The sequence below is a fragment of the Capricornis sumatraensis genome, chromosome 20, assembly GCF_032405125.1.
Source record: "Capricornis sumatraensis isolate serow.1 chromosome 20, serow.2, whole genome shotgun sequence".
NCBI classification, from domain to species: Eukaryota; Metazoa; Chordata; class Mammalia; order Artiodactyla; family Bovidae; genus Capricornis; species Capricornis sumatraensis.
Genome location: NC_091088.1, coordinates 8,029,208 through 8,158,938, shown reverse-complemented (window position 1 = coordinate 8,158,938; position 129,731 = coordinate 8,029,208). Strand labels below are relative to the sequence as shown.

Sequence of the window (129,731 nt, the reverse complement as noted above, 5' to 3'; positions counted from 1 at the left end):
TGTAAACAGCCAGAGCGTTGGCGGAGGGAATTTCACAGATGCCAGAGAGTGACAGGGCCCCTCAGCCATTGATGGTTTTGCAATCAGAAGACCCAATGGGGCCCAAGGCCAGAAGTGGCTCTGCCTAGAGACGCTGTCAACATAACCAGTGTCCAGCCTCCGGTGATCATTGATGTGGCTGGCCGCTTGTTAGAATTTCTTATAGACACTTGTGCAGCCTTCTCAGTCTTAACCCAAAGGATTGGAAACCTTAGCAATCATAAGGAATATGTAATTGTTAGGGAAGAAACAGGGGCACAATTTCCTAGAACTCATTTTGAGAAATGCTAATGGTCAGTTGTTCTTACCTTTGTTTCTGTTTTTGCCTGACTGTCCCATCCCTTTAATGGGAAGAGATTTATTAACTAAGTTAGGGGCCACTCTGTTTCTGGAGGGGCAAAGGGACCACCCTCATTGCCAAATGATTTTAACAAAAAACAGAAAGGGACAGATTGAATCTGAAGTTGAGATAGAAGCCTTAATAGGCCCTGGAATGCAGAATATCGAGGTTCCAGATCTGGCCAAAGACGTCCAGCCAGTGGTTACTACACAGGATCCTCGAGAAATGTCTGTTCACTGGAGAGGACATCAGTCTCAGATTCCCAGGTCTGAAAATGGAAAAGGAAATCACCGAGCTGACCAAGAAGCAAAGCAGCTTATATACCAACAGATAAAAACACAGGCAGTTTTAAAAGTCCTGGGCTTGATAGAGGAAATACCACAGCCTTACTAAACCAAGGGAGAAAAGTGAAAGTGAAGTTGCTCGGTCATGTCTGACTCTTTTCGACCCCATGGACTGTAGCCCACCAGGCTCCTCCATACAGGCAAGAGTACTAGAATGGGTTGCCATTTCCTTCTCTAGGGGATCTTCCCAACCCAGGGATAGAACCTGGGTCTCCTGCATTGCAGGTAGACACTTAACTGTCTGAGCACCAAGGAAGAAAACTGGGCTAAAAATAGGGGGTTAATAAGTCTAGAGGGATGGTATAAGTTAGATCAAAAGATGATGATTTCACAAGCTCAGCAATGGAAAGTAATCAAGGCTTTATATGAAACTACCTGGTATGGATGTGAAGCTCTTTGGAAAGCTCTTTAGAATTTACTATAAAGATTAAGGTGAAGTCGCTCAGTTGTGTCTGACTCTTTGCGACCCCATGGACTGTAACCTACTAGGCTTCTCCGTCCATGGGATTCTCCAGGCAAGAATACTGGAGTGGCTTGCCATTTCCTTCTCCAGGGGATCTTCCCGACCCAGGGATCAAACCCGGGTCTCCCACATTGGAGGCAGACGCTTTAACCTCTGAGCCAGTTTGTGCGAAAAGGAATGAAAATGGTGGTGGCCTAGATTACCAAATCATGTGACACTTGTTTCCAAAATCATCCTAGAACAATGCCACACCTTCCTCCATTATTTAGACCCATTCAACACCAAGAAAACGTGGAAAACTGGCAAACTGATTTTACTCAGATGCCCAAGTCCAGAGGATACAAATATTTATTGCTAAAGGTAGACACATTCATTGGATGGGTAGAGACTTTTCCCACATGGACAGAAATGGAGTAACAAAGAACTTGATTAAGAAGATAATCCCTTCTTTAAAATTACATCAGTATATACAAAATGATACTGAACCTCTCCTGGATTTGGGAGTTATTCTGGAAAAATTGTTTGGGTTCTCAAGATCTCGGCTGAAATTCTGGAACAGGTACTATGAGGTCTCTGTGTTTGCGTGCTCATATGTGCCTGTATGTGTTATAGATGTGTGATATTTCCAAAAATTCGTAAAGAGCTCTATTTAATTGACTTAAAGAAAATTAAATACTCATATAAATACTCAAAAATACAAAATAATCTGGCCAAAATGAGTTTCAGGCTCATGTTATCTGAAAAATGTTCAAGACAAAACTGATATCTGGTATTGAAAATGGTTTAAGCATTTCGGTGTGATTAATATAGGCAAAGAGTTACACATGATCATGATTTTCTAAGATTGGATTAAATTTAATTGGGTAAATGGATTTTGTTAGGAATAGGCTAAGACAAGACTGAATTTGGTTTGTTTCTCTGAAGTATTCTTCAAATGCTACTTTTGACAAACAAATTGAGATGAGTTTCTTAGCCTGTAAGTGATTCATATTTGCTTTTGAGATCTTTAGGGAAAAAATCTTTAGGTTAGGGGATAAGTATTTTCTTCCAGTGACTTATGATCTTATCTGACTAAAAACTAACTTTGGGCTCCTGAGGTATCTCAAAGAGAAGTATTTAACTAGGGTTATTTGGTGTTATGTTAAATGTGATCATTTCTAATTCTGGTTGTTGTAACCAAAGTTTATTGTACACTGTAATCAGATGTTTGACCATGTCTTTTGAGTTTTTTTCATTGATAGATATTTCTTTACACTGGTGCTGATACAAAAATGGTTCGTCATCAAAAAGATACACAGGAAGACTAAGGAACCAGTTAGAACAGTTCTACATCCAGATGCTGGCTGTGTGGGGATTTCAGCCCAAGTGGACTAAAACAAGGAGCTGCCCTGCCCCTGGGGCCCCTAGATCAGGTATCCAGAGAATTACACTCCCTGATAGGCAGGGTCAAAGCCCCTACTCAGCCTCCGGGCAATTACAGAAGATGGACCTTTGCCCTTCTTTTTTCCACAAGATTCTGGGTGTAAAATCTCGGAGGGGTGAATGTAACAGGAGGGAAAGGGGCAGGGCACAACTTTTGACAGAATGACACAGCCCAAGGACACAACATAGGCCGATTAGAATCAGATGGGACCAAGATGACAACAAGACTAGACCTTAATCCTGAATCAGCAAGTGAAATGACACACCCAGAGGTGCCAGGCAGTTCCATGCACTGTTAAAAGGCCAGAGTGGGCTGTGGCCCGAATCCTGGAAATCCCCACCCCTTCCCCAAAGTAGTTGGAATAATCCTCCCACTCATTAGCATATGAAATTACCCAGCCTATAAAAACTGACCATGTCACATTTCACGGCACTCTCCCTCTGTCTGTGATGGCCCACACCCTGTGGAGTGTGCTTCTCTCTGTATCTGAATAAATCCACTTCTTACCTATTACTTTGTAAATCTTCCACTGAATTCTTTCTGTGATGAGACATCAAGAGCCTGAGCTTCATTAGGTCCTGAAACCAGGTACTTTCGGTTTTGGCTGGATTTGAGTCCCAGCCATGTGGGTTTAAGTCCCAAACTGGGTTTCGGCTGGCTTTGAGCCCTGGCCACGTGGGTTTGAGTCCCAAACCCTGGTAAATGGTTTCAGTTGGATGGCATCACTGACTCAATGGACATTAGTTTGAGCAGCTTCCAGGAGATGGTGAGAGACAGGGAGGCCTGGCACGCTGCAGTCCGTGGGGTCGGAAAGAGTAGGACATGACTGACTGAACAGCCACATCCTAGGGCTTCTCAGATGGCAGCTCAGTGGTAAGGAACCCACCTGCCAAGCAGGAGATACAGGTTTGATCCCTGGTTGGGAAGATTCCCTGGAGAATGGGAACCCATTCCTGGGTTATCTTTCAATCTCCTGCTCCTGACTCTGGCTTGTAGTTTTCCCCCTTCCTGGCTCTTTGAGCTGATACCCTTCTCTCCAAAGCAGTCTTTAGCTTTTTTGATGGAAAATTGGGAACAAACTGTAAGGTAGTGTTGCTGCTGTTGCTGCTAAGTCGCTTCAGTCGTGTCTGACTCTGTGCGACCCTATAGACGGCAGCCTACCAGGCTCCCCCGTCCCTGGGATTCTCCAGGCAAGAACACTGGAGTGGGTTGCCATTTTATCTCCAATGCATGAAAGTGAAGAGTGAAAGTGAAGTTAGGTAGGTAGAATAGGGAAAAGGAGTCCAAAATGGTGGTGGCTAAAGACAAGGAAGGTCAAATGAAGGTCTGAGGACCAGAGTGAAGACTTCAGGTAGAACAAACAGCGCTCCTGCTAAGCCCAATTTGCATAGGGCAGGCCCAGGGGGAGGAAACCACGTATGAAAGGAGGAGAGGAAGTGCTTTCTCCCTCTCTTTCTCTCCCACGTGCATGCACTCTCTCCCTCTCTCCCTCTCTCTCTCCCTCCACCGCGTGCTCCTCCACTCTCTTCTCTTGGAGTCTTTGGGGTGGCATGCCTTCACGCTTCGAGCATGGATTTTCCTGCTATCTTCTAAATAAAATAGAGCTGTGACACTGATTTGCCTAAGAGCTATAATGGTTTGTCCAAGACCCGAGAGCTGTGACGCGCCGAGGGCTTTAATGTCCTTCACTCCAAATCTTTGTTGTGACGAGACAAAGAACCGGGGAACATACACTCACGTGAGAGTAGGAAGAAAGTCCAGTGCAGGAGTTTGGAGGCCAGGGCTGGAGGAGATGTTTAAGGCTGGGTGAGTATGTCTGATAGGTGAACGAGAAAGAAAGCAAGGGATTTTAGGGACCACTATTGGTGATTCTGTGTTACGTTCTGGGTGTAATGAATTACAAGTAAGGACCTTGAATTGTTTTAGGAACTGTTTTTGCTTTCATAGAAGACATCCTTTTGATGTAGACAGCACTGGGGGGAATGACATACACTTTTTGCCTTTATTCATTGGACCAGTTTTCATGGAATGCCAGGTACTTGCTGTCACCATGCAAGGCTGAACAAAACAGACCTGGTCCCTGTCCTTCGAAAGCTTGAAAATATTCAATAAACAAATAAATATTGAGTTCCAAATTGATGTGTATATTAAAGGAAAGGAAGAAGGCACAGTGTCGTGTGTGTTAATTGCGGAACTGTTTTATGTCTTTGGGACACATCCTGCTTTCACACTTTATAATGCTGAAATACCTTTTAAAATAGAGGACTCTATCAAAAATCCTAAAATTATACTGTAAAGCTCAAATGTTACTGTCTTCAGGATGTTATCCTGTTTGCCCACATTGAGCAGTTTCCAGGCATGAGTTGGTCTTCCTACCCACTGACAAGTCCATCTTCCCATTAAATCCACACTCCAAGAGGGAAAGGAAGCCTTCTCATCTCTATTCATGTCACAACTTGCATGTAGAAATAGCTATAATTTTAACAACAATAAGGATAGCTTACACTTGAGTATTTACTTTATTCCAGGCCCTGTGCTTGCTTAACTCCTTACCACAACCAAATGAATTTCTTCCTTCTATAGAGAAATTGTCCCAAAGAAAGGCAATGACAAATAATGCTCAAACTACCACACAATTGCACTCATCTCACGCTAGCAAAGTAATGCTCAAAATTCTCCAAGCCAGGCTTCAACAATATGTGAACCACGAACTTCCTGATGTTCAAGCTGGTTTTAGAAAAGGCAGAGGAACCAGAGATCAAATTGCCAACATCTGCTGGATCATCAAAAAAGCCAGAGAGTTCCAGAAAATCATCTATTTCTGCTTTATTGACTATGCCAAAGCCTTTGTCTGTGTGGATCACAATAAACTGTGGAAAATTCTGAAAGAGGTGGGAATATCAGACTACCTGACCTGCCTCTTGAGAAATCTGTATGCAGGTCAGGAAGCAACAGTTAGAACTAGACATGGAACAACAGACTGGTTCCAAATAGGAAAAGGAATACATCAGGGCTATATATTGTCACTGTGCTTATTTAACTTATATTTAAAACACATCATGAGAAACGCTGGGCTGGAGGAAGCACAAGCTGGAATCAAGATTGCTGGCAGAAATATCAATAACCTCATATATGCAGATGACACCACCCTTATGGCAGAAAGTGAAGAAGAACTAAAGAGCCTCTTGATGAAAGTGAAAGAGGAGAGTGAGAAAGTTGGCTTAAAGCTCAACATTCAGAAAGCTAAGATCATGGCATCCGGTGCCATCACTTCATGGCAAATAGATGGGAAAACAATGGAAACAGTGACAGACTTTATTTTTTTGGCTCCAAAATCACTGCAGATGGTGACTGCAGCCATGAAATTAAAAGGCGCTTACTCCTTGGAAAGAATGTTATGACCAACCTAGACAGCATATTAAAAAGCAGAGACATTATTTGTCAACAAAGGTCTGTCTAGTCAAGGCTATGGTTTGTCCTGTAGTCATGTATGGATGTGAGAGTTGGACTATAAAGAAAGCTGAGTGCCGAAGAATTGATGCTTTTGAACTGTGGTGTTGGAGAAGACTCTTGAGAGTCCCTTGGACTGCAAGAAGATCCAACCAGTCCATCCTAAAGGAAATCAGTCCTGAATGTTCATTGGAAGGACTGATGTTGAAGCTGAAACTCCAATACTTTGGCCACCTGATTCAAAGAGCTGACTCATTTGAAAGACTCTGATGCTGGGAAAGATTGAAGGCAGGAGGTGAAGAGGGCAACAGAGGTGAGATGGTTGGATGGCATCACCGACTCAATGGACATGAGTTTGAGTCAACTCTGGGAGTTGGTGATGGACACAGAGGCCTGGCATGCTGCAGTCCGTGGGGGTCACAAAGACTCGGACATGACTGAGCGACTAAACTAAACTGAATTGAACTGATGGAGAAATTGAGGCTAAGCCAGTTAAGACCAGGATTTGAAAGACTGAGGCTGAAAAAGAGAACTTAATAACCATTCCCCATGCTAGCACAGCAGTTGTCCAACTTTTGGATCTCAAGACCCCTTTAGACTCCTAAAAATTACTAATGATCCCCCAAAACTTTTATGTGGGCTATATTTAGTACATCAGAAATTAAAACTGAAGACCGAAAAAATTATTTCATTTAAACATCAATGCATGTTGTTCAGTCGCTCAGTTAATATAAAATATTAACATTACTAACACATTTTGTAAGTGAAAAATAACTTTATTTTCTAAAACAAGCTTTAGTGAGAAAAGTGGCAGATCTTCTTAATAGCTGGCTTAATAGAAAACCTCTGTATTTTCACATCTGCTTCGTTCAGTGTGTTACAAATATGTGTCATGTACCCTCTGGAAAACTCCACCGAACACTGGTGAAACACAGTAGAAAAGACAAATAACCTCTTAGGATCACTATGAAAACTGGTTTGCCTTCGGAAGCACACTCCCCCTCCGTCCTTGGATACTTCGGCAGGCACTGCTATACAGTATGGGCTTCCCTGGTGGTTCAAAGGGTAAAGAATCTGCCTGCAGTGCGGGAGACCTGGGTTCAATCCCTGGGTTGGGAAGATTCCCTGGAGAAGGCAACAGCTACCCACTCCAGAAACGACTTGTGTGTTGGCACTTTTCATTGCTTTTGTGGCAGGCCTCTGAGGAAGAAGTAACCATTGTCACTATTCAGTGGCTAAGTTGTATGTCTCTCTTTGGACTCTTTGCGACCCCATGGATGGCAGCACGCCAGGCTCCCCTGTATTTCATTATCTCTCAGTTTCCTCAAACTCATGTCCTTTGTGTTGATGATGCCTCCCAACCATCTCATCCTTCATCGCCCCCTTCCCCTGCTCCCTCAGTCTTTCTCTGCAGCTGGGTCTGGTAACCACTGGTCTGCACTAATGATTGCAGGGAGAAATATCAATAACCTCAGATATGCAGATGTCACCACCCTTATGGCAGAAAGTGAAGAGGAACTAAAAAACCTCTTGATGAAAGTGAAAGGGGAGAGTGAAAAAGTTGCCTTAAAGCTCAACATTCAGAAAATGAAGATCATGGGATCTGGCCCCATCACATCCTGAGAAATAGATAGGGAAACAGTGGTAACAGTGTCAGACTTTATTTTTTTGGCTCCAAAATCACTGCAGATGGTGATTGCAGCCATGAAATTAAAAGACGCTTACTCCTTGGAAGGAAAGTTATGGCCAACCTAGATAGCATATTGAAAAGGAGAGACGTTACTTTGCCAAGAAAGGTCCGTCTAGTCAAGGCTATGGTTTGTCCTGTGGTCATGTATGGATGTGAGAGTTGGACTGTGAAGAAGGCTGAGAGCTGAAGAATTGATGCTTTTGAACTGTGGTGTTGGAGAAGACTCTTGAGAGTCCCTTGGACTGCAAGGAGATCCAACCAGTCAAGCCTAAGGGAGATCAGTCCTGGGTGTTCATTGGAAGGACTGATGCTGAAGCTGAAACTCCAATACTTTGGCCACCTCATGCGAAGAGTTGTCTCATTTGAAAAGACTCTGATGCTAGGAAGGATTGGGGGCAGGAGGAGAAGGGGACGAACGACAGAGGATGAAATGGCTGGATGGCATCACCGACTGGAGGGACATGAGTTTGGGTAAACTCCGGGAGTTTGTGATGGACAGGGAGGCCTGGCGTGCTGCGATTCATGGGGTTGCAAAGAGTCGGACACGACTGAGCGACTGAACTGAACTGAAGTGAATGTCCAGCTTTGGTTATCCACGGCCTGGGCCTTGCCAAGGACCCCGGCCAGAGGAGAATATATCCCTCCCCTGCGCCGAACCTAACCTGCAAGCTCTGCTCCGGTTGCGGCTCAACCTTGGACTACAACTCCCGGCAGAGGTTGCGGCAGGGGGCATGTCTTCACCGCTCGAGAAGCGAGGGTGGCTGGAGCCGAGTGACGGAAGAGGGGGCGTGCCCGTCTCGGTGCCTACACGGTACCGCAATTGGAGGAACCGAGGAGAGGGGGCGTACCCAGTGGTGTGTGAGCCAATGGCGTGTGGCCAGGCGGGCGGGGCGTGGCAGGGCGGACCTGTGGGCTGCGTGTGACTTACTGAGCCCGGGAACGCGAGTACAGTGGGGTGGGAGCGGGTAGTCCTGCGGCCCCCGCGGCTGGGCGCGGGCGATGGCAGCGCGATGGAGCAGCGAGAACGTGGTGGTGGAATTCCGCGATTCCCAGGTAAGCTGGGGGGCGAGTGGGGCCTTCCGAGCATGCGCCCTTCCTGGTTCCCCTCCCCCACGCGGCCGAGTCTGTCTCGGGGGCGTCGGGGCGACCCCCGGCCCGGCTGCGGTGGTGGGCAAGAGGGTGGCCAGGTGCTGTCAGACCCCAGCGGGCGAGGGGAGCTTGGATGACCGTTGGGGCTGCCATTGGCGAAGTTTCGGGGTTCCCCTCGTGGATACAGGGAGTGGGGTCTGCCTGGGGACTTCTAAGTGCAGAGATTGCGAGTTTGTGAGCGCTGAGCGGAGGCTTCCCAGGACCAGGGTGGTGAGCGAGGGGGTGTTTGCAGTCCCTGGCCCTGGTGATTTTGGGCTTGTCACAGAACTTGTCTGAGCCTCAGATGCATGGATTTCCCAGCCTCACGGGACTTTGGAGTGGATTCGATTAAAAACAACAACAGCAAAACTGCATGCAAAGTGTCTGTTTCAGCGTCTAAGCTTCTAAGTGTTCCCTGATTCTAGAATAGTGAAAAGCATCCTACAGCGAATAGGAGTGCACTGCATGTATTAACCCGGGTTCGAATCCCGCCTCAGCTCTTAGCCTGTCCTCACCCTCTGCTCATGTTTTCTTACCTGTGAGAGGTATGAATCGTGCCTACCTCGTAGGGTTGGTTTGAGAATTTTATGAGGTCATACATTTAAAATGTGTGGCACAGTGCTGGACACATGGTGAACCTAAAGGAAAGCTCCAACTTACTAGAAATTTTTTACCAGCTTTCTATTTCATTTCTTCCATATGCCAGGCCTTGTGCTAAGTGATTTATCTACATTTGGTTTTAATAATGTGTGAAAAATCAAGGTAAGTAGATATTACTCCTTTTTTTTCCCACTGGGAAAGCTGTTCCCCATTTGGCTGATTCCAAATGACTTGGCTACGGCTTCTCATTATGTGATCCCACTGGGATTTGAGTGCAGGCATCTGGCCCCAGGGCCTTGTTGGGCTCATTACACCACCCTGCTTCATACTGTATGACTTTATTATACAGTCATTCCACGAGAAATATCATGCCCCCCAACCCAGCACCTAGGACACTGTCTTGGTGTTTCTCTTCATTCATCGCACACATATTTATTGAATACCTTCTCTGTGCCTGGCTTTCATGCACTCACTTGTTCAGTGAAGGTTCACTGAACTTTTGCTAGGTGCATGCTGTGCCAGGCACTGCCTTGGTGCCAAGGTGATCTTTACTGAAGGGGAATCTGGGTTTATGATAAGGGGATGATGTGGTTCCTTTTTTCTAAAACCCTCTCCTTTTGCCCTGAAGATGAAGGAGTGGAGAACCTCCCACCAGTTTGCTCTGTGGTGCCCTTGATACACAGCAACCGTGGGGAATTTGAGCAACCAATTTGGATTAAAGTATCCTAAAAGCACTTTGCACTGTCAGCATGATGTCTCTGGAAGGAAGGAAGGTGCCAGACTCCCAGGGAAAAAGAACCGTATTCCTGTTACCCTTCTTGTTAATTGCTTTCTCTGGGAACTAAGAACAAAGTCATGTGTCCTACCTCTGAGCCTGCTAATTTGGAAGCTACTAATCTGCAAACCCTTTAATTTTCACAGAAACCCAGGTAGTCTCACCCCTACTTCTCTGCAGAGATGTAATTGGAAAGACCTGCAGAGAGGGTGCTGACACAGATATTAGGATGCTATGAAGTTGTATTGAATAATTAAACCTAAACAGCAGTTGTCATAGTCAGAGAACAAAGTCAATGGAGTAATCTAACTGCCTTGCGGGAGTTTCTATTTTTCTATTTGATTTTTCTGTTCATCTGGAAGGGTGTGTCTTATTGTGAATTAGCATGGTTTTGTGTTTGATTTGGTGGTCTTTGGGAGGGATAGGGACCTACTGGGACCCATTTGATTAACTATTTCATTAATGTAGAAAAGAAAAAGTTAAAACTCTTAATATTGCTTTTCTGAAGAGCAGAACAATTAACTTTTCCAAACATTCCACCACTTTAAAAAATCATAAAAAAGATCTAAAGCTCTTAAGGACTTTACTGGTGGTCCACTGGTTAAGAATCTGCCTTATAATTTGGGGGACATGGGTTCAATCCCTGGTCTGGGAACTGGGATCCCACATGTCATGGGGTGACTAAAGCTGCATGCCACAACGCAAAGCCAGTGGAGAGCCAGCATGCAGCAGCTGAGACTGGATGCAGCCAAGTTTGTAGATTTTTCAGAGAAAAACCCTAGTCTGAAAGGTGAAACTCTTTTTACATTTTATATGTGTTGTTTACTTTATAAAACAGGTGTTACTTTCACCGATTACTAGTGAGGAACCTGTGCTGCTTCGCATCCACTCTGAAGTAGTCGCTAGAATCAATGAGATCAATGAGTGTAAACACTAAGAAGACTTAGTTTTCTAGAGGAATACTATCCACTAGAACTTTCTGAGATGACGGACATATGGCTCTTCAACAGTTTAAATGGATCTAGTGTGACGGAGATGTCATATTTTAAAATTTAATTAGATTTTAATTAATTGCCATTAAATAGCCACTTGTGGCTAGTGGCTCTGGTATGGGAAGGTGCAGTTCAGGGAACTAGGAAGATGGAGATTAGTTTCTACTCTCAACGAGGGGGAGTTGGTGGACTGTGAAGGTAAGGATCTCTTAATTCAACAGTTAAGTACAAAAATACCAAAGAGCATGACTTTTGTGACGAAGGTAAGAAGGGCAGACTCATAGCAGCCGTCTCCTTAATGTCTCCACTTGGGCATTTGCAAAATGCTCAAACTTTCCCTGCACCCCAGCTTCTTGCCCCCTTCCAGTCCACTCTCCGCACAAAGTGATTTAAAAGAAGTACAGATTTATTAAGGTACACTTAATGTTCAATAAAAATTCACCCTTTTGAACTTTCTGGGTGGTGCAGTGGATGAGAATCTGCCTGCCGATGCAGGGGATGTGATTCAATCGCTGGTCCCTGAAGATTCCAGGTGCCTTGGAGCAACTAAGCCTGTGCACCACAACCGCTGAAGCCAGCGTGCCCTAGGGCCTGCGCTTGGCTACAAGAGAAGCCACTGCAGTGAGAAGCCCGTGCAAAACAACGAAGACCCAGCAGCATCTTAAAAAAAAAATTTGCTGTCTGTGGTGTTTTGTTATGCTATGCTATGCTGTGCTAACACGCTTCAGTCGTGTCCGACTCTGTGCGACCCCAGAGACGGCAGCCCACCAGGCTCCCCCGTCCCTGGGATTCTCCAGGCAAGAACACTGGAGTGGGTTGCCACTTCCTTCTTCAATGCATGAAAGTGAAAAGTGAAAGTGAAGTCGCTCAGTCGTGTCCGACTCAGCGACCCCATGGACTGCAGCCCACCAGGCTCCTCCATCCATGGGATTTTCCAGGCAAGAGTACTGGAGTGGGGTGCCATTGCCTTCTCCGGTTTTGTTATAGCAGCTTGAATGGACTGATAATCAGAGAACAAAACAAGCAAAAAAATCCCCACCCACATCATGCTTTCATCTCTACATCTGATTTTCACTTATCTAGTGCATATGAAATGGCCCATTATTTGGGAGTTTATGTTTCCCTGATTACAGTGAAGATGAATATCTTTTCACATTTTTTTTCCCCTGTCAAATGCTTGTTTATGTCTTATACCCCTTTTTTAAAACTGAGTTGTCTCTTTCCATAGATTGTAAACATTTTTCTGAATTTTAATCCTGTATTTAGTTAGGTAAGTTGCAAATATGTTCTTCCAGGTTGTGGCTTGCCTTTTCATTGTTCCAATGATATTTTTAGATGGACAGAAGTTTAAGCTTAGTGCAATTGAATTTATGGATTGTACATTTTCAGTCTTCTTAAGAAAAATCCATATCCTAGGTTCATACAGATATTCTTCATAATTTTTCATTTTTTTTCTTTTCTTGCTACTTTAAAATTGAGGAGGCATCTCAGGAGAAAGCATGCTCTCTGCTGCCCCTGGTGGTTGATGACTTATTAGTCTCAGCATTACTAAAACTGTTCTAGACAGATGAAGACTTGACGACTGGTTTTCGCTCTAAAAAAAAAAAAAAAAGAATTCAGCAAATTCTTTAGCTAAGGAGAAAATTATGAATAATTTATAGTCAATACATTTATGTCGAGCAATCCAGCTTTGATCCCTGCTTTTCGAGATTCTAGGGGACTTCCCTCGTGGCTCCAGACGGTAAAGCGTCTGCCTATAGTGTGGGAGACCCAGGTTAAATCCCTGGGTCGGGAAGATCCCCTGGAGAAGGAAATGGCAACCTACTCCAGTATTCTTGCCTGGAAAATCCCATGGACAGAGGAGCCTGGCGGGCTACAGCCCATGGGGTCTCAAAGAGTCGGACACGACTGAGCGACTTCACTTTCCCTTTTTAGATTTCCTTTTTGAAAACTACAGGGATGGAGGGAAATGGTAGGACTAGTTTTGGTGGAAGTGACTATTATGATGTGAATGCTGCAGGTTGTTTTCTAGAAAACTTGATATAAAAATGCAGTGGATAGGAGTCTGCCGGCCAGTGCAGGGGACATGGGTTCTATCCATGGTCTAGGAAGATTCCACATGCTGTGGAGCAGCTAAGCCTGTGTGCAGCAGCTATTGAGCCTGTGCTCCAGAGCCTGCAAGTCACGACTGCTGAGCCTGTGCGCTGTGACTACTGAAGCCCGCCCTAGAGGCTGTGCTCCGCAGCAAGAGGAGCTACCAAGATGAGAAGACTGAGCGCCGCGGCGGAGAGGAGTCCCCGCCCACCGCAACTAGAGAAAGCCCGCCCGCAGCAGTGAAGGCCTAGCCCGGCCAAAAATAAATAAATAAATAGTTTAAAATGCTGTGAGGGCAGAGGGAAGAGGGAAGAGCATAGTAGAGCAGAGAGGGTTTGGAGCTAGAGGCTCGGCGTTAGGATCCAGGTTAGGCCACTTAGTTGCTGTGTGATCTTAGGCAACTTACTCCCTTTCTAGGCTTCACTTCCTTCATTCACTAAACTGCAGTTAACAGTACCTACCTGTGTCCAGGATTCCCCAGACCAGTCCCAAGTTTCACCGGGAGGATTCACACTTGTATTTGCAGTTACGATTTACCGGAGCAAAAGACACAAAGCAACATCTCAGGGAAGAAGCGTGAAGCCTGGAGGAAACAGGGCATGAGCTTTTGAGTCATCTCCCCATAGGGTCGCTCAGGACATGCATAATTCCTCCAGCATCGAATTTTGACACCCATCTAATGATGTCTACCAGGGAAGCTCCCTTGGGACACAGTGGCCAAGGTTTTTCTTTGGAGCTGGTCATGTAGGAACCTTTTGGCTAGCACAGACCAAAATTCTGCATTCTCTGAAGCACAACAATGGCTCTGCCTGCACCATGTTGTTTGTACATATAGTTTAGACACAGCAAGCTCTTCTTATCAATTAGGGAATATGAGAACGCCCCACCCCAACACCACCACCTCAGGTCCGAGATATCAGTCAGGAGTCAGCCTTGTAAGCCAGCCTTTGTAAGGTTAGCACTCTCATGCCTGCTGGTAACTCTTTTCTCCAACTACCGAGTTCCCTGTGGATTAAATGAGATAATTCAGATGCTTATATCTTTCCTTTTCTCCTTTGCTTTTCGCCTCTCTTCTTTTCACAGCTATTTGTAAGGCCTCCCCAGATAGCCATTTTGCTTTTTTGCATTTCTTTTCCATGGGGATGGTCTTGATTCCTGTCTCCTGTACAATGTCACGAACCTCATTCCATAGTTCATCAGGCACTCTATCTATCAGATCTAGGCCCTTAAATCTATTTCTCACTTCCACTGTATAATCATAAGGGATTTGATTTAGGTCATACCTGAATGGTCTAGCGGTTTTCCCTACTTTCTTCAATTTCAGTCTGAATTTGGTAATAAGGAGTTCATGATCTGAGCCACAGTCAGCTCTCAGTCTTGTTTTTGCTGACTGTATAGAGCTTCTCCATCTTTGGCTGCAGAGAATATAATCAGTCTGATTTTGGTGTTGACCATCTGGTGATGTCCATGTGTAGAGTCTTCTCTTGTGTTGTTGGAAGAGGGTGTTTGCTATGACCAGTGCATTCTCTTGGCAAAACTCTATTAGTCTTTGCCTTGCTTCATTCCATATTCCAAGGCCAAATTTGCCTGTTACTCCAGGTGTTTCTTGATTTCCTACTTTTGCATCCCAGTCCCCTATAATGAAAAGGACATCTTATTTGGGTGTTAGTTCTAAAAGGTCTTGTAGGTCTTCATAGAACCATTCAACTTCAGCTTCTTCAGCATTACTGGTTGGGGCATAGACTTGGATAACTGTGATATTGAATGGTTTGCCTTGGAGACGAACAGAGATCATTCTGTCGTTTTTGAGATTGCATCCAAGTACTGCATTTTGGACTCTTTTGTTGACCATGATGGCTACTCCATTTCTTCTGAGGGATTCCTGCCCGCAGTAGTAGATGTAATGGTCATCTGAGTTAAATTCACCCATGCCAGTCTATTTTAGTTCGCTGATTCCTAGAATGTCGACGTTTACCCTTGCCATCTCTTCTTTGACCACTTCCAGTTTGCCTTGATTCATGGACCTGATATTCCAGGTTCCTATGCAATATTGCTCTTTACAGCATCGGATCTTACTTCTGTCACCAGTCACATCCACAGCTGGGTATTGTTTTTGCTTTGGCTCCATCCCTTCATTCTTTCTGGAGTTATTTCCCCACTGATCTCCAGTAGCGTATTGGGCACCTAATGACCTGGGGAGTTCCTCTTTCAGTATCCTATCATTTTGCCTTTTCATAGTGTTCATGGGGTTCTCAAGGCAAGAATACTGAAGTGGTTTGCCATTCCCTTCTCCAGTGGACCACATTCTGTTAAGAAGAGATAAGAAAGCCTTCTTCAGTGATCAATGCAAAGAAATAGAGGAAAACAACAGAATGGGAAAGACTAGAGATCTCTTCAAGAAAATTAGAGATACCAAGGGAACATTTCATGCAAAGATGGGCTTGATAAAGGACAGAAATGGTATGGACGTAACAGAAGCAGAAGATATTAAGAAGAGGTGGCAAGAATACACAGAAGAACTGTACAAAAAAGATCTTCACGACCCAGATAATCATGATGATGTGATCACTAATCTAGAGTCAGACATCTTGGAATGTGAAGTCAAGTGGGCCTTAGAAAGCATCACTACGAACAAAGCTAGTGGAGGTGATGGACTTCCAGTTGAGCTGTTTCAAATCCTGAAAGACGATGCTGTGAAAGTGCTGCTCTCAATATGCCAGCAAATTTGGAAAACTCAGCAGTGGCCACAGGACTGGAAAAGGTCAGTTTTCATTCCAATCCCTAAGAAAGGCAATGACAAAGAATGCTCAAACTACTGCACAATTGCACTCATCTCACGCTAGCAAAGTAATGCTCAAAATTCTCCAAAACAGGCTTCAGCAATACGTGAACTGTGAACTTCCAAATGTTCAAGCTGGTTTTAGAAAAGGCAGAGGAACCAGAGATCAAATTGCCAACATCCGCTGGATCATGGAAAAAGCAAGAGATTTCCAGAAAAACATTTATTTCTGCTTTATTGACTATGCCAAAGCCTTTGACTGTGTGGATCACAATAAACTGTGGAAAATTCTGAAAGAGATGGGAATACCAGATCACCTGACCTCCCTTTTGAGAAACCTGTATGCAGGTCAAGAAGCAATGGTTAGAACTCGACATGGAACAACAGACTGGTTCCAAATAGGAAAAGGAGTACGTCAAGCCTGTATATTGTCACCCTACTTATTTAACTTAAATGCAGAGTACATCATGAGAAACGCTGGGCTGGAAGACACACAAGTTGGAATCAAGATTGCCGGGAAAAATATCAATAACCTCAGATATGCAGATGACACCACCCTTATGGCAGAAAGTGAAGAGGAGCTAAAAAGCCTCTTGATTAAAACGAAAGTGGAGAGTGAAAAAGTTGGCTTAAAGCTCAACATTCAGAAAACGAAGATCATGGCATCCGGTGCCATCACTTCATGGGAAATAGATGGGGAAACAGTGGAAACAGTGTCAGAGTTTATTTTGGGGGGCTCCAAAATCACTGCAGATGGTGACTGCAGCCATGAAATTAAAAGACGCTTACTCCTTGGAAGAAAAGTTATGACCAACCTAGATAGTATATTCAAAAGCAGAGACATTACTTTACCGACTAAGGTCCGTCTAGTCAAGGCTATGTTTTTTCCTATGGTCATGTTTGGATGTGAGAGTTAGACTGTGAAGAAAGCTGAGTGCCAAAGAATTGATGCTTTTGAACTGTGGTGTTGGAGAAGACTCTTGAGAGTCCCTTGGACAGCAAGGAGATCCAACCAGTCCATTCTGAAGGAGATCAACCCTGGGGTTTCTTTGGAAGGAATGATGCTAAAGCTGAAGCTCCAGTACTTTGGCCACCTCATGCGAAGAGTTGACTCATTGGTAAGACTCTGATGCTGGGAGGGATTGGGGGCAAGAGGAGAAGGGGACGACCAAGGATGAGATGGCTGGATGGCATCACGGACTCGATGGACGTGAGTCTGAATGAACTCCGGGAGGTGGTGATGGACAGGGAGGCCTGGCGTGCTGCAATTCACAGGGTCGCAAAGAGTCGGACACGACTGAGCGACTGAACTGAACTGAACTGAAAATGAGATAACTGCGCAGATCCCTTAGCAGGGGTCAGTGTCCATTAAATGCTTGATGCATGTTCATTACAATGTTGATATTAGAAAAGTTGCCTGAGGAAGCAGCAGTCTTGGCCAGACTCATGGAACTAAGCGGACCTTTGGGAGTCATCGCATCTCTCCTCTTATTTTACAAATGAGGAACCTGAGACTCAGAAAGTTTAGGTGACTTTCCTTGTGAAGCCAGTTTGTACCATTTGAGTTTTTGGGGAAGTGAGGATGTTCTCATTTTAAAGGGAGAGACTTCACTTCAACAACCTAAGTGTCCAACAACAGATGAAGGGGTAGAGAATTCATGGTACATCTATGTGACAAAATATTACTCAGCCATAAAAGGGAATGCAGTTGGGTCATGTGTAGAGACTTGGATGGATCTAGAGTCTCATACAGAGTGAAGTAAGGCAGAGAAAAACAAACATTGTACATTAATGCATATATGTGGACTCTTGAAAAGTGGTACAGATACATCTACGTTGAGGGCAGGACTAACTAGAGACACAGATGTCAAGTGGACATGGGGACACAAGGGAAGGGGAGGGTGGGATGAATTGGGAGATTAGAAATTAACTTGTGTACACTAATGGGTAAAATAGATAGCTAGTGGGAACTGCTGTAAGGCACAAGGAGCTCAGCTTAGGGCTTTGTGAAGACTTAGATGGGTGGGATGGGGGTGGTGGTGGGAGGAAGTCCAAGAGGGAGAAGATATATATGTATGCTGCTGCTGCTAAATCGCTTCAGTAGTGTCCGACTCTGTGCGACCCCATGGACAGCAGCCCACCAGGCTCCTCTGTCCACAGAATTCTTCAGGCAAGAATACTGGAATGGGTTGCCATTTCCTTCTCCCATATATATGTCTATATGTGTACATATAGCCGGGGCTTCCCAGGTGTCTCATTGGGTAAAGAATCTGCCTGCAGTGCAGGAGACTCCTGTTCCATCCGTGGGTTGAGAAGATCCCCTGCAGGAGGGCCTGGCAGCCCACTCCAGTATTCTTGCCTGGAGATTCCCATGGACAGAGGAGCCTGGCGGGCTACTGTAAAGTTGCAGAGTCGGACAAGACTGAAGCGACCTAGCCCATAGGCACATACATAATAGCTGATTCACTTTGTTGTGCAGTGGTGGCTATCACAACACAACATTGTGAAGCGATTATACACCAGTAAGAAATAATAGATAAAGAGGGAGACTTCCAAGAAAGGCTCATTGTGCTCAGTGTGTAAGCAGACCTCTGATAGATAACCTCTCCTGAGCCTTAGGCAGGGTGGTTTGAAAGGAGGCTTGGCAACAATGTAACAGCTCTAATTTAAAGCGATGGGATCTGTCATGTTAAATGCTCTGATCCTTTTCTATCAGTGGGTTTCAGTTTGTGGGATTATTCTATGGAGTCTGGTAATGCATATGTCACAGTCTGTGCTCAGGCACCTGACATCCTGATCTTAGGGGAACTGACCTAGCTCTGATTTGCATTGACTGAATGTTTCCACTTTGCATCATTTAGAAGGATGGCAAGCAAAACATTTCTGTTTTTTGGACAGCTCTTTCTAATTCAGCTGGGATCTAAAGAGGAAGAGCTGCTTTCTTTCCTAGTCCCTTCAAAGAAACCAACCCTAGCCTTTGTTCTGCAGGTAGCAGAGGCCTCTAGGGAGGCTTTCCTTTGTATCCAATCAAGACAGATAATCCTATGAATCTGTATTACAGATTCTTCCCAGAGATCAACTCTCTAACACAACCTTGTGTTTGTACCTAAATTTAACTGTAAACCCAAAGTGGATGTGTAATGCAATTCATTTCCAAATTCAGTGTCATTTGACTATTATAAAGTCTCATACCTGTTATTTTTTAAAAGATGAAAGTGTTTTACCATAGCATTTTTTGGGTAACAGTTTTACTGAAATATTTTTCACATATCATATGATTTACCTGTTTAAAATGTATACAATTCAGTCGGTTCTAGTATATTCACAAAGTATGTAGCTCTGACCACAGCAATTTTTTAAAAATTTTTTGACCACAGTAATTTTTAGAACATCTTTGTCACCCCAAGAAGAAACCCTGTACCCTTTAGCCATCAGCCCCCCAGTACCCTGATATCCCAGCTCTAGGCAGCAGCGGCTAACCTAATTTCTGTTTGTATAGATTTGCCTCTTCTGAGGATTTCATACAAATGGAATTATGCAATATATGGCCTTTGTGACATGCCATTGTTAGATGTACCAGATTTTATTTATCCGTTCATCAGTTGTTGGTCGTTGGGGTTGTTTCCACTTTTTGGCTGTTATGAATAATGCTGCCATGACACTTATGTACGAGTTTTTGTCCAGCAAAAGCTTTTATAAGACCTGTGTTGTCTACAGTAGCTAGCATTTATGGAGTATATACCATGGACCAGGCATTGTGCTAGCAGATTGATTTTTACCTTCAAGAAATTGCAGTGTGATGGTGGAGACCTATCAGTAAGTAGATCCTTACTGTAAAGTATGGTAAGTGCTGTGTAGGGACTTCCCGGCAGTCCAGTGGTTAGGACTTCATGCTTCCACTGCAGGGGGCGCGGGTTCGATCCCTGGTCAGGGAGCTAAGATCCCACATGATAGGTGACACAGCCCAAAGCAAAAACAAAGCGTAAATGCCTTATAAAGGTGAGCCTTGGGTACTGTGATAGCATAGGTGGGCACTGACTGTGTGCAAGCAGATTGGAATAAATTAAAAGAGACAGAACAGGAAGGAATGGGCCAGGTGAAGACTGGAGAGAAGGGTCTTCAAGGCAGAGGAAGCAGCTGGTGTGAGGCCAGAAGAGGAGAGAGTGCTTGCCTGAGTTTGAGGACCTGGAAGGAATTCTGAAGAATTCCTGGAGCGAATGGCTGGAGTGTTGGGATGGAGTTGGGAGGGAGAGGGGTGAGATGGGCAGAAGGAGGAGCAGAAGAGCGGTTTCAAGTGACCTTTAATGTCACGCCCAGGCTGTGAGCAGAGCTGGAAAGAGAAGAGGCTTGGAAGGGGGCCTTGAAAAGATAGTAGGGCTTTTTATTGTAAAATACTGCACATAAATAATGTAAGAATGTAGGCTCATTTAGAGGAATAAAAATCTCATAAAAATCTCTACCATCGAAACATTTTCATATACTTTTTTTCAGTGTTATTCAGGCTAAATAGCCGATTTAAATTTTAGTTCATAGAGAATGAAATATCACTTTCCCTCTGTAAGTAAAGTGCAAGCCTTTACTCGCGCGGCTTACTTTACAGCAAGCCCTGTTCACAGGCTGGTGGGAGTCCTCTCTCCTCGTTGTGGAGCTCCCTTCCTCTCTTGCAGTGGTATTGCGTAAGAGCCCCAGGCTCCTCACCCTCTGACATCCGGACTTAACATCTCTTAGCCGTTCCCCATAGAGAAAACTGAGGGTGCTGAGGCCTTCCGGAGGGCTCCTGTCCTGGATAAACGCCACCTTTTACTGATCAGTTTATTTCACATCCTGTCTTAAAGCACTTCTCTGCCTCCATTTCCCCCTTTGGAGCAGCCTAGCATAACCCTCCTTCATGTGCTCTTGCAAACATAACATTGGCCTCTTTTTTGTGGGGGTGGGTAGGGGTAGGGAAGTATAAGTTAGGTGTGGGGTCTTTTTTTGTTTTACTTCTTAAAAAATAACACTCTGACGAGGAGATATGGTGAGTTATGATATTCTAATTGTAGGCTAGGTGCCTGCATTTTTCTGTGGCAGCCCTTAATGCTTCTGGAATATTCCATTGTATAGATATCTGTAATTTACTTATAGATAACATGAATCCAACAACTTTGGGTATAAACGTTTTGCTGTATTTTGAATAAATTCTGGAGGTGAAATTACTGAGTCAGAGAACATGACTTTTTTTTTTGGTATTATTACCAAATTATCCTTTATTGTCTCTGTACCACAAATTTAGCAGTTTGAAGTGGCATCCATTTATTAGCTTACAGTACTGTAAGTCACAAAGAGTTGGACATGACTGAGCTCACTTGTGTGTGCAGGCGTGCACACACACATACTCTGTAGGTCAGAAGTCCAGGCTGCTTTCTCTGTTTGGTGTCTCATAGGCTGAAAGCCAGCCATCACTTTACTGTGTCCTCATCTGGGAGCTCCCCAGATGACTTAGGGAAGAATCTGCTAACAAGCTCATTCAGGTGGTTGGAAGAATTCAGTTCCTGGGGGTTATGGGGCTGAGGTCCCTGTTTTTTGCCAATTGTTATTTAGGGATCACTCTCGGCTTCTGCCCTGTGGTCTGCCCATCTTCGTAGCTGGCAGCAGAGTCTTCTCCGTGTTAAATCCCTCACCCTCCAAATCTCTGACTTCCTCTGGCTCTGACCTCTGGACCTGCCTTTAAAGGGCTGATGTGGAGGTCTCTCTAACTCTGTCTGCTCCTCCAGTAACTGTTTCATCATCCCAGATGGAAACTATGTACTCACTAAGCCGAATCCCCTCACTCCCAGCCCCCTAGTCCCTGGCTGCCTCTGTTGTACTCTCTGGACACCTCATATAAGTGGAATTATGCAGTATTTACCCTTTGTTTTCCGATTTATTTCACTTAGTGTAATGTTTTCAAGGTTCATTCACACTGTAGCATGTATGCCACTGTGTGTGTAACCCATGCTCTGTCCATTCATCAGCTGATGGGCATTTGGGTTATTGGGGTTGTTTCAGGTCTCTTTTATCTTAGGGTGAACTGATGTGGGTCCTTAATACACCTCAAAGTGCTTTTACTAGATTAGTACCTAGACTAACGGGGAGAATGTGTGTGAATAGCAAGGGCCCAGAATCTTGGAGCCACCCTAGGATTCTTGCTACCACACACCCTCTAGAAAGATGGCACTGCTCCTGGTTGCAGGTACCATCTTGCCCTCTTTCATGTCCTTAGCGTATAAATTGTCCAGAAGAGTTCTGGAAATGGCATTTCATTTCAGAGCCTGTCTTTGCAGCTTGGCATTTCTCTGCTTACGACTCCAGTGAAATGAAGAATGCGTAATAATCCCCTTCTCAGCCTCCATGAAAACACTCTGACATCTTGTCCCTAATATTACAAGTTTCTTGGGGGTATATGAGTGAGAAACCCATTAAGAAGACCAATGAAAGTGAGGAAGAGAATTTCTGTTTACCATTTGTGATTTGTGAGTGTAGCAGGATGTACAAAATGCATTCTCTCTGGACTATCTCTTGGAAAGAGCTTAGAGCACTTAAGCAAACAGCAGCACAGACTGTTTCAGATAATGCCCTGGGAATGCAACAGGACTTGAATTTGTCCAAGTAAGAGAATTTAGGGCTGTAGCTGCCATGATTAAAATTTCTCTCATGTTCCGGCCTGTATGCAAATCTCCTTGATTCAGTGTGGTCTTTTGGAAATTGGACATCGGCTCCTGAAAAGCTGGTGCTCTCTAGAAGTTGGGAGACCTGGGAAATGGAAACCAGTAAAATGTGCTGGAAATCTCAGATTAAATAGGAATTGAGCATCTCAAGAATAGGACTGTAGAGTCAGCAGAAGTGGTGTTTAAAAATATTCAACTGCCCTTTAGCTTGGAGAAGTCCATGTCCTTTGGAAAGGCATGGAGTGTGTGTGTGTGTGTGTGTGTGTGTGTGTGTGTGTGTGTTCGGAAGGAGCTCTTAGTAGCTCAGTTTGCTGTGAACTAGTTGGATTTTGCGACGATTCCAGGACTTGATTCCTCAATTTAGACTCTACCCGCTTGGTTGTGTGTACCCCTGGCGGAATAGATCGCAGCTGCCCTGTTGTGGAAGATGAATGTGAGGTTTGGATGAGAACTAGAAGGGGGTTAAAGAGGCCGCTGTAGGGAACTGCCTGGGCCACGGGAAGAGGAAGCCCCGCAGGTGCCGACCTGGGCTGGTCTCGCTGGCAGGACTGAACGCCTCTTCTCTCTCCCAGGCGACCGCCATGTCCGTGGACTGCGTGGGGCAGCATGCAGTGCTTTCCGGGTAAGTGAGCTGGCGGAGTTCGCCTGCCGTGGTTTCCGGGAGTGAGTTGCAAATCCAGAGGCTTCTGGGAAATTGGAGAGCGCTTCTTTAATGTAAGGATTACAGTCACTGGGTTTAGTTCCACTCTCCTAGTGACCTCAGCGGTCCTCACTGGGATTATTTGCATCTCTGCCCTAACAGGTGAGCGATAAAATTGCTTTGAGATGTTAGTTCGTTACTGGCAGTGTGGTCTTGAAATCGCCATTTTCTGTTTAATGCGCGGACTCTTTGGAAGGATGCTGTCTGGTACAATCTAACAGGTAGTTGGTTCCTAGGTTTGAGAGGATCTGGGTTCCATTGATTATGAGCCCCCAATGTTTATTCAGTTGGCCTCCTTGGACTTCAGTTTGCTCATAAAGAAATCGGATTTCCTCATGAAGAAATTGAATTACGTAATCTCTGTAGTCTCTTCTGGCTCAAAATTAAGATTATGGCAAGTGAAGTCCATCCCTGCGTTTGCTAATCACCCTAACATTGTACCGGTATGATAGCATTTAATGGTCAGAGTCCCCCTCTCCCTTTCATGTTGCTCTAGATTGCTGCCTCTCAGATTCAGCTGTATTTTCATTAACTTTGTGGTTTGTGGACCCATTTATAAAATGAAGTTGTTTTCTATTCATTAATTTCGAAGTCATGTTTTAATTTACTTTTAAATAAGACCATTGCAAACATTAAGTAACTCAAAAGGGCGTATCATGCAAAGTAAGTTTCCCTCTTCCTTCTGACCCCCTCTCTCCAGATACCACTTTCTTGTACCACACTGGATGCATAGATGAGGAAAATTTGCTATGTCCCTTTCTCCCCTCCCTCAATCACTTTAAAAACAAAGGAACTTTATTGAGCTATAATTCACATACCCATACAGTTCACCCATTTCAATGTACAATTTAGTGGTTTTGGTGTATATTATTAATTTCTGAATCAGTTATTTTAAATTTTTTATTAAAATTTTTTTTTCTTTTTTGGCTGTGGCATGGAGCATGTGGGATCTTAGTTTCCTGACCAGGGATTGAACCTGCACCCCCAGCTTTGGAAGCACAGAGTCTTAAACACTGGACCAGAGAAGCTGCTCCTAATCAGTTTTTAAACCTCTTTTTTTTTTTTTTTAATGAAGGAAATGCCTATACATGTTTAAAAGGTCAAGTAGCATTATAAAGCTTGTATTGTCAGCAGAATTCCGCCTCACCCTTTCCCCACCCTAATCTCTCTCCCAGAGGCAACCACTGGAGACTTTTTTTTATTTGAAAAATAATTTATTTGACACTGCATTGATAATATATGAATGTCTGTTTCAACCTAATTTTTAAAATAGCCAAAGATTCGAATAGACATTTCATGAAAGAAAAAGTATCAATGGCCAACATAAAAGATGATGAATGTCTCTGGTCACTGGGAATAATGAGATACCACTATACATCCACTGGAATGTCTGAGATTTGAAAGTCTGCAAATGTTAAATGCTGGCAAGCCCATTGATAAACGTGGAGTGTTAATGTCCCCTACTATTATTGTGTTACTGTGTATCTCTCTTTTTATGTCTGTTAATATTTCCTTTATGTATTTAGGCGCTCCTGTATTCAGTGCATACAGTTGTTACGCCTTCTTGTTGGGTTGGTCCTTTACCACTGTATAATGTCCTTCTCTGTCCACTTGAGACTTTTTAGCTATTGTTTTTTTTGGATTGCCTCCAGTTTTCCAAGTGGTATACTACATATTGGAGAAGGAGATGGCAACCCACTCCAGTGCTCTTGCCTGGAGAATTCCATGGACAGAGGAGCCTGGCGAGTTACAGTCCGTGGGATCGCCAAGAGTTGGACATAATTAAGTGACTGATATGCACACACTGCATATACTGCTGCATCTTGATTTATCTATCATAAATATTCAAGCTGACTTCTTACAATAGAAGATGAGTATTGAGCATCTTTGTTTGGTCTGTGAGTCCCTTATAGAAACACCTGGCTTTCCCCCTCCTGCCAATATAGTCATATAACCATTGTGTTGAATCATATTCGGGGTTCTTTTTCTCAGTGTTATTGGCAAGAGGTCCTGTGTTATTTTGATTCTGGACTCTGTATGTGACCTATTTTTTACCTTTGGAGAAATCTTATCTTTATCCCTAGTGTTAGCTTTACCTCTTATGTGTGTGAAGTTTTCACCATGACTGATTGGGTATGTCTTTTTTCATTCATTCTGCTGGGCGCTTAGAGGGACCCACCTCCCCTTTCTGACATTGTTACCTGCTTTATCTAAACAAAACGAAAAATAATATATACTTGGCATTATGTAGCCATTTTAACTGGAGAAGGAAATGGAAACCCACTCCAGTGTTCTTACCTGGAAAACCCCATGGACAGAGGAGCCTTGTGGGTTACAGTTCAAAGGGTAGCAAGGAGTTGGACATGACTGACAACTGAGCACAGCACAGCAGCCATATTAACAGCCCATAAGATACTTGCAGGTGCCCTGGAATAACTGTATCTTAAACGTTAGGCTTCTCAGTATTGACTGCTGTGGGTATTGTCCTTTGTAGCATTCTAGGAGAAAACGGGATCGTGTAACAGGACATCATGCAGATGTTTCTGTTTTGGTGTGTTCTTAGACATGTATACGTCCATACTGGTTTTCAACATGATCTTAAAGTTCACCATTTCATTTTCTTATATTGAGCTTTAAAATATGTGTGGTAAGGTATAGCCTTAAGTGTACAGCTCGAATAAATTTACAAATATATGCACTCATGTGATCACCAGAGTAAAATACAGAATAATTTTTAGAAACGTGGAGGGCCTTTTCAGTCTGGAAATCTGTGTCTTTAGTTTGGGGAAAATTTCCTGCATTCTGTCTTTGATAATTTTCCCCATTCTTTCTGGAGCTCCTCTTAGGGCTTGTTGGATACCTGGAATGGATTCTCTTCTGGTCTTTTGGTCTTTTTATTTTGCATTTTGAGAGTGTCTTTGTTTATTTTTTTGGCCACACCGTACAGCATGTGAGATCTTAGTTCCCCAACTAGGGATTTGAACCCCTGTCCCTTGCGTGGGAAGTGCAGAGTCTTAACCACTGGACCACAAGCAAAGTCCTGCATTCTTGGAGTTTTTGTCAACTGTAACTTCCAACCCTTCTATCAGATTTAAAATTTTCAATGGTTATTTTAATTTCTCAGAGCTCCTGTTCTCTGTACTTTGGCTTGTCTTCTTCTATGTCTCTGAGGCTGATGAGTGTCGGCTTCCTTCTTTCCTCTGTGCTGCCCGCTTCCTTTCTTTACCCTTTTGGTTGTTTTGGTCTCTGTCTTTCCAGTTTCCTGCCGTGACTGATGCTCATGGGCTCTGTGTTAATATTAGAGAGTAAGTGCAGTCTCTGGTTACGTGTGTGATGGTGGAGCTCACTGTAGTGAGAAAGCAGTTGGAAACCTGGCCCTTTTGTTGGAGTGTTCCAAGTTGTCTGGAAGTTCTTGGTTCACATACTGTTGAAGCCTAGCTTGAAGGGCTTTGAGCATTACCTTGCTAGCATGTGAGAAGAGCACAGTTGTCCGATAGTTTGAGCATTCTTTGGCATTGCCCTTCTTTGGGATTGGAATGAAAACTGACCTTTTCCAGTCCTTTGGCCACTACTGACTTTTCTAAATTTGCTGGCATATTGAGTGCAGCACTTTAACAGCATCATCTTTCAGGATCTTAAATAGCTCAGCTGGACATCATCTTCAGGGCTTTGGTTTCGTTTTTTGTTTGTTTGCTTTTGTTCTTTCCTGGGCTGGTCATTTCCCCTGAGAAGAATCCTGCTGACACCATCACTGGAGACTGAAAGCCACACGTGGTGAGTGCTGTACTGGGGAGGAGGCCCGAGGGTCCCACCCCCCGCTTCCTGCCCTGTTCTGGGCGCAGCACCTCCCGCCCACCCCTCCCACCCCAGCCCCGGCTCCTCTGAAGTAGTTTCGCTCCCCCTCCAGCCCCTGCCAGCCTGGATTCTGCAGTGTGAATCACCTCACCCTGCAGGCCCTTGGCTGCTGGCTGCCTTTCCTCTAGATCAGTTACCATTTTTCGGCCTGCTTTCCATCTTTTCCTCTCTCGTTTTCCGTGTCTTTGTGGATTTCTCTCTTTTATATTTTCACCTTTATTCTAGTGGATCTTCGGGGGGGGATGAAGGCAACCAGTATGTTCAATCAGGCATGTTTATCCGGAGGTACCCACCTTCTGCTAGTCTGCATTTCCCCGTGCTGTCTCTGGGTTCCCCTGTTGATACCGCGTCATTTGTATAGTGTCGGGCCTTTGCCCTGTTTTCATTCTAATGAGAAGATGCTGGCCGTACGATCAACTGATTCCTTAGGAAGAGGTCAGAGGTTCTAGGCCTTTGTTCTGCACCAGCTTTCTCAGAAGCCCCACAGACTCTCTGAATTTGTGTTGTAACCTGTGCTTTCCTTGTCTCTTAACCTATCCCTCCTAGGGCTTCTGCTAGAGTTCAATCTGCCACTTTTATTTTTCAATTCCTGTCTCTTCTGAGCAGGGACAATTCATCTTTGTCTTCGTTGTCTCGCTCACCTGTCGTCGCTGATACCCTGGGCACTCAGAGCACTCCCCAGCAAAGAGCTGCTGATGGCTGCTGAGAGGTTGGTCCACCCACCAAGGATTTTTTCCCTTAGAAGAAAAATAGTTGGACAAAGGACCTCCCCATTTTCAGATCCTTCTTTTTGATTGGCACTGTGAACATTATTGGCACTTAATATGATTATTGTTTCCATCATTATTATGTTTTGGTTCCTCCTCCCCCTTCCAATAGTGTGGATTTGGTTCCTGTCACCAGGTCATCAACTTGCATGGGAATCTGAGGTTTTCTACAGAATGTTTGGCTAAGTGATAAGTGATGTGTTTGGTTTACCCACACTTACTGAATGCAAAGCACTGCCTACTGACGAGGGAATACAGAAATACTCAAGACGTGGTCCATACCCCGAAACGTTCAGCTGCTTTGGGACAGGAGCCTTTACAAGAGCAGTTCTGCTATGGAGATAGGTGCTGTAGTCGAAATGCAGACTGTGTAGTGGGGGTCTTGTGGAATCAGCTGTGATCCTAGCTGGGGGAAGAGGAAAGCCTGAGGCGCTGAATCTGGTGGAGGGGTCAGGATTCGGGGGATACAGGAGGGAGGGCCATCTCTAGAGGCAGACCTCGCAGGGGTTCAGCAGCCACGAGTTGCTCTGGTCACTTGTATGCCTTTCAGAGTCAGTAAACATCATGTGCATCTGGGGAGGTTTTTTTTTGCGTACTGTGTGTCATTCCAAATGTGCGTTTCTATCTTTGTGCCAATGCTGTTCGGTTGTTAAAGTGTTGATGTTGTTTTCCTAGCCGCCGATTCCTATACATCGTCAGTCTAGATGCCCCCTTTGAAGGTCACCGGAAGATCTCACGCCAGAGCAAGTGGGACATTGGAGCTGTGCAGTGGAATCCTCATGACAGCTTCGCGCACTATTTTGCAGCCTCGGTGAGCTCATGTAACGAGTACTGGAAAAGTCTTTTAAATGTGAGATCTGGGCTGGTAGGTCTGTGTTCTGTGTAGAGAAGAGAACGTAATTCACCTTTCTCAAATGGGAAAGAGGTGTGCATGCTTCTTAAAGGAAGATGGAAGCAAATTACAGACTTAAGTTATATATGAAAAGAATCCAGGGGCCCATCAGTATTTCTAAGGATTGAATCCAGTCTGTTTATGATAAGAACCCGTTTTCATTTTAGGAGTATAACTAGCCAGGGACTCAGAAAGACCTTCTAAGGAGGGACCTGGTGAGCTGGTCTGGGGGGGATTGTTGTTGCTTTCAGAGTGATCAGAAGATTCCAGGCACCTTTCCACTCAAAGGAAGGGATCCTTTTCTTGACTAGGATTCGTTAGATTTGTTTAACCCCCTGAAATTTTATGTACCTATTTATATATGAATTCTTCCAGGGAAAAGATGCATACAAATTGTTAGATTTTCCAAGGGATTCCAGACTCAAAAAAGACCTGGGCTTAGATCATTTCTAGTATCCCTGGCCAGAATTTTTATCAGGATTTGTTCTCCTAGGACGATTAGAGATCTAAACCTCTGGCTCCTTTTGCACTGGGCAGGGAGGGCAGTGTTTGAAGGAGTCCTCATCCTCCAGGGAATGTGACCATTCGCTGTGCCGTCTGGGTCTGTTCTTATCAGGAATGACAGTCTGTGAGAGGAAAGCATCTTACAAAAGAAAGAAGAGCAGTGTTGTCAGCTTTAGAAGGAACAAAAAGCGGCTCTTCCCTGTCGCTTCCAAAATAGAATCTGACTGTCTGCCTTTAACAAGGGACGGCGACTAGATTGGTAGTGGTTCCCGGGACTGTTGAAGGGTCAGGCTGGGTCCTTCTTCGTGGCGGGGTCTGTCCTGGGCTTTGCAGGAAACCAGCAGCACCCCGGCCCCTCCCCGACTAGATCTCAGCAGCATCCCCCCACCCCCATCGCGACAACCACAAATGTCTCTGGACATTGTCAGGTGTCCCCTGGGAAGCAAAATCTCTCCTGATTGGGAACCACAGGTTTAGGCTGAGCCCTTAGTGCTCGACCCAAGCGGACTAACACTCTTGTGTTTAGGGGCAAGACAGAGCCTTGTTGATTTTTTTCAGTCATTTAAAGTGAACAGTTCAGTGTCCTTTACCACATTCACTGTGTTATGTAATCACCACCTCTGTCTCATTCCCAAACATTTCCATTGCTCCACAGGAAGCCCCACTACGATTAAGCAGTTCCTCCCTCCACCCACAGCCCCTGGTGACCTCTCTGTGTTCTGTCTCTGGATTGAGCTCTTCTGGACATTTTATACAAATGCAGTCAGACGATCCATGACCTTATGTGTCTGGCTTCTTTGTCCATGTTGTAGCATGTATCAACACTTCTTTGCCCTTTTAATGGCTGAATAGTATTCCTTCGTATGGATACATCACGTGTTGTCTCTTCGTCCACCAGTGGTCATTTGGTCTGGCTATAAGGACTAGTGCTGATAAGCACATGTGTGTGCGTGTACTCTTTTGAGTACCCATTTTCTCTTCTCTTGGGTATATTCCTAGGGGTGGTGGGAGGGCCACTTGGTAAGTCTGCGTTTACTTTTTGTGGAACCATCCATCTGTTACAGTGGCTGGGTCGTTTGGCAGTCCCATCAGCACTGCACAAGGATTCCAGTTTCTCCAGAGCCTCACCAAAATTTGTTATTTCCTGTTTTTGTTTTTGTAATTTAAAAATTCTAGTCCTCTGAGTAGGTGTCGTGGTTTTAATTTGCATTTCCCTCATGACTAATGACGTTGAACACGTTTTTGTGTGTTGGTTGGCCATTTTCATATCATGTTTTGGAGATTTGTCTGTTCAAGTCCTTTGCCTGTTTTTGAATTGGGTTATTTGTCTTTCTTTGCTATTTAGTTGTAAGACTGTAGACCTTTATCAGTGATCAGATCTGCAGGTATATTTTCCAGTTCTGTAGACTATCTTTTTAATTCCTTGATAATGTTGTTTGTGACATTTCATTTTGATGAAGTTCAGTTTCACTCATTTTTTTTTTTTTTTTTTTCCTCCATTGGTCTTGGTTGGAAGGCAGTTACAGGAGAAAGCACTTTGGAGTTAGGAAATCGGAGGTCAGGTCCCAGTTTTAATGCTCACTGTTTTCTCTTGGGCACCCACCCAACTTTTGGAGTCTTAGTTGCCTCATCTGTGGTGTGGGTGATGACATCTAGTGTGCAGCGTGATAAGAAAAAGCAGAGGGGAGGTTTCTTAACGTTCCTGTTCCATAAACTGGCCCTAGCAGACCCTGGAAATGGCAGGGAATGTTATTATAAGATCAGGAAGACCTTTCTTTTCACTCCTGTTCCTACTGGAAGCATTCTGAATTCTAACCTTTTGACAAGAACGTTACCTATTTAGAATTGGAAACTGGCATTTCTGGGTAAAAACCGCAGAGCTCTGTACAAGTGTCTCTGAGCTAAAATGAAAACCAGTCTTTAGAAATGATTAGATTACCAATAGTAGTTAGTGTATTAGTAATCTTGATCCACTCTCAGTATGTTTCATGAACTCATGATATTTGGGGAGCATTTGCTGGCCTGTTGTTTGTTAAGTGAAATGTAGTTTGATGGAAGCTTTTTCTTTTCTTCCTTTTTCTTATTGTAGTTGCGGTTCCTTCTGGCCCATTTGCCCTGTGTCTTTCTGCTTAACCTTAAAGAAGTTCACGTGTCAAGGAGTCTTGTATGGTTTTGCCTTCCGGGACACCCTTTTCGGTGGTGGTTCTGTTTTCTTTCTTATGCAGGCGTTTTTTCAGTGTGTGATAGGTGGCCTCCTGGCTTTTGACGATGGGAAGGATGAGCTGAGAACCCGGCGTGTGACAGCGACTGGGGAGATGGGTGTGTGATCTTCAGAGCAGGGGGTGGTTCCTCTGACAGTGGAGGAGGGCTCCATGACCCATAGCTCTCGTGCTCAGGAGCGTGTCTGTAGCTTCAGTTCAGCAGTGACGTTTAAGATGGCGTTCCCCTTGTTTCTTTCCAGAGCAACCAAAGGGTCGACCTTTATAAGTGGAAAGATGGCAGTGGGGAGGTTGGCACGACCTTACAAGGCCACACGCGCGTCATCAGGTAGGCACCGCCCTCCGCCGCTCCGGGCCTCTGTCGTTTGGTCCCATCTCGGGGGAAATGAAGCAAAGCCACCATCCCCCTCCGGGCTTGACCCTCTGGGTTTGCGTTGACCCTGGGTGTCTGCTGGGTCCTTAGTAGTCCTGAAGTGATGGCTTTCATGGCGAGGAACAGCTGGAATTTGGGAACCCGCATCCCTGTAGCTATTAACCCTGATCCCAGGAGATACCGAGATGGGCACAGCCTGCTCCAGAGTGAAGGGCAGTGCTCCTTTGCTGCAGGAGGAGATGCAGCGACGCCTGAGGAACGCCCCGGGGCTCACGGTCAGCGGTGCCCGGGCGCGTGAGACCTCGGGGCCCAGCTCTTAGCCCTGGGTCCAGCTGCCTGGGCACCTCGTGGGGCTCCTGCCTCACAGTCCATTACCCGGATGTGCGGTTTCTTCTCCCTGAGGGCCTTCCAGCTGGCTCCTGGGATGTCCCTTGGGTCACTGTCTCTGGGTGGGGACATTTTGTTGTGGGAAGCAGCAGCAGGAAGCGGTGACGGTGGCGAGGGAGGTGGTGGGGAAGGCCGGACCCCAGGCTGTTAACTCTGTGTGTAGTAAGTGCCTTCTGAGGAGGGACGACGTTGGTAGGGAGCGCCAGAGGCTTCTTGCCCTCCGTGGAAGCTGCGTGGCGACATGGTACTTTGCCACCGCTTTGAAGATGTGGGGTTTACTCAGGGTCTCTGTGGTAAAGTCTGACTTAAAAGGCAGTAAGTGAGAAATTCTATGCTTTTTCCCCCGCTTTGTTTTGTCTTACGGGCACACACGTGTGTCTGTGTGCATTTGTGTGTGTGCGTGTTTTAAGTTGAAGTGCTCCGTTTCTCTTGGGGGAGCAGGGGGGAACCAGGGAAGGACCTGAAAGTTCCCTTCAGAGCTCAGTGAAGTCTTCTTTCCCAAGGGACTTGGGAGATACCCAGCCTAAATACCCAGATACCCAGCCTAAACCATGTTCAGGGGCCCCTTCAGGGTGACTTTTCGAAGCCACCAGAAGTGAAATCTGGTCATGCTCTGGAATGTCACTCAGTGCTTTCTCGTCATTGCTGTCTTCTTTCCTCCTTGTGTTTCCAGTGACTTGGACTGGGCAGTGTTTGAGCCTGATCTCCTGGTCACCAGCTCGGTGGACACCTACATCTACATTTGGGATATCAAGTAAGAACAGTGAAAGGGCATAAGCGCTCAGCTGCTACGGGACCTTGGCCCCCTCGCTGCAGACCCTGAGACAGGGAGGTCCTGCAGGAGCCTTATTTAGGAGGGGACAGAACTGCTAGTGGGGGGCGAGGGGAGACTGGCTCAGGAAGGTGAGCGAGAGGGCGCGTCATCCTCCTGGGCACGGCAGTGAACCGGTGGAGCCTCCGGGGGACACTGGGTTCCAGCGCCCCACTCTCTCCCTGGAGGTGACCCACCTGGGGCCGAGGAAGCGGGCTGCCGTCTGCTCTCGGTCCCTGGATGAAGGCTGTCCACAGGGGCCTCGTTCCCTGGCAGTTCAGGCCCATCACAGAGGTTTGCAAAACGGGCTCCAGCAGCCCGGGAAAGTCCGGTTGGCAAAGAAACCCAGGTTCTGGCAATGGGAATGCAGGTGACGGTGGGGGCATTTCGCTGGGCACACACATGGGTCTGCAGTGGACAGTGCCCTCAGACAGCTGCTCAGCTCTTGGTGCCACTCCACCGCCCGCAGAAAGGGTGCCGAGAGCCAGTGTGTAGGCCAGCTCCCCATGGAGCTAACCGTGGAGGAGTGCCCAGTCTTGGAGTCTGCGCATCCTGAGTTCTTAGTACACGGCTGTTCCCCTTTCTCTTTGCAGAGTAGGTTCCCTTCCCTGTAACCCCTAGCTAGGGGCTGCGTGGCCTGGGGGGTTCCCGGGACAGGACACCCTCTCCCCCACCACTGTCCCAAATGACAGTGATTTTGTGACACTTTACACTGAGAGGTGAACTGTAGGCAGAGGACAGGCCAGGTGTTGAGGTTTGCTGGAGCAGACAGTCCAGCGGAAGGGATTCTCAGGGAGTAAAGGTGTGCACAGGTGACTTCACCAGTGGCCCGTGCAGGTCCGCACCTCCGAGGTGATGGGTCTGAAGGCAGCGCCAGAAGAGGGAGAGGGAGCAGAAAATCCAGGGGAAGTGGACCAAGAGGGGCTCTTAGCAAACAAGCAGTCCCCCGGGAGCTCTGGGGCAAGGATCCCTCGTTTATATGAAACGGTTGTTTTCATAATGTAAAAATGGAAAGACACTGAACTGATTTGCCTTCTCAATAAGCCAGGGCTGCAGCTGTGCCTCGTCTGGTCCTCCCAGCCCTGCGTGCCCACTGACCATTTGCAGTGAACCATTGACCATTTGAGTCTCCCGCTGTATCCAGGAATAGTTTGTTTGTTTGTTTTTTAACTGTAGTAAAAAACCACAAAACGAAATTTACTATCTTAATCGTTTTTAACTGTGCAGATTGGTTGTGTCAAGTATATTCACATTGTTGTGCAATGAAGCTCCAGAAGTTTTTCATCCTGCAAAGCTGAAACTCTGTACCCATTAAACACTGCCCCCCCGCCCCCCCCAGTTCCTACTCCTTTCAGCCCCTGGCAGCTGTACTTGCTGTGAATTTGCCTATTCCAGGTACCATGTGTAAGTGGAATCACAGTGTCCATCCTTTTGTGACTGACTTATTTCACTTAATATAATGTTCTCAAGGTGCAGCGTGTGGTAGCATGTGGCAGAATCTTCTTCCTTGGTTTTCCTTCATCCCTTTGATGTAGCATGTGGGATCTTAGTTCCCTGACCAGGGATCAAACCCACGCCCCCTGCATCGGAAGGCAAAAGTCTCAACCACCAGACCGTTGGAGAAGCCCCCCTTTCCTTCCTTTTTAAGGCCTGGTGACAATCCATTGTCTCTATAGACCGTCGTTGGCTTATGTGTTCAGCAGTGGACACTTGAGTGGCTTCCACCTCTGGGCTGTTGGGGACATCCAGAGTAGTTTTTCACACCATCCTGGCTGTGCTGTTGGAAGGTTCTCGCACAGTTGCGTCTCTACAACTGTCCCCTTGTTCCTTAGGAGGAATGACCCAGGAAGGGGCCTTTTGGCTCCCTGCATGTTCATTTCAGTCACTTAGGCCGCGCTATTGAATACTATAATTTGTGCTCTGTGGAGACAGCTATATGATTTGAAGTTCAGATTCTGCCTCAGTTGAAGAGGTTGAGAAGGGGGACAGGATTTTCTTTATACCACTTATTAAGGTTCCCCGTGAAGCCCCAGCACCCCCTGAAAGGAAACTGAAGAAACGCAAGCAGAGGGAGAGAGGCCCCAGGTGGGTGGTGGCGGGTGGACGGGCCTTTGACTTCTGGCTCTCACGTTTCAGAGACACACGGAAGCCCACTGTCGCGCTGTCTGCTGTAGGTGAGTCCTCCCACCGCCCCGCTGCTTGCACCGACCGTCTCCCTCCTCCCCGTGCCCTGCATCCCATGCTCTGTCCCAGCTGCGTGGACCTGACCCTGCTGCTCTCTACTAGAGTCGGGACTGTAGAATGTGGTCAGGACCTTATGTCAGAGTTCAAGGGCAGGCTCCACATTGCTTTTCAAACTTTTTATTGTGGGAACTTTCCAAACTGTGTGAAGCAAGAGGAGAATGAATTGCTTGTGTTTGTCATCCAGCTGGAACAACTGTCAGTGCACAGACAGCCTTCGGTCGTCTTTGACCTCCACCCCCTCCCCTTTGGGATTATTTTTGAAGCAAATCCCAGGTGTCATATCATGTCATCAACAAATATTTCAGTAAGTGTTTTTTACAACAGGAAAGTGAAAGTGAAGTCGCTCAGTCGTGTCCGACTCTTTGCGACCCCGTGGACTGTAGCCCACCAGGCTCCTCTGTCCATGGGATTCTCCAGGCAAGAATCCTGGGGTGCGTTGCCATTTCTTTCTCCAGGGGATCTTCCCGACCCAGGGATTGAACCCAGGTCTCCTACATTGCAGGCAGACGCTTTACCCTCTGACCCACCAGGGAAGCCAACAACAGGGGGCCCCTTTAAAAAACACATAACCACAATACCATTAGCACACCTAAAAATATTAACAGTAGTTCTTTAATATCCTCAAATATTTAAGCATATGCAAATTTTCTCAGTAGTTTCAGTAGATGTTATTTGGTCTTTTTGTTCTCCTTTTACAAAATTTTTGAATCAGAATCCAAATAAAGCTGGTGTTGGTAAAGTGGTTGATATATTTCTCATCTCTTTCAGTTGGTAGGTTTCTTCTCCCTTCCCTTTGTTTGGTTGGTTTTCCTTTCCTGCAGTTTCTTTATTGAGGAAAACAGGTAGTTTGTCCTGTGGTTTCCGCACAGTGCTGATTGTGTCCCGACAGGATCATTTGATATGGACACACTGAAACTTGGAAGTTGCCTTCTCATCTGCCTGTTTGCATCACCTTTTTGGAGTTGACTGCTCTTGCATTTCTGCACTGGGCGTGTTACAGAAGATTCTCACCACTTCCTGAGGGTTGAACTTGGGCATAGAAATGTTTTACCTTTCCCCCTACGATGAAGCCCGGTTATCAGGATTCTAATTTGTTGTCCTTGATCAAAACAGATCATGTTATCTGTCTCTTAAATCCTCCTTATTTTGAATCTTCTTGGGTCATTTCAATTTACATTTGATGTTTACTCCAAAATGATTGCCTGATTCTTTTTTTCCCCTGCATCCCCCCTCCTCATCATTTGAAGGCATTAAACATCACAAGTGGATTAAGCAGTTGGTTTGTTTGCTCTGTGAGGTTAGGGACCATGTTGTTCAGGGCTGCAGACCAGGGTCAACCTAAGTGCCTGCTCTGAGGAGATGCTCTGTGAGGGTTTGTTCCATAGATGTAGGACTCAAGCGCCTGTGCCTCTGTGCTTAACAGTTTAATTGATCTGGCCCCTGCCCCCATGCACATACGTCTGATCTGCGGCATATAAATGACCCACAGATGTGGTCGCAGAGGGCATCCAGCTGAAAGAGAGTACCAGGGGTCTGTGAATGTTCAGTCACTCATCCCTGAATTCGCTAGTTCTCCTGACGGGTTCCTAACTTAATTGGATTGTAGAGGATCTCTAAAAAGGAAGGTTATTCCAATTGCTTTCTTTTCTAAGTGCTTCTTAAGAAGCAGAGGTAGGAGATGTCTTTCCTTTTTGTACCTCAGTGAGGCTTCTCAGTGGTGGCAGAGCTGCCCTGAGGGGGAAAGAAGTGAACGCGAAGCTTGTGGACCTTTACCGAAAGGCGCTCTGGCTAACATTCCGTGAGAGGTGCAGCCGGAGGCTGCTGTTCCCCAGAGTCTGTGGTCCTGATCTCTCTGTGAGTGAATTGTTTCTACCACGGGGCAGGAAGTCAGTAAGAGCACATCTGTGTGTCCTCCGGAGCCGTCTCTGATTCTGAGAACTCTGGGGCTTTCATTTGATCTTGATGTGATGATCCTACAGGTTGAATTAGGAGGTTCCCAGAATCCTTTGGGAGGCTTCATGTTCTGATAGACCACCTACTGGGAAAGCTATATTTTCTTGAAACTTGTTTTTATTATTTTTTCTTCTTTTTAAAAATTTTTCTTACTTTCTTTTCTTCCAATTTTATTGAGATATAGTTGACACACAGAAGTGTATAAATTTAAGATGTCCAGCATAATGATTTGACTTACCAAATAATGATCACAATAAATTTAATGAACATTCATTGTCTCATATAGGCACAACATTAGAAGAATAGAAAAAAATTTTTTTTTCCTCGTGTCTTCGAACTCTTCAGTAACTCTGACACATAGAAATGGAGCCGTCTTTTCTTACCCTTCCTCCTCTAGCTTTCTTGCAAAGAAACTGGGTCTCCTGAGTAATATACTACCTTCCTCCAACTTCAGGGGTGTCCACCATCCATTCTTAGGTGACATAAGGTGCCCTGTGTCTCGGGGGAAAAACACAACAAACAGAGAAGCAAACCAGCAAGTACTCTCACCAAAGCCAAGCAAGGCTAAAGTCTGGGCCTTGCTCTGTTTCCTGTTGGGTACCAAGCCCTTGCTTTCTCTCTCATCCTTTCCAGATTCTTGGGTCAGGTTGCCCTCTAAAGCCCTGGATCCACTGTGATATCAAGTAATAAACACCCACCCGAGGAGAGAGGGTGTCAAAGCAGAAATGTCATGTGTTGCCTGAGCAACAGCAAGAAGAGGTGGAGAGCCATCACGTTCTGGTCTAGCGTAATTACCGTGACTCTTGAAGAGCCAGCCATCAGTGCTGCCGTGCCCCAGTTTTCCACCTGTCTTAGCCCCTTCTGGCATCTTCCAGTACCAGCCCCTCACTTAAGGAGCTCTTTTGCCATTATTGCTCCCTGTGTGTATTGGCAGAGGACTGAGTTCCTGTCCCCACGCAGGGCCACGTGTACTTGCTGATGGGGAGACAGGAGAACTGGTGGGGAGCATGTAACTTTCCTGAGGGCAGAATTGGGTAAACTGGGGCTCATTCTTCAGCTGAGCTTCAGCTGGAGGCTGTGTTCTTCCAAGACTGCCCCTCCTCCCCAAACAAAAACAGAGTGGGAAGGTGCAGGCTTTGATCTGAGGCTCTTGTGATTGCAAGCTTGGCGTTGGAGAGGATGAAGGGTGGGTTTACCATCCAGCAGAGCTGGGCTGAACCGCTTAAGCAGCTACATTTCCTGGGCTTCCCTGGTGGCTCAGTGGTAAGGAATCTGCCTGCCAACCCAGGAGACACAGGTTTGATCCCTGGTCTGGGAAGATCCTGTATGTCATGGAGCAAGTAAGCCTTTGCACTGCAACTATTGAGCCTGTGCGCTCAGGCCCAGGAGCCACAACTTCCGGGCCCCTGTAGCCCCTGTACTACAACTCCTGGAGCCTGGGCGTCCCAGCGCCTGTACTCCGCAGTAAGGGAAGCCACTGCCGGGAGACGCCCACGTGGCAACGGAGACCCAAGCTTGTGCTGCTGCTGCTGCTGCGTCGCTTCAGTCGTGTCCGACTCTCCGTGACCCCATAGACGGCAGCCCACCAGGCTCCCTGGGATTCTCCAGGCAAGAACACTGGAGTGGTTTGCCATTTCCTTCTCCAGTGCATGAAAGTGAAAAGTGAAAGTGAAGTCGCTCAGTCGTGTCCGACTCAGCGACCCCATGGACTGCAGCCTACCAGGCTCCTCTGTCCATGGGATTCTCCAGGCAAGAAAATCGGAGTGGCTTGCCATTTCCTCTTCCAGGGGATCTTCCTGACCCAGGGATTGAATCCACGTCTCTGAGGTCTCCTGCGTTGGGAGGTGGGTTCTTTACCACTAGTGACACCTGGGAAGCCCCCAGCATAGCCAAAAAAATAAAAATAAAAATTTAAAATGAATATATAAAAGTAAGTGGAAAAAAAGGAACTACATTTCCCTGTTGATTCTACTCAGAGGTAGCCTGAAGTTTTTTTTTTTCCCTCATGAGATTATTTCCTCAATTAGGTGACTCTGATCCTGTTCCCATGTGTCAATTCATTTATTTTTTTGGCTTCATTTTCTCTCTCACTGTGGAGCTGATGCAGTCATAGAAACTTGAAGAGTTCTGTTCTTATTCATCCGGAACTCATTATCCAGCTCCCCTGGATAAGCTCCACTCTGTTCCGAAGGCATTGAGGGCAACAGCTTTCTTCCCCTGATTTTGCTTTGCAGCGGGTGCCTCACAGGTCAAATGGAATAAGAAAAACGCTAATTGCCTTGCCACCAGTCATGACGGGGATGTACGGATATGGGACAAGCGGGTAAGTGATCTCTTTTTCCCCCAGGAGGGTATCAAGAGGATGTGAGCAGCAGGACTTGTCCAGGGTACCTTGGGCAGCATCGTTAATTGCTTCCCGACCAAACTGGTGTTGAAGAACATAGGGGAGTGAGGCATTATGACCACAGGTTAAGAAAATGAGCTTGGCCTGACCTAAGCTACAGTCCCATTTTGCTACTTCCTGGTTATATCAGGTGAACCACAAACTTTTCCAAGCCTCAGTTTCCTTGTCTTTGGAATAAAGGTGGTAATAGTGGTTGTATCACTGAGGAGGTCAAGCCTGGGGAACCAGACACCATTCTAGAATGGTCATCGGGCTTCTTATCCCTGCCCCAGATTGCAGAGGGAAAATCCATTGTTTTAGAACATACACCATCCAGAATCTGAATCACTGGGCCGGGTACTCAGTATGCCCAAATATTCCCAAAGTAATATTTGAATATAAAAAATGGTTTAAATAGAATTTTTGAATAATTTGTAGTAGATGCATATTTATTTGCCTTAGACTGTTTTCAGAACCATAGGCAAAATAAACAATGTGGTATTTAGCCATGAATCCAGGACTGGTTTTCCAAAACAGTGGCTGTGTCCCTTATCTCGTAAACATGTGCTGCTGAGCTGTTTCTTTATAGGCTTCTCTCTGGTCCACTCATAACCCTGACTTCTTCCCTTGTTATCTATTTTGTTTTAAGAGATTTAGCTGTTTTTTTAGCTGTTGGGACTTCCCTGGCAGTCCAGTGGTTAAGACTCTGCGCTTCCACTGCAGGGGACACAGGTTCAGTCCCTGGTCAGGGAACTAAGATCCCACAGGCTACAGTGGTGTGGCCAAAAATTAAAAAAGAAGTCTCCCAGTCCTGTCAGCCTCAAAAGAAGGCCTGCAAGTCGTGTAATCTCCCTGCAGCAGCCCACAGCCCTGAGAGGCAGGAAAGGGGTGAAGCGCCCTGGGCATCTGCTGTCCTGGCAAGCCTGTCATGCTGGCGTCAGGGAGAGGGCCTCTTGCCTGTGTAACTCCCAGATGGTGGGGTAAGGATGCAGAAGGCAGTCGACTTGCACACGATCGGGGATGGAGGTTCAGCTTCCTGCTCTGTGAAACGGGAGGCTAGAGCTCCTGCCTTTGTGGGGAGGATCGACTGTGAGTTTTCCCGAAACTGGTTCTGCGGCTGTCCCAGCTGGGATGCTGGGCGTCCTGTCTCAGCGTTGCTTTTTGCTGCCCTGCTCCCTTCCCCTGCCAGCAGGGAATAAAGTCAGATCGTGGGGGAGGAGAGGGGAGTGAAGCAGAGACGGGGAGGCTGCGGGGTTGGGTGCTAGGACTTGCTGGGGAGGTGGTGTGCTAGTCAAAGCCCTCGCCTTGGACGGCTCTTCAGTGACGAGGTGATTTTAGAAGGAGAAGGATGGTGCGTCTTCTTTATGTCACTTTTATATCTGTCTCTCTACTTCAGTCTGCTAACAGCCATGCTTCACCTCTCTTCATTTCTTCAATTGGCAATTAGCTTTATTCATGTCTGTTGCCGTTGTAACATTTAAGGGGTTCCCTGGTGGCTCAGTGGTAAAGAATCTGCCTGTAATGCTGGAGATGCAGGTTCGATCCCTGGGTCAGGAAGATCCCCTGGAGGAGGAAATGGCAACCCACTCCAGGATTTTTGCCTGGGAAATCCCCTGGACAGAGGAGCCTGGCTACAGTCCGTGGGGTCGCAAAGAGTCAGATACGACTTAGCGACTGAACAACAACAAAACTAATATTTGAATATAAAAACTAGTTTAAATAAAATGTTTGATTAATTTGTAGTACATGCATATTTATTTGCCTTAGACTGTTTTCAGAACCATAGGCAAAATAAACAATGTGGTATTTAGCCATGAATCCAGGACTGGTTTTCCAAAACAGTGGCTATGTTCCTTATCTTGTAAAAATGCACTGCTGACCTGTTCCTTTATAGGCTTCTTTCTGGTCCACTCATACGCCTGACTTCCCTCAGCGAGTCTCTTACCTATTTTGTTTCAAGAGATTTAGCTTTTTTTTTTGTCTATTAATACTCAGGATTTCTGTTCATATGGATTGTAAAACTTGTTCATTGTAATTTCACTTCTCTAGCACTTTTCTAGTATCAAAGCAGGACTGTTGGCAGCAAACATCTCAGGCTTTAAAAAGTGCAGTATCAGTGGTGATGTTGGGTTTTCACTCAGACTCATGAATGCTTGGTAACACTGCTATTTCTTAGTGTTTATTATGCGCAGGCATTGTTCTAAGAACTTGATGTGTATTGATTCATTTTTCTTTATAAATAGCCTTTAAAATGGTTACAATTATTACCCCCATCCTGCAGCTGAGTAAATTAAGGCACAGTTTGTTGCCAAGATTTAAACTCAGGGAGGCTGGTTCTGGAGATTGTACTCTTAACCTTATAGACTATTGGTGATGACAGGAAATAATACAAGAAGGGCACATAAAAATCATCTGTGTCCTATTGCCTAGAGTCACATGCTAACGTTTTGGTATTTTCTTTTCTTGTGCTCTTTTAAAAACACGGTTTATCATATCTTACACATAGTTATGCATACTTTTTTTCATTTAACATTAAAATAAATTCATTTCCTCTGTTATAATAAGCTTTTTCTAAGTATAACTTTAGTGGCTGCATGATATTGTATCAGATAGCTGTACAATAACTGGTTCTAGCATTTAATTAATTCCCCCCTTATCATTCATTATGTTCCCGGTTTCCTAGGTGTTCCACATAGCACAAGATGAACATCTTTTGTACCTAAAACTTTTTGCGAATTTAGAATAGTCCCTTAAGAAAGGAAAAATTTTAAGCATTTTGGTGAAAATTGTCAAATTTCTTTTCCCTAGAAAAGATGATACTATTTCATATGTATACCAGCAGTGGCAAATGCTGCCTCACTATGTTGGATATCATTTCCAAGTGTCTCCTAATTTGATTGCTTAAAAAAATTGTAATGTTTTAATGTATATTTCTGAACTTTCCTTCTGAGTTTGTTTTATATGTACTTGGTAATCATGTATTGTTTTCTTTTGTGATGTGTACGCATTCTCTTTGGGAGTCTTAGGGCTTGATCACTTTAAGCTTGGTGGTTTTCAGATAGAGTTTATTCTGTATGACAAGCTAGTGGTTACCACTGAGAGAGGGAAGGAGGGGAGGGGCAATTTAGGGGCAGGAATTAAGAGATGCAAACTGTTACGTATAAAATAAGCTATAATGCTGTGTTATTACAACATGGGAAATATAGTCAATATTTTATAATAGCTGAAAATGGACTATAATCTTTAAAAATTGTGCATCACTATATTGTATACCTGTAACTTGTATAAGTCAGTCAGTTCAGTCGCTCAGTCGTGTCCGACTCTTTGTGGCGCCATGAATCACAGCACGCCAGGCCTCCCTGTGCATCACCAACTCCCGGAGTTCACTCAAACTCACGTCCATCGAGTCGGTGATGCCATCCAGCCATCTCATCCTCTGTCGTCCCCTTCTCCTCCTGCCCCCAATCCCTCCCAGCATCAGAGTCTTTTCCAATGAGTCAACTCTTTGCAGGAGGTGGCCAAAGTATTGAGCTTCAGCTTTAGCATCATTCCCTCCAAAGAAAACCCAAGGCTGATCTCCTTCAGAATGGACTGGTTGGATCTCCTTGCAGTCCAAGGGACTCTCAGGAGTCTTCTCCAACACCACAGTTCAAAACCATCAATTCTTCGTCGCTCAGCCTTCTTCACAGTCCAACTCTCACATCCATACATGACCACTGGAAAAACCATAGCCTTGACTAGACGGACCTTTGTTGGCAAAGTAATGTCTCTGCTTTTCAATATGCTATCTAGGTTGGTCCTAACTTTCCTTCCAGGGAGTAAGCGTCTTTTAATTTCATGGCTGGAGTCACCATCTGCAGTGATTTTGGAGCCCCCCAAAATAAAGTCTGACACTGTTTCCCCATCTATTTCCCATGAAGTGATGGGACCAGATGCCATGATCTTGATGCCATGATCAGATGCGTTTTCTGAATGTTGAGCTTTAAGCCAGCTTTTTCGCTCTCCTCTTTCACTTTCATCAGGAGGCTTTTTAGCTCCTCTTCACTTTCTGCCATAAGGGTGGTGTCATCTGCATATCTGAGGTTATTGTATAATATTGTACATCAACTATACTTCAATTTAACAAAAAAGGTTGATGGTTTTACCGCAGGATTGGGGTGGATCTGTTTGGATGTCACAGTCCCACTCTGTGGGTGATTGTGAGAAGGGGAGCCGGAATCACAGACCGTGGTCCCAAAGAGGAGACGCACCCACTGCCTTCTTTAAGGTGTGCCTGTGCCGGGAGCAGAAGATGGTTAGACTCAGAGGCTGGTGTTCTGAGCATGCGTGAGGGAGAGCTGGCGACGTCTTGTTTTGTTTGTTTTAGACAAAACAAAATGGAGTTTCTTAAGAGCAGAGACGGCCTCTGAGAATTGTTTCTTTTGGCTGTGCTGTGCTGCATGTGGGATCTTAGTTCCCTGACCAGGGTTTGAACCCCTCCTCCCTGCCGTGGAGGCATGGAGCCCTAACCCTGGGCCAGCAGGGAGTTCCTCTGGGGGTGTATTTGTATCCCCACCCAGCAGACTGGGATAGGCTGTGTCCAGCTCAGGCGGACGCGCTGAGCTCTTTGTAGAGTGCCGCCTCTGGCTGATGGTCCTGTTGCAGAAACCCAGCACAGCTGTGGAGTATCTCGCGGCCCACCTCTCTAAGATCCACGGCCTGGACTGGCACCCGGACAGCGAGCACATCCTTGCTACCTCCAGTCAAGACAACTCCGTCAAGGTGAGCGGCGCTGCTGGGACAGGGTGGGGAGCGTGTCTGGGGGCATCAGGGGACCGCGAGCATTTCCCTCGGAAGGAAAGCTGCCGCTGGTTAGCGGGGCGTGTGTTTCAGGGGCACGTGTGCTTCCTGGGGAGCCGGGCAGGCTCACTGGGGATGTGGAGCAGGGGAGTGGTGAAGTAGCACGTGTCTGACTTGGCACCTATGTGTGTTTGGTGGGTCTGCTTTCTGTTTGTGAAAGGAAGTCAGAGACAAAAACATTTAGAAAGGACTAGAAGTTTACTCTGCAAGATGCGGCCAGGAAGTCCCATTTCTGAAGGACTGGCTCATCAAAATAACACAACAGATACCCAAGTAAAGGAGAAAAACCCACACAGTCATTAAAGTTACCAAGTTGACCATTAGTCTGGGTGGAAAAACAGCAGTTTTCACACATGATTATCATATCTGCAAAAGTTAGGATGTTTTTGGTCATCCACATTGCACACGTCAGGGACGGAGTTATTTTATTAGAGATTCTCTAACTCAGGGGTCCCCAGCCTCTGGAATCTAATGCCTGATGATTTTGAGGTGGAGCCGATGTAATAATAATAAAGTGCACAACAAATGTAATGCACTTGAATCATTCCAAAACCACCACCCCCAGGTCCATGGAAAAGTTGTCTTATACGAAACTGGTCCCTGTTGCCAAAAAGGTTGGGGACGCTACTCTAACTTGCAGGAAATGCTCAAGGATTTATGTATGTCAATAAGCCTGTTATTCTCAGTTTCTGTCAGAGTGCAGTGTTTCTTGTTTGTTCTCTGGCTTTGGAATGTGATCTGCACCCTTGTTTGAAAGGATGCAGGGCATGGAGTTTCTCCTTGTGGTCAGGTCTCTGCCTGGAAGGACAAAGATTTGACCGCAGATGTTTGCTTAGCAATTTTGTGATTGGCTTCACCAATGTAATTCTTCACTTTACACAGGCATGTACAGCTTTTTGGTATGGTTAGCAAAGCTAGAATCATACACTCAGCCTTAAAAGTTAACTTCCGTCTAGAGGTTTCTAAATCCCCTAGACTTGTAATTTACATTTATGTGCCCAGAGTAGTTTTTCTCTTTGTTTGTTCTGGCCTTAAGTTTTTGTCCCCATAACTTGATCGGCTTGTTTCCCAAGTTCAGGAGCCAGAAACCATCCTCCTCTTTCTTTGAGATCTCCAAATTTGTCAGTATTCACTGACAGCTTTATTACCCCTGAGGCTGGGATGCCATGGGTAATAAAGCAGATAACAGGCCACTTTCCACATGTGAAACACAGTCCTTGTTCCTTACTAGTTGGCTTGTTGTTCAGTCACTCAGTTGTGTCCGACTGACTCTTTGGGACCCATGGACTACAGGACACCAGGCTTCCCTGTCCTTCACTATCTCCTGGAGTTTGCTCAAACTCAAGTCCGTTGAGTCAGCGATGCTATCCAGCCATCTCATCCTCTGTCACCCCCTTCTCCTCCTGCCCTCAATCTCATCCCAGCATCAGGGTCTTTACCAATGAGTCGACTCTTTGCATCAGATGGCCAAAGTATTGGAGCTTCAGCTTCAGCATCAGTCCTTCCAGTGAATATTCAGGGTTGATTTCCTTTAGGATGGACTGGTTGGATCTCTGTGCAGTACAAGGGACTCTCAAGAGTCTTCTCCAGCACCACAATTCGAAAGCATCAATTCTTTGGTGCTCAGCTTTCTTTATAGTCCTACTCTCACATCAACACATAACTACTAGAAAAACCATAGCTTTGGTTATAGAGACTTTTGTGATGTTTCTGCTTTTTAATACATTGTCTTAGGTTTATCGTAGCATTCCTTCCAAGGAGCAAGCATATTTTAATTTCATGACTGCAGTCACTGTCCGCAGTGATTTCTCAGGGAAATAATCTGTCACTGTTTCAATGCTTCCCCCTTCTATTTGCCTTTAGCTTAGGAATTAAATGAGGTTTTTGGCATAGTTATTTTATTTTTTCCATATATCCTGGTAGAAAGACAGTTTTTACTGAATGTGTATAAATAACATAATTATAAAAAAGTGAAGCAATTTAGAAGTGCTTGTAATAATAATCACTGTTTTTAGTATTTTATTGTTAAGGCTGAATGCATGCCATTTATTTCCTACATAATCATTTACTTAGTTTACCTGACAGTTTATTAGTTTCTAATTTATATGAATTTTAATTGTTTTTTTTGTTGTACATTCTAAGGAGTCTACTGGAACAAGATACCACTGAATGAATTTCACTTCACTTTGTAGATTGTAAACAGTAAAACTGTTAAAAAAGGGGGTTGGAGAGGATGGGATTAGAACGGGATGGTAGGAGGTAATTCTTGTTTCCTCTGACAACACTTTTTGCCAAAATTAAGTCCTGTATTCAAAAGAACATTGTTCAGAAGTCATTCTCACATGGCCGCGGGGCAGCTATTCTTGCCCCCTCGACTGATAAGCAGTCAGCGGCCACTGCCTTCCAGCTCCTGTTAGTGTGATGCCAGTCGCTCGGTCGTGTCCGACTCTCTGCGACCCCATAGACTGCAGCCCGCCAGGCTCCTCTGTCCATGGGGTTCTCCAGGCAAGGAGACTGGAGTGGGTTGCCATTCCCTGCTCCAGGGAATCTTCCCAACCCAGGGATTGAATCTGGGTCTCCTGCGTGGCAGGCAGAATCTTTACCGTCTGAGCCACCAGGGAAGCGCATTAGTATTGGGTTGGCCTAAAAGTTTGTTCAGGTTTTTCCACAAGATGTCATAGAAAAACTTAAATAAACTTTTTTTTTTGCCAACCCAATAGTTAGTTAAATTCCTCTAAGTGGTATATAGTGATGCAGGATGAAAAAGTCGCTTTTACCTTCCAACTGGGAAGGGGGTTTAATAGGCACACTGGCAGTGATCTGCCTCGAGGACTGATCCTCATGAAGTCTGTGTTTCACCTGTAATGTTTCTAAGTGTGAAAGGGGCGTTTTCTTTGCATCTCTGTCATAGGAGCATGGCCCTGGGGGCTGACTCAGATGCACTGCTGAATCTGTCTTAAGAGGACAGAAAGCAAGGAATTCAAAGGCTATGCTTTTTCAATAGTTGAGGTTTGTTTTTGTTTTTTTTAATGGCATTTATTTCACAAATTATCCTGCTTCTTTCTTCCAGTTCTGGGATTACCGCCAGCCTCGGAAATACCTCAACATTCTTCCTTGCCAGGTGCCTGTCTGGAAGGCCAGATACACTGTGAGTGAGCTGCCCTTCCTCTCGCTTGGAAATATTATCTCGGTGTTCCGCACGTGAGGGGCCAGCCACGTTTTCTTTTATTTTCTTTGTGAGGTGGTTTTCTCCTTCTGACTTGGTTTAGGGGTGGGACAAAGGTGGTAATGACGGCATAAAAGCTGTTATCTGTTTAAAACTTTGCCTTGGAATGTTGGGTGAGGCTCTGTACTAGCGTCGATGGACTAGCTGGGCTGGGTGCTGGGCAGAGTAAAGGTGGTCAGTAAGGGCGAAGAGGAGGGTGAGCTGGAGGGCTGAGAGGCTGGAGGTCAGTGAATTGTGCTGGAAGGGACTCTGGCTTTAGATCCAGAAGATCTGGGTTTAGGGCCCAGCGATCCCATTTAATTTTTTTCCAGCTTTATTGAGATATAATTGACATATCACATGATGAAAGTTCAAGTTATGCAACATGTTGGCATGTTACATTTGTGTATTGCCAGACAGTTATCACTATAATGCCACTATATATAATATACTGCAGTATAGCATTTATACTCCTATAAATGCTGTACCATTATAGCATTTATTAACACTTCCATCACTTAGCATAATTACCCCTTCTTTTTTGTGATAAGAACATTTAAGGTCATAGTCTCTTGCATCTCTCAAGTATACCATGTGGTATTACTGACCATAATCATCACACTGTACATTAGATCCCCAGAGCTCATTCATCTTACAACCAGGAGCTTGCACCTTTTGACCAGCATCTCCCCATTTCTTCCACTTCCCAGCCCCTGGTAACCACCATTCTACTCTCCGTCTCTCCGAGTTCTGCTTTTTAGATTCTGCACATAAATAATACCATGGAGTATCTGTCCTTCTCTTTCTGACTCATTTAACTTAGCATAATGCCCTCAGGGTCTACCTGTGCCGTGACAAACGGCAGGATCTCCTTCTTTTTCATGGCTGGGTGATATTCCATTGTGTAGGTTCCGTGTTTTTATCCGTTGACGGACAGTAGGTTGTTTCTCTATCTTGGCTTTTGTGAATAGTGCTGCAATGAGCCGTTTGATATTTGTGTGGCCTTGGACAAGCCGCTTGATGTTTTTTGAGTAATAACTTCCTCCTGTGTCAAATATGAATAGTTTTTAATATTCCTTGCTCTTTTTTTAAATTGTGGTAAATTTCACTATTCTTTAGTGTCCAGTCCGGTGGTATTACTACCAGTACAGTGTGCTCTCTCTTTGAAAAACAGCCCCGTATGAAAAAGTGTAAACCATAAAATGGTGCAAATATAGTGGGTAGGCTCTTATCAAACTTCCGTCTGTTTTGCCACATTGACTGCTGCTGATCAGAGATGATATATTTCCTTCAGCGTCAACTTGAAAGGGAGCCCAAGGGTGAGTAAAGGTTCCTTTATACATCAGGCTGTTCCCTGGGGCGTCGTGGAGTGCAGAAGGTAATTGGGGTATTAACTGGCCTTCACATCTGGGAGCACTTGGGAAGAAGTCAGACGTTGTTCTTGTGAATTGAAATACTTCTCTGGATTAATACGTTTGCTTTAAAAAATAAACAGAAAAGTTCAGAGTGCTGCCAGGAGAGCAGGCGAAGATAAATATGCTCTTTTAGGTGGTTTATTCCTTAGAGAACAGAGTCTGCATATCAACCAAATGGGCTTCTTAGCTACTGCACAGATTGGTGTTGATAAGTGGGATGTGTTAGTCCTGAAATGGAAAGGTTTTCCTTTGAAACGGGTTTCCCCGGTGGCTCTGATGGCAAAGAATCCATCTGCAATGCAAGAGACCAGGGTTCGATTCCTGGGTCAGGAAGATCCCCTGGAGAAGGGAATGGCAACCCACTCCAGTATTCTTGCCTGGAGAATTCCATGGACAGAGGAGCCTGGTGGGCTACAGTCCATGGGGTTGCAAAGAGCTGGACACGACCGCGCCATGGACACTCAATTCTTTTGAAAGGCTGTGGTCTCGGGGGCCATGGGAAGGTGCTGTTTCATATGGACAGAGTGCTTCTGGTACATTTCCACAGGGCAGGGCTGTTTGCTGTCCCGAGTCACCTGCCGTGTGCCTTGTACCCTCATTCCAGGAAAGCACTCAGTAACTCTCAGGGGGTCTTGTGAGAGGAGCTAGGGTATGAAACAGTATGTTCCAGGGTGCAGCCTCCAGAGCCATTTGCTTATTTTACATTAAAAAACATTCTTCTCTAGTTATTTGGCTTAACTTTATCTTTTACTTGCTGTGGTCCTTTCCTTCAGTAAAGAAAGAAAAGAGAAGAAAAGCAAACGAAAAGTAGACATTAGCTTACGGTATCTGGAAAAATGTTCCCAGGTCTAATTTGTTTAAGTTAGGCGAGAACTCCAAGCTGGGTAACTCAGGACTCAGCGGACGCCCCTGGAATGATGCCTGCTCTTCCCTTTCTCGCCGCAGCCTTTCAGCAACGGGTTGGTGACGGTGATGGTTCCCCAGCTGCGCAGGGAGAACAGCCTGCTCTTGTGGAATGTCTTTGACTTGAACACCCCAGTCCATACCTTCGTGGGCCACGATGACGTGGTGCTGGAGTTCCAGTGGAGGAAACAGAAGGAAGGTGGGTGGGAGACCGCTGGCCAGTTTCCTCCAGCTCCCGTCAGGGTGGGCTGCATGATCGAAGGGGAGGATGTGGAAACAGGGCTGGCTTCGAGCGGGAGTCAGGGTTCCCCTGCCCCTAATTGTAGATGGGTGATAGGGTGTGCGGCTGTGGTTCCACCCCAGGCCCATCTTCTTCTCTTGTGTTCTGTGCAGTCTCTCTCCTGCCTGGAAGGGGCTTCTAAGAGGCTGGTAGCTTTGCTGTTGGGTCACTTCCAGAGCTGAAAAACTCCAGGGTCACGACACTCTGAAAACCCTGGCTCTTGCACCTTCCGGCTGTGTTGATGAGAGTGAGGCAAAGTCATCATCAGTACCACCCACCACATATTCCCAGTTCTCTTCACAAACACAGAGGGCTTTTCACCTCCCATCCCCTTGAAGACAGGTTTGGCCATGTAACCCATTTGGCTCCTGAGACATGGACAGAAGTGATGCAATCTCTTCTGGGTAGAAGCAGTAACGGCCAGTGAGCAGTTACTCTCGTCTGCCTCTGCCAAGGCACTTGGTGAGTTTAGCTGCAGCCTCCCTTGTCTTGAGATCTTACTGCTACGCTCTCTAAATGTTCTCCAGACCTCAAGTAAATTTCGTGGCCTTTCTGTATCACAGAAGGAAAGCCCCAGGCAGTGGAGTGGTGTGACTTGTCCAGAGTCCAGGAGAGGTCTTTAGTGGGCCTGGGATTAGACCAGACATCTTATCCCAAGTTTGTGACCCTCACAAGCCTCTTCCAGGATTGTTTTTGAAAGGACTCTTTTGATGATCCTCTTGATTTTCCCATCTTCATTTCTATAATCTCTCCTGCTTCTAGATGTGAGGCTGCTTGGTCTCTATCCCATCAGTTTCCATGCTTGACTTCAGCTTTCAACACATTCTCTTGCACTTTGCCATAGAAAAGAGACGACAGAGTTTCCCCATGATTTGACAGGGAGAGGTTGGCCGATAGTTTTGGATTGCAGTCAAAAGTATTTTAACAGCCCATTTTCAGTTGTCTATGTCATCTGTGAGCTGGCAGGGTGAATTGTATAAATTAGGGCTGTTCTAGCCAGTAGTGAAATTTTGAGTACAAGTTATAGGTGTTTTTTTTTTTTTCTAAACTCCCTATATTGTGAGATACATCATGTACAAAATTACATAAAATATGTACAGTTTATAAAGTGAAAATCTGAGTAACTACCACCAAGGTCAAGAAAGAGAACATTGCTAGAAATCAGAAGCTTCCTGATCACAATTCTTTCCCTTCCCTAGAGGTAAGCACTGTCCTAACATTTACAATATGACTTCTGTTATCTTGTTTATAGTTTTACTACCCATTCCTGCATCCCTAAAAATAGTTTAGGTTTATTTGTTTTTGAACCTTTTATAAATATAATCATCCTTCATGCATTCTTTTATTTTCTTTCTTTCTCAACCTAATGATGTTCCATTTCGTTTTTGCTGCCGTGTCCTCTTAGTCATTTTTTATTGGCCCACCTCAGACTTTGATGTTGGTTTTCACTGTGGTGAAGGACCTCTCAGAGGTAGGAAGAGAATCAGGATGTTGTGGTCCGCGGGGAAGGATGCTTCGTGAAGGAAGCGGAGGTCATTGGTTTCAGGTTTTGCTGAAGGATCTCCACACAGAATAAGAGAAGTACTTAATTGTGTAAGTAGGTATAAATAGGAAGCCGTATGATCATTAAGAAAACAGCTCCAAAAGCACATTGAGGAGGGAAGCCTGATTATAAGACAGCAGAAACAGAGGCAGCAGGAACTGGTTTTGTGAGTGAGGTTGCCTTCAGAGGCAAGGGCAGAGGCTGCTTCCCTCTTGATTTGAAGGCAAGGAGAAGATGAAAAAAGAGAGTATATAGGAAAGCAAAGGTCTTTTGAAAATGGGAAGGAATAGGGCCAAAGGCCCAAGTAGAGGAATTGGGTTTAGAAAGGAATTAGGCATAACTTTTCTTCAATATCAGAGACATGAAAAGAGGCTGGAGGGGACTTCCCTGATGCTCCAGAACATAGAAGACTGTGCTTCCAAAGCAGGCGGTGCGAGTTCAATCCCTGGTCAGGGAACTAAGATCCCATGTGCCTTGTGGCTTGCCCCCCAAAAGAGAAAAGAGGCTGGCTGTAGAGTCAGAAAATTGTTGCTATGGACATGGGCTGGATGGTGGGACTTATGACAGGCAGTAGCTCAGAATACTTGCTGTCTTGCTTGTTGTGCACAGGAATGTATTAAAACATTGAGTGAAGGCTTGGCTGAAGGCAGCGACAAAGAGAAGGAACGTTTTTTGGTAAACTGTTATTTTTGTATTGAAGTATGCCTGACTAAGTGCGACAGTTTCAGGTGGACAGCAGAGGGACCCAGCCACACATATACAAGTGTCTGTTCTCCATTAAACTCCTCTCCCATCCAGGCTGGACTTGAGCAGAATTCCCTGTGCTACACAGCAGGTCCTTCTTGGTCATTCGTCTTAAATACAGCAGTGTGTACATGTCCATCCCAAACTCCCTAACCATCCCTTCCCCCGATCCCAGAGAAGGAACTTTTGGCCCTGACTGTTCTCTGTTGCCTGTTTCCCCATGCATAAAATGAGGGAGTCAGATGAAATTACTTCCAGGTTGTTGACTCTCTGAAGATAACCATAAAGAAGATTCTGGATACTACAGAATCACCCTGAAATGTCCTGATCTTCCATAAAGCTCTTTTAGAAACCACCTTGAACCTTGTTAGAGTAATTTCCCTTTGACTAGCCCTGTTGTGTGGAAATACAAATTCAGTTAAGACTAATAAAGATCGATTATTCCTTTTATGATGAGATGTGTAAAATCTTCCCATCCCAGGGATCGAACCCCCGTCTCTTGTATCTGCTGCATTGGCAGGGGGATTCTTTACCACTTGCGCCACCAGGGAAGCCATTCCCATCTATTCTAAAGAAAGAAATGTTTTAACAAATACAAGAGATTTGGTAAATAACAATTTACCAAAAAATTCTTTTAAACAGTAAGATGTCATGATGCATTTAAAGCAGTATGTTTTACAGACAGCCTATTCATTCCCAGCTCCTCTGGAACAGAAAAGATAGAACATTTGTGGAGGTGAAAGTTCAGTGAGACCTTAAATTCTAGCATCACTCTTCACCTGCTAATTTGCCGGCTTTTATTTCACTTCGCTTAAGATTCTGCTCAAATGTGACTTCCTATGAGAAGTCCTGTCTAAAAATGGTTCCCCTGTCGGTCTCTATCCAGTTACCCCACAGTGGTTTTTAACAACTCTCTCACCACCGGGCATACTGTTGTTTGTTTGCCTATTTCCACCGTTTGAATGTGAGATCTGTAAAGACAGATTCTTGATTCATATTGTAGTCCTAGTACTTCGAACAGTGCCTGGCATATCGGAGGTGTTCCATAAATATTTGTTAAATGGACGAATGAATGAATGAATGAATGAATGAATCTCCCTCCATCTCAACCTGGAACAAATTTGATGTTGAATCCAGGAAAACATCAGGATTCTTATCTGGTGATTTCCAGGGTCCAAGGACTACCAACTGGTTACGTGGTCACGGGATCAGACCTTGAGAATGTGGCGGGTGGATTCCCAGATGCAAAGGGTATGTATTCAGTGTTGTTGTGGAAGAATGTTAACGGGATATGCCAGAAACTTAAAAGATTTGGTAGTTGCAGAAGTTAGAGGATACATGATAGATGTTTAATACGTACTGGCTGGTTGGCCAAGTGGCTTGGGTTTACTGCACTGAGGCTTTGAGGGCTTCAGGAGCCAGCGTCAGTGTCAGAACTTCAAGGATGCAAAGCCTGTGAATGTCTTTTTTTTCCTCTTGCCCTGGTCTAAGATAGTGTGGGTTAGAGTACTGAGAAGGTGGCCTGGGGGCATCGTTTCTTTCTCTCACCAATGGGCTAGGGAATCTACCCTGGCACAGGGCAGAGTCCTGCACATTCATCAGCAACACCTGTTGTGTGAAGCCCTTTCCAGTCTGTGCCCCATGAACTGTATCTGTGCCTACGTGAAGCACCGTGGTCCCAGGTGCAAACTGCTTTCCTGGCCCTCACTTTGCCCTGCCCCGTTACGGGGTTCTGTCTTCTCACCCAGTGGCAAAGTTCCTTGAAGGTGGGAATGATGTCTCACTTATATTCCATCCCACACAGTGCTCGGTACACAGTGGATAGAAAATGCCGAGACAGATTTGCTAAACTGCTTAGGACCAAGTCACTCTTGAGCATTTTGGTGAAACATCATCATCTTACTGCTGTTTAAATTTTTTTCCTCCAGAAAGTACCATATGCTCCAAATGCTTTTAAGTTATATTTTTGCTCTTGGCTGGCTTGATAACTCCATCAAAGCTTGAAGTTTAAAAGGTTTTCTGAGATTTTCAAAAACTATGAACCTGATAAAACATATTCTGGGGTAGAATAATAGTCTGTTTTCCTGTGTGTTTAACCAGGGAGAGTAGGGTATGGGCAAAACCCATTTTGATTGTATTGGTTTGGGGCTAACATTTCTCTCCTTTGCAGCTTTGTGCAAATGACATCTTAGATGGTGTTGATGAGTTTATTGAGAGCATTGCCCTTCTCCCGGAACCTGAGAAGATCCTTCACACCCAGGACACAGATCACCAGCACAACTCCAGCCATGGGGAGGAAGAAGGTAATTGGTCACCCCGATGTTCTAGGTATGGTGCCCCTCTCTGCATCTCTGAGTTGTGGTAGATACCCCCAGAACTGCTCTCTGAATGCATTTCAGAAATGTTTTCCAATAAGTGACCCTGTCTCTCCTGCTAGTCTTAAAGGAAGACCCCCCAAGCAGTCTCTTGGAGGAGAAGAAATCAGAGCAGCCGGGCCTGCCTCAGACTCTGCAGCAGGAGTTCTCTCTGATCAACGTGCAGATTCGCAATGTGAACGTGGAGGTGCTCAGGTTTTCTGTCTCTCATGCTTGCGGTTGGTGGCCGAGGGGACTGTTTCAGCCATGATTTGGGCTAGCAAATGGCTTTTCTGCTTTAACAGGGAAGTCTGTGTCCTTGCTTTCTTGTTTCGGTTTTGTAAAGAAATAATTAACTGTTAACTAACAACTGTTAGTTGTTCAGTTGTGTCCGACTCTTAGCAACTCCATGAATTTTCCAGGCAAGAATACTGGAGTGGGTTGCCATTTCCTAGTCCAGGGGATCTTCCCAACCCAGAGATCGAACCCTCGTTTCTTGCGTCTGCTTCATTGGCAGGTGGAGTCTTTACCACTTGCGCCACCAGGGAAGCCATTCCCATCTATTTTAAAGAAAGAAATGTTTTAACAAATACAAGTTTTTTTCCCCTTTACGCTATTGTGCTCTCATAAGATGAACTAAGGGATAAACGGATGCTCGTATGTCTTAAAATCTCCTTAGATGCTCCAACACTTATTTGACCCTATGTGAAGGTGCTCAGATCTGGGAAGGTTTAGTGTTTTGGCGGAGGCTGCTGGTGAAGTTAATGGCAGGGCTGAGTTTGAAAGCCAACCTCCTTATTCTCCAAGGTTCTTTGTGCTTGCCTTACCAGTTGGTTATTTCCTTGGTGGTTTAGATTCAAAGTAAGAAGGTGACCCAGCCTCTTTGTTCATTTAACTTGGAGACGCTTATTTACATTTTTCCTTTAGGGCGGGTATTGAAACACTTGGCTTCAGAGAACTGAGTCGAAGGAGTTTTAAACTTGATGAGTTTTGCTTTTGCCCAGATTCCATTAACAGTAGGCCTGGGTCTGCGCACTTAGTTGTCTCCTTTGGCCTTTAAAGCAGCTCTGAATTAAGTGGTCTTATCCCCACTTTACAGACGAGGAAATAGAGACACTAAGAAATGGAGTAACTTGTCCGAGCTGAGCAGGTGTTTGAATCCCAGTCTCCAGGCTCCCCGCACGTGTGGCTCTTTTCACTGTCCCCCCAGCTGCCGTCTCTAGTTGACACTACAAGAAATTGAAAGGGATAATGGCCTCTCTGGTGGACTGGTTATCTCTGTCAACTCAGTTGTGTTCCCTCTGTCCCAGCTGAGAACAGCTGGGCTGCCCAGTGATCTAGCCCAAGAAGGAGAGTTTGGTTCCTTTCCCAGGACTGCTTTTTAAAAATTACCGGAAGGGACTTCCCTGGTGGTCCAGTGGTTAAGACTCCGTGCGTCTGCCGTGGTGGGCACAGGTTCGATCCCCGACTGGGGGACTAAGATCCCACATGCTGCGAGGCACAGCCATAAAAGAATATAAAATAAAACAGAATAAAATCACATACCACACAACTCACCCTTTTAAAGTGTATAATTTAATGGTTTTTAGTACATTTACAAACCCATGATTTACAAATCATCACCATTGCTACTTTCAGAGTGTTTTTCATCATCACCAAAGAAATCCTACATCCCTTCGCAGCATCTTCCTGTTTCCTTTCTCCCCAGCGCCTGGCTGATAGACACTCAACTTTTTTCAGTCTCTATGGATTTTCCCAGGAGTGCTTTTAACTTGAGTGAGGTTTTTAACATCTTCCTGCTTTGTTTTCCCATCTCCAAATAAATACAACAAGTTTCAGCCTATCTCACAGCTTCGAGATAAAGCTTTTCTAAGTCAGAACACTTTGAGCTTATTAAACCAGTGCTAAAATTAAAAACCCATTTTGAAAAAGAGTTGTCCACACCTTCGCTATTATTTGTCTTGGGAGACTCTCTCCCTTGACTCTGTTACCAGCAACCTAGAGCATTCTGTTACCTCATTTACACCTGTTTGCCTCTGAAGACCCTTTGCAGTTCCTCTCTAAAGCAGCTCTTGATTGGTCCCCCGCAGATGGACGCAGCAGACAGGAGCTGCACAGTGTCGGTGCACTGCAGCAGTCACCGCGTCAAGATGCTGGTGAAGTTCCCCGCGCAGTACCCAAACCACGCCGCCCCCTCCTTCCAGTTCATCAACCCCACCACCATCACGTCCACCATGAAAGCGAAGCTGCTCAAGGTGGGCCTCTGTGTGTGCAAGTCCTCCCTGACGCCCTCAGGGTCTGAGTTGAGTAGTAAAGTTGAATGAAAACACCTTTGTTAAGATTTGGACGTCATCTGTCCTTCCTCATGTGAGTTTTAACAGTTGTATTCTTTTTGTGTAGAAAATCCCGAGTGTTGTTTCTTAATCTCTTTGGGTCAGGGACCTACCCCCCTTTGAAAGTTAATGGAAATCATAGACCCTTTTGCAGAAAAACTGGCACAGATGTTGCATGTAGCTTCAGAAATAGTGCATGTAAATAATAGGCAGTTCTGTAATTGCATATAATCTGCTCACAGATCTCATTAAAGCTATGAGATCCCAGCTTAATACAATACAACTTCATTTATTTGGAAACTATAGGCAAAATATATTCTGAAGCTACAAGATAATTTCTAATCAGAAAAAAAAAAGTATTTAAGGTCATTAAAAAAATCTGTTCCATAAGAAGAGATGTTGTCACTTAGAGTGAGGCTGGCTTGCTGGACACATTGGGACAAGTTAGGTGGGGTGTATGATATGACTGTGGTACCTGAATGAAGGGGAATAGCCTTGTTGCAGTAGGGGGCACCCCTTCCAGGGCCTGAAACTGGGCTCTTGGCTAACACTTGGAAATGAATTGTCTGAGGAGATACGCGCTGACAAAGCAGGAGATTTTGTTGGGAAGGGTGCCCGGGAGGAGAGCAGGAGGGTAAGGGAACCCAGGAGAACTGCTCTGCCATATGACTTGCAGTCTTGGTTTTATGGTGATGGGTTTCTGGATTGTCTTTAGCCAGCCATTCTGGCTCAGAGTCCTTCCTGGTGGTGCCTGCCTTGTTCAGCCAAGATGGATGCAGCGAGAAGGATTCTGGGAGGTGGTCGGACACCTGGTGTCTCCTTTTGACCTTTCCTGCACTCTTCCGGTTGCCGGTGGCTTATTAGTTCTGTGTTCCTTATCAGGGCCTCCTGTCATAAAACAGCTCATGCAAGTGGTTACTATGGTGCCTGGCCAGGGTGGGCTTCCCCTAACAGCCTGGCGTTTCATCTTGACCTGGATAGGTTCGGAAACTTGATCTGTCAGTTCACACAGAGCTGATCAGGTGGAATCCTCGTAAAAATGGCCCGAAAGCTAGGATGATAATGCCTTCTTCCATCTGAGCGGCATCATATGTGAAATCAGTGAAAATGTCCTAAGGGCACCAGCTTGACCTGATTGCTGTTCATTTTTTGCCTAGTTTGTATTATACTCACTTGATTGTTCCATCTTCTTGGGGTATGATAGGTAACCAGGAAACTTTAAGCTTCGTAAGAGTCTCTGAAATGCTAATTACTCAGGTTTTGTGGTATTTGACATCTTGTCCTGGTAATCTGAACATTTTGTTGCCTCATTTGAACATATAAAGAAGAGATTTTTCTATTGGTATAAAAATGATAGGATAAGGAAGTGCTTTAAAGGTCTAGTTCAGTGGTATCCAATAGAAATGAAATGTAGAGTGCATGGAATTTTCAATTTTCTAGTAGCCATCGTAAAAAAAAGTAATAGGTAGATTAATTTCAGTAATATTTTTATTTAATCTAGTATATCCAGAGTGTTATCATATCAACATGTAAGCAATATAAACATTATTGAGACAGCTTTCTCTTTTTTTCCCTTTCTTATCCTAAGCCTGCAGCTTTTGGTGTAAGTTTTGTGTTCACGACACATCTTGGTCCAGACTGCCAAGCACACTTCATGTGCTTAGTAGCCCCATGTGGGTAATGACTTCCGTGTTAGACAGCCCAGGTCCAATTTGCATGCCTGTCTTCAGTATGTGTATGCCAGTTTATACGTATAGCTGCTGCTGCTAAGTCGCTTTAGTCGTGTCCAATTCGGTGTGACCCCATAGACGGCAGCCCACCAGGCTCCCCCGTCCCTGGGATTCTCCAGGCAAGAATACTGGAGTGGGTTGCCATTGCCTTCTCCAGTGCATGAAAGTGAAAAGTGAAAGCAAAGTCACTCAGTCGTGTCTGACTCTTCGAGACCCCATGGACTGCAGCCTACCAGGCTCCTCTGTCCATGGGATTTTCCAGGCAAGAGTACTGGAGTGGGTCGCCATTGCCTTCTCTGATATCTATAGCATGTACTTTAAAATGTCAGATTTTATATTTTTAAAGGATCAAAAAAAAAGGTACTTTCCAGTTTTCACTAAAGTGACATCTGGGAATTCACTGGCAATCAAATGGTTAGGACTCCGTGCTCTCACTGCCAAGGGCCTGGGTTCAGTCCCTGGTTGGGGAACTAAATCCCACAGCTGCAAGTGCAGCCGAAATAAAACAAAAAAGATGGACTCTATTCCCTCTGTCGTGTATGTATCACTTTGAGCCGTTTTCAGTTCAGACTGGAGGATGTTAATTCCAAGTGGTACTGAGATTTCTCATGGAGGAGGGTGGGGCGGGGGGAGAACCAAGGAGTAGAATTCACTGTTAAGGAAGAATGGTCATACTAATACAAGAAATGTGCCATCTCAAAGCCAGCGTGTGTGCGTGCCCTGGCAAAGGAAAGGGCTTCTGGAAGAGCATTCACAAAGGAGTCTTCTCTCTGAGCCTCTTGGACAGGTGGAAAGCAGCGTGTTGTGTTGGCAGCCTCAGACACAGCCACACTCTGGTCACCGAGCGTCGTCACTGCTTCCAGCGCTTCTCACAATAAAAGCAAATCGGGAGGAAGTTTGTTGCTCTTCTTGACTGTGTTTTGTGCCTTTTCTAGATCCTGAAAGACACTTCCCTGCAAAAAGTGAAACGCAACCAGAGCTGTTTGGAGCCCTGCCTGCGCCAGCTCGTCTCCTGCCTGGAGTCTTTTGTGGTGGGATCCTTGTTACCTACCTCTGCCTGGGGCTTTTGTTTCCTTTCTCCTTCCTAAAGTCCTGGGCTCCCTGATCATGTAATAATGCATCCTATTTTGTAATTCATCTTGAAGACCGATTATGGGTTTTAGTCTCTTTGACTTTAAAATTTCAGAACCAAGAAGACAGTGCTTCCAGCAACCCCTTCGCACTCCCGAACTCCGTCACGCCGCCCCTACCAACATTCGCCCGGGTGACCACTGCCTACGGGTCCTACCAGGATGCCAATATTCCCTTTCCCAGAACATCTGGGGCCAGGTTCTGTGGGGCAGGTAGGTTTTTTTTGGTTCTCTGATTCTAGATTTGAGACAAAGAATGTCTCTATAAAAATTTCCATCAGAAAATTTTTCTTAATTTCTTGAGAACTCAAAAGATTTCCGTCATAGTGTTATCTGAGCTGGATTGGCATTTACAGACATATTCTAAGAATGTTTAGCAGAATTATGGTCTTAACTTTTTTCATTCTGATGAGTGTGAATTTGAGTCTTGACTCAGAATATTGAGAATGTATGTAGGAAATATAAAACACCTGTGAAAACTTTTCCAAACCACATACATCCTTGTCTCTCCTGGATCCTAGAGATTCTTTTAGGGGGCGCTGCACTGGGTTTTCGTTGCAGCGCACTGGTGCTCTGGCTGTGGTGCTTGGGCTTAGTTGCCCCAAGGCCTGTGGGATCTTAGTTCCCCAACCACCCACATCCCCTGCATTGGAAGGCAGATTCTAACCACTGGACCACTAGGAAGGTCCCGATCTTGGAGATTCTGATCTTTGTCTTAAGTATGGCTGCAGTCATGAGCCCCTGCAACTTAAAATACTGTGTCTTATCCTTCAAGTATGTTGAAGTAGAAAAAAGATTAACCAGTACCGTCTTAAGATTTCCCACGATCAGCTCAGTGACCTTGATGTGCATGTGTGATGTCTCCTTTGACAGGGTATCTGGTGTATTTCACAAGGCCCATGACGATGCACCGAGCAGTCTCTCCTACTGAGCCTACTCCGAGGTGAGTGGGAGATGCAGGCGTAAGCTACATTCATGGGCCAGAAGTGAGCAGACATGTGGGAATTTGCTTTTGGACAGTTTGTGTTAGTTATGAGCAAGTGTTCATTATAAAATTTATTCCCAAAAGATTAAGGTTCATTAAACTGCACCTAAGCTGAGATTTCTACTATTAAGTTACTACTGGGAGGAATTGCTTGATAAAAGTGTGTTTGTCAAAACAAGGCAAGTGCTGTTTTAATGTGCTGTCCCCGTATTGCTAAAGTATTATCTGAACGTTAAATAAAACTAGAAAAATAGCAAAAGAGATTATTTATAGTCCCATAACACTAATAGGGTAAAGTGTACCGTCTGGTGGCTCAGATGGTAAAGAATCTGCCTGCAGTGCAGGAGATCCGGGTCAATCCCTGGGTTGGGAAGATCCCCTGAAGAAGGGAGTGAATGGTTACTCACTCCAGTATTCTTGCCTGGAGAATTCTATGGACAGAGAAGCCTGGTGGATATAGTCCATTGGGTCGCAAAGAATTGTACATGACTGAGCAACTAACACTTTCACATTTTTCTTTCAACACCAATTGATCATTCTTAACATTTATAAATCTGCCTAATTCTGGACAGTTCATGTATATGGCATTATATGTGTGTTCCTTTTTTACTGACTCTTTTCACTTAGTATATTTTTAAGGATCGTACATGTTATAGCCTGTATCAGTTATTTCTTTTCATTGCCAAATATTATTCCATCACATGTGTATATACCATGTTTTTTTATTCATTCAGACCAGTCAGCAGACATTGGCATTGTTTCCACTGTTTGACCATTACAAATAATGCTGCTATGAACATTCTGTACAGATATTTGTGTGGATATGTATTTTTTCATTTTTCTTACATATATACTTCAGAGCTGAATGACTGTATCATATTGTAAATTTTTTTCTTAATTAATACACTTTATCTTTTAGAGCAGTTTTAGGTTCATAGCAAAGTTGAATGTAGAGAACACATACCCCTGACCCCATACATTAACAACCACCCCCATACTAGTGGTTTTTTAACTTAAATATTATGCCTAAGTCTTTTGGTTCTGCAGTCTGATGGCCAGAATAACTTGGAAACACTCTTGCTACAAACACCTGGTTATATTGTATATGATATAATTAGCAAACTTCATAATGAATAGCTAAGCTAACAAGAAAGAAAGTTCATGAGCAGATGCTACTGCTGTCTTGGGAGTCTGCCTGTCTCTGCAGTAACTCAGGCAGATGAGAAACTGGCCCCACAAGAACTGGGAGTTAAATGCCAGAGAAGCCCCTTCATGACACCAGGTTCATTATTCCAAAGGTTGGACTAGAAAACAATCACCTACTCTTAAAGGGAAACCACAAATATCTGTATCTGAACTTTGGGTCAGCAGGAAAATGTTCCGATTAGTATGTTTTTTCCTACTGACAGTTTTTTGCTGAGGTATAATTTAGGGTACACAAATGTGAAGTCTGTGCCGTGATGACCAGCATCTAGGTCAATAAACAGCATTGCCCTCACCTCTCCCCAAAAGTTCCCTAGTCCCTTTACCTGGAGGAAGCGACTCTTCTGCTTCCATCAGTGAAGTTTAGCCTGTGCGTGAACTTCATCTATATAGAATCATGCAGCATATAATGTTTTATGTCTGGCTTCTTTTGCTCAACTTAATGTTTTTAAAATTGATTTCCACATTATTGTGTGTATCAGTAGTCCCATTGTATAACAGTAATATAATTTATTTATACTTCTGTTGATGGACATTTGGATTATTTCCAGTTTTTATTTTTATTGTATGTAGACCTACATATACAGGTCTTTTAATGTCCATGTGTAATAATTTCTCTATCCAAGAAGTAGATCTCTAGGTCGTAGGATATGTGCCTGTTTAATTGCCAAATGGCAGTGTTGTGCCATTTTATACTCTTCAAGCAGTGTTTCAGGATTCTGGCTCTTCACATCCTCTCCCAAACTTGGTGTTTTCAGCCTTTTCAACTTTAGCCATTGTGGTGGTGTGCAGTAGTATTTCATTGTACCTTTAACTTGTGTTTCCATGATAATGACTAATTGTAGTAGAGTGGCAGCTCTTAATATGCTGCCTTGGTGCAAGCTGTAACCCCCTCCTAGGTTACCTTGTGAAGGTTCCTGTGGGCCCTGAGCAGTCGTCCTGCTCAGTCGTCGGTTGGTACCTTATTGGGCCTCTCCCCCAAGCGACCAACTGTCCGTGAGTGACCATTGGTGGTCCTGCTCAGCCATTGGTTGGTGTGCAGTGGGCCCCTCCCCCAAGCGACCAACTGTCTGTGAGTGACCGTGGGTGGTCCTGCTCAGCCATTGGTTGGTGTGCAGTGGGCCCCTCCCCCAAGTGACCAACTGTTAGTGAGCGACTGTTGGTGGTCCTGCTCAGCCATTGGTTGGTGTGCAGTGGGCCCCTCCCCCAAGTGACCAACTGTTAGTGAGCGACTATCAGTTGGTTCATTCAGCCTACAGTCAACGGAGTGGTGGTCATCAGGCTGAGTGACCTAAGAGGCAGATCCCAGTCTTCTCCCCAGAGCCCTTCAGCTCACCCACTGGCCTCCGGCCCAGGCCTTGAGGTGGCAGTGAACCTCTCCGCCATTCCTGCCTCTGGGACCTAATGTCAGCCACAGTCCGCGTAACCTGGTCCCCACCATTTGGGCGGCCTGAGGAGCCTGAGGGCCAGTTGGGTCTGGGCACCAGACTCTCTCAGCAATGACAGCTGGGGACCTGGCCCTGAGGGAGCCACCAACTGAATATACCTCCTCATAGCCAGGACCTGGACCTCAGAGAGTGAAAGTTTTGCCGAGAGACTGTGATCTTTCTTGTCAGAGCAGAGAATAATGTTTGTCTAGGAGAAGGCATGGCACCCCACTCCAGTCCTCTTGCCTGGAAAATCCCGTAGACCTAGGAGCCTGGTGGGCTGCAGTCCATGAGGTCCCTAAGAGTCAGACACCACTGAGCGACTTCACTTTCACTTTTCACTTTCATGCATTGGAGAAGGAAATGGCAACCCACTCCAGTGTTCTTGCCTGGAGAATCCCAGGGACGGGGGAGCCTGGTGGCCTGCCGTCTATGGGGTTGCACAGAATCGGACACAACTAAAGCAACTTAGCAGCAGCAGCAGCAGTTGAGATTTACAGGAATGTTATTACCTGACCTCAAGAACACAGGATCTAACACCAAGAAGTTTGCCGCAACTGACCCCTCCCCTCCCTCACTTTTCCTGTAAAAGGGTTTTGCTGAGAACTCTCGGGGAGTTTGGCGCTTTTAAGGGACCAGCCATCCATCTCCTTGCAGGACCCTCAGCAAATCTTTCACTGTTCCAGACTCCGACATTTTGATATTGCTCGACCTCCCTGTGCATCGGGCACATGGACTTGCGTTTCACTAACATAATGGTTCGTTGCTGTTGTTTAGTTGCCAAGTTGTGTCTGATGCTTTACGACGCTATGGACTGTAGCCCACCAGGCTCCTCTGTCCATGGGATTTTCTAGGCAAGAGTACTAGAGTGGGTTGCCATTTCCTTCTCCAGGGGATCTTCCCGACCCAGGAATCAAACCCAGATCTCCTGCATTGGAGGCAGATTCTTCACCACCGACCACCTGGGAAGCCAGGATAGTGATGGTGGACAACTTGCATGTGCGGGTTGACCACTTGGTTATCTTCTTCTGTGATGTGCCCATTCTAGTGTTTTGTCTAGTTATTTTAGATTATGTTTCTTATTATCTGTTTGTGGTAGTTCTTTATCCATTCTGATTGCAGATCCTTTGCTGGGTATATATATATATACTGATTTTCTCCTAATCTGTGACTCGTCTTTCTCCCTCTTTAATGATTTTCACGTATTAGCAGCGTTTAATTTTACTGCAGTTGTTTATCAGTCTTCAAGTGTTAGGGTTGGTGCTTCTGTGTCTTGTCTAAAGAAAAATGTCTGCCTACCCCAAGGTCGTAGAAATATTGTGTGTTCCCTCTTAAAAATTTATAGATTTAAATTCCTTACTTAAGGTCTGTAGTTAATCTCGAACTAATTTTTGTGTATGATGTGAGGTGGGAGGGAGTCAAAGGGTTTTCTTTTTTGTCTTCAGTAGAGGTAGATAGTTGTTTTATACATATATATAGCACCATTTATGGAAGACATTTTGCTTTTGTCAAATTTACATTGATACGTTTGTTGAAAATCAATTGACCATATGTTTTGAATCTATTTCTGGACTGTATTTTCTCTTTGATTTGTTGGTTTCTCCTTATGCCAACACTACCCTGTCAATGTAGGTTTGTATAGTAAGTCTTCAAATCTGGTAGTTAGGTCCCCTAACTTTATTATTCTTGTATAGGATTGTATAATTTCTATAAAAATAGGAATCAGGTTACTGGTTTCTACAAAAAAAGTCTGCTCATGTTCTGCTTGAAATTGCATTAATTCTGTAGATTAATTTGGAGAAAATCAACATTTTAACAACGTGAAATCTTGTGGTTTGTTAACACAATGTATTTCTCTATTGTTCTCAGTCTTATTTAATTTCTCTCAGCAATATTTGTATTTTCAATCTACATCTTTAAGTGTGTCCCTAGGCATTTAATGTGTTTTGATGCTATTGTAAATGCAATTTTAAAAATGTTTATTTTCCAAATATTTGATATAAAGAAATACTATAGATTATTGTAGATTGACCTTGTATTTAAATACACTTACTAGTTTAAGTAATTTACAGATTTCTTTGACTTTTCTGTGTATATAGTCATAGAAACATTCTCTGCTTCTGCAGATAAAGCATTTTTCAGTTCTAAAATTGCTATTTGGCTCCTTTTTGGAGTTTCTATCATCCCCACCCTGTTATATCCATCTTTTCCTTCTGATTTCATCAAGTGCTAAGAGTGGCATCACTTAGAACCATGACAAGATTGAAGAAGCCAGTACGGATAACCTTGCCTTTTCAACCACAGATCTCTCTCGGCCTTGTCTGCCTATCACACTGGCTTGATTGCACCCATGAAGATCCGCACAGAGGCCCCTGGGAACCTCCGTCTGTACAGTGGGAGCCCCACGCGCAGTGAGAAGGAGCAGGTCTCCATCAGCTCCTTCTACTACAAGGAGCGGGTAAGTGGCTGAGCCATGGCCTTTGAGACTTATCCCTTCCCTAGACTCTTGTTCTTGGCCTCCCTTCCTGCCACACGCACCACCTATTAATAAATTAGTGATCCCCCTATAGTCTTTCCCTTTCATACTTAGTGTGTTAGAGAAAGACCATTGCTTTCTTCCTTTCAGTTGGTTTTAGCTACTGTAAACTGTATGGGTGTGGGAAATTGGGTGACTGGTTGTTATAATCCATATTCTTCCTTCCCTTTAACCTTGCCTTTATGATCCCCGTTCATGAAGTTGATTCCCATCCTCTCAGAATGACGTAGCTTCAGGTCTTTCTGGGTATTCTGATGTTTGTTAGCAAATTTTGGGATGCTTCAGTAGGCTTGGTATCCTAATATATTTGGAACTTCATAGTTGTGGGAAGTTTTAAAGTTGACCTCTAAGAGATTTTATACTTCTAGTAAGTCTGTGCTGAAGTACCCATTTGAATGGACCACTTTATACAAAAATCACCTGAAACTGTCTCTTTCTGTTCCTGACTTCTTAAGGAACTCATTGTCCCTAAAGTAGCTATTAAGCTGTCAGAAACCTTTGGTGACGAGGGTGTAGAGAATGTCAGCAGTGCGTGGGAATGATTCTGAGGACTTTTGTGTTGTCAGGTTGAGTCTGGCTTAAACCAGCTTTTAGGTGACATGATGTATTAATTGGTTACCACTGAGTTACTCACAAACTCAGTCCTCAGTAATACTTTGTTGTTCTCTTCTGCTAATTGAGAAATGATAAATTGACTATAATTAAAATTTATGTTTTTTGAATTATTTAAAATAAAACCCCAATTTCCAGCAAGTGTTAGAGGTGTCTTCACTTCAATTGCAATGTAGTGTCTCACCTTCTTGGTTTGCAAGAGAGTTGACTGTCTCTGACTTGGTCAGGTCTTAGGGTTGTATGTGACAAATGAGTGGCAGGAACTGATGCCTTGAGACATTATTAGAATTGGGCAAAACCTTCAGTCGAATAGGGAAAATGATTTTTTGTTGCCTCTCTGGCCAACTCCATAGTCCCCTTTCTTTGCATCACTGATGGAGTTCTCCACTCTCCCCCCACAACCCAACCCCCACAACTGTTCACGGACCTTCTTAGAACACGTTTATCTTCCCAGGTGCTTTATTCAAAGAAAATTTTTTTCTGCAAGCTAGCAGGTAGCTAGTGAGATGCTTTAATAAATGGATTGGAGCTAAGGCATTTTATCATTGATGTAATAGCCAAACTCACAATTGGATAAGTGTGGGAATTTTCTTTAGCGTCAGAGCCAGGTTGAGGAGATCTTTAGGTCAAAAAGGCAGTTCTGAATTCCCTTTCAAATCACAGCATGCACTACTCATGCTTGGGTTCAAACTGGGCAGCACAGATAGACCAGCACTTTCGACCCGAGATAGTATGTAAAGGTTGTGTTTCATCAAGATAACTCCAGTTCCAAGAAGGGGCCTCCCCTAATGCAGAAGCATTTGTAAAGCCTACATATATGTTTTTGATGGTCTGGCCTCTTTTACGACAAAAGCTGTAATCATGAAGAGGGGATAAAGGCCCGTAGATAACTAATCACCTCTTATCAGACAGGATCTGGATTGGGACATTTCAGATTGGGGTGATTCCCAGTGTGCTACTTTTCCCTAGAAAATGGGCCATTGTAGTCCTCTAGGATGACATAGTGAGTGGTCTCTGAATTATATTTCAGACAGTGGCCAAATAAAATAGGGAGAAATAGTTTTATTATAATTTCATATGAAACTATTGTATTGATGTATAACACGTACAGAAAAGTTTGCAAATCATTGGTATATATTTCAGTGAATTAACAATCATACAGGCCAAGAAATAGACTGTTCTGGGAACTCTAGAAGCCCTGGGGGAGGAAGGCACATTTTAGTGGATGACATATAGTAATTATTAGGAAACTGCTGATATTTAAACATTTTTGACCTTAAGAAAAGGTTTCATGCGGTTCCACTTAGTAAGTTAAAATCAGTTAGTAATAACTGGTCAGGCAGTTGTTTTGTGATGAATCTGAAATAAATTCATAAATTCTCCTTTGAAGCTTGTTCACGTCCATCCTATTTACATGGGGCATAGGGGAGGAATTAAAGGTTTTAAATACGCCACAGTATCATGCATAGACCATCTTATCGTCCTCACAGAGAACAATAATGGTTTTATCCCTCAAGGAGTATTTTATGATTCTCAGTGTCTAGTTTCAAATGTCAAATCATATCACTTTTATTACTTTCGTCCTGGAAATTATCCCAGTTTACTAAATTTTTCTGTGCTTGTTTTAGCCCAAATTTTATCTCATACATACTTTTATTCTTGTTTAGATCTCTACGCCCAAGAGGTTTAAATGAGTAAGAATAAAGGAAAGGAATATAACTGCATTAAAGTAAAGCATTGAAGGAATTATAGAGTATTTTGGAGACTGAAGGAAAAAAAAAAATCTCTTAAAGCTGTTGGGGACTAGTATTCATTTCACTTATTTTTGTGTGTTTTTAACCTTCCCTACTTAGGTCATCTTGTTTTATCACCCAAAGGTTCTCCAGATGGAATTCCAGTGTTCACTCTTAAAAATTTTTTAAATGTGAGAGAAGTTTAAAAAATAGGGCACATTAAATTTCATAAGAAGTTAGAAAGCACAGAGAGATACTACCTTTCATTTGGTAACTGGACCATCTATTAATAGCTGATGAATTACTGTTTATTCTTAGAGTAAATCAGAAGGTCCAGAACCTAAGATAAACATTAGGCATTGCCCTGTAAACATTCAAAAAAATTTGCAGCCTCCTACATTTGCTTCAGTTGATGTCACTAAAATAGCTGTAAGGTAAACAGCTGAGGAGGTCCTGGTTGATAGAATAATTTCTGATTTCCTGAAGCAGTGTTGTGTGCTCCCAGTTTCTCCCTGATGCTTGAGTTGTTAGCAGGAGCCTTCCTTTCCCACAGGCTCTTGCTTCCTCGTGGCACCCCTCTGAGGATGGTCCTGGAGTCCCAAGACTGAAACTCCAGTCTCCCCGGCGGGCCCCAGCCACACCAGAAACAGTTCAGTGTTGAGTCTGTTGAGGAACTTCTTCCTGTTTAGGAACGAGAATCTTCTCGCGCATACATGTGCTCTTGAAGGGGAAGCAGAGTTCTCCACCTGTTTCTTACGATCTTAATTCTTTTAGGAGAACCACAGGTCTCCATTGTAGTTCCTCTGTCAGAGCTGTGTGGACAGCAGCCTCCTGATATCTTGAAACATGTTTGGGACTAAAGGACAATGACATTGAAGCTGTGTGTGGAGTGTGATGGGTTGGGGGGTGGTTGAGGGCTTCAAGTACTGCTGTGCTAAGGTTCAGGTTTTTCAGTTGTTCCCAGCCGGAATTTGCAGTATATTATGGTACCTTTGAATCCATCAGATGTATGGGAAGCTTTCATTTTATTCTATATTTTTTCCCTTTTAATTTTCTCGGTGTTTTTCTTCCCTCCTCCTGGGTGTAACGTTTTCACGCACAGATGTCTCCTCGCTCTGCCCGGCGACGTTGGTCCATACAAGCAATTAACGACTTCCCGGTACTGTGCGCTGTCAAATGCTCTTCTTAACTAATCTTGTCTCTGCCCAAAGGCCCAAGAATAAAATGCCACCTGCCTGGCTTTGAGGAACCTGAAATGACAGGCTGGCTGGTCTTTAGGACCAGCATAATCAATTACTCACTGTTAGGAGTCAGGCCCCAGGGACTGCTCCTGGTTCTATCAGTTTCAAATAGTTGAATACTGATATCACTAAAGATTGTGAATAGACGTCTTTGAAAATAAAGCTAAATGCTAGATTTCTTGGAAAGAACCCTGATGATAAGCCTTTAGTTCACCTGATTTCACTTGGAGTATTTGTATAATTTCATAGAGCTTTCAAAAGCCCACGTTTGGCATGGCGGGGCAGCAGAGGAAGATGTGAGAGGCTTCTGCCATTCTGTCTCTGTTTTTATCGTCTTGCTTATCGAGTTCAAAGAGGGAAGTGCCCACCTGCTTCCTTGGCGTGACGCTGAAGCTAGATTTTAATCCTTCGGGAATTTCCTGGAACAAATTTTTTCCTTGCCATCAGCATTTTGCATTGACAGTAGCACTTCTGCAATGGACATCTTCTTTTCCTTTTCTCTCGCTGACTCTCTCCTCTTCTGTCTTCCTCTCCCACCCGCTTCATGTTTCAGTCGTGCCATAGTGACCTCAGGCTGTGCAGGGCAGCAGTCTTGAGGCTTTTGTGTAAATTTCCTTATAGGGGGATTGTAGCCTTTTCATATAAAAGCCAGTTGAAATCAGGAACCCTGATTAGCAAGTGCCCAGTACCTTGGAGGTGGGGCCGCCTCTCTGGCCACCTTTCCTCAGAGAGCCTGTCCTACCATCCCAACTGCTGTGTTTCCACTGATTTTCCAGGAGTCCCTGCTCCCGCTATTTAAATAGGAACTCGTTTTGACTCACTTCCCACTCTGCTGATTATTATGCACTGTTGATGGGGTTGCTGCGAAGCAGTTGGTGGCTTATTCTTGGGCTGTTTTACATTTAACCCATTTATTGGCATCAATGTTGCCTCCGATTGTAGCAGTAACACTGGTGGTTCAGTCGCAAGCTGGCTATTGGTTGTCATTCAGTGCTCCCTGCACCAGTGCCTCCCTCCTCGCCCCTCTCTCCCCACCCTAGTCCTCGCTGTCCTCTTTCCTCTAATTCCATGAACACCTTCTTGGTCTGTTCAGAGGAGCGTCCCGGTCTCATTGTGTGATAACTTGTCTGTCTTGCTTTGTCTCTCCTCCCTTGATTCCTGCTCATGAAATCTGTGGGGAAGGGGTGTTTTCTATTGATGGGGCATTGAGATGACCGAAGAGAAGTGCAGAGTCCTTTGCCTCCCAGAGGGACCGATTTTACTGCACAGAAAAGTATCTACATTTAAGCCCATCAGAGTGGGACTGGAGCAATGCAGGAGGTTTAGGGGGCTTTGGGGCCCAGTACCCTTATCTCACCTGGAAAGGTCAGCCACACCTCATCCCAGTGTATCATGGTTGCCATCACCTGTTGGGGTCTCAGACCAGATAGATTATGCTAAACTCACCAGCAAGATGCTAGGGCACAGAAGTCATGGGGAGGCGTGGATAAGATATGAACCACTTTTGCTGCCAAAGCGCTGGAGGGAACACCCGAAACACTGTCCATGCTTGGTAGGGAGCAGCAGGGACCTAGGCCCTGACGCCTGAGTTGAGATCTGCTGCATCTTCATTTAGGCAGCCTTGTTGGATTTGAATCCCTAGAATAACTGGCCCAAGACAGGATTACTGATGGCCTCGTAGCCTTGATGGGAGATAGCTCATATCTAAAAACCATCAACCCCACCCAAAATTAAAACAAAAAAAAGTTTGTGACACCTCCCCTATAAAGATTTTTCACTGTTTTATGGTTATTTTTGCTGGATTAAATGAACAAAAAGAGCTGTCCCTTTATTGTCTCTGCAGTTTGATTCTCGGTGGCAGCTGTCATTAGGGTGATCCTGTGTTGGGGACTCTCCTTCTATTATAGGCTCAAAGGCACCTTATGTAAAGCATTCCCTGTGCATTAGTAAAGATCAAACAGAGAAGCACCTGGAAGCCTCTCAAGAAATTGATAAGGAAGTCCCAGGAAATACAGACTGTGATTTCTGTAATTCAGTTATGGGTAGTTGCAGAAAGTTGCCCAGACCACTGTCTCTGCATTTTCATCAGAGACTAATTGATGACTCACATGGACCTGTTTCTACCTATTTTATCCAAGACTGCAAATGGGAGAAGAGCCCTGCAGCATCTCTTTGGACCCTGAGTTTTCTTCTCTCTGGATGTGTCCAATCCTAACAAATCCCAAAAGGAAATTAAACAGTTTGAGATACAGGCTTGTGAGCCCAGCCTGGAACACAGCAACTTTGTCTGAGCCCGGTGTGTGAAGCCTGATAGCCTCAGGAGCAGTTTGCCTCTGCCCGTCTCTAGCACACTGCTCTGACTCTGCAGAGCTCAACCCAGTGCGTGGCAGAGAAGTGTCTTTACTCGTGCATAATTAGAAGACGGTATGTTGAACAGGCCTCACTAGAATCAGTTATTGATCTCCTTACATGCAGAAATGGATCTATTTTTATATGGACCAAAACTGTTTATGTATTAACAGGTAGCTTAGGACTTAATTCCCCCCGTTTTAAAATCATAGTTTTAAAAATAGTTAACAAGTATGGGCTTAGCAGCCTGACACCTGTGTTCAAATCTCAGCTGTAGGAGTGCAGCCTTGAGTAAGCTCAGGTCCTCATTGGTCAAGCCCGGGACTCTCTCATTTCCCAGGTACCGGGTCCTGTGTGTCCGTTGTAGGGAAGGCTCTGGGGAAACAGGACAGTTGCTTGTGGTCTTCCATGTCCATCACTCAGGTCCCTCTGCTCAAATATTTTGACATTCTGAAATTGATTCTTTGCTAAGAAAACATTCTTACATGAACTAGTCTATTTGCAAATGAATCACTCTGGGCACATGGACCTTAATTATTTTTATGCTTTCATTAGGTTTGCTTAAAAAGTCAAGAAACTGTGGCTGTTTCAGTGTGGTCTGAACGCTGCAGACCCCATCCCTCATGAATCCTCCATTGACTTCCACTGTTCAGTTAAATGGAGCTGGCATGGAATTCTCAGTTGTTGAAGGGCTTCTTCTTTGCTCTTTGTAATAAGGAGCCAGAGTCAGTGCTTGGAAAGCAGTGTTAGAAGCCTTTCGACCAACCCAGAAGACCCAATTAGATGGATCCTATTTGGCTCCAGATGAAACTGTTGAGTGTAAATATTTTTGGTTTTTTTTCTTCCTTAAAATCCAGTACCGTAAATCTCACTGGAGATAACTGATTATGTGGGATCTTGCGGGTGTGTCATTTCTTGGGATTTTTAAACTCCCGGAAACCTGGATAAAAGTCACAGTGAAGTGAGTTTGTGGACTTATGCCCTACCCGTTCTAGTTAACCGTGTTGTTTTGTCCTGTCACTGCTGGGTTGGTGGACATCGAGCATCCCTCCCGAAAACCAGCCCTAGTGCTCAGGGCACTCGCGGCTGCATGCTCTTGAGTCAGTGAATGCTCCCTGGCTCCAGCCCATCCTGACAAGCTCTTTGATCATTAGCACAGTTGCCCCTTATTTGCACCCACATCAGGATTCTTTAGAAAACAAGCTGAGCCAACAAAGAATTGAAGGGCTACCCGCTAATAATAGTTGTAGCTTCTTGTTTTGCAGAATAGTGACTTGTGTATGGATACATAGCATTAATAACTGAACTGCTTCCAAAACCAAATGGGTTGAGGCTGATAGCATATATGTTTATATATATGTATCCAAACTGATAGCATATATGTTTACAAAGTACTGTGAAGAGTTCAGATACTTCAGCCAAACGTCTGCTTTTACCTGTCATGCACTGACTCCAGGTTTCCTAGATTTAGCCGGTTCCATGCCACTTACTGATCCTGTAGAAAATTACATGCATTGGACAACTTTAGGGGTTAGATGGGACATCAGTGGTTAGAAATGCCTGAGTATAGACCACGACTGATTTATGGGAGAGTGATTTGTGTATCAAAGTCACTGGTGGGAAAGGAATTTATCTGTGAGTCATCTAAGTAATCATCTAACCTACATGCCCGAGAGTTCATGGACATTTAGAAAAATTAGAGATTTTTAAATTGCACCTTTCCAGGTGACACTTTGCACTCTCACCTTTTCATTGTCTGTTGATTAAACTTGTGAGATTGGAACCCCAGAGTTTGTCCTGAGGCCAAAGTTACCAAGTGATCGAAGAGAGAGTGACCAGAGCCTGCATTTACCGCAAAAACGGTAACTGGGGGCATGTGGCAATAAGACCAGTAAGCCTTGCCCTGGTAATATAACCAGGCCCTTTCATGAGCTCCTTTTGCCTCCTTCGTTAATAAATATGTCACTTCCCTCCTGAGTTGAATCACTTAGTTGACCCCCTTTCTAACTTCTGGAAATAAAAGAAAATAGAATATTGTTCCCTTGGCTGGTCATCATTTTGAAGATACCAGATGGTGCTACACTCTCATAATTCTCATTCTCTAAGACATCTCTCGTTTCCCACACACAGACTTCTCTGCAGGCCTTTGTAGGGAAGGCTCTGGGGAAATAGGATAATTGCTCCTGATCTTCCATGTTCATTACCCAGGTCCCTCTGCTCAGGTATTTTTGACATTCTAAATGATCGCTTTTAGAAATAACTCAGATCTGCTAGGAAAAACAGGGCAGTTCTCCTTGAACCGCTAAGTTTCTGTGTCTACCTCCCATAGACGAAGGTTTGCAAATCCTACACTACTGTGTCTGAATTAAATTTCAACAAGCTTGATTAAAGCTATCTGAAAAGGGGGGGAAAAATACACTTTGATTAATTTAAAGCAAGAATTTTGAACCTAGGACTGCACCCAACCTTAAAAGTTGCTCTTCTCCCACATTTTTGTGGTCTTATACTAACGTATTTACCTGCTGTTCTTTCTTTCTTTTTTAAATTTTGGCTTCAAGGTATTTATTTTTGAGCACCTGCGGAATGTATATAGCATTACAGTAGGTGCTTATTTTACTGTTAGGATTTTGGACCATGAGCTCAATGCCCTTTGTCATCCTTTTTATTTCCTACAGATGCTGATTCATTTAATTGTGGGCATGATGTAATGCAAAGTCTCTGCAAATTGCCAATGACCCAGCAATGATGTGCTCTGCAAGTGTAGATTTCCATTCATCAAAGTCCCCATTAGTTATATCTTGTCATCTCCCCCAGAAATCAAGGAGATGGAAAAGTAAGCGTGAAGGATCGGACTCTGGCAACCGACCAATCAAGGCTGCTGGGAAAGTGATCATTCAGGATATTGCTTGCCTTCTTCCAGTTCACAAGTCATTGGGAGAACTGTACATGTAAGTTCAGAATTTCAACTGTGCAGTGCTGCTCACTTAGACATGAGTATCAGAGTTGTTCGTTTTAGTTTTTGGCTGCTCTGTGGCTTGTGGGATCTCGGTTCTCTGACCAGGGATTGAACCCAGGCCGCTGCAGTGAAAGCCCAGAATCCTAACCTTAGGCTGCCAGGGAGCTCCCTGTTTATTTTTTGAGGTATTGGAATCTTTTCTTCAAGAGCAGTTTTAGGAGAAGTCCAGTGCGTTAGCTTTCTTCTGCTGGATAGCAAAATTACCACGGACCTAGTATTTAAGTGACATGCATCCCACAGTTCCCCTGGGCCAGGAGTCTGGGCTTGGCTTTCCTCGGCCCTTTCTCTGATCTCCCCAGACTAAAGTCACAAAGTTGCCGGGTGGCAGTTTTAGCCAGTGCTCAGGGTCCTCTTCCAACCCGTGGAGGTTGTTAGCAGAATTCAGTTCCTTGCAGCCAAAGAATTCAGGGAATTTCATCTTCTCAGAGACCAGCAAGAGTGTCTCACTGATGCCTCAGCTTTTTTCTAAGGTCTCGTTTGTTTAGGTCAGGCCCATCCAGGAGAATCTCCCTTTTAACAGTTATGGGAGTGATATCCCATCAGTATTTACTGGTCTCACCCCTATTTAAAGAGATGAGAGATCTGCTTTATACAAGGCACTTACAGAAATCTTGGGTACAGTCTTAGAATTCTGCCTCCTGCACTCAGTATGTAAAACATTTAATAGCATAGCCACTTTGGTTGAAGGGAGGTGGGAGGTGAGTGACAAGCACACAGAGGCTGCTGGCCTGTGGTTCCCCTTCTTCCAGAACTTGAATGCATAACAAAAAATATTTCTTTTGTTGTTTGTACAGAGCACATTACCCCTTGTGTTATAAACTACAGTTGTTATTACACACATTTAAATCAAGTTTTATTCAACCCTTAAGCCTAGGGAACTCCCCAGGAAAGCTGGCTGGCAAATTGGTCTTTGAGTCTGGCCTCTTTTCCTGACTTCAAAGAGGTGAGCGATTTCACCTTCCCCAGGCCTGAACTCTCAGTGTAAAATCAGCTGTGATGTTGGGTAAGGTAAGCTTTTACTGCATATTATGTAGAAAAGGAGCTTAAGGCCAATACAAATAAAACATTTTGAGTGACAACCTAAAGAGACAGTTTTTAGTTTATTTGTTAAGCCGGAAATAGTTGATTTAGAAGTCAGTTAGAAAGCGGCTTTTTAATTCCTTTTAAATTTCAGACTGAATGTGAATGATATTCAAGAAACGTGTCAGAAGAATGCTGCTTCTGCCTTGCTTGTTGGAAGGAAGGATCTTGTCCAGGTATTTCCCATCCCTTTTGTTGGAATTCTGGATTTTTCTTTTGGAGCAATTTCTATTCACTTTATGGTTGTGGTTTAGTGACATTTTAAGGTGTGCCTCTTATTTTGTAAATTTTTTTCCCATTTTCTTTGCCAAACTCTAGGGCTATTGCAACTTTCTAAATTCCTTGGATATTTCTCTTACTAGTGCTTAGCTGAGAAAGTTTTAAAGCATTTACTAAGTATTTTTATAACAACTCTTTTTTAGTGCATAGTGATAGTTAATAAATTTGGATATCTTAATCTTTGCCATTTGCACCCTCAGTTCTGTTTCGTTTTTACTTTTAAAAGTGCATCATTTCATACAAGGTTTACAAAGGCAGTCCTTAAGATGGAGATATGTTCAGTCCCAAAATATGAGGTTATATTATAAAATTTAAATTTGCTTCATTTCTGCAGGAACACATTAGTGCATTAAGCATGTTACACCTATGTTGGTGGGCTTTTTTGTTGTTGGTGGTTTTCCTTTCTTTTTTTGGCCACATTGCACAACTTGTGATCTTAGTTTCCTGCCAGGGATCGAACCCAGGCCCTCAGCACAGAAAGTACAGAGTCCTAACCGCTGGACCGCAAGGGAATTCTCAGTGTCATTATTTTTTTAATAGTTTTATTGAGACTGTAGTCTAGAGACCCTGCAGCTCACTCATTTAAGATGCGCCATTCAGTGGCCTCAGTCTATTCACAGCTTTTCGCAGTCATCGCCACGAGCAGTTTCGGAACGTTTCCATTACCCTGTGAAGGCTCACTCCTCCATCCAGCCCTTTCCAGCCACTAGTTCGCGTTCTGTTCCACCCTTTATTCTCCAGTGTGCAGACTAGATTGAGCAGTGGACACTGCTAGCTGTTGTCCTGTCTGCTTAGTTTTTCCCTTGTAACCTTCCAAATGACCCAGGACTAAGGCCTTCCCTTGATTTTTTTTTTTTAAGTTTTTTTTTTTCCTTTCAGTACTTTTTTTTTTTTGATGTGGACCATTTTTAAAATCTTCATTGGATTTGTTACAATATTGTTTCTGTTTTATGTTTTAGTGGGGAATTTCTAACAGGAAGTGTCAGCCCAGCTCTGCTCCCTCGTGGTGTAACCCTGGGCAAAGTATTTCAGATTCTCTAAGCCACTGTGTGTATTTGTAAAATGAGCCCCACAAGAATAATTACCTCATAGGGTTGATGAGAAGATTGGTTTACATTCTAGAAAGACATTCTCTGAGGAAAAATTACTTCCTACAGTGTTTTGTTTTTTTCCTCTTTTTCTTTTAAATTTTCAGTACTTTTACGGCAGAGTTGATTTGGAAGGTCAGGCTAGTCCAAGTGAAGTGAAGTGGAAAGACTCTTTCCCGGGGCTCAGACACACCTGGATTTACATCTGGGCTCTTTCCCTTTCATGTTGTGTGATCCTAGGCAGCTGCCTAATCATTTTGAACTTCATTTCCTCAACTCTAAAATAGGAACAGTACTTCTGCTTCTGAGGGCCTTATGAGAACTCAATAAGGTAATTTATGCACAGTTTCCATACCTGCATCTCATAGATGTAAACATCCAATCAGTGGCAAATGACTGCTGCTGTTCTTGCAGTTTCAGCCATCACTGTGGTGTGGTCTTGCTTCATGGGCTGGGAACGACATCAGTGCTGATGCTTGGAGAGTTTTTTTTATTCTTTATTCACGTGTTGAAGATGATGTGTCACCTGCTTTGCAAGAAAGATTTGCAGAAATAAACCTAAGTATCAACTATATCTGTTGAAGGCGCTTAGGAAACATGTATTATAAATGAGGAAATAATGGGCCCAAGTTGTCAGCCAGAATAGTAAAAGTCCTTTCTTATTCCAGAAACCTCTGAACTTCTTCCAGCAACCATCCAGCTGGGCCATTGATCGTAAAAATGAATGTTTTTCATTTGAACCAATACTCATGGGTGTTATTGGAGCCACACAATTTAGTTGATTTTTTTTTTTTTTTTTACATATCTGATGTGTTTCTGTTCCTGTTTTTCAGTGTTTTTATTTGCTTATTTTTTTCTTCTGTTTTAAACTCCTGATTGAAAGTCTGTATCTTTTTCCTTTCAAGTTTCTATCAGAGTCTAATAGTGTTTTCCAGTTAGTGGGCATATAATACTAAGAAAATTTTTCCAAAAATATATTCCATTTTTATAGGCATGGAGGGGATGGGGGCTCTGTTGATGGTGTAATGTATTTGTATTTAGGGTGTGCTAAATCTTAGATTTAATAGACACCTTATGGATTTTAGTTTCTGCTTGATAAGTCCAAGCCCTGTGAGATTTCAAATTTGGAGATATTCCTCACCTTTGATGTCAACAAAAAGAAAGCTGGGTCTTGGCCTATTTTTCTGTAGCTTCAGAGAGTATACTGAAACTTTCATATGAAAAGTTTTTCATTATTTGGAGAAAGGACAGATCTTCAGTGTGATATTGAATGCATTTTTTTTTTCCCTGCCAATTCACTAATGAAGCAGCAGAAAAAGACACATGAGTCATTGGTTAAACAGGCAACCCATGGAAGTTACTGTATAGTGTCTTTCTCTGAAGTCTGCTTCATAAAAGTTTTTAAGGCTAGCTTTTTCAGATGGGGATAGAAGTCCCCTGAGAATCTTGCAGAAATGCAAATTCTGATTCAGTAGGTCTGGAGCATAGCCTCAAACTCTGCATTTCAATAAGCTTCCAGCTTTGGCCTCCCCCAGAGTAGCAAGGCTTTAGGCTGTGTACGGAGGTGGTGGTAGGGGGACGGTTCTTTCCTGGTTCCTGGCCCTCTGCTCCCCAGTCTGAGTGTGGCTGTTTCTCTTTGATCTGTTCAGGTTTGGTCGCTGGCCGCAGTAGCTACGGATCTTTGCCTTGGTCCGAAGTCTGACCCAGATTTGGAAACACCCTGGGCTCGACATCCATTTGGGCGACAACTGCTGGAGTCCCTGTAGGTTTTGAGAGCTAAAAGTGAGGAAAATGAATGGTGTCCCTTTTAGGTCTGTAAACGTTCTCAGTGTTACTGTCTAAAGTACAAAGCCCTGAGGCATGAGAAGAGGAAGCGAGACCTTTCCTTTTAAAGTTGCAGTAACTTCTGTGCAGAACTGATTTCTTAGAACAGGAGGAACTATACAATATTTGTCATTTATAACGAGGATTTTAGACTCAGATATCCTTGAGAGAGTTATGCTTTGTCCCAGAAGTTGTATCTGTCTAAACACAGAGCTCCTGAGGTAGAAAGTTTGCCGAGGTCTGTAGAAGCTCGCCCCTGAGAGCAGGTCAGAGAACTGCTTGTTGGCTTTGTGTTTTCCAAAGGCCATGATGTGTTCACCCTACCAGACAGTTTATGAAAACACTGAGTTTGATTTATTGCACTAACGTATGACTAACAGGAAATACAACATGCAAAATTATTTACAGCCAGGAAAAATCACTGGAGCCTCCACGACAGGGAGGCCCAGGTCCTGAAGAGAGATGGAGAAGCGCTCCTTCTTCAGGTGGAGGTTCGCTTTACCTACTTGAGGCGAGATCTGGGATGCTTGCTCACTCTTCAAGTGCCTCGTGGTAACACAGGATAATGATGTTTGTTCTACCCACTTCCTAGGAGGCTCATGAGAAAGTGTGAAAACACCTTAAAACTATTAGACTTTGCTTGTTAGAAAAGTATCAGTACTATTCCGTTGCAAAGGCCAAGTTCCTGGGATCTCTACCTTACCTTCTGGGTCCGTTGTCCTGAAAGGAGCAAAGGGGAAGTGAGGACCTAAGAGGTAATAAAATTGTTCCCTGTTGTTCTTATTTAATAGCTCAGACTCATAGTGCCACCTCTGGAGTCTGACCTGCTCCCCGTTTCTCTGAGCACTTTCATGTAGCCTTAGGTTATATGAATGGAAAACTAGGAAACCCCCAGAGAGCAGTGTGATGCCTCCTTGGAGTTGGGGAGGCCTCTCTCAGATGTGCGTTGAGTCTCCCTGATTCTTGGAGAAACTTCATTCAAGTCTGAGCCCAGGCCTGGATGCCTACCAGGAGCTTTCAGATGGGTTATCTAGGTCATGTGTGATACTCTGATACGTGTTGTTCCAGAACAAGTCGATCAAGCTGCTGGATCTGTAGAAAGCTCTTGTTCCTGATGGGGCTTTTGGGGCAGAATCAAGAGTTCTCTCTCCTTTTATGGTTTATCATAGGACACTGAATATAGCTCACTGTGCTATACAGTAAGGGCCTTGTTGTTTATCCATTCTACATAAGCTATAATGGAAAAGCATATGAAAAAGAGTGTATATATATGTATAACTAAAGCACTTTTCAGTATAGTAGAAATTAACACAATGTCGTAAATCAACTACACTTCAATAAAGTTAGTTTTTAAAACAGCTGTCCCTTCCTTCCCCGATGGGAACAACCTGCCGCAGTTGCGACAGTCATCATTCCCCCGTGCCTTCTTACGACTCCTGTCGTGCCCCTTTCTCTCCAGACTGGCTCATTACTGCCGGCTCCGGGACGTGCAGACGTTGGCCATGCTCTGCAGCGTGTTCGAAGCCCAGTCTCGACCGCAGGGGATACCAAACCCTTTCGGACCTTTTCCCAGCCGCTCAGCTAACCTTGTGGTGTCCCACAGTCGCTATGTAAGCTGGGGGTTTCCTGGTCTGAATCTGGCTTTTTGCAAAGGTGAGCCGTCATGGGAAGCGGCGCTCTCACGCTGCTCCCGCTTTCATTGCAGCCCAGCTTTACATCCTCAGGATCCTGCTCGAGCTTGTCCGACCCGGGGTTCAACACTGGTGGCTGGAACATAGGTCAGTACGGAACTGCCTTAGCCCATGCTGAGGTTTTATACTTTCAGTGTGGTGTGTGATTTAATATGTGATCTTTAGCTGATGAATATTCTTCATGTTTTCCCTTGTTTCTCATTGCCTTGTATGTATTTATTTACTTTTTAATTTTTGGCTGTACTGTGCACCTTACAGGGTCTCAGTCTCCCAACCAGGGATTGAACCCAGGCCCTAGCAGTGAAAGTGCCAAGTCTAACCCCTGGACTGCCAGGGAAGTCCCCTCATTGACCTTTAAATTGAGTATGGTAGAGATACCACAGTCAGCAAGGCCTGAGACAAGGGCTTTTGTGTCTGAGCATGCTGGTTTCTGCTGTCTCCCTGCCTTGCTTGGTTACTTCCCATCCTATGACCTTGAGAAACTGGCAGTGGGCCTTCCCATCGTCCATCGCCAGCCCCAACCCTTATCCTTTGTGCTGCATAAGCCCCTTCCCCTTCGCCTGCCACTTCCTGTTACCGCCCTATCCACAAACCTCCTTCAGGATGGAGAAGTGACGCTGAGCCCAGTCCCACCTGGACGTAAAGGTCTATTTAACCAGTAGATGTATATGTGTTTTCTGGATTTTTAAAATTTCTTTTTAAAAATGATTTTAATTTTGTTGATTACAGAAGTACTATTTGCCCAGTGAAGAAAACAGATGTTGGTGGAGAAAATACTAATGGTTGATTTCCCCACCTAGAAATAAATAAGATCTGTTAACATTCCAGGACATTTCCTTCCAGTCTCTGTGTGCGTGTGTGTGTGTGTGTGTGCGTGCGTGTGTGTGTGTGTGTGTGTATGTGTGTGTGTGTGTGTGTGTGTGTGTGTTGGGGGTGGGGGAGGGGGGCAGATCTTTCTACATTTGTGATTTTATGTTCTATTTTTTATTTTCTCATGAGCATTTTCTCATGCCATTTAAAGAGTTTTTTAAAATAAGTAATGCCTGCCTAATAATCTATATCACTCTTATAATTTACTTAATCATTGTTTGTGTGCCTAATTATCAAGTTAACGTTAATAGTAAATACCTAGACAGAAAGGTAAGGATAGGAAAGCGTTCTGTTTAGTTCTAGGACTTCTGAGAATCTTCAGCTTAGCTTATTTTCCTTCCAGGAAGTAAATGGGACACATGTGCGTCATGAGAGTTTTCAGGTTATCTCCCATGCCTTCTCTGATTTCCATCTTCCCTTCCCATTTGATTTTCTTAAGTGGGAAGAGAAACAGAACACATATCTTCACCTTGGGGAGAGTCCTCACCAGAAGAAATCCGCTTTGGGAGTCTGACCTACAGTGATCCTCGTGAGCGCGAGCGTGATCAGCATGATAAAAATAAAAGGTAATGACCTTCCCAGCCAGGAGCTGTAGTTCTGTGATGCTTAGATTCTTCCCACACCGGGACTCTTGCTTTTAGGAAAGGTCTATGCTGTGCTTAGTCCCTCAGCCGTGCCCGACGCTCTGCGACCCCACGGACTGTAGCCCACCAGACTGCTCTGTCCACGGGGATTGTCCAGGCAGGCAAGAATACTGGAGTGGGTTGCCATGCCCTTCTCCAGGGAATAATCCCAACCCAGGGATCAAACCCAGGTCTCCCGCACTGCAGGCGGATTCTTTACCATCTGAGCCACCAGGGAAACCCTAAGAGAGGAGTATTAAGTGCCATTTGGCATCGAACATGTTTCTCGCAAAGGAACTGACAGAGGTGTTCTGAATTCGATCCAGGCTTCTGGACCCCGCTAATACCCAGCAATTCGATGACTTTAAGAAATGCTATGGAGAAATCCTCTACCGTTGGGGTCTGAGGGAGAAACGAGCTGAAGTGCTGAAGTTTGTCTCCTGTCCTCCTGATCCTCACAAAGGCATTGGTAGATATGAATTTCTTTCTGTTCTCATCACTCTCTGAAAGGTTCTGTCATTTAACGTGTCCATAACATAATCCTTGGAAGTTCCAGTGTCTCATTTATAAGTGGAAATTTCTGAAGTACTTTGAGTCTATTTTAAGTTATTGAAAACCCTGGCATTTCATGAGACAGTTACATTTTCATTGTAAAGGAAGAAGTTGTCTGTCCAATCCTCAGATGTAGATTGGCAGTAGGGACATTTATTCAGTTATTCAGCTAACGTTTATCAGACTCCTCTTAGTCGCGGTGCTAGCACACTCGTCCTTTGTGGCAACTCCTAGGCCAGTAAGGGAGAAAAATAATTACAAGCTGTGATCAGTATTTATGAGCAAGCAAAAAGGGTGTTGGGTCAGGGGAGCAGGGAGGGAGAATTTTAGCAGACATTTTGAGCTGCCTTGGGAAGGCTCTCTTGAGGAGCCGGGGTCTGCAGGACAGGACGGAGCCGCCTGTGCAGCAGGAGAGTCTCGTGAAGGGCACCCCACCCAGGAGCAGCCCCACAGGGGAAATAGCTGTTATTTTGAACAAGCGAAGGAAGACCAGTGTGCTGGAGCACAGTGAGTGAGGAGAGTGCTGTGAAACGACCACAGGAGAGTCAGGGGCTTGAACGTCACGGTAAAGAACTTGGACTGTATTCTAAGCCCAGTGATGAGTTTCAGAGGACATTAAGAAGTAAGTGATACGACTCTCCTAACAGTCCCGTGGTCAGGACTCTGCTTTCACTGTTGTGGGTCTGGGTTCAATCCCTGGTCAGGGAACTAAAATCTTGCAAGCTGTGTGGTGCGGCCAAAAAAAAGGAGAAGTGAGGCCAAACTAACAGGGAGGGAGCATAGCTCCCCCCAGCAGCAGACAGCTGGAAGAAGTGGTAAGCTCCAGTTTCCACTGCAGGAGGGTTTCGTTGGCTGTTACAGGAAGAAAGGATGGGAGGAGGACGGAAGTAGAGGCGGACAGGGCATTGGAAGACTGTTCAGGTGGTCAGAGTGAGAAGGACGGCCTGGTCTCAGGCGTTATCAGTGGGGGTGGAGAAAGATGGATGAAGTAAAAATGCACTTCAGGGGTAGACTCAATATCAGTATGTCTTACTAACAAGTTGGATGTGGGCTTGAGGAAGAGACAAAGCTTAAATGATCCCAAGTTTCCAGCTTGAACTGGAAATGGCGATGCCATATTCTAAGATTAGAAACGATTGGAAGAAAATTGAAAACTTAGTAGGAAATGCTGAAGTTCAAACTGTAGAAATCATGTAGACAGTTGGATATGAGTCTGGAACTTAAAGGAGAGTTTAGGGCTAAAACTAGGAATGTGGGAATATTTAGCACGTTGATGGTATTCATGCTGTGAGCACTGAGTGCATTTACTTGGGAACTGTGGGCTGGAATGGGCTCTCAAATAAGAGAGCCCACTGATTCTGGGCCTTGAGAGAAACCAGTAGTTGGAGCTTGAGTCTTGGAGAAAGAACCAGAAACAGACTTTGAATGAGATACTAGTGTGTTTTGAGGAAAAGCAAGACTATGATATGAAAGAAGTTGAGATATTTTCTAAAGAGTGATACAAAAGAGAGATATAAAGAATAGACTGAACACAGTTTGATTTCCTTTGGCCCCCAGACCCTGCTGAAGTGTCTACATAGAGCTTTTATGAAAAGACACAGCTGTGCAAGGAAAAGTAATATTGGCAATAAAATTTGGGACCTGGGTTACAGATAGTTAGTGGCAGCTGATTTTACAGAGAGGGAGCTGAACGCGGAACTGGCAGGCAGAAAAACAGTAACACACATCGATAACCCCATGTAACTAATCCCATGGACTGTAGCTTGTCAGGCTCCTCTGTCCATGGAATTCTCCAGGCAAGAATACTGGAATAGGTTGCCATTTCCTTCTCCAGGGGATCTTCCTGACCTAAGGATCAAACTCAGGTCTCCTGCATTGCCGGCAGGTTCTCTACCGTCTGAGCCACCAGGGAAGCCCAACACACATGGCAGAACCCCCGGATGTTTCAGGAATTCAAGTACCCAGAACTTCTGCAAGTAGCAGGAAGGTGAGGTCAGAAATAGGAGCCTTGTATGATGGCCTTTATAGGGTCCCCAGATCCCCACTCCTATTTTGCAAAGCAGTTTTCACCCTTCCCTTCCCTCAGCAGAAAACTGGAAGTTCACTGTCTAGAAAAGGTGGACACATTTCCCGATAAAGGGGCTGCTACGTAGCTAGTATATGAATGAAGAAAGACCCGGGGATCTAGAGAAGATCCTAGAAGTTTCCAGAGAGAGAAGATGAGTCGCCTGCAAAGGATAGGGATACGAATAGCATCACACTTCGTGGGAGCAGTGAGCTGCTGAAGATCCTGGACCTGCACAACAACAGTGCGGCAGTGCCTTCCCTGGGCTCGAAAAACGATCCTCGTGGAATCCCTTAGCATCTAACCTAGAGTTCTGTACCCAGCTCGCCCTGTAAGGGTCAGAGCAAACCTTCAGCCTATCTAAGGAGGAGGAATAGGTGCAAAGCCAGGAAACCAGGGTGTCAGGACGATGATGAAGGGAGGTGTGCGTGACAGACCTGGAGACGCACCAGTCCAGGCTGGAGCTTCAGAGTGCTGTCCCTGAGAAAAAACACCTAGCGCATTTCAGTAGTCAGTGTATTTCTAAAAGACTCAGGTGTTTGGAGATAAATTGTCAATAAGCAAATGAAAAAACAAGACTAACTCTAGGAAAACCAAAATGTGCAAGAAAGAAAGGAAGTCATCATGGTATGTGGTTTGGCTTGATGAATACTTGCCTAGAGAAATAATGTAAAAGCAATGTTAATCCAACCAAATCATAATAGAGCTGCGTGGGGAAGAAGAGGAACAAGTGGTCCGTGAGTCTGGTTGGGGAAATTGGGGAGTGAAAGAACTTCCACTGGGGGAAGGTCAATAGACAGTGCTTAAATATGACAATTAAGAAATAACTGGGAAAGGGACATATGTATACCTGTGGCTGGTTCCTGTTGATGTATGGCAGAAACCAACACAATATTGTAAAGCAATTATCCTTCAATTGAAAATAAATAAATTTTTTTAAAAAGAAATAATTTTATAAACATGTGTAGAGATAGGGAGATAAAAACCGAAGAAACAGTTAAATGGGTTGGAAGAATTTCCTCTAGGGAGTGATGGGTGTGGGAATGCTGGTTTTGATAATACAATGTATTGAATAATTTGATTCTTTAAGTTGTGTGAATATAGTTTCAGTTAAATAAAAACAAACCAAAATAATACACAGATTTAAATGTTGAATAAAAGGATTATTTTAATATGGATTATCTTGGTACACGTACATGAAGAAGTACAGACACAAAATGCTCTTTGGGTAATCTATAATATTTTTCAGAGCATCTACAGGCATGCAGGTGTATCAGGGAAAGATTAGTGATGGCCTCCTGCAATTTGTCTTTTAAGTTAGTTTTCAGGTAAATAAATAAATCACAGGGATACGTGACTGATGTGCCAGCCCATCAATCAGCTAGACCTTTTGACATGTCCTGTTTGAAAGATTGTGCTGGGTTCCTTGGGCTGGACGAAGGACTTTAAAGTCTGGTTTGGGGTTGAAGTTGTTCAGGAAGTCTCTAATCCATACTCCTTTGATTACAAATCAGGGTGTCTGATCCCTCCAGTTCTGTTTTTTCTTTCTCAGGATTGCTTTGGCTATTCAGGATCTTTTGTGTTTGCATATAAATTAAACAATTTTTTGTTCTAGTTCTGTGAAAAATGTCATTGGTAATTTGATCGGGATTGCATTGAAAGTGTAGATTGCCTTGGGTAGTATTGTCATTTTGACAATATTGATTCTTCCAATCCAAGAATACGCTATATCTTTCCATCTGTGTGATCTTTGATTTCTTTCATGAGTGTCTTATAGTTTTCAGAGAACAGGTCTTTTGTCTCCTTGGGTAGGTTTATTCCTAGGTATTTTATTCTGGCGCAAAAATAGAAATATAGATCAATGTAATAGATTAGAAAACTCAGCAATAAACCCATGTGCCCATGGCCAACTAATCTATGGCAAAGAAGGCAAGAATATACAGTGGAGAAAAGACAGCCTCTTCAATAAGTAGTGCTGGGTAAACTGGACAGCTACCTGTAAAAGAATGAAGTTAAAACATTCTGTAACAGCATACACAAAAATAAACTTTAGTGGATTTTAACCTAAATGTGAGACTGGATGCTATAAAAGTCTTTAGAGGAAAACATAGGCATAACACTCTTGACATAGATTGTAGCAATATCTTTTTGGATCCACATCCTAGAGTAATGAAAACAAAAATAAGCAAATAGGACCTAATTAAACTTAAAAGCTTTTGTATAGCACAGGAAACTGTAAGTAAAATGAAAAAGTAGCCCACAGAATGGGAGAAAATATTTGCAAACAAAGCAACCAACAAAGGATTAACCTCCAAAATCTACAAAGAGTTCCTGTAGCTCAATATTTAAAAAACTAATAACCCAATCAAATAATGGACAGAGGCTCTGAATAGATATTTCTCCAAAGGAGACATACAGATTGCCAGAAAGCACATGAAGAGATGCTCAACATTGCTGATTATTAGAGAAATGCAAAGCAAAACCACAATGAGGTATCACCTCGCATCAGTCAGAACGGCCATCATGAAAATGATAAATGTTGGAGAGGGTGTAGAGAAAAGGGAACCCTCTTACACGGCTGGTGAGAAAGTAAATTGATGCGGCTGCTGTGGGGAACAATATGGAGGTTTCTTAAAAGACTAAAAATAGAACTAGTATATGATTCAACAGTCCCATTCCTGGGCATGTATCTGGAGAAAATCCTAATTTGAAAAGATACAAACACCCCAGTGTTCTTAGCAGTGCTGTTTACAGTAACCAGGACATGGAAGCAACCTAAGTGTCCATCGACAGACGAATGGATAAAGAAGATGGGGTGTGTGTGTGTGTGTGTGTGTGTACACTGGAATATTACTCAGCCATAAAAAGAATGAAATAATACCTTTGTATCATCATGGATGGACCTAGAGATTATCATACTAAATGAAGTAAGTCAGACAAGAGAAAGACAAATATCATATAATATCACTCATATGTAGAACATAATTTTTAAAAAATGATGCAAATGAACTTATTTACCAAGCAGAAACAAACTTACAGTTATTGAAACAAACTTAATGGTTATCAAAGGGGAAGCATGGGGATGAGGGGTAAATCAGGAGCTTGAGATTAACATGCATACACTACTATATATAAGGTAGATAACAAATATGACCTACTGTATGGCACAGGGAACTCTACTCAATATTCTGATAACCCATATGAGAAAAGAGTCTGGAAAAGTGTGGACATATGTGTAACTGAATCACTTTGCTGTACACCTGGAACTAACAACATGTAAAACAACTACAATAAAAATTTTTTTAAGTTATGCTTAAGAAAACATAGCAATTTTTAATCAAGATTTTCAAACCGGTTTATCTCAGGATTTACCTTAACTGGGAACTACCATGAGATATTTCCCTTAATTACTGTGTACGTAGTGTCTCTATTGGTCCATTTTTATGACTGCCTGTTGTTTTGAAGCAGAGGAACTGGTTCTGATAGAAGGAAGAACCCAGGACCCTTCCTCTACTGTAAGGGGTGAAAGAAGAGGGAGATATGAATATCTGTGGGTGTTGAGATGAAAGGAACCCCAGTGGAAGGCTTCTATTTCCTTAGGGAAGGGAAATAAGAGAGGCCATCAGGGGTTCTGCCATTTAAAAAAACTGAACAGCAGTGGCTTAATAAGATCCTACAGAGCCCTCCAAATGAATACATCTTTATTGCTCACAATGCCCAGTTCTCGTTTGCAGAACTAAACTCACCATGTCTCTTTTTTGGCCACCTCCACCCTTCTCCAGAGTTTGGCGTGTACTGCAGCCACTGCCGGAGTGAGGTCCGGGGCACACAGTGTGCCATCTGCAAAGGCTTCACGTTCCAGTGTGCCATCTGCCACGTGGCTGTGCGAGGGTCGTCCAACTTCTGCCTGGCCTGTGGACACGGGGGGCACACCAGCCACATGATGGAGTGGTTTCGGACCCAGGAGGTGTGTCCCACCGGCTGTGGGTGCCACTGCCTGCTTGAAAGCACTTTCTGACTCACAGCCCTTGGGCGTTGTGGGAAGTCCTAGAGGGCCCATCAGTGCTGGCTGATAGGCTGTCTGCCAGAAGCAAGGCTCCAGAGCCCACCTCCAGCTGGACTGCGGTGCATTCCCCTCAAAGATTGACATGGTGTGGGCTGTTCCTGAGCTTTTGCCTTCTCAGCTCTTGGCTGTTTGTTGCTGGCATGGATGTCGGTGGAAGAGGACTCGGGCAGGTGGAAACACCTGCCTCCAGAGCTGTGTTTACCTTTCAGATGTTGACCTCAAACCACCGACAGCATCCTTTCTGATGCCTATCACAGAGATCAAGGTCGGATGTAAAGGACAGTCTGTTGAGCCAAAGGACAGTGGACATTACTTCAGTTGACAAATGGACCTGTGACATAAGTTGGTGCATTTAATGAACTGATGGACTATGGCCTTTTAAAATATGATACTTAAATTATAAATATGTACTTAAGGATCCTTAAGACGTATTTTTTTTTTGTTTGCTATTTCTCTTCCAGCTGCTTTCCCTTGGCTAATAAAATTCTAGTAATCATCTGGGGAAAAAAAGAGGTGATATTTTAGTGAATCTTTTTTTAATTCTACTTCTAATTAAATTAACTCTTTGGGATAGGACCAAAGTCAATGCTCAGATTTTCAAAGGAATGCTGACTTGCTTTTGTCGTCCAGGAGGAGAAAATAGAACTTGACATTTAAGGTTCTTCCCAACTTGAAGAGTTTGGTTTTTTAAAATCATTTCTTCTAGCAAGAGGAACCTCAGATTACATGGCAGCATTGCTGTAAGAGGTTCCTGTTGCCGTTGTGCAGGTTGGCCGAGTTTCCATAAATGCTTTCATTCTTCTTTTGGGCTGCTTCACAGGCTTCCACCCGTGTTTATCTGCATCCTCCTGTTCTTCAGAACGTTCTCAGTGCTGATAGCTCCGTTGGTAAAGAAACTGCCTGCAGTGGAAGAGACCCCGGTTCGATTCCCGGGTGGGGAAGATCCACTGGAGAAGGGATAGGCTACCCACTGTAGTATTCTTGGGCTTCCCTTGCGTCTCAGCTGGTAAAGAATCCTCCTGCAGTGTGGGAGACCTGGGTTCGATCCCTGGGTTGGGAAGATCCCCTAGCGAAGGGAAAAGCTACCCACTCCTTCTGGCCTGGAGAATTCCATTAACTGTATAGTCCATGGGGTAGCAAAGAGTCGGACACGACTAAGTGACTTTCACTTCAGGAAAGAGAAATGCTTTTCGATACTGCTACTGAAATTTATATTTATTTCTTAGCATTTTACAATTTCAGATGATTACTTTAGGAAATATAACTCCATGTCTCAAAATATGACAGTCTTGTACATCACTGTAACTACAGGTCAGGACTCATTAATAGATGGTGAAATCAATGTAGTGGATAAAAACCACAGTTTTAAAAAAATGAAAGTAGAAGAGACATCAGAAAGTACCAGTTAGGGTAAACATTGTTTTGTGTAACTTGGTTACAAGTGTATACATACACATTTGCACATGTGTATAAAGGATCACAGTATAAATTCATTTCTTACTGAGGGTTTTGTTCAAACCATTTTCAGAACACTTTTAGATGAGGCTTATGTAAAGGTCATCCCTCTGTTACTGGATATGAAAGAGCATGACGTAAGCAAAGCCTGGATCCTGTGCAGTGAAAGCAGAGGTTTAACCCTGGGCTCGGAGTCGAGGTAAGATGTCAGCCACTCTGCAGAGTGGGCCGGATAACTAGGTGCAGTAGGTACATGGAGGCTGATGAAGGAGGAGGCCGAGAAGATCCGAACCTGTTCACGCTCCTGTTCACTGATACTTGTTTGTATCAGTGCTGCTGTAATGGTGCCATGGGATTTGCAGTAATTTGGCTAATTTGTATGAAGATAAAAGTTCTATCATGTTCCTCAATGGAATCATGTCATTTGCAGAGAACAATCTTTTCCTGTCGCCCCTCTTTTCAAACTAATGTCAGAATATAGTTTCTCATTCCAGTTTTAGTCCTTTGACCCTTTCCCTTATGGTGGTTATCAGTATTTTCCAATAAGACTTGTGATTGAAAAGCACTTAAAACTTTCAAGAATAGATGATGGATGTGAAGTCGACCATCACTTTGAAATACAACTAAAGATGCTTACTCCTTGGAAGGAAAGTTATAACCAACCTAGACAGCATATTAAAAAGCAGAGACATTACTTTGCCAACAAGGGTCCGTCTCGTTAAGGCTATGGTTTTTGCAGTAGTCATGTATGGATGTGAGAGTTGGACTATAAAGAAAGCTGAGCGCTGAAGAATTCATGCTTTTGAACTGTGGTGTTGGAGAAGATTCTTGAGAGTCCCTTGGACTGCAAGGAGATCCAGCCAGCCCATCCTAAAGGATTAAAGGCAGGAGAAGGGGACGACAGAGGATGAGATGGTCGGATGGCATCACCGACTCATTGAACATGAGTTTGAGTAAGCTCCGGGAGTTGGTGATAGACAGGGAAGCCTGGTGTGCTGGTGTGCCTGGTGTGTTCTTAGAGTAACATCCTGGGAGAAGGAAATGGCAACCCATTCCAGTATTCTTGTCTATCCAGGAACCTGACAGGCTATAGTCCATGGGGTCGCAGAGTCAAACATGACTGAGCTTCTAACACTAACTTAATGTAACTTTTAACAGTCTCTCCCTTTTTAATTATTTTTTAAAAAGACTTATTCATTTGTTTGGCTGTACTGGGGCTTAGCTGCAACATGTGGGATCTAGTTCCCTGACCAGAGATGAAATCCCAGTCCCTTACACGGGAGCGTGAGGTCTTAGCCACTGGACCACCAGAGGAGTCCTACGTGACAGCCTCTCGGTGCTCCCCTTATTTGGCTGCCCAGATACAGTATAAAGGATGAGAAGACAACTAGACAGAAATGATGTCTCTTCCCTCACTGAGCGCAGCTCTTTGGTCTCTTGGCTGTGGATTCCCGCGCAGGAAAGCGCACACACTCTGTGCTTTCAGAAGATTGAAAGTTTGGCTGCCACCAACTCACCCTCCCTGCTAAATACTTCTGTGTCCAAACTGAGACAAATCCTAGTTTAAAGGCCTGGGGCCAGATATCACTGTCTTCTGCCGCTATCTTAATTTAGAGAGAATCGTTGATGGGAGCACCCCAAAACTGTCTCAGTTTTTTTTTCCTTCTTCTTTTCCTAATAGAGTTCAGAAATGAAAGAAAGGGAGAAAAGGTATCTAACATCGGTATCCAAAAAACAGTCCCCAGCAAAAGACTGCTGGCTTTAAGAGGCTTGGGCCAATCTGTATCATTATCAAATGGTTTTCCTTCTGTAAACAGTTTGGACACATTAGTTGCAACAGAGTCTAAATATTTTTGCAATACAAATAGAGGATATACTGTCTCTTTTTTTACCCACAAAAGGCTTTGATAGAGTTGGAAATCCTGAAATTTTTTGAGTTACAGAGCTTCCTGTTTTTACCTTTTTAAAGCTGAGAAATTAACACTAGGTGGCAGCAGAGGCCCATATTTGGTGAATCTGATAGCTTCCTAAGACTTCTATGAGTTTGTGGATAAAGGTTAAACCAAGTGAAGTGAAGTCGCTCAGTTGGGTCCGACTCTGCGATCCCATGGACTGTAGTCTACTAGGCTTCTCTGTCCATGGGATTTTCCAGGCAAGAGGACTGTAGTAGATTGCCATTTCCTTCTCCAGGGGATCTTCCTGGCCCAGGGATCGAACCCAGGTCTCCTGCACTGCAGGCAGACGCTTTACCCTCTGAGCCGCCATTTCTCCAGTTGTGAAAGAAAGATCTGCTCCATTCATCTAGATTCATCGACCCAGGGACTGAACCGACTTACGCCATTGGAAAAGAACAGCTATCTGAAGTCCTGCCCGTCACCTCCTCGACTATGAATGTTTCCCACACATCATGGCTCTCTCTCTCCCTGCCTCATTATGTCCTTTCAATCAGAGATCAACTTTGGGTTGGCAAACGTTTACTACGTCTCAATACATTAATATTTAAATAAATTTTCTTGAAGGACTGATTCTGTTTTTCCATCCATCCACTTCACAAGTATCTGTTCGGTTTCAGACACCGTGCTACTTTCTGTAGAAGCACACTTGTTCATGAGACGTGATTCCTTCTGTTTCATGATCTTAACATGTAGTGTGCACTATGCTTATTGTAATGAGGGTTTCCTGGGTTGGAAATTTGGAGTGGTGGGAATGGCAGCTGTGAATCTCAAGACCTGTGTTCCCACTGCAGCTTTTAAAAAAATATATTTATTTTTAATTGGAGAATAATTGCTTTACAATATTATGTTGGTTTCTGCCACACATCAGCATGAATCAGCGATAAGTATACCCATGTCCCTTCCCTTCCCTTCCCTCCTTCCCACCTCATTCCACCCCTCTAGATTGTCACAGAGCACCTTATTTGAGCTCCCTGCGTCAAACAGCAAATTTCCACTGGCTATCTAATTTCGCATGTTTCAGTGCTACTCTCTCAACTCATCCCACCCTCTCCTTAACAGAAGAGGCTCGTAATGGAAACACGTGAAGCAAATGAGTGTTATGATTTGCTTTATGAAGACAATTTCAGTGAAATTCTCTAGAAAGACATTTTGCATATGAAGCACATTGGACTGTTCCCTTACACAAAGAATTGTCTCCTCTCTCAATTATGTTTTCTTGAACCCCTCCGCCTTCTAGAGCTTCCATTTATCTTCCTATGTCAGTAGAGTCACAGTGTAAAGGGTTTTGATTCAGTCACAGCTGACTCTACCACAACTGGAAGTGATCAGTGAATCTAAGAGGGCTGGAAATTGGGCTTGGGGGCCGTGAAGCCAGGGGGAGTGTTAAAATACAGAGGCCCAGGTGAATTTGAACTTCACTTGGAACATACAGGTTGTTCATCTGAGGTTCAAATTTAAGTGGGGATCTTATATTTTTGTTTGCTGAATCTGGTGATCCTTGCCTAGGGTCACGCTTAAATTATACCCTGAGATGATTCCAGCTGCTGGCTCCAGCGGGCCCCCCGCTCTGGGCTTGGGATGCCATCCTTCCAGATCTCTACCAGCTCCGACTCTGAGGTCTCACCTGGAATCTGTTCCTCATGGCTTCTTCTTTGTATCACCTGTCCCCAGTGAGGTCCTGGGGTCAGTAGCCATATACCAAAGGAAAGGTGCCTTAGTGTCTCACTTGTAATCTGGGAAATCCAAGTCAAAATGGATTTGGTGAGACGACACACAGTGGTAAGAGCCTGGGCGCCGTGGCCAGACTGCGTGGACTGCGTCTCAGCTTGCCTGTGTCCTTGGCACTGTGCCTCGGCCTCTTCCTCGTGAAGCATGAGTAGCAGTGCTTACCCCAGTGGGATTACTTTGAACAGCTTGTCTCTAAATTTCCAGTATTGCTTCAGAGTTCACACACTCTGGCACAGAGCTCTTTCTGCCCCCCTGGCAGGGTCTCCTGAGGAATTAGGGGACTCCTGTGCTGTGTGCCTAGTCACTCGGTTGTGTCCGACTGTTGGGAACCCTATGGACTGTAGCCCACCGGGCTTCTCTGTCCCAGGGGAGTCTACAGGCGAGAATACTGGGGTGCGTAGCCATTCCCTCCTCCAGGGGATCTTCCAACCCAGGGATCGAACCCAGGTCTCTCACGTTGCAGGCGGATTCATTACCATCTGAGCCACCAGGGAACCCCTGGCTCCCTGATAATCAGCCTCCCCGCCACGCTTTACTTTGAAACCCTCAGGACTCAATTCGTTATATTCTGTAGCGTTGTTTATGCCAAGACAGAAAGGTAATGAATGCATTCACTCAGGTGATCAAGGTCAGCAGTGACAGCGCCGAGTCATGTTGACAGTGTGATGCGATAATGTGAGGAATTTCACCTGTATGGCCGTCCTCTCCCTAATCCACAACCCCGGTCTCATTTATGAGAAGAACATCAGACCGATGCCAGCTCAGGAACATCCTATGAAATACCTGGCCTGGACTCCTCAAAATTGTCAAGGTCATCAAAAACAAGGAAACTGAAAACCTGTCACAGCCCAGAGAAGCCCGGGGAGGTATGATGACTAAATGTAACTGTAACTTGGGATTCTGGGTATCAGCCTGAAACAGGAAAAGGACATTGGGGAAAAACTATGGCGATTTGAGTAAAGTATGAGTTTTAGTTAATGTGTCAATCAATACGTAAGTGACAAAGTACCATGTTACTGTGTGGTGCTAACAAGCAGGGGAACTGTGGGGGCTGTATGGGAACCATCCGTAGTAACTGCAATTTTTCTCTAAGTCTCTTCTACAATAGAGAGGTTATTTCGGGACTTCCCTGGTCATCCACTGGTTAAGACTCCACAGTTCCAGTGCGGGAGATATGGGTTCAATCCCTAGTCAGGGAAGTAAGATCCCACGTGCTTTGCAGCCACAAAAAAGAAAAAAAAAAATTATTATGATCTAAAATAAAAGTTATTTAAATGATTTCAGTAAGGAACTTTAAATTTCTCTCAGCAGGAGTAATAACTTTCCTCCAAAACTGTTCATAAGACGTAAGACACAGTTGGAAGATGTGCCGTACTCCGTTTTCTACCAGCCTCTTCTTAAGACTGCCTGTTTTACGTGCACATACAATCCACATTGTCATCATTATCGTGATTTCAAATGACGTGTGCTGACATTGCTAAGTAACTGAATTAATTTCTTAAGTAACCTTGATAGTTCCCTCAATTCTTAGTTTGATATTTTAAGATCAAAGAGTCATCAGAAGATAAGTGGCCCAGTAGTTAGGACTCCTTGCTGAGGGGGCGGGTTCAATCCCTGGTTGGGGAACTAATATCCTGCAAGCTATGTGGCATGGCCAAAAAGTAAAATAAAAAATAAACACATTGAAAAATAAAAGAGTAGTCTGAAAGGAACTCCCAAGCACTGTTTAATATATAGTCTCAGTATATATTAATAATTGATCTTTCCAGGGTAGGCTGCAAAGCCAATTAATCACTCTTAGAAATAAGGATAAATTTTTGAAATAGCATCCATCCCTATTACTACCTTGATTTTATTTAATTGAGTCACTGTGTTCAGAAATGGCAGAACCACACACTCATGGTGGACTGGCACACACACACACACACAAAATATTTTTCAACCTATCAGACTGGCAAAGATAAAAAAGTTGGAAAAAAACCAATGTTGGCTAGCATGTGAGAGAGCATGCAGCATTATATAACATGAACGGGAGTGGTAATTGGTGCAACCTTATTAGAAAACAATTTGTCAGTAGCTTTCAAACTGTTGACTCTCCAACCCTTAGACTCAATGTCATTTTTTGAAATTTATTCCACAGATACAGTTACACAAATGCACGAAAATGCTTGTATGAGAATATTTATTTTCACATTATTATAGTGGAAAGGAATTAGACAACCTAAATACTCATCAATAGGGGACTGATTAAATTGTGATGTGTTCATATGGATAATGTTATGCCACCACTGGAAAAATGGGTATATCTTGCCTTTTCTCCTTTGCCTTTTGGTTCTCTTCTTTTCACAGCTACTTGTAAAGCCTCCTCTGACAGCCATTTTGCTTTTTTGCATCTCTTTTTCTTGGGGATGGTCTTGATCCCTGTCTCCTGTACAATGTCACGAACCTCTGTCCATAGTTCATCAGGCACTCTGTCTATTAGAACTAGGCCCTTATATCTATTTCTTACTTCCACTGTATAGTCATAAAGAAATTGATTTAGGTCATAGCTGAATGGTCTAGTGATTTTCCCTACTTTCTTCAGTTTAAGTCTGAATTTGGCAATAAGGAGTTCATGATCTGAGCCACAGTCAGCTCCCGGTCTTGTTTTTGCTGACTGGATAGAGCTTCTCCATCTTTGGCAGCAAAGAATATAATCAATCTGATTTCAGTGTTGACCAGATGGTGATGTCCATGTGTAGAGTCTTCTCTTGTGTTGTTGGAAGAGGGTGTTTGCTATGACCAGTGCATTTTCTTGGCAAAACTCTATTAGCCTTTGCCCTGCTTCATTCTGTACTCCAAGGCCAAATTTGCCTGTTACTCCAGGTGTTTCTTGACTTCCTACTTTTGCATTCCAGTCCCCTGTAATGAAAAGGACATCTTTTTTGGGTGTCAGTTATAGAAGGTCTTGTAGGTCTTCATAGAACCGTTCAACTTCAGCTTCTTCAGCGTTACTGGCTGGGGCATAGACTTGGATTACTGTGATACTGAATGGTTTGCCTTGGAAATGAACAGAGATCATTCTGTTGTTTTTGAGATTGCATCCAAGTACTGCATTTCAGACTCTTGTTGACTATGATGGCTACTCCATTTCTTCTGAGGGATTCCTGCCCACAGTAGTAGATATAATGGTCATTTGAGTTAAATTCACCCATTCCAGTCCATCTTAGTTCGGGGATTCCTAGAATGTCGACGTTCACTCTTGCCATCCCCTGTTTGACCACTTCCAATTTGCCTTGATTCATGGACCTGACATTCCAGGTTCCTATGCAATATTGCTTTTTACAGCATCCGACCTTGCTTCTATCACCAGTCACATCCACAGCTGGGTGTTGTTTTCACTTTGGCTCCATCCCTTCATTCTTTCTGGAGTTATTTCTCCACTGATCTCCAGTAGCATATTGGGCACCTACCGACCTGGGGAGTTCATCTTTCTGTGTCCTATCTGTTTGCCTTTTCATATTGTTCATGGGGTTCTCAAGGCAAGAATACGGAAGTGGTTTGCCATTCCCTTCTCCAGTGGACCACATTCTGTCAGACCTCTCCACCATGACCCACCTGTCTTGGGTGGCCCCACACAGCATGGCTTAGTTTCACTGAGTTAGACAAGGGTGTGCCCGTGTGATCAGATTGGCTAGTTGTTTGTGATTGTGGTTTCAGTCTGTCTGCCCTCTGATGCCCTCTCTCAGCACCTACCGTCTTACTTGGGTTTCTCTTACCTAGGATGTGGGGTATCTCTTCACAGCTGCTCCAGCAAAGCACAGCCACTGCTCCTGACCTTGGATGTGCGGTAGCTCCTCTCAGCCACTCCTGCAGCCTCCGCTCCTGCAGAAACATATAAGCATCTGAATGCAGAGTTCCAAAGAATAGCAGGGAGAGATAAGAAAACCTTCCTCAGTGATCAGTGCAAAGAAATAGAAGAAAACAATAGAATGGGAAAGAGATCTCTTCAAGAAAATTAGAGCTCCCAAGCGAACATTTCATGCAAAGATGGGCTCAATAAAGGACAAAAACAATGGACCTAACAGAAACAGAAGATATTAAGAAGAGGTGGCAAGAATACACAGAACTGTACAAAAAAGATCTTCACGACCCAGATAATCACGATGGTTATCACTCACCTAGAGCCAGACATCCTGGAGTATGAAGTCAAGTGGGCCTTAGAAAGCATCACTACAAACAAAGCTAGTGGAGGTGATGGAATTCCAGTTGAGCTGTTTCAAATCCTGAAAGATGATGCTGTGAAAGTGCTGCACTCAGTATGCCAGCAAATTTGGAAAACTCAGCAGTGGCCACAGGACTGGAAAAGGTCAGTTTTCATTCCAATCCCAAAGAAATGCAATGCCAAAGAATGCTCAAAGTACCACACAATTGCACTCATCTCACACGCTAGTAAAGTCATGCTCAAAATTCTCCAGCCACGTTTCAGCAATACGTGAACCATGAACTCCCTGATGTTCAAGCTGGTTTTAGAAAAGGCAGAGGAACCAGAGATCAAATTGCCAACATCTGCTGGATCATGGAAAAAACAAGAGAGTTCCAGAAAAACATCTATTTCTGCTTTATTGACTATGCCAAAGCCTTTGACTGTGCGGATCACAAGAAACTGTGGAAAATTCTGAAAGAGATGGGAATACCAGACCACCTGACCTGCCTCTTGAGAAATCTGTATGCAGGTCAGGAAGCAACAGTTAGAACTGGACATGGAACAACAGACTGGTTCCAAATAGGAAAAGGAGTACGTCAAGGCTGTATATTGTCACCCTGCTTATTTAACTTCTATGCAGAGTACATCATGAGAAACACTGGGCTGGAGGAAACACAGGCTGGAATCAAGATTGCCGGGAGAAATATCAATAACCTCAGATATGCAGATGACACCACCCTTATGGCAGAAAGTGATGAGGAATGAAAAAGCTTCGTGATGAAAGTGAAAGAGGAGAGTGAAAAAGTTGGCTTAAAGCTCAACATTCAGAAAACGAAGATCATGGCATCTGGTCCCGATCACTTCATGGGAAATAGATGGGGAAATAGTGTCAGACTTTATTTTTGGGGGCTCCAAAATCACTGCAGATGGTGTTTGCAGCCATGAAATTAAAAGATGCTTACTCCTTGGGAGGAAAGTTATGACCAACCTAGATAGCATATTGAAAAGCAGAGATATTCCCTTGCCAACAAAAGTCCATCTAGTCAAGGCTATGGTTTTTCCTGTGGTCATGTATGGATGTGAGAGTTGGACTGTGAAGAAAACTGAGTGCTGCAGAATTGATGCTTTTGAACTGTGTTGTTGGAGAAGACTCTTGAGAGTCCCTTCCCTTGGACTGCAAGGAGATCCAACCAGTCCATTCTAAAGATCAGCCCTGGGTGTTCTTTGGAAGGAATGATGCTAAAGCTGAAGCTCCAGTACTTTGGCCACATCATGCAAAGAGTTGACTCATTGGAAAAGACTCTGATGCTGCAGGGATTGGGGGCAGGAGGAGAAGGGGACGACAGAGGATGAGATGGCTGGATGGCATCATTGACTCGATGGACGTGAATCTGAGGGAACTCTGGGAGATGGTGATGGACAGGGAGGCCTGGCGTGCTGTGATTCATGGGGTCACAAAGAGTCGGACACGACTGAGCGACTGAACTGAACTGAATTGAACTGAACTGAAGCAACTTAGCAGCAGCAGCAGCAGCACTCTCTCCCAAACTCCCCTCCCATGCAAGCTGCCACATAATTGGACAGAGTTCCATGTTCTATGCAGTACGTCCTTATTGGCTATCCATTTTAAATATAGCAGTGTGTATATGTCTGTCCCAAAGTCACTTAACTGTCCTTTCCTCCCATCTGGAAGGATACACTATTAGAAAGAATGTTCTCTGGAGAATAGGCCAGAAGTGGCTTGGAATGGAAAATATTTTACTTTTTAGTTTTTTGGACTATTTGATTTTTGTATGTTACTTTGACTTTTTAATGTACCAGAAAACAAGTTAAATATTATAAAGCTTCCCTGTCAAAAACAAAACAAGCAACTTTTTTAAATATAAAAAGAGAAGTTTTTGTTGGCAGCTCCATGCTTGACTGAGAAGAATTTTGTGTATTGGAGACATCCGGGAGCAAACGACTCTAGCTCCTCAATTTTGTTTTAAACAAAATCGCTACATCTGGGGGAAAATGTTTACACGGCTCAGAAGGGTACACACCCAAAGAAGAGGTGTGTACACTGCATGCGTTCGATTGAGCAGATTTATTACTAGGTAAATTCTACGGGTGTGTTTCATGTTTCAGATGCAATATCAAGTTTGTTCTCAGTAATTGGCCTGAGGTAATTAACTTAAAGGTTAATAACTTTGTTAATAGGTCGTGTCCGACTCTTTGTGACCCCGTGGACTGTAGCCCACCAGGCTCCGCCGTCCATGGGATTCTCCAGGCAAGAATACTCGAGTGGGTTGCCATTTCCTTCTCCAGGGGATCTTCCCAACCCAGGGATTGAACCTAGGTCTCCCGCATTGGAGGCAGACGCTTTAACCTCTGAGCCACCAGGGAAGTGCTGTTAATAGGTAGTGACAACTAAATTCAGATTTTGAAAGTCCTTCCCTAGAGAGTTTTGGCATCACGTACGTTACAGTTCTTAAAATGATCATGCTGCTGAAGAAAACTTGACTCTTCTTCCCAAATAGTCTTGAAAGACCATCATAAAGATTAAGAGGAAAGAGAGATTTGATCTCAAGCAGGCTAGCTGAAATCTGAATTCAAGAAGTTTGGAGCAATTTGGAGCCAATAATGATAATATATTAAGTATAAAAGACATGATCAAGAGCTTATATTTATGGCAGTATTTTAATTTTGTAAAAACAAACCAAAAAAAGCACATACACACATTTAAAATTGTGGACTACAATTCCATTTCCCACCCCAGACCCTCTGCCTTCGGGCTGTGGGGTGTAGTGAGGACTCGGGCCTCCAGCCTTGGGGAGGTGCTTGGCAGCAGCCCCGCAGGCTCCCTGGCCCCAAGAGAAGATGGGGATAGGGGTTGAGCAGGTAAGCTGGGGCGTGCGTGCTCACTCACTCGTGCCTGACTCTTTGTGACCCCGTGGACGGTAGCCCACCAGGCTCCTCTGTCCATGGGATCCTCTAGGCAAGAATACTGGAGTGGGTTGCCATTTCCTCCTCCAGGGGATTTTCCCAACCGAGGGATCAAACCCACATTCTTGAGTCTCCTACATCGGCAGGCAGATTCTTTACTGCTGCACCACCTAAGCTGAGTGGGGGCATTTACCTAAAAGAGCGATTAGTAGTGGTTACCAAAAGCAAGGAGAAGTGGAGATTGGAGGGGCAACCACTAAATCCGCTCACTGTGGGAAGCAGTCATTAATGAGAGTTGACCTACGAGTATGTATTTGGGGGTAGGATCTGTTGTTTTTATTTTTAAAAAATAACGAAATGTCTTTAAGTTGTGATTCTTTTTTAAAAAATATTTATTTCTATTTATTTGGCTGCACCACCTTAGTTGGACTTCCTTGGTGGCTCAGACGGTAAAGAATCTGCCTGCAATGCAGGAGACTTGGGTTCAAACCGTGGGTTGGGAAGACTCCCTGGAGTAGGAAATGGCAACCTACTGCACTGTTCTTGCCTGGAGAATCCCACGGACAGAGGAGCCTGGTGGGTTACAGCCCGTGGGATTGCAGAGTGGGACACATGGAGCGACTCTTTCTTTCAGACCTTAGTTGCAGCATACAGGTTCTTTAGTTGCGGCATGTAGGATTCGGTCCCCGACCAGGGACTGAACCCATGCCCCTGCTTTGGAAGTGCGGAGTCTTAGCCACTGGACCACCAGGGAAGTCCCAGGATCCATTGTTTTTAAAGGTTGTTTTTTTTTTTTTTTCTAGTTTTACACTGAGATATAATTGACATACTAGCACTCTATATGTTTAAGGTGACCAGCCTTATGATTTGACTTACGTACATCATGAAATTATCATCACAGTAAGTTGAGTTTCATCTCATTTAGATATAAAATCAAAGAATAGGAAAAAATATTTTTTCTTGTAATGAGAACTCAGGATTTACTCTCCTAACTTACATATATAACCTTCAGTTCAGTTCAGTTGCTCAGCTGGGCCCTACTCTTTTTCATGTTGTACGTTACATTCCTGGTGTTTATTTGTCTTGGGGCTTCTCTGGTGGCTCAGTGGTAAAGAATCCACCTGCCAGTGCAGGGGACTCAGGTTCAGTCCTTGGGTTGGGAAGATCCTATAGAGAAGAGCATGGCGACCTACTTCAGTATTCCTGCCTGGGAAACCCCATGGACAGAGGAGCCTGGCGGGCTGTGGGGATCACTTGGGGTCCCAAAGAGTCAGACATGACTTAGTGCTAAACAACAACAGCTTATTTGTCTTATATCTGGTTTTAAAGTTTTAAAAGAAAACCTCTATCTATACCGTTCAGCTGAAGACCATCAAAACCACACTTGTAGGTGAACACGGGATTATTTTCTGTTGCAGAGAGGGAGACTTCTCACCCTGGGTCCTGGGGTGTCTTGGTGAGAGGCTGCTCCAAGGACCCTCTTATAGGATTTGCACTTGTTTAGTTGAGTTTGATGTGAGTTCATGGAAGTGGAGGTTAGCTCTTGGTTGGATGTTTTGTTCCTGTCAAAAGCGAAAGGGTAATTCTATGATTTGATACATTTATAATAAAACTCAATGAGAGGGAGGAGAGGCCAGAGTGAGGTGATACTTGGTAAAGAAGCAGCCATCACTCATATTGGCTGGGAGAGGGTCATGATTGGTATTTGGGGGCTTGAGTGGTGTTCAGGTTTTATCTGTGTTCAGACAGGATTCCTGGGTGATTTTGTTTCCGTCTTGTTCTACGTGGTCACAGAGTGGCCCTGTCCAGTGTTAATGTGACATTGTCTGTGTTCACCAAGAGAACAACAAGACCTCAATCGAGTCAGACCAACCTTTGGCTGTAAGGAACTGTTTTCCTCTGTCTTACTCACAATTATAATAAATTTTGTCAGACTGATGCCTGCCCCCTGCCCCGCCACCCCCCACCCCCTGCCCGCATCCTTTTCTTGGGTACACTGTGCAGCATGTGGAATCTTAGTTCCCTGACAAGAGGTTGAACCTGTGTCCCCTGCATTGGAAGTGTGGAATCTTAACCACTGGACTTGCAAGGAAGTTCCTAATGCCACTTTCAAAGTAACCAAGTTTTTATCTACTCAATCAAATCCTTAGAAAGTTGGTAGCTTTTCTTATTCTCAAGAGTTGTTTTTTTTTTTTTTTAACTAATGGTATATAAAAGGGCCACAGAGCAAAATGTTTTCCATAATGATCCCTTAACCTTTAATCAAGGGTCATATAATAATCAGATGACAGCAAGAAAGGAACACAAGACAAACAAAAACACACTATGATGCTATGCATTTTCTGTGTTACGTGTATATATCTATAAGTGTATAGAGAACTTTCTGGAAGGACATACGTCAAGCCAATAACTATGGTTACCTTGAAACAGCAGGGAGACCAAGACTGGCGGCAATAATCAAAGGGAGCCTCACTTTTTTAAAAAGAGACTCTTATTAGTCTCCAGCTCACAGCATAGTTGAGTGGGACGTACAGAAAGTTCTCATATGCCTCCTTTGCCACACGTATGTAGTTTCCTCCATTACCAGCGTCCCCCGCCAGAGTGACGCATTTATTTTAAAAAATGAACCTACACTGCGACATGTTATTGTGAAGGCAAGCAAATTTATATTTTATTGGATCATAATTAATCTTCTATTTGTTACATGTTCATGCCTCAGTTTTTCTTAAATCCCTCCCTTTTGAAACATTTTAAATTTTTTCAAATATTCACAAAGGTAGGATAGCATAATGAACTCTCACATACTCCTCACCAGCCTTCACAATTGTCAACACCCACCGATCCCGTTTTTATCTCTATTCTTGACAACCTACCCCTCCCACCTTGCCACAGGATTGTTTTGATACCAATTTCAGACATCATATTGTTTCATCAATAACACTTCAGTATGTATCTTTAAAAGATAAAAATTCTCTTGTGTAAGCTAGCCATAGTACTTAACACTTTTAACACTGATTCCTAAATATTCAGTTACTTTTCAAATTTCCTAAAATTTTGTCACAGATGTTTATTCAAATCAGGATGCAAACACTTATTGCCATGTCTCTTAAGCCTCTGTTAATCTGATAGTATCTGCAGGTTTCCTCCCTTTTTCATCCTTGCGATTTTTCTGTGGGAGAGCAAATTGTTTTTTCTTCCAATCATCAAATGAAGTGTTGTCTCTTTGCAAATTATCTGTAGAAGGAAATATGTCCTAGAGGGTTTTCTACATTCTAGATTTTGCTGATTGTATTCATTCGATTCATCCTGGTAGTTAGATTTAGAGTAGAGTTTCCAGATAAAATACAGGAAAGTGAAGTCGCTCAGTCGTGTCCGACTCTTTGCAACCCTGTGGACTGTAGCTTACCACGCTCTTCCATCCATGGGATTCTCCAGGCAAGAATACTGGAGGGGGTTGCCATTTCCTTCTCCAGGGGATCTTCCTGACCCAGGGATCGATCCCGGGTCTCCTGCATTTCAGGTAGACGCTTTACCCTTAACTAAACAATATTTTTTAGTGTGAAAGTGCTCGCTTGTGCAATATTTTATCATCTTGTGTTTTTTTTGCTGAGTTTGACAATCCTAATCTAGAGTTATCACATTTATGCTTGGGTTTTTGGCAAGAATACATTCAATTTAGTGTTGGGTACTTCTATCAGGAGACACGTAAGATCTGGTTGTTTCTCTTTTTTTGTGGCGTGAGAAATGACACAGGGGTCCATATTTATGTTACCGTTTATATTAAAACTATTTCTCACCATAGGCAGTTGGATGCATCCCTTGATAAAATAGCCCCTCAGCTTTTCACCTGATGACTTTTGGCAGCTAATGATCATTGCCCAGAATAATTTATTAGGGCTTGCAGAATATTTATTCCAGGGCTATCATTCCTTCTGCATTGATAAGCTGGCATTATTCTGTAAAGAACTTACTCTTCGGTACAGTTTATGTAGGAAAGTTAAGCTTTTTCCTTCAGGCAGAATTTTGCAAGCATCTATGAGAGACCCTTACAAATCTAACAATAAAATCTTGCTAAAGATTTAGATAAGTTACAAATCCAGTAAATCAAAATATTCACTAAGGTAACAGTTTTAAAGCATTTCTAGATGTTAAAAATCAAACATATACCTTTAGAAAATCAGAACTCTTCAGCATTTGAATGTTGACAGCACACTTAAATTAGTTAAATCTTCCTAAGGATCACAATTAAAATTAGATTTTAAATCGTCTAGTATATCAGTTTATCTGAAATGGTTGAAAGCACTGAAGACTGAATAAAGCTTCTAAAAAGAAGCACAAAGTTATACAGCTTTTCACACTAGATTTGACACACTCTGTATTAAAACTTTCTCACCATCTATATGTTTATTACTTATGGCTTTCTAGACATGCAGACTCACTTACCACTTAAGGGGATCTGAGTAAGCATTGCCAGTTTCCTGCCACAGCAACCGGCCAGGAAAGGCAGCCAGAACTTCCAAGGGTGGGAACTTGGATCCACCAAACCCCAAATGGCCAAGCCCAGGCCTGTGTCTGGCTCTCAAGTCCACATCTTCAAATTGCAGCTAATTATAAATTTGTTAATCCAGAGCATCATACATTCTTGGTCATCTATCAGATTTCATCCTCTCGAATCTTTACTTTCTGATGTAGGTAGATGGAATTTGGCAACACTTCTCATCCTCCCCACGTGAGCTGTAGCCAACTTTCCTGCTGCCTATTAAGAACTCATTGGAGTGCTCGCTTCGGCAGCACATATACTAAAATTGGAACGACACAGAGAAGATTAGCATGGCCCCTGCGCAAGGATGACACGCAAATTCGTGAAGCATTCCATATTTTTATGACCCAGAGAGATGTTATGGGGAGGGAGGTGGGAGGGGGGTTCATGTTTGGGAATGCATGTACACCCGCGGTGGATTCATGTCAATGTATGGCAAAACCAATACAGCATTGTAAATTAAAATAAAGTAAAATAAATAAATTAATTAAGTAATTAATTTAAAAAAAAAAGAACTCATTGGATTCTGTACTTTTTTGCTTCTATATCCACTCATCAGCACCCATTTCATGGTTTGTTTGTTAACGGATCAACCTTAGAACTCCAGATGAAATGTGAAAAGTGTCCCGAGGTCAAGTATCTATCTCATTCTTACTGATATTTTTCAGGTAAAGAAATAACCGCTGGGAATTTTTTTAAACTGATTAATTCATTTATTGGGCTGTGCCGAGTCTTAGCTGGAGCACTGGGGATCTTTGATCCTCATTGCAACTGGTGGGTTCTTGAGTTGTAGCACGTGAACTCTTTACTTGCCGCATATGGGATCTAGTTTCCCGAAAAGGGTCAAACCTGGGTCCCCTGCGTTGGGAGCGGGAGTGTTAGTCACTGGACCACCAGGAATGTCCCCACCACTGAGGAATTAAGCAGATGTTGCTTGTGAAACATGTTGTTTCTTGTGAAACTTGTTTCAAGTTTTCAGCTGCGAGGACAGGACTGTCATTCAGGACTGCTTTTCCACCATCACTAGGTCAGGCGTAGGCACTCTGTGACCTGGATGCCGTTGTTGGCTGTTCACCTTAATTGTCTCAGACTCTCTCTAGCCCCCAGCTCACCTTTTATTCTTCCATTTCTTCATGTCTGTGGGTAAAAGATCACTGAAAACACATGAGCTCATTTACAGAGAGTGGTGGTACAACAAACTGATTGTGACATCTGCATACCTTGAACACAGAAAATCTCTTTTTAGGCATTGTTCACTCAGATATAGAAAATGCGGACATCCACTGACCTTGGATATTGGGTGGCTTTGAGACATTCAGGTAAAGATATTGTTTAAAGTAACCTGTATTATTCCCCTCACTAGTAAGCAACAACTTTCCAATCTAAAGATGGAGATTACTACTGTCTCTCAGCTCACCTACCTCATTTCTGTTGCTGATTTGTCCTTGTTTTGTAGAAACATTTGCAGTTTCTATTGCATTTGAAACAGTAGTCTGTTCTGGAGAATCCTAAGTGTAAAATAATTTTATATACTTACCTAATTCTATATTAACTAGCTTTAAAAATTCAATATACTTATTTGAAAGCAGAATGAAAGGGAATTCCCTGGCCATCCAGGGGTAGGACTGCCAGGGCCTCAGTTTGATCTCCAGTGAGGGACCTAAGATCTCACAAGCCACACAGCCAAAATAAACAAATTAAATAAAGGGCAGAATGGGAGATTGAATCTACATTAAGGCATTTTAGCTTGGGGCACTTATTATTTTCATAGGGGTGACTTTAAAAGGGTTTTTAAATCTTTATGATTGTAAAAGCATCCTCTTCCTCATGGACTCTGTTCTTTTTTTAAGACTTTGTCATGAGGAGTGTTGTGTAATCTTGAGAGTATAGTTGGAAATATCCCAAAGTATGAAACCAGCCATACCTTGGCTAGTTCATAGGGCAGAGAGGTCATAAGCAACCAGTGTCTCCAGCTCTATCAAGTGATAGTTACACATCTCAACCCTGGAGGGATTTTGAAAACCCTCAGAGGTTCCCATGGTTGGTTAGCTCTGGCTACTTGAATGCCATATTGGGCAACAAATTCTCACCTAATAAAATCAAGACCAGAACTATAATTCCATTTTATACTCATTTTTAAGGGCTTCCCTGGCAGCTCAGTGATAAAGAATCTGCCTGCCAATTCAGGAGACATGGGTTTAATCCCTCGGTTGGAAAGATCCCCTGGAGAAGGAAATGGCAACCCACTCCAGTATCCTTGGTTGGGAAATCCCATGGACAGAGGGCCACCATCCATGGGGTTGCAAAGAGTCCAACCTAACAACCTATAGTTGCAAACTTAGTGACTCAAAAACAACAACACATTCATTTGTAAAGCATTATTATAGGCAACGTACAGTATAATATCTTACCGTTAGGCTGCATTATGCCCCCACCCTCCGCCCAAGATATACACATCCTAATCTTCCATCCTTATCACCTAATCACCTTCTTAACTCCCATCACCTAATACCATCCCATTGGGGATTTCAACCTATGAATTTGGGGAAGGGACACAGACATTCAGTCTATGGTACATGATAAAAGAGACTTTGCAGATGTTATTAAATCAAGGATCTTGGATAGATTATTCTGGGTTAACCATTTGAGCCCAAGGTAAACACAGGAATCCTTAGAGAGGCAGTAGGGTCAGCACAGAGAAGAGGTGTGAAGCTGGAATCAGATGTTGGAATGATATGCTTTCCAGATGGAGGAAGGGACTACAAGCCAAGAAAGGCAGGCAGCCGCTAGAAGCTGAAAAAGGCAAGGAAACAGATGCCCCCCTAGAGTCTGCAGAATAAATAGAGCTCTGCCAAAACACTGATTTTTAGCCACAAAGACCCATTCTTGGACTTCTGACCTCCAGATTTACATGATAATAAATTTGTATTATGTTAAGATAAATGGTTTTAAAAATAAGTAAAATTAAAAGCACGGTTGCAAGTTTTTCCCCTGACCCAGAAAATAAAGGATGAGGTCACTGAAGCAAGGCCAAGAGGGCATAAGAGCCCCAAACGCCACAGAAGGTGAATGACCCTGTTTGACTATAGCCTGACCAGCTCTTAAAAGGAGGAATTAATGACCAAGGACGTTGAAACAAGGAAAGGTTTTCAAAAGTTAGAGCTTTAGCCAGGATCACTGGTTGTGCAGCTAAGCAGTTGGTACTGATACGGTGAAAGTGACTCTTGATGTCTTAGAAAAATGATGGTAGTTACTCAAGGTTTACTTTCTTGGGTGGAATAAATCTTCATGATTCTTTCTCTAAGTCTGTATAACTCTTTCAAATGTTCCAGTACTTTTAAAGTCACTTCTTTATCTAAATGTAAGAAGGTTTAAATAAATCGACTATGAGAACTTTTGATAAGGGTAAAAGAGGAGAGGGAAAAAGCTGGCTTAAAACTCAACATTCAAAAAACTAAGATCATGGCATCTGGTCCCATCACTTCATGGCAAACAGAAGTGGAAAAACTGGAAGCAGTGACAGATTTTATTTTCTTGGGCTCCAAAATCACTGCAGATGGTGAGTGCTGTGATGGAATTAAAAGATGCTTGCTCATTGGAAGGAAAGCTATGACAAACCCAGACAGCATATTAAAAAGCAGATGTATCACTTTGCTAACAGCAGCCCATATTGTCAAAGCTATGGTTTTTCCTGTAATCATGTATGAGTCGGATGTGAGAGTTGAACCATAAAGAAGGCTAAGTGCCGAAGAATTGATGCTTTCAAATTGTGGTGCTGAAGAAGACTCTTGACAGTCCCCTGGACAGCAAGGTGATCAAACCAGTCAATCCTAAAGGAAATCAACCCTGAATATTCATTGGAAGGACTCATGCTGAAGCTCCAATACTTTGGGCCACCTGATGTGAAGAGCAACTCATTGGAAAAGACCCTGGTGCTGGGAAAGATTGAGGGCAGAAGGAGAAGGGAGTGGCAGAGGATGAGATAGTTAGGTAGCTTCCCTGACTCAACGGACATGAATTTGGGCAAACTCCGGGAGAGTGGAGGACAGTGGAGCCTGGTGTGCTGCCGTCCATAGAACTGTAAAGTGTCAGATATGACTTAGCAACTGAATGACAACAGCTATGAGAAGCCATAAAGTAAATGAAATTATAATCTTTGAATGCAATTAAGGACAAATGCTGGACTATTGCCTCTCCGTGAGCAAGCAAAACACTCTTGTGCGGCGTAATATGGGTCAGTTCTGGTGGATTCTGATAGTTCTAACTAGAAATGCTTTTCAAAAAGAATAAATTCAGAAAAGAGTCTTTGTAGGAAAAGGCTGTCTTCTTCTAAAGGCTGCCTTTTAAATTACACAAATTGTCAAGATCTCAGAAAACAAGACAAGGCTGATCAATGTTTGGGTTCAGTATCCAGGTTCTAAGTGGGTGCATTTATTGAGTGTTTATTGTTGATGATTAACAACATTGTTAATATTATTATTAGTGTAATTCCTATAATATGAAATAGATAATTAACAAGGTTATTATTAATAAGGTAAACATTTCATTAGTAGGAAATTTGTCTTTAATTGTATCTCTGCTTTTCTCTAATTTATTTTAAAGGGTAAATATTTGGTTGCTTTATACTCACTGCATGACTTTGCCACCAGATTTTGTAAGTGACATACAATCTTGCTCAATGGAAGGAAGGGTAAATATTAATGATCTATTTTTCTTTTTTTTTTTCAAATTCTAAAATTGAGGTCTAATTGACATGCCTGCATTCTAAGTCGCTTCAATCATGTCTGACTTTTGTGACCCTATGGACTGTTGCCTACCAGGCTCTTCTGTTCATGGGCCTCTCCAGGCAGGAATCTTAGAGTGGGTTGCCATACCCTCCTCCAGGGAATCCTTCCCCAACCAGGGATCAAACCCACATCTCTTGTCTCCTGCACTGACAGTTGAGTTCTTTACCACTAGCATATATAATGTTATTTTGGTTTTGAGTATACAGCATAATAATTTGATATATGTCTAAACTGTGAAATGATTACTGTAATAAGTTTAACTAACATCCATCACCTCACATAGTTACATTTTTTTCTTGTGATGAGAACTTTCAGATCTACTTTTTTAGCAACTTTCAATACACAATGCAGTATTGTTAACTATAGTCACCGTACTGTCCCTTTTATTCTCAGGACCTATTTATCTTGTAACTAGAAGTTTGTACCTTTCGACCACCTTCAGTTCAGTTCAGTCGCTCAGTTGTGTCCGACTCTTTGCGACCCCGTGAATTGCAGCACGCCAGGCCTCCTTGTCCATCACCAACTCCCAGAGTTCACCCAAACTCATGTCCATCGAGTCAGTGATGCCATCCAGCCGTCTCATCCTCTGTCTCCCCTTCTCTTCCTGCCCCCAATCCCTCCCAGCATCAAAGTCTTTTCCAATGAGTCAACTCTTCGCATGAGGTGGCCAAAGTACTGGAGTTTCAGCTTTAACATCAGTCCTTCCAAAGAATACCCAGGGCTGATCTCCTTCAGAATGGACTGGTTGGATCTCCTTGCAGTCCAAGGGACTCTCAAGAGTCTTCTCCAACACCACAGTTCAAAAGCATCAATTCTTCGGTGCTCAGCCTTCTTCACAGTCCAACTCTCACATCCATACGTGACCACTGGAAAACCATAGCCTTGACTAGATGGACCTTTGTTGGCAAAGTAATGTCTCAGCTTTTGAATATGCTATCTAGGTTGGTCATAACTTTTCTTCCAAAGAGTAAGCGTCTTTTAATTTCATGGCTGCAATCACCATCTGCAGTGATTTTGGAGCCCCCAAAAATAAAGTCTGACACTGTTTCCCCATCTATTTCCCATGAAGTGATGGGACCAGATGCCATGATCTTCGTTTTCTGAATGTTGAGCTGCCAACTTTTTCATTCTCCTCTTTCACTTTCATCAAGAAGCTTTTTCGTTCCTCTTCACTTTCTGCCATAAGGGTGGTGTTATCTGCATATCTGAGGCGATTGATATTTCTCCCAGCAATCTTGATTCCAGCTTGTGCTTCTTCCAGCCCAGCGTTTCTCATGATGTACTCTGCATTTAAGTTAAATAAGCAGGGTGACAATATACAGCCTTGACATACTCCTTTTCCTATTTGGAACCAATCTGTTGTTCCATGTCCAGTTCTAACTGTTGCTTCCTGACCTGCATACAGATTTCTCAAGAGGCAGGTCAGTTGGTCTGGTATTCCCATCTCTTGAAGAATTTTCCACAGTTTCTTGTGATCCGCACAGTCAAAGGCTTTGGCATAGTCAATAAAGCAGAAATAGATGTTTTTCTGGAACTCTCTTATTTTTTCGATGATCCAGCGGATGTTGGCAATCTGATCTCTGTTTCCTCTGCCTTTTCTAAAACCAGCCTGAACATCAGGGAGTTCACGGATCACGTATTGCTCAAACCTGGCTGGAGAATTTTGAGCATTACTTTACTAGCATGTGAGATGAGTGCAATTGTGCGGTAGTTTGAGCATTCTTTGGCATTGCCTTTCTTTGGGATTGGAATGAAAACTGACCTTTTCCAGTCCTGTGGCCACTGCTGAGTTTTCCAAATTTGCTGGCATATTGAGTGCAGCACTTTCACAGCATCATCTTTCAGGATTTGAAATAGCTCAACTGGAATTCCATCACCTCCACTAGCTTTGTTCGTAGTGATGCTTTCTAAGGCCCACTTGACTTTACACTCCAGGATGTCTGGCTCTAGGTGAGTGATCACACCATCGTGATTATCTGGGTCATGAAGATCTTTTTGTACAGTTCTTCTGTGTATTCTTGCCACCTCTTCTTAATATCTTCTGCTTCTGTTATGTCCATACCATTTCTGTCCTTTATCGAGCCCATCTTTGCATGAAATGTTCCCTTGGTATCTCTAGTTTTCTTGAAGAGATCTCTAGTCTTTCCCATTCTGTTGTTTTCCTCTATTTCTTTGCATTGATCGCTGAGGAAGGCTTTCTCATCTCTCTCTGCTATTCTTTGGAACTCTGCATTCAGATGCTTATATCTTTCCTTTTCTCCTTTGCTTTTCCCTTCTCTTCTTTTCACAGCTATTTGTAAGGCCTCCTCAGACAGCCATTTTGCTTTTTTGCATTTCTTTTCCATGGGGATGGTCTTGATCCCTGTCTCCTGTACAATGTCACGAACCTCATTCCATAGTTCATCAGGCACTCTCTCTATCAGATCTAGGCCATTACATCTATTTCTCACTTCTACTGTATAATCATACTGCTACTGCTAAATCACTTCAGTTGTGTCCGACTCTGTGCGACCCCATAGACAGCAGCCCACCAGGCTCCCCCGTCCCTGGGATTCTCCAGGCAAGAACACTGCAGTGGGTTGCCATTTCCTTCTCCATTGCATGAAAGTGAAAAGTGAAAGTGAAATCGCTCCGTTGTGTCCGACTTTTAGCGACCCCATGGACTGCAGCCTACCAGGCTCCTCCGTCCATGGGATTTTCCAGGCAAGAGTACTGGAGTGGGGTGCCATTAAGGAGTCTGATTTAGGTCATACCTGAATGGTCTAGCGGTTTCCCCTACTTTCTTCAATTTAAGTCTGAATTTGATGATAAGGAGTTCATGATCTGAGCCAAAAACAAGCTCCCGGTCTTATTTTTGCTGACTGTATAGAGCTTCTTCATCTTTGGCTGCAAAGAATATAATCAGTCTGATTTTGGTGTGGACCATCTGGTGATGTCCATGTGTAGAGTCTTCTCTTGTGTTGTTGGAAGAGGGTGTTTGCTATGACCAGTGCATTTTCTTGGCAAAACTCTATTAGTCTTTGCCCTGCTTCATTCCATATTCCAAGGCCAAATTCGCCTGTTACCCCAGGTGTTTCTTGACTTCCTACTCTTGCATTCCAGTCCCCTGTAATGAAAAGGACATCTTATTTGGGTGTTAGTTCTAAAAGGTTTTGTAGGTCTTCACAGAACCATTCAACTTCAGCTTCTTCAGTGTTACTGGTTGGGGCATAGACTTGGATCACCATGATATTGAATGGTTTGCCTTGAAAGTGAACAGAGATCATTCTGTCGTTTTTGAGATTGCATCCAAGTACTGCATTTCGGACTCTTTTGTTGACCATGATGGCTACTCCATTTCTTCTAAGGGATTCCTGCCCACAGTAGTAGATATAATGGTCATCTGAGTTAAATTCCCCCATTCCAGTCCATCTTAGTTCACTGATTCCTTGAACATCAACGTTCACTCTTGCCATCTCCTGTTTGACTACTTTCAATTTGCCTTGATTCATGGACCTGACATTCCAGGTTCCTGTGCAATATTGCTCTTTACAGCATCGGACCTTGCTCCTATCACCAGTCACATCCACAGCTGGATATTGTTTTTGCTTTGGCGCCATCCCTTCCTTCTTTCTGGAGTTATTTCTCCAGTGATCTCCAGTAGCAAATTGGGCATCTATCGACCTGGGGAGTTTCTCTTTCAGTATCCTATCATTTTGCCTTTTCATACTGTTCATGGGGTTCTCAAGGCAAGAATACTGAAGTGGTTTGCCATTCCCTTCTCCAGTGGACCACATTCTGTCAGACCTCTCCACCATGACCCATCCGTCTTGGGTTGCTCCACACGGCATGGCTTAGTTTCACTGAGTTAGACAAGGCTGTGGTCTGTGTGATCAGATTGACTAGTTTTCTGTGATTATGGTTTATGTGTCTGCCCTCTGATACCTCTCGCAACACCTACCATCTTACTTGGGTTTCTCTTACCTTGGACGTCGGGCATCTCTTCAGGGCTGCTCCAGCAAAGCGCAGCCACTGCTCCTTACTTTGGATGAGGGGTATCTCCTCACAGCCACCCCTCCTGACCTTGAACGTAGAGTAGCTCCTCTCGGCCCTCCTGTGCCCGTGCAGCCACCGCTCCTTGGACGTGGGGTTGCTCCTCTTACCACCTTAAAAAGTATAAACTTTTGGAAGTTTGTATATTTAACCACCTTCAGTGAGAAGCATGGATAAACTGGGCAGAGGTGGCCAAATATATTTTTCAAGAGTAACCTAACAAAGATTTTTTTTGGCTTCCCTGGTGGCTCAGACAGTAAAGAATTTGCCTGCAATGCGGGAGACCCAGGTTCGATCCCTGAGTTGTGAAGGTCCCCTAGAGATGGAAATAGCAGCCAACTCCAGTTTTCTCGCCTAAAGAATTCCATGGACAGAGAAGCCTGGCGGACTATAGTCCACAGGGTTGCAAAGAGTTGGACACAACTGAGCGACTGACACTTTCACTTTTCCATTTTTGTTCTAAAAGAATATGTAAGGTTATGTGTGGTGACCCTAAGAATGAAGGAATGAAACTGAACCCTGGAGACAGTCTTCTTAGTTCTTAAATGAAGAGTTTCTGGGGGGAAAAAAAGTCAAAAGAAGAAAGACCCTGATGGATGTGTGTACCGGGCTCCCCAGGATCGGTGCCTTCCACCCCTCTCTCCCTGCGCTTTGTTCCCTCCCACTGTAGCCCCACCCATTTTGCAGTTGCCTCTCTCCCTAGACCATAAACTCCCCCAGGAAAAGGTCTGCTTTTTTCTGCCTCCACATCTCAGGTCTGGCACAATCCCAGGCATGTAGTAAGTGCTTTACCAAGTTTACATAGCCTTCTGGAGAACCTTGCCCCAGTCCTGCAATGTATTGCTACCTGGTATGTGTTGTGACTGACTCTTCAAAGGGCCATGCCACCGTTCTGTCAGTCAGTTGCATCAAGATGGTGGAGACATGATAAGACTAATGAATTCCATGAGCATGGGCCCAGTGCTGGACTTCTTTTACTGTAAAGTGAGGTTCTTGATCAGAAGCGCGTGTAGAGTACTGTGGTGATGGAGGAAACATCCTGTAAGTCCATGGACAGAAGCGGTGGCTTCAGGAAAGGCAAATCCATATCTAAAGGACCTTCAAGCACACCTCGTCTTATTGCACTTCACTCGGTTGTGATTTGCAGATACTGGTGTCTTACAAATTGAAGATTGCAGCAACCCTGTGTTGTCAGATGATGCATAGCATTTTTTAGTAATAAAGTATTTTTAAATTAAGGCATTTAATTTTAAAATTAAGGCATTTAATGCATATTTTTTAAAAAGCTTGATGCTGTTACACACTTAAAAGACTATAATATAGTGTGGACATACTTTTAATTGCACTGGAAAACCGAAAAATTCATGTGACTCACTTTTTTGTGATATTCCCCTTGCTGCAGAGGTTTGGAACCAAACCCACAGTATCTCTGAGGTCTCCCTGTATTGGGATAAATACACAATGCTGCCTCTTCCATGATGGAAACAGTCCAGTGTGGTCAGCCTGCCACCAAGCAGATGACTGAGCACCTCAGAGAATGGTTCCATCTCAAGGGCTCAGTATAGTCTCTGCTTCCGGCAGACTGGACAGTTACTGGCCATAGCCAGGTCACGCTCAGTGAATGGAAGCCCATGTTTCCAAGCCTGTGCACAAGCCTCTGTCCCTACCACCGTGGCCACTTTGCTTATGAGTCTACTGAGTGATGACAAGAGTAGCAGTGTAAAGAGACTGACTGGTATCCACAGAAAAGGTCAACCCATTCACTTGATTATTAAAATTCCCCTTGGCTGAGTTCATTCTTTGGTGAGAATTCATGTGAGACACAAATATTTTCACACTTTTTGCCCATTCAGAGAGGCCTATCTATATACCTCTTTCCCTAAATTTCTTTGTCCCCAGTTTTCCAATCATGTTCCTTCTAGGTCCTTGACCATCCAGCCCAGCCACTGGCTACAGTCCATGAATTGGTATCGGATTGCAATATGGCCATTTGTCCTTCCAAGCTGAATGTACAGCCAGGTACACTGCAGGAAGTTCTGACCCCTGGGAGGATTGGCCTTCACCATCATCTTTCAGGGGTGTCCCAGAGAGGGGCTATAGTGTTGCAGCTGTCCACTTGTAGGTGGTGGACATATCTACAGGACCATCTATCAGCCAGGTCTGAGTCTATACTTTGCCAGTTGACCATAGGGGACTCCCCATGAAACGATGAAGCACAGGCTGGGAGAGACAAGCCAGTGTAGCAGCGATGGGGACCACAGGCATTTGGGCCACTTTGCCATGTAACCTACGTACTTGTGCCTTCAGGACCTGTTTAGGCCAGGTGATTTATGTATCACTTACATTTGATGATGGGAGTGTTGCTATGCACACCCGTCATTGTTTCATGGGGGGTCACATATTAATAACCTCCATTTTATGATGGCCTACTCAATCATGTGGTAACTTGGTGACCCACAGTCAAGCGTTCAGGCTGCCTGAAGTCCCAGTAGCAGCAAGAGCTCTTTCTCTAACGGAAGGTAGTTAGAAGTGGAGGATGTCAGGGTCTTGCTCTAAAGCCCTGAAGGCAGTGCTTTCACTCACCCTTGCTGTGCTTGTTTTGTTCTGTTGGCTGGTCACTCATGTCGGTGAAGGAAACGGCAACTCACTCCAGTGTTCTTGCCTGGAGAATCCCAGGGACAGAGGAGCCTGCCGTCTGTGGGGTCGCACAGAGTCGGACACGACTGAAGCGACTTAAGTGCAGCAGCAGCAGCATGTTGGTATGGATGATCTTTTATACTCAGTGTGCTGATTCAACTGCTGATCTCGTCCAGAAACCTTCTTACAAAGACACACCCAGAAATCATACTCTACCAGTTCTCCAGGCGTCTCTTAGCCCAGTCAAGTTGACGCATGCCGGGTGGTAGCTGTTAGCCACATCGTCTATATCGCTTTAAAAATAATCAAAATTAAAAATTTGGTATCTCAGTCATACTAGCCATCATTCAAATGCTCGCTGATTAGAGGCCACATGTTAGATAGAGAATATTTCCATCCTCACAGAAAGTTCTAGTGGACAGCACTGCTTTGGAGAATGAAACCAGGAGGTGCAAAATTTCTCTGACTTGGCAGAGATCAAATGACAAGGCTGCAGAACCATCAGGAGAAACACTCATTACAAACAATCCCAGAATATTAGTTAATGGCAGGACAATGGGTGGAGAGCCGGGGAGAGGTGGTAATATTTTTGAAACTTCAGCCAGCCTCTTTGGACATCCATATTCAGGTCAGTTCAGTTCAGTCACTCAGTCGTGTCCAACTCTTTGCAACGCCATGGACTGCAGCACTCCAGGCTTCCGTGTCCATCACCAACTCCCGGAGCTTGCTCAAATTCGTATCCACCAAGTCGATGATGCCATCCAACCATCTCATCCTCTGTCATCCCCTTCTCCTGCTTTCAATCTTTCCCAGCATCTGAGTCTTTTTCCAGTGAGTCAGTTCTTTGCCTCAGGTAGCCAAAGAATTGTAGTTTCAGCTTCAGCATCATTCCTTCCAATGAATATTCAGGACTGATTTCCTTTAGGATGGACTGGTTGGATCTCCTTGCAGTCCAAGGGACTCTCAAGAGTTTTCTCCAACACCACAGTTTAAAGGCATCAATTCTTCGATGCTCAGCTTTCTTTATAGTCCAACTCTCACATCCATACATGACTACTGGAAAAACCGTAGCTTTGACTGGATGGACCTTTGTTGGCAAAGGAATGTCTGTGCTTTTTAATATGCTGTCTAGGTTGGTCATAGCTTTTCTTCCAAGGAGCAAGTATCTTTTAATTTCATGGCTGCAGTTACCATCTACAGTGATTTTGGAGCCCAAGAAAATAAAAGTCTGTCACTGTTTCCATTGTTTCCCCATCTGTTTGCCATGAAATGATGGGATTGGATGCTAGGATCATAGTTTTTTGAATGTTGAATTTTAAGCCAGCTTTTTCACTCTCCTCTTTCACTTTCATCAAGAGGCTCTTCAGTTCCTCTTCACTTTCTGCCATAAGGGTGGTGTCATCTGCATATCTGAGGTTATTGATATTTCTCCTGGCAATCTTAATTTCAGCTTGTGCTTCATCCAGCCCTGCAGTTCTCATGATGTACTCTGCATGTAAGTTAATTAAGCAGGGTGACAATACGTACTCCTTGCCCTGACGCACTCCTTGCCCAATTTGGAACTAGTCTGTTGTTCCATGTCTTTCTAACTCTTGCTTCTTGACCTGCATACAGATTTCTCAGGAGGCAGGTAAGGTGTTCTGGTATTCCTATCTCTTAAAGAATTTTCCACAGTTTGTTGTGATCTACATAGTCAAAGGCTTTGGCATAATCAGTATAGCAGAAGTAGGCGTTTTTCTGGTATTTTCTTGCTTTTTCGATGATCTAACAGATGTTGGCAGTTTCATCTCTGGTTCCTCTGGTTCCATATTCAGGTGTATGTATGCAGTTCCAGTTCCTCCCTCAACATAATCATTCTTAAAAGCTCTTTTCGTATACCTTCCTTCTAGTGTGGAGGCCCCAAGTTTGTTTCTGAAGTTACTAAACCTTTCAAGAATCTGATGCAAATATTATGAGTTGTCTTCACCCTACCCAACCCATTTTTCTGTATATTAAATGAGGAACTGGGGAAAAGATGAAAAGATATGATTACAATTTATGTCCCTGTTTTAGGCAGAGTTACCTATATGCTCCCAACGACAAAATTAAAATGAATCCGTTTTCTGGAATGGATAGAGCCCATAGTTTGGCATTTTATATGAGTGAATGATGGATTTTTTGCCAATTCTAATAGAGTCCCAGTTGCCCTTTATAGTAATAATCATTGCTAACATGTACTGAAGTGTTACTGTGTACCAGGCACTATGCTGATTGCTTCGCATGCTTTATTTAATAGCAGTCCTCTGAAGCGATGACTGATATTAACTTTTCTTTGCAAATGACGAGGCAACAGGAGGTTAAACACCTTTTCAAGGTCATGCAGCTTACACCCCACAGAAGCAAGATGTAACCACCTGTCTGCAGTTTGTGCTCCGAGCCTTGGCACTGTACTTTTTCTTGATCATGTCTCTGTGTTTATTATTCTGTGTTGGGTTTCATCTGTTTGTTGTGTGTCTTTCCTTCAAGACTAAGGGCTTCTTAAGGACAAAGTCAGTGCCTTCTGTAGTGAAGCGTGTAGTTGCTTTCAGCTGCCACATTCCTTCCTATTTTTGAGCTCTCCCTCGTGCTGCCTTTGTGGAGTTTACCTCCCCTGTGAAAGCCTAAAAGGACCAGAAACACTCTTTCCTTTCCTCCAGATACTAGAGCCTGGACACGGGACCCAATCACTTCTCCCACCTGGAACACAGAATCTTGAACTAACAACACAAATAGGGTGAGATGGTTAGGACTTGTTCACGGTGACAGTGGTCTTCAGTGGTGGTGGCACCTGAACAGTGGTTTCTGGTGAAAATGGTTGTGTCTTCCTGCTTGCTGGCCCTCCACCTCTGCCTTATTTCCTGTCCATTTCCCGTACCTAGGTTTCCTCCCTCCCATCTGTTTCTTCCAGAATATTCTTTTCCTGTGTGTTGAGTTGGTTTCTGCTGCCTGTAACCAAGAATCACGACTAACACAGACAGCTTTGTATAACCAAAGAATAAGGGTGGTGCTTTACTAACTGTTTGTTGAGTGAATAAATGAAATCCCATAAGCTGTCAACATATCTTAAGAAGGATGGAGTAAAAGTGGGAAGTAGGATAAGAATGAGGATAAGAATCACAGAAAGGGAGGTGGGAAGGAATAGTTTTCCATTTAAATTCTTTTTGTAACTTGCCAGATGTACATGCTGTAAAGTGGAAACTCTGACAAAGATAAGGCATGAGATAACTGTCATTCTTGAAAATTAAATTTAAAAAAATTTTTTTAATTGTCATTCTGAATTTTTTCAAGAAAACTAAAAAAATTTTAATTGAAACAATCTTTTAAAAATTCTTAAAAGTATCATTAGGAAAGAAAATCCCTCTGCTTAGATCTGCAGCCTCCTCTGAAGGTCCCTGTGAATTCCACTGTAAGTCTCCTCAACAGCTGCTTTTCAGACGCAGCAGCCCTGAGCCCCTCCAGGCCACCAGTTACTCAGCTCACATGGTGACCTGCTTGCAGGAAATTATCTTGTCCCAGTTTCCTGCAACTTTGATTAAGAGCAAGGATTAGTGTGGCTTCTTCACCTTTCACAAGTCACCAAGAGACATTAGGAAAGCACTGGAAAGGATTTGGTTCAAGCTGTCATCAAGAGGTATTTTATAAAATTAAGTCTCATTAATCAGCACCATAATACTCCAGAAGGCATCCAAGTAGACATTAGACTTCACACGAAATGCAATTGGATAAATGAGCTCTGTAAGCTAGAGTGCAGGAAAATTGTTGAAATTTTATATAAACGTTCACCTTTATAGCAACACATCAAAACAGTTGATTGTATATTACTCTTATGAAACTCCAATACTTTGGTCACATGATGTGAAGAGCTGAGTCATTTGAAAGGACTCTGATGCTGGGAAAGATTGAGGGCAGGAAGAGAAGGGGACGACAGAGGATGAGATGGTTGGATGGCATCACCGACTCAATGGACACGGGTTTGGGTGGGCTCCGGGAGTTGGTGATGGACAGGGAAGCCTGGTATGCTGTGGTTCATGGGGTCAAAAAGAGTCAGACACGACTGAGTGACTGAACTGAACTTACGCATTCAAAGAAGTTGTTCTTTCCTTGATTAATTATTTGTTGACCCAAACCTAGTTGGATGGTCTTAGTTTTGTTCTACACTCTGTTTATACTGTGTCAGTTAGGGGTCCCCGAGAGACAAGAGGCCCCCTCAGGACTCTGCGTGCTACTCACTTCATCTATTTGAGGGAGACAAAGAAGGTCAAAGGGAGAGACAGAGTCACAGAATCCCTGTACTTCTGCCCTTTGAGCACGCTCCAGACTCCTTGCTGTGACTTCCTGGACTTTGCGTGACTATTAGGATCCCACCCACATCTCTGGCTTTATCTTCTCACACTGCACAGTTCTCTTTCCCAAACTCCTGCGTCCGGTGAGCTCTTCCTCAAACAGACCTTTCTTACAGCCTTTGTTTGTGTTAAATAGCTGTTTGGGGGAATTCCCTGGCAGTCAAGTGGTTAAAAACTCAGCAGTTTCACTGCGGGAGGTGCAGGTTCAACCCCTGGTCAGGGAACTAAGATCCTGCATAGCGAATGGCCAACCCAAAAAAACAAACAGCAAACCTCATTAAAGTTTTCTATGGTGATGGCATATTGTCTTGATAATATTTGGGATCTATTGTTGTTGCTGTCATTCAGTCACTCAGTTGTGTCCGACTCTTTGCAACCCCATGGACTGACTGCAGCACACCAGGCTTCCCTGTCCTTCACCATCTCCCAGAGCTTGCTCATACTCATGTCCATTGTGTCAGTAATGCCATCCAGGCATCTCATCCTCTGTCGTCCCCTTCTCCTGCCCTCAATCTTTCCCAGCATCAGGGTCTTTTCTAATGAGTCAGCTCTTTGTATCAGGTGGCCAAAGTATTGGAGCTTCAGGAACAGTCCTTCCAATGAATATTCAGAACTGATTTCCTTTAGGATGGATTCTTTGATCTCCTTGTTGTCCAAGGGACTCTCAAGAGTCTTCTCCAACACCACAGTTCATAAGCATATTAGGTTAAATAAAATATATTATTGAAATTAATGTCACCTGTTTCTCCTTATCTTTTCAGTATGACTGCTATACAATTTAAGTTTTCTTTGGTGGCCTCCACATAATTTTCCTTTTCACTTTCATGCATTGGAGAAGGAAATGGCAACCCGCTCCAGTATTCTTGCCTGGAGAATCCCAGGGACAGGGGAGCCTGGCGGGCTGCCGTCTATGGGATCGCACAGAGTCAGACACGACTGAAGCGACTTAGCAGCAGCAGCAGCAGCACATAATTTTCTGTGAAACATACTTTATTAGGTTTGTACTTAACCAATTCATTGATGATTTATCCTGAAGCAGGCCATGCAGGGAGGAATGTATCAAGTATCACTGGAGGACACAGGAAGGAGAGCTGTGCCCAAGGTGTCAGGGAGGCTCTCAAGGAGGAGTGGCGTCCGAGGTGGTCCTCAGTCTCTTCAGACATCAGCAAGGGTTTCAAGGGTGCAGACTCTTTGTGGGCTCTCCTGTCTTCAGAACTTTTGTTTCCATTCTTGAAGCATGGAAGACAGTATCCTACACCTCTGCTCTATGAAAACCCGACAGCCAGACAAATCCTGGCTTTCCAGAAAAGGGCTGAGTCAAGGTAAGGGATATTCTGATATCTGAACCTTAATCTCAGTATCTGGCCTCATGTGCGTAGTATTTATGTCATGTAGTGAGTCGCAGATAAACATTGCTGGAAAAGTTTTCTCCTTTCAAGGACATCTAAACAATGATTTCTAAAAGTACAGTACAAATTTACACTGATTTAATACTCAGTTTGGTTTGGGAAATCATACTCAGCTGCTACTGTGATAATCTTTGAGTTCCAGGGGATTTTGAAATGACATTGCTAACCAACCAATTTTCTCTTTCAAAAACCCTTTTTGAGTAGGATCTTCAGCTCTATTTTTCAGGAGCCTTACTGTGCTAGGGATGTGTGGAGTAAGGCAGTGCTTCGTTTGAATCATTCATGGATCTATGAAGAAACATATTTATTTCTTATAGTTGAGTAATAGCAGGCGCATTAACATACTCTGGCGCTTTTTTCGGTTGTTCTGCAACGACTGTGTGAACCCGGGCCCTTGGCAGTGAAAGCGCAGAGCCCAACCACCTGGGAGTTTCCTGTGACTCTTGTTTCAAAATAATCACTTCACTGAGATAGAAGTGACACACCACACAGTTCACCCATTTAAAGTATACAGTGGCTTACAGTGTATTCCTAAAGTCTTGCAGCCATCGCCACGATCAGTTTTAGAATTCAGTGTTTTAGTCCAGTCGCTCAGTTGTGTCTCTTTGTGACCTCATGGACCGCAGCATGCCAGGTGTCCCTGTCCATCGAGTCAATGATGCCATCCAACTATCTCATCCTCTGTCGTCCCCTTCTCTCCTGCCTTTAGTCTTTCCCAGCATCAGGGTCTTTTCCAATGAGTCAGTTCTTCACATCAGGGGCCAAAGTATTGGAGCTTCAGTTTGAGCATCAGTCCTTATTCGGGACTGATTTCTTTTCGGACTAACTGGTTGGATCTCCTTGCAGTCCAAGGGACTCTCAAGAGTCTTCTCCAACACCACAGTTCAAATCTGTGGTGAATTCTTCAGCACTCAACTTTCTTTATGGTCCAACTGTCACATCCATACATTTAGTTTTTTTTTTTTCCCAAAGGAACCCTGTACCCCATTGCCAGCACCCCAGGTGTGGGTTGAATTGTGGCCACAAAGATATGTCCATTTAGAATCTCAAAAAGTGACTTTATTTGGAATGAGGGTCTTTGTGGATGTCATTAAAGTAAGGATTGTGAGATACGATCATTCTGGATTAGGGATTTTAAAGCCAGTGATGAGTCTTTATAAGAGAGAGAAAAGGATCTCGCAGAGACGCAGAGAGGCGGCAGTGTGAAGCTGGGGGCAGAGCTGAGGCACAGAGCCCCGCAAGCCGGAGCACCCGTGCGCCCCCAGCAGCGGCCAGAAGCCGGGAGGGCAGCGTGGAAGGATTTTCCTGCAGAGTCCCCACAGGGGACAGAACTTGCCGACACTTGGTTTTGGACTTCTGGCCTCCTGAGCCGGAAGAGAGTACATTTCTGTTGTTTTGAGCCTTCAGGTTTGTAGTAATTATCATGGCAGCCCTTGGAAACAAATAGACTCCAGATACCCACCCAGTTTCCCCCACTTCTGGTAACCACCAGTTTACTCTCTGTCTTTATAAGTTAAGTAGGTAGGTGAAAGTCGCTCAGTCATGTCCAACTCTTTGCAACCCCATGGACTGTATAGTCCATGGAATTCTCCAGGCTAGAATACTGGGATGGGTAGCCTTTCCCTTCTCCAGGGGATCTTCCCAACCCAGGGATTAAACCCAGGTCTCCCCCATTGCAGCGGCCTCTTTACCAGCTGAGGAATTAGGGAAGCCCTTCTGTCTTTATAGACTAACCCATTATGAGCATTTCATATATATTTCATGTAGTCGTGGGTTTTTTTTTTTTCCTAAATTAATTTTACTTGGAGGCTAATTACTTCACGGCTGTGGGTTTTGCCATACATTGACATGAATCAGCCAGGGGTATAACTGTGTTTCCCCCGTCCTGAACCCTCTTCCCACCTCCCTCCCCACCCCATCCCTCTGGGTTGTCCCAGAGCGCTGGCTTTGAGTGTCCTGCTTCATGCATCTAACTTGCCCTGGTCATCTGTTTTACATATGGTAATATGCTTGTTTCAGTGCTATTATCTCAAATCGCCCCACCCTCGCCTTCTCCCACAGAGTCCAAAAGTCTGTTCTTTACATCTGTGTCTCTTCTGCTGTCTTGCATATAGGGTTGTCCTTGCTGTCTTTCTAAATTCCATATATATGCATTGGTATACTGTCTTGGTGTTTCTCTTTCTGACTTACTTCACTCGGTATAATAGGCTCCATGTAGTCTTTTGTGATTGGCCTCTTTCACTTAACATGACATTTTCAAGGTTTATCTGTGTTGTAGGACATATCTGAATCCCTTTTCTTTTTATGGCTGAATAATGTTTCAAATATGGATATACCACATTTCATTCATCCATTCATTAGCTGATGGACATTTGGGTTGTTTCTGCTTTGGGGTTATTATGGGTGATGCTTCTGTGAATATTTCAGTTCAGTTTAGTCACTCAGTCGTGTCCTACTCTTTGCGACCCCATGGACTGCACCACGCCAGGCTTCCCTGTCCATCACCAACTCCCGGAGCTTGCTCAAACTCATGTCCATCGCGTTGGTGAGGCCATCCAACCATCTCATCCTCTGTCTTCACCTTCTCCTGCCTTCGATCTTTCCCAGCATCAGGGTCTTTTCGAATGAGTCAGTTCTTCTCATCAGGTGGCCAAAGTGTTGGAGCTTCAGCTTCAGCATCAGTCCTTCCACTGAGCATTCAGGACTGATTTCCTTTAGGTGGATGTTTTTCTGCGGACATATGTTTTCATTTTCCCTGAGTATGTGAGTCGTCTGGTGACTTCATGTTTAACATTGTGAAGAACTGTCAGCCTGTTTTCCAAAGTGGCTACACTGGTTTACTTTCCTGCCAGCAGATAATGGTTCTTCACCTTCTCACCAACATTTGTTATTATCTGTATTATTTTTATTAGACCTGTATCCATACCACTAGACTCCTTGGGCATACACAGCCTTCTCCGTCAGCACCATAAGCCCCCTCACGGCTTTGGCCTCCTCACCACTTGTTCCTTTGGGCACACACAGCCTTGCATGGCGTACAAGTCCCCTGGGGCTCACACAGCTTACTGTGTTACACAGCATGGATATCACAGTCTCAGGTATCCAGAACCTTCTGTGTTGACGCCACAAGTCACCTCAGATGCTTAGATGTCTACCTCCTTGCCTCCTGTACACACACAGCCTTCTTGTCCAACACAGAAGTTGTTTTGGGTACAGACAGCTTGCTGTGTTTGTGCTATTCTGAGGTACACAAGTCAGTTGCTGAGTTGTGTCTGACTCTTTGCAGCCCTATGGAATGCAGTATGCCAGGCTACTTTGCCCAAAACTAAAGTCTCCTGGATACAAACAGCTTTCTGTGAGCACACCAGAGGTCTCCTCAGGTACTCAGAGTGCCCTGTGCGTACACTACAGCTCCAGCTGGGTGCACACCACCTTCTGCGTCCTGCTGTGTCTGTGGCACTATACTCTCATACACACAGCCTTCTTTTGTCTCACTGTAAGTTTCCTCAGATACACACAGCCTCTGTGTCCACATCACAAGTCTCCGAGGTACACGTGGCTTCCTGTCCACACAGAAAGTCTCCTCAGGGACACACCATCTTTTATGCCCGGATCACACAGGGACGCGTGTTGGCACATCTCTGTCCACACCGCATATCGTCTTGGGAACAAACGGCTTTCTTTGTGCCTCCAGGCATGTGGGATCTTGGTTTTCCAGCCAAAGATCGAACCCCCGTGCCCCTGCAGTGGAAGTGCAGAGTCAGCGCTTAGACCCCCAGGGAGGTCCTGGGGACAGACGGCTCTCTGCTTTCGTGCCCCCTGCTGTCCTGAGCACACACACCCCGTAGGCACTGCACAAGTCCTCTTGGAGCCTTCCTTGTCCGCATCACCGTTCTCCTCAGACACCCGCACAGACTCAGGGTCCACGCTAGATGGCCCTTTGCACTCACGTGGCTTTATTTATTCGGTTGCATCAGGTCTTACCTGTGGCACTCTGGTCACACCTGAGTCCTCTCAAGTGTGCAGCCTTGTGTCTGTACCACAAGTCCACTCAGAAGCACACAGCCTTCCATGAGCACACCACAGATATTTCCGCCCGTACGCCCACCTTCCTGGTCTTAGGCTTTTGCAAGGGCTACTGTAGGCAATTAATCACTCAGTGTCTACAAAACTCAGGCTCTGGTTCTACTCAAGCTCACTGTGCTAGTACACCAGTCACCACAGGCTGGTATTCTGGTCAAGTTTATTTCTATTTCTTTTTTTAAATTTTGGCTATGCTGGTCTTTGTTGCAGTGCATGGGTTCTCTAGTTGTGACATGCAGGCTCCGGAGTGTGTGGGCTCAGCAGGCATATGGGATCTTAGTTCCCCAACCAGGGATCAAACCCAAGTCCCCTGCATTGGAAAGTGGAGTCTTAGACAATGAACCACCATGGAAATCCCTATTTTATTTCTTTCCAGACCTATATCCAAGCCACTGGTTTCTGTGGCTTTTTAATATCTGAAGACATTTCAAGCAGGTTTCAGCTGTGATTTTATCATCTTAAGTGGAATTATATACTCAGATAATCAGGCATTTCAGATTCCTCTTTTCAATGTGTGTTGGCTTTTTATTAGCAATTTGGAGGTTCAGTGGTTAGAAGTTTTCATGGTAGCCTTCAAGGTTGGGCGGAAAGCCAGCTACCTCACTCAGACGCTCTGGGAAGCCTTGAGCCCCTTGGAAGGAGGGCCTTCGGCACTTGGGATCACCACTCCTCCAGCTGGACCCTACATTCTCCAGGCAATGCACTTCCTCCAATCAGATGGAAGCGCCCAGAGTGGAAAGGACACGAAGGGCCTTGAAAGCGGACTGTGACGGCTTAGGATCACACACTGGCTCCAGCACATCCCAGTGTTGCCTGAGGCAGGAACAGGGACAGTCGGTTCCGTCCGGCCTCCCCTGCGCCTTTCGTGATCATCTGATCTTCCAGTTCTGCTGGGCTCACGTTGATGTCGTGTTTTCCCCATCACTGTGGACCTGCCAACCCATGTTGTTGATAGAGAATAATTTCCCTCACACCCTCTTGGAGAAGAGAAAAGATGAACTTTGGCAAACCAATCTCCAGACAGAATTTGGCTTTGGAACGTCTTCAGTTAAGATAAAAAGCCAGACGTTTTCCTTCGTCAAACAGTATTCTTCCCAGTTGGCAGTGAAAGGAGGGGAGGTGGTCATCCCATGCGGCCCTTGTATAGAGCGAGGGACAGGAGTCATGGCTCGGAGTCAGCAGTCAGGCCAGCTGGGCAAGAGGGGTGACGCTTCTACACCCAGGCCCTGCGCTTCGAGCTGGCCCTCGTCTTATCATTGTGTCTAAGCTTGGGCTTGGGTGACTACTGTTCTGGGAGCTTCCCCATGGTTACACAGAACAAATCCTCTCTCTAATCTCCAACTGTACTGAACCCAAACCGCAAAGCCAGCCTCAGAATAGACTTAGTCTTAGAATATTTTTGATCAAATGATTCTTCCTAATATCCCTTTCTCACTCCCAATCTACTTAGTCTTAATCTGACTGGCTTGGATGTGCGAAAGTAAATACTAACAGAATTAAGCAGGTTTCTTTATTACAAGATCTCTCTGAACCTTTAATATGCATTTTAGTCCTTTAGAAAGGGAATAGAATTTGCGTTTACTCCCACTTATTTGACCGTGGAACTTATTTCTTACATATCTGTCTCTAAGACCGGTATGGGGCAGGACAGTATTATTGGATGAGCTTTCCAGAAGCAGGATTTGAAAGGGTGATTGTTGTGCAGGAGATTTACGCAGAGAAAGGTCTAGAAGAAATTCATAAGGTGATGAGGGATGGAGGCTTGGGCAGGGGGTGAGCCAAGGAGAGACACAGGCTCTGATGGAGTGTCATCTCAGCCTGGGCCCAGGGGAACTTTAGACTGTGCAATGTGTCACAGAGGTGCCCTCCCACACACACCCAGAGGCAAGGGAGCCAGGCGGCTACACTCCCACAGAGCTGAGCAGCCATTGGCCACGGAGGGCCTCTGGGGCTGGTGCCGACCTTTCCAGACACCTCCAGATAAAGCAATAGTGGCCGGCCAAGGCCGAGAGGAGGGTGTAGGGGT

At 44.1% G+C, this 129,731-nt stretch overlaps 2 protein-coding genes and 1 non-coding gene across 5 annotated transcripts; all 3 read left to right on the top strand.

Annotated features, from left to right (window-relative positions):
• Positions 1-8,693: 8,693 nt before the first annotated feature.
• LOC138095891 (GATOR2 complex protein WDR59) lies at positions 8,694-75,225 on the top strand. 3 transcript variants are annotated; one of them, XM_068991836.1, is made up of 19 exons: positions 8,694-8,802; positions 23,376-23,425; positions 28,801-28,936; positions 31,983-32,068; positions 33,174-33,254; positions 35,448-35,485; positions 39,743-39,831; positions 44,536-44,652; positions 47,801-47,878; positions 50,296-50,452; positions 53,992-54,071; positions 54,991-55,123; positions 55,258-55,382; positions 57,265-57,429; positions 60,173-60,268; positions 60,424-60,580; positions 61,241-61,310; positions 66,287-66,440; positions 75,129-75,225. In XM_068991836.1, exons 1-19 carry the CDS (start codon positions 8,749-8,751, stop codon positions 75,159-75,161), a joined length of 1,899 nt encoding a protein of 632 aa, XP_068847937.1. In that variant the 5' UTR covers positions 8,694-8,748; the 3' UTR covers positions 75,162-75,225. The 3 variants fall into 3 exon arrangements, with proteins under 3 accessions (XP_068847937.1, XP_068847939.1, XP_068847938.1); XM_068991838.1 differs by lacking the exons at positions 61,241-61,310; positions 75,129-75,225 and having other exon boundaries at positions 66,287-66,427; XM_068991837.1 differs by lacking the exons at positions 66,287-66,440; positions 75,129-75,225 and having other exon boundaries at positions 61,241-61,314.
• Positions 75,226-80,929: 5,704 nt separating this feature from the next.
• On the top strand, positions 80,930-90,051 carry LOC138095892 (GATOR2 complex protein WDR59-like). Its single transcript, XM_068991839.1, has 5 exons — positions 80,930-81,350; positions 81,446-81,518; positions 82,741-82,867; positions 83,251-83,393; positions 89,324-90,051. Exons 1-5 carry the CDS (start codon positions 81,243-81,245, stop codon positions 89,557-89,559), a joined length of 687 nt encoding a protein of 228 aa, XP_068847940.1. The 5' UTR covers positions 80,930-81,242; the 3' UTR covers positions 89,560-90,051.
• A 16,580-nt stretch (positions 90,052-106,631) lies between these two features.
• Positions 106,632-106,738, top strand: LOC138097265 (U6 spliceosomal RNA). Its single transcript, XR_011146465.1, has one exon. It is a non-coding gene; the product is annotated as a U6 spliceosomal RNA (small nuclear RNA).
• The last annotated feature ends 22,993 nt before the right edge of the window (positions 106,739-129,731 follow it).

What these genes read in the sequence shown, in the direction of transcription:
- LOC138095892 (XM_068991839.1), top strand. Translation starts at nt 81,243, where the DNA reads ATGCTCTGCAGCGTGTTCGAAGCCCAGTCTCGACCGCAGGGGATACCA. An exon ending in CACTGGTGGCTGGAACATAG is followed by an intron (nt 81,519 to 82,740) that starts GTCAGTACGGAA and finishes GATTTTCTTAAG; the next exon opens with TGGGAAGAGAAACAGAACAC. An exon ending in TGATCCTCACAAAGGCATTG is followed by an intron (nt 83,394 to 89,323) that starts GTAGATATGAAT and finishes ACCCTTCTCCAG; the next exon opens with AGTTTGGCGTGTACTGCAGC.
- LOC138095891 (XM_068991836.1), top strand. Translation starts at nt 8,749, where the DNA reads ATGGCAGCGCGATGGAGCAGCGAGAACGTGGTGGTGGAATTCCGCGAT. An exon ending in TGGAATTCCGCGATTCCCAG is followed by an intron (nt 8,803 to 23,375) that starts GTAAGCTGGGGG and finishes TCTCTCTCCCAG; the next exon opens with GCGACCGCCATGTCCGTGGA. An exon ending in CGCACTATTTTGCAGCCTCG is followed by an intron (nt 28,937 to 31,982) that starts GTGAGCTCATGT and finishes GTTTCTTTCCAG; the next exon opens with AGCAACCAAAGGGTCGACCT.